This window comes from Asterias rubens, chromosome 3, assembly GCF_902459465.1.
Source record: "Asterias rubens chromosome 3, eAstRub1.3, whole genome shotgun sequence".
Taxonomy (NCBI): domain Eukaryota; kingdom Metazoa; phylum Echinodermata; class Asteroidea; order Forcipulatida; family Asteriidae; genus Asterias; species Asterias rubens.
Window position 1 is genome coordinate 11987825 of NC_047064.1, and position 144179 is coordinate 12132003.

General features: G+C 39.9%; 2 protein-coding genes across 3 annotated transcripts in view; both read right to left on the reverse strand.

The window, feature by feature from the left end:
* Window positions 1-7271: 7271 nt before the first annotated feature.
* Window positions 7272-88476, reverse strand: LOC117288162 (ataxin-7-like protein 3). 2 transcript variants are annotated; one of them, XM_033768884.1, is made up of 6 exons: window positions 88457-88476; window positions 77137-77207; window positions 59289-59392; window positions 33790-33891; window positions 28615-28763; window positions 7272-8788 (listed from the first exon to the last, which is right to left on the reverse strand). In XM_033768884.1, the coding sequence occupies exons 1-6, from the start codon at window positions 88464-88466 to the stop codon at window positions 8634-8636; spliced, it is 591 nt and encodes a 196-aa protein (XP_033624775.1). In that variant the 5' UTR covers window positions 88467-88476; the 3' UTR covers window positions 7272-8633. The 2 variants fall into 2 exon arrangements, with proteins under 2 accessions (XP_033624775.1, XP_033624774.1); XM_033768883.1 differs by having other exon boundaries at window positions 28615-28766.
* A 23582-nt stretch (window positions 88477-112058) lies between these two features.
* The window catches only part of LOC117288074 (ataxin-7-like protein 3), a 67718-nt gene continuing 35597 nt past the window's right edge, over window positions 112059-144179 (reverse strand). The window contains exons 5-7 of the mRNA XM_033768770.1: window positions 125121-125209; window positions 116149-116226; window positions 112059-112099 (exon numbers count right to left, since the gene is read on the reverse strand). Of these exons, the coding sequence (XP_033624661.1) occupies window positions 112059-112099; window positions 116149-116226; window positions 125121-125209 (208 nt within the window). The remainder of the gene's footprint in view (window positions 112100-116148; window positions 116227-125120; window positions 125210-144179) is intronic.

Genomic DNA, 144179 nt, shown 5'->3' on the forward strand with positions numbered 1-144179 from the left:
GACACTTGATGGAAAAAATACTTTCCATGCAACACAAATGGCAACATGGCAACGGGAACAGAAAGCGGATGCTGAACTTCAGAAGCTAGAGCCATCCATTAGACGTACGCTGATTGTACCTGATGCCCTGCAGAACCTGTATTCTGCCAATATAAATCCTGCAACAAGTGAGCCAGTATTCACCGCTCCTGTTCAGAAAGCCTGGTTTGTAAAACCTGAAGCGGATTGTGACTGTGTAAAACAAGCAGAGGCAACAAATATGGCTTTCTTTCTACGATGTCAAAATTCTGACACAAAGCCTTCATGGACAGTGTTCAATCAGTCAGTCTCATCACAGGAGTCACAGCAGACAGCAGTTGGATATCTGCCCATAATTCTTGCTCCGGCTCATGAGTTAAATATGCTAAATACAGTTGTTAAGAGATGCATGGCAATATCTTCACACTTTGGCCAGGAGCATACAATCCTTACTGTGGACCAAGCTCTATTTTGCAAACTCATGGAACTGAATTGGTCTATTGATGAATATCGAGATAAATTAATCCCTCGTCTTGGTGGACTTCATGCAGCGATGAACTTCCTGAAGACCATAGGAGATCACATGGCTGGATCTGGCTTAGCTGAAGTATGGCTGGAGCGTGGACTGTTAGGAGAGGGTGCTGTGCAGCTGGTCTTGTCAGGAAAAGCATACAAGGCTATGAGGGCTCACAAACTTACCCTGCAAGCCCTGTGGCAGCTTTTGTTGCCACAAATTTCTTGTTTGCTGAAGAATCGTACAAGGAATGTAGTGATGAAATTTCTGCATTTGCAATAGACTTAGAAAGAACTGCAGAGCTGATAACATGTCTGAAGCACGAACGATTTCAGAAGCTTCTGAGAGATTTTGTTGCAAGTAAATCTGATGATGTGAATTATGTCTTCTGGTGGAACTTCATGGATATGGTGTCAATCCTACTGCAATTCACTCGAGCTCAGCGAGATGGAATCTGGGAGCTTCATCTCCACTCATTCAGTATGATGTTGCCCTACATTATGTGATTTGACCACCTGAACTATGCAAGATGGGGTCCAGTGTACTTAGCCGAGATGCACAAACTTCCAGAGCCTGTGCTAACGGAGTTTCAAAGAGGCAACTTTGTCGTCAAGCGTTCTGCTCAAAAGTTCAACCAAGTAGACCCAGACCAAGCCATGGAGTGGATAAATGGCAAAGGAAAGAAAGGAGGTGGAATCGTAGGCATCACAAAAACAACATCAGCACTATGTAGATGGACCCTTTCGTATAATCTCAGGTCTCTAATTGCAGCCAAAACCTATGCAATTTACGATCTCCGTCATGGCAGTCCACATGTCCACAATGAAGCAACCAAATCACGGCAAAGCGGGACAACGATGATGAGATGGCGTTACTCACGGCTTTCGAGAGATTCAAGATGTTTGCATCAGTTTCCCCCGGGTCCTTGCAAAATCTTGCCACAAAAGACTTAGCAACAGAGGAATTCAGAACTCGTTACTTTGTGCCAAAGAACTCGGACAAAAACAAGTCAACACATTCATTGAAGAGAGAATGATAGTACCTGAGGAAGGCATTAGGCCAGACGTCACAATCCATGCGTCTTTGTGTAATGCAAAAACATTCGCATCTCTTTACAAAGTTGTCAAAGACAGTAAAGACAAAGACAAGAGAACTGTCCTTAAGGCAGATAGAAACGTTCTGCAACGCCTTGTGACTGCCTATGAAGCAGGTCGCCCAGTTGACTTGCCAGCTGTATTGAAGCATGAACTTCTTCCAGTTCCTATCTTACTTGCTGAAATGAATGGTTCACTCCGGACTGGAAACAAGTCTGTACTGGCTGATAAACTAACTAAAGACATGGTTTGTCCTGAAGCTATTGATACAATATACAATACAATACAATGGGTTTTTATATAGCGCCATTTCATTTAGACCACAGCGCTTTAAACGAACAATAGCAATGCAGATAATACAACAAATGAACAATAAAGCAATAAACAGACACTAAGGAAAAAGATGTTTTTTAAGTGCTTTCTTGAAAATAGGCAGTGAAATTGAGGTGCGTATTGTGATGGGAAGATGGTTCCACAGTCCTGGAGTGGCTAAGGAAAATGATTTAGATGCAGCGGATTGAAGAGATTTGCTGCTCGGTTTATTTTCAGCAAGACGGGTTTTGTCTGATGCTGAGCGAAGCCCAGCCCTAGTTTGAATATGAAAAGAAAAACAAGATGAAAGATATGCTGGTGCAAGGACCCGATATTGAACTTCATAACTCCTCATCGTGCCTCATCATTGATGCAGGCATTAGTGGTTGCTCTGGGCAAGCCTGTCAAAGCTGTGACATTCTGGGATTTGGCCGACACATTCGTAAGAGCAGTACTGAAAGCAGGGTCTAACTATCAACGGATAGACATTGTGTTCGACAGACACAGAGAAGAGACTATCAAAGGTGCTACCAGGTCACGATGCAAAAAATCAGCTCAACCAATCAGATGGCCTATTGAAGGCCGTAATGTTCCTCTTCCGAAAAACTGGACAAACTTTCTGTGGCTTTCTGATAACAAAACTGATCTTGCAAACGTCCTGTCTGAGGAGCTGTGTTTTCAGGCACCTGATGATAAGGAGGTTGTAGTTTTTGGGGGATTTAGAGATGAGCTTGAGGTTTGGTCGTCAAAGACAACCACCAATTTGACCCAACAGAGAGCCACACATGAAGAAGCTGACACAAGGTTGGTGTTACACGCTGTTCACAACCAGTTTAATACAGTAGTTGTGTCATCAAGAGATACTGATGTTCTCGTACTGGTGGTTTCTAACTTCCCACGTGCACAATGTGAACACCTTTGGATGTTGTCTGGTACTTACAAGAAACGGCAATATATACCCATTGAAGAAGTTTTCAACAACTTACCAAGAGATTCAGCAACGCATCTGTTATTATATAACACCCAAGCAGATCCTTGCCATTTGATTGGAGGATTGTCCGTCACGTGATAGCAAATAAAAGTACCATTGCACGCTGAGTCACTCGCCGTGCTTTTTCGTTCCATCCGAAAAGTACCATTGCACGCTGGCACGCTGCCAGCGTGCAATGGTACTTTTCGGATGGAACGAAAAAGCTGAGTAAAAACATCACTGCGTGCGCGTGTCTTTGGTAACGCAGCAGGTGTTACTGCAAGAAGGCATAGTAAAATTACTAGCATTCGGCTTCTACAGTTGAAATTGTTTGTTTTGACAGTTGTTTCTTTCAATCAAAATGTAATGGCTATTCTGTTTATGCAAATTAGGTGATCAAAAACTCAAATTTTATTCGGATTCAGCATATACGAATTATGAACTTGGTTCCATGCTTTTACCCCAAAATGCCCCTAACATGCACATTTTTCAGGAAATTCCACTAGACTTTACCGAGATATTGAAGAAAAATGATTTGTCTGTTATGGCGGCACTAATTTGCATATTGTAGTAACTTGCAAAGTAGCTTTTCTATATAGCGCCCTCTCTTGGTTGTTACTGTTAAGTATTATTGTTGTTAACAAAATAGCTGCTGTTGAGTTCAGTCTTGTTTAATAAAGCTACGTTCAGTTCAGTAAAGAATCGTTTCAACGACTAGTTGTAACACATATTTATGAGTATAATTACCACTTATTACCTGAGAAATGTTTTAATCCTATTCTGTGACCTTCAACGTCTAGGTGCAGATGCATCACTTGTCATTTTTTATTGTCATGTTACAGAGGTTTGCTTAAATGGTTCAAAAAAAGTCAAAAATATGATTATGCAAATTAGATGGTAAAAAAATCAAAAATTCGCTTGGGAACCATCTTTTTCGGATTCAGCACACCAAAAATGTGTTAACAAGCCTGGTTCCGCACTTTTACCCCAAAATGCCTCAAACAGTCACTTTTTCCAGAAATCCCGCTAGACTTTTAGCATTTTTGGTGAAACCACACGGCATTCATTTTGTTTTCATACTTAGTGTTATTTGTGTAGTATTGATGATGATGATCGTCATAATTACATCAATATACTCGCCATCAAAGATTTTTTTGTACAAACTAAAACTACCCAATGTTATTGAATTCCTTGACATTTAGAAACATAATTTTCTACCACCGCATAGTATTTTCCTATGCTTAATTACATAAAAAGAGGTTATGACATCATAATGACGTAATTCAAGGTGAATCCATTCTCAGATTTTTTGGAGCACGACTTCTTTGAAGTCTGTGGGTCAAACTGATACTTTGGTGAAAAAATGGTGCTTTTGTCCGCCTTATCAGGATCTTTTCCTTTTCCACTATAGGATGTGAATGTATTGATGTTTTCCCGCCACGGTATCCGCGTCTGGTAACCTTAGACACCACATGAAAGGTGCATTTTTATTTTAAAGGGTCCGTGTAAAGTATCAACAGATTTAAATTAAACTAACATGGTTAGAAGATATTGTTAGTAGAAAGTGCTGTAGGTTTTATTTTTTGTTTTAAATGAGCCAAACAAATCACACATAATTTTCTTCTCAGAGAGACAAAGTTATTTAAGTATGTAAAACGAACTTTCGTGACAATGGGGGTCAGATTTGAATGCAGTGACATAAGACATACATGTATAGCGAGAGGCAATCATTTTATGCATTCTGAAATTATCAAAGACTCCGGAGTGGCTTCTCTCTGTGAGTTCCTGAATCACAACAATTGACAATTAAACACTACCAAAATTAACAACTCAAAACACTAGCATTTATTTTTCCAAATCGTTTTTAATAGAAATTAAAATTTTGATATATGTGCATGTACACACAATTATTTTCAAAAGAACAACTAGTTTTGGATTCAGACTGAATTCAGACTTCAAACTGAAGTATAAACTTGCCAAAGTGTTTTTAGAGCACATTCTTGTTTTAATCAAATTAATCAAATTTACTTCTACAATAAACTACTGATAGACTAGTATTTAAATTACTCTACTGTCAGTTTGGCTCAAATAAATTCACTTGAATACACTGAAGTTCTATCGAACTTCGAACTGGTGAATAAAACCAGCATGAACATCAAAGATGCTCTGAATTTGGATCACTTGGACTAACCTCCCATTGAGCCAAATATAATGCCCGACAAGGTGGCAGCCTGTCCACTCCTATAAGCCACTTTTGTATAGACGATGTGACCAATGTTAACACTCAAACTGCCCTCTGTTGACAAACACTGTACATGTCATAATAAACAGCATTTTTTGCATTCTGAAATTAGTCGTGATAAGATTGTGTGTACTTTCTAGCTGGCGGCCAAAACACAAAGGTTTTGCCCGTCGGTATGCGGTTTTTGAGTGACATCAGAGGTCACATCGTCTATAACAGGACAAAATTCTGGATCACACAATAATTTGTGACACACTCTGTGAAAATGAGTCAGATGTCGCCCAATGCATTATTAAGTTTAATGGACAGTTTAATGTGGAAAATGTATATTAATAAAAAAAATGATATATTTTTTCTATATCTTAAGATCTATAGTTGCATGGTTAACCTTTAGAACACTTACTTTTAGGCAATAAAGCTATGAATACAACAATTTTGTGGTCATACATGTACTTATGTCTAATTTGTATCCTTTTGCACGAAATGGTAGTTTAAAATATCATTTTACTTGTAATTCGTTTTTCACCAAAAATGGTGTAGTGGCTTATTTCAAACGGGAGTAACTCAGCAACGCGATACACCCCAAAGCTTAGACATATACCAAACTACTGCTGCTGATGTGTTCTTTCCAGCATAACTCAATTCTTGAAATTGCCTACATCTGACTCATTTTCACAGAGCGGGTCACATTTGTTTCACAATAGGGTGCAAAGGTCATCATGTGGTAAAATCACCGTGAGCAAGATCATATTATTATCTGAATTCATATTTCGAATTTGGTGAATAATTTACTGGGCTAAAGTAGCGACACTGCAAATATTTTTGTTAGTTACTTTCTATAATAGATATTAAAGGCCTTGTTAAGAGTTTTGCACTGTGATTTGATGCGTTGCTGTAGTGTGCAATGCTAACAAAACACTTTGATAACAAGTTATACAGGTCCTTTCCTGAGACAACTAAAGCGTTGTTTATTAGAAATGGACAATATTTTTAGACTGCAGTGGAACCATAACCGACAATGATGTCCTTTGAGTCATCGCTTCAAATTACAAAGTTTTAAAAGTCGACCCCCGACAACTCTTCAAAATTTGCCAACTTCACCAACTTGCCTACTATCATCACTTATTAAAAGGAAAATAAGACAAAATTATCATTAGTGAATCACTTTGGTGTAAATGGGTAAAACCAAAACGAATATTCTTTAGTCCGATGCAAATTTAACATCTGTTAAAAACTATCATTGTCATCCTGACAAAGAGTAATGGAAACGAGGACTTTTTTTTCACATATTGTTCATTCCTAAACTGCTAGGCCTACAAAAGAAAATTATATTCAGAAAAAGACACAACAGAAGTCGAGATTTCCTTTTCCCAAATATCTAAATGGCGCACGGCATTGAAAAACTATTGTTTATTCAAGTTACTGGTCTTGAATTTGAAAAAGGTTGCTGGGTAAGGATTGTTACATTTTACTTTCTGCAAGGGAACACTATTGGATTGATGTGATCTGATACAATATTGGGTTGCAAAAAGAAAAACTAGACATTAGGTGTTTGAAACACAAAGCTGTTCCGTGTTGTTTTGCTTTGATCATGGAGGAAGGAAGAGAAGGAGCGTGAACGAAGGGACTTCAAAAGTCAAACCTGTGGTACCGCGGTCGTTAAAGGACACCTCGTAATCACCCACATACCTTATACAGACAATGGGCGACCTGGCGTACTATGTGAGTTTGCATGTGCGCACTTGGTTCTTCACTCAACTATGGTGTCGTATATCAAATGGATATAATAAAGAAAATATAACTTTTTTGAGACCTGATAAAAATTGTGTACACTTGTACACAATACCCAAATTTTGAACTAATAACCAAATTTTGAACCACCGCTAGTGACCGGAAAGTCACAAAAAATGTAAAAATATGCCATGATGTTTCCGTGAAACACCACAAACGGTAAATGAAAACGTGTATATTCACAATTCTTGTCTCCAATGATTCAACTTTACACGAAGGCAACGGTGCAGAGCGGCGGTACCACACCTTCTGTACAAAGAGATCTAATCCTGCTCGTTAATCGGCCGTCCAGCTGGAGGTCTCCTATCTTTTTCCACTGGTCAGACAGGGGCATTGTCAGGGTATTTTTTGTTACTCTGCGGTTTTGCGGGTCGTTCGAGCTCCTTCTCTTCCTTCCTCCATGCTTTGATTAAGCGCTTCAAAGATTATAGTTTGTCTGATTTCAAGAAAAAAGAGTTTTGGTCTTTTTCCAAGGTGTCTATAGACCAATCCAGGCGTACCATGGGCACCGGGCACCGCAATGGGCACCGCAAGCTACTGCTGCGGTGTACTTGTGCTTAGTATTGTGCACAAAGACACGAGAAAATCATTTTCCTTTTCACTTTTTATGAGAATTGGATGTCTTCCTTGAAAAGATATGAAATTTCCCTGATATGGCAGCATGATATAACAACGTACTATATTCTTGATACATGTAAATTAAAAAAATTAAGAGGAAAGTAAAATACTGAAATTCTGGCAAAATACCTTGCCGATGTAACGCATTTTAGCGACTATTATGCAGTTTCCGCGTCTTTGACCCCTAACTCACCAAAGACAAGCATTTTTGGGTCTCAGTCCCCATGTAGCCTGGCCGCAGTAACGTGGCGTACCCACACAAGCATAAAACAACAAAAATCTCCGCGAAATTCACTGATTCCGTAAGCGCCAACTTCTTTCTTCGGTAAGCAGAACCATGAAATTTTGCCCTTTCCTATTGAAAAGCCACTGATGACAGTGGCAATTTGGTAGTGCAGAAAAAAATGCTGCCTGGGGATGGCAGTCTTTCATTCTTAAAAAAAAAAAAAAAAATCCCGCCCCAGTTTGGAAAATCTTGGATCCGCCCCTGCATATAAACCCATATTGCATGGCCATATCACACCCTGCGTCTTGTGTGTTTTAACTGCGCGCCAAGTTTGCTGGTAAGTTTGAAGATAATGCAATCACACGCATGCTTGTGGAATACAAAAGAAAAATATAGCGTCCCACTACGCCTCGGCATCGTTGGATATGGGTCGCAGTTAGCGCTATATTTTACCGAATTCCACTCACGCTTGTGTGATAACTTATATAGTATAATTCATCAACAGTGCACAATGAGACCATGGAAGAATCAGTACTAGGTTTACATACTATCTACAGTGTATAGTGTAAATACTTAGGTATACTTACTGCCAACTTAAAGGCACTGGACACTATTGGTAACTACTCAAAATAATTATTAGCATAAAAACTTACTTTGTAATGAGCAATGGAGAGAGCTGTTGATAGTATAAAAACAATTGTCAGAAAGCGGCTCCCTCTTAGTTTTTAAGAAAGACCTAATTTCTCACTAAAATATCTGAATTGATTTTGAAATTGTCAACCATCTGAAAGCACACAACCTGTTTCCATTGCCTTAAAAATAAAAATTAACTAGTGGACCTGCTGTACTCAATCTAAAATGTCATATGCATCTGAGCATGCAGAGTGTAAAGATGATGACACAGAATATGAAGTAACCGCCTGTAACCCTGAAGGTCTTATTTTACTCTTCTTTCGTTGTGTCAGCTTAGTGCAACACTTTTTCCGTTTCTTCTCCTGTGAATCTGTGTGAGCATGAAAAAAAGTAAAGCAAAAATACATTTGGTATTCACAATATCTCTATATATATAGCATTGGTTGGGGGCCTAAAAGAAATACTGGTGACAAACTAAAGATGAAAACCACTACCTGGACAAATATTACTTTTACTGGAGGAAATACAAAACACAAAATTCCTGAGTCACCACACTTAAGTACAACACCTCTATTTTTTACTCTTTAAAAACAAGCAAAAATGGCTTTGTTGATGTGTCTTCTGATCAAATGTTATAAAATTGATTGTACTGTAATCTAAATGATGAACTTTTAAAGAAAATGCCTCTACGACAGGTGGGAGGGTAGGGGTCAGCACTCTTAATGGTATTGTGTTCCAGTGGCGTAACCAGAGGGGGGGGGGGGGGCTGCGCCCCCCCTCCCTCAGTCAGATGCACTACAGAGAAATTTACTACAGCAAAATGGCCAGCGAAAAAGGTTGCTTAGACCATTTCTTCTCCACATCGAAGCGCCCGTCTTTGCCTCGTGCTCCAACACCTAAGAGGCAGAGACGGGAAAATACAGAAGACTCCGATTCTGATATGGTACCATCAGAGTATTGCATGGACTCTGCATCCGAGGATTCCGCCAAGAATTTCAAAGAAGATGTATCCGTTAGTAAGACTGGGAGCGCTAGTAGCACAAGTGCCCTGACAAGCACACGTAGCAGTGAAGCAAGAGCTGTTGGTCCTCAAGGTTTGTGGCCATTTGTTATAAATTGAGTTAATCATAGTAATAATGAGTATTTAATAATAATGATAATAAAACAATACAAGCAGCGCACACCTCGACCACTTACATTTTCGCGGTTTATTCCATTGGTGAATAATATTCTGTTGAGTTTACAGGATTTTATTGGACTAATGTGCATTGTATATGCTTTGTTTTGCTTTTAATAGTAAAATGATGAAAACCTAATGTGCTGTTAAAATGTTGTTTTCCTTTTCAGACATATCATGCTATCCTAGAGATGAATCTCAACAGCCACGCCTTGTTGCTTATCCTAAAGACAACAAGAAGAGATCATTCTTATCAGTATGGTATAATGAGTACCAGTGGTTAGAGTAGTCCATATCAATGGACAGTGCATTCTGCTTTGCCTGTCGTCATTTTGCTCCTAAAACAAATGATAAGTTCTCTAAGATGTGGTTGTTTTCACAATCTTTTGTTACCTGCTGACTATGTAGACTGTTTTAGAACTGCATTGGTGTGTATCAACTATCAGTTAACATATTTAATAATAATCTTGCACTTCTTTGGCCCCCCAAATTTAATCTTTTCCCCCACTTGCCCCCCCCCCCCCAAATGATGTCTAGTTACGCCACTGCTGCAGAATTACTGTGTCCTAAGGATGAGGAACAGCAATTATTCCCAGAATAACATAAAATAGTGAAACCAAAAATCACAGTCTCCTAACGATGACCAGAGTAAGCTAGTCGAAACGTTGAGACCAATTCAAGAACTGACTCCGGGGTACTGCTATTTAAGCTTTACAGTAGTCCCAGCCAATTTTCTATACCTTCCGCCCGGGTAGTAGTTAAAAAGCAGGACAGTTATTTTCAGAACTGAGAAGGCTCCAGAACATCTGATAAATCTACTCCGCGGTAGTAGAATAAAGAAAGACAGTTCTCAAACTCTACATGGCAAGTAGATACACACATGGTACAAACCAAATCTATACTATTAATTCCCTTACCCGCGCCATCTTGGATTGAAATTAGAAGGTCTGGTGGTTTGGCATCCTTGTGGAATTCAACACGGTTGTGTCGTTTCAGATTCTACAAGTCTACAAAAACCCTGACCCGAAATCCCTTAAACGAGTCGTCTGATTGGCTGATTAATATCATTAACAACGAGCCCCCCCCCCCCCCCCCACATTCCAGTCCAGAGTGACTCATTTGATGTTTGGAAGATGGTACAGATGGTGTAAATATACCATTTTGTACAGAGGTGTTTTAATTTCGCGTGTTAAATAAAATATATTTAAAGGCTTAAAGTCACCTGGAAAAAATAAAAAAAAAATAATATAATAATTGTTTTTAAGGATTTATATGTTTAAAAAAATAAAGAAAGTTGTGTGGGGGGTGACTCCACCTACCCCTTTTGTGACGACAATCGAGGCAGACTTTGCCTCGATCGAACATCGAACACACGTACATGTACGTGCAAGTACATGCAAGTCCTAGTCTGAGTTTGTACGTTCGAAAAAGTTTTTTTCCTTGCATTTTACCGGCAATGTTGACCAGGTGTATTGCTGCTGGATGCAGTAAAACAACTAAAGATGGGGTCAGTTTGCAAAGTGGTCAGGTCCGACATCTTTTCCAGCGCTGTGCAGCAAACACTTCGAGCTGTCGTGGTTCGAGAATCCGGAATACACTACACATTTTGACATGAAGAGAAAAGTTCTTTTCTGAAACAAAACGCCATCCCAACAATTTTTCCAGCTAGTGGGGAAGTCGAAGAAGGTACCTGAAAGACGTAACGAACCTAAAGGAGCATTTGCCTTACATGAAAAAATTCAGGTATTGTTTCAACTTTGAGGGCATGTTTTAAGCTTGCGTCAAGCGTCACTATCTTGTGTTGGCACAACATGCGATTCATCGCGCCTCGATTGACGCACGAATAGCGCCCTCTCGGGTCGGGCTTATTTTCAAATTTGTAAACAACATGGAAACTAATTTTTGTAAACCTTAGTTAATTGTTTATTCATATTCCACTCATCAAAACACATATTTTAGTAACAAAAGCTTTATTTTGACAAAAGACCACTTCCAGGTGACTTTAAGAGAAAGAGACAAAAATGTGACTTTTACAGCTTTAAATAAGTCACTCATGTACATGTAGGCTTACCCAACTTTCCAGCATTTTTTTTTCATGCATCAAACAGCAACCCCATTTGCTAATAATTGTTATTGTTCCATTTAACCATGTACCATTGGTCCATGTCATCGCCACACACAGAACATATACACAGAAATTGCAACATTTTCAAAAGTGATGCAAAACGTATCTTGCTATTTGTAAATAAGTGACCAAGAAGAAGTGTATACATTACTGATCCTTTTCATATAAGTTTTGCCAGTTAAACGATCAAATGAGTACATGAAATTAACGTTTTAGAATAGTGTGTTTTCAGAGTTACGGAACTTTGTGAAACATCAACAGCTGTTTTGAAGCTGTAAAAAAAAACATCTCATCGGTCAAAGTTCTGAAGCAAAATGACATTGTATTGGTAAGTCCATTTCACAAATTTTGTTAGAACTTTGAGCAGTGTTTTGGTCAGGACTCAGGATGGCTCTGGGATGACTGAGAAACACGACAAGAAACGTATAACTTACTCAAGATAACAACTCTTCTCATATCGATCTACCTCCCAAATTCCTCGCCATTTACTTGATGCGCTCAAGAGAAACAGTCTCCTTAGATTCAGAGGTAAACGAGCGGGTCGTCGTGTGAATGGATCTGAACATACCTTGGATGAGCATTTTACAATTCCTACTTTGAATGTCACCAGACCAGAAAACACTATTGTTAACTCACATGGTATTGACAGACCTGTGCTGATCAATATCCAAACGACACAGCCAACAAATTTCCTTCCTACTGTGATGCTTTTTAACGCCCGTTCGCTTGGCAATAAAATGGGTGATTTGGAATCCAGACTTTCATCATACAACAACAGTGTCCATATAATTGGAGTTACAGAGACTTGGTTTTCCACAACCAATCCCGCTTCTGCCCATCAACTCCCGCTCTTTCAGTTGTTTGCTCAGGATCGTTGTGATCGCAAGGGAGGAGGGGTTGTCTTGTACGTTCATCAAGATATCAACGCCAGAGAGGTTTTCAACAACCATGTTCCTTCCCACCTGGAGGTTATGTGGCTGCACCTGAGATCATCAAGTGCAGTTCGACTAACTCGAGACATCTATGTCTGTATTCTGTATTCACCCCCTCGATCGCAATACAAAGATGAGCTAAGTGACCATATTGTTGCAATTGTTGATCTTGTTACTATGACTACTCACAATGCATCAGTAATGGTAATGGGAGATTTCAACGACTTATCCACCGGTGTGCTCGAACAACAAACTATATTGAAGCAAGTGGTGAATGAGTCGACTAGAGGTGATGCAGTACTTGATAAGATATTAACTGATCTGAACAATGACTATCATGAACCTGAAATCAAAGCGCCTATTCTAACAGTGACCATGCTGTCGTCCTTTATCAACCACTGAAAACAGTTCCAATTAAGAACTCCTGCAGAGTTTCATACCGGCCTTTTCGAGACTCCTCCATTCGTACATTTGGACGGTGGATAACACAAATGGACTGGTCAGAGCTATACGACACGAATGACCCGGACACCATGGTGGAGAGTTTTCAAGAAACCATCGACGTCAAGTATAGACAATGTTTTGAACTTGTGACTGTTAAACGTAGATCTAATGACAAGCCATGCTTAAATAATGATCTACGCAGGTTAATTATTCAGCGTGACGTTGCTTTCAAACAATGTCCAGTTACCTATAAAAAGCTGCGTAACAAAATTCATAGAATGATAAAGTCAGCCAAAACTAATTTTTATGATCAAAAGATTTTGCATTTAAAACAATCTGAACCAGGAAAATGGCACACACAAATTCGTAACTTGGTTGGTTTAAAGAAGCGGTCATCCTCCCTTATATTTGATAACAAAACGAATCTTGATGTGGCTAATGAATTAAATGCTCATTTTGCTTTGATCTGTTCAGGGGCCGATTTCACAAAGAGCTAAAATTGATTGCAACTGCAAATCAGTCGTAGTTGCTTAGTAAAGTGTGATGTCACAATGCAAATCACTATGGTGGTACTGAAAATTTGTCTTACGATGGATTTTATTGCTTTGTGAAATCGAGCCCAGGTCTTCCGCCATTGTGTGCAGAGACATTGTCATCATATCTACCGGCACAATCCCCGCCGCCTACAATTTATCGATATCAGGTCTATACAAATTTATGTCAACTCAATTCGGCTTCTAAAAGAATTTGCCTATGAAATATCAGAGCCATTAACTCATATTTTTAATTCCTGCCTTAATGCTGGTTGTTTTCCAAGCAAATGGAAAGATGCTTGTGTGTGTCCTGTGCCTAAAATCACCAATATTACCAGTTTTGATCATTTACGGCCAATTTCTATAACTCAAAGAATTTTTGAAGGGTTTTTAGCTGATTGGATGATGAATTACATATTATTGATCCTAAGCAGTTTGGTAACCTGAAAGGTAGTTCAGTTTCGCATTATCTTGTTGACATGATGGATACAATACATAAGAATATTGATAAGGGCGGAACATCAGTCAACTTGTGTACTGTTGATTTTAGCAAAGCTTTTGATCACGTCAATCATACAACTGTTGTTGAAAAATTAATTCAATTGGAAGTTAATCCAGCCATCCTTCCCACCATATGTAGTTTTCTTACAGGTCGAACCCAAAGTGTTCGGTATCATGGTGCAATCTCAACCCCACTAAGACTGACATGTGGTGTCCCACAGGGCACAAAGTTGGGACCAATCCTCTTTTTGGCCATGGTCAATGATGCTGCCAATGATATCCAACATCGATGGAAGTATGTGGATGATCTCAGTGTGGTTGAGATTAGACAATGATGCAATGATCATCACAAACAAGGATGTCATTACGACATCATCACCTGTCACGTGACGTAATCTTAAAGTTTGAAATTTTAAATATTTGAAAATTTGTATTAAATCAGCCACAAAAGACCGTAGGTTTTTGTTTGCGGGATTGGGTTGGAATAAATTAGGTCTTCATTTTATGTTGTATGCGTGACCTCACATGACCTCTACTTCCGGTCGAAACCGGAAGTGCCCTCTCATTCAAAAGTGGCAAAAGTTATGAAGACGTTTCAACGATGTGAGTGTCTGGCAAGGGTGGGCAGTTAAAAAAACAACTCAATGATGTCACAAAATGCAACAGCGCCCTCTAGCGACAGGTTGAAAACTCTTCAAAATGGACTTTTTGAAGTAGTGCATTTGTGCACAAATGCAATCATGCCTAGTTATTATTACTCATGGTTTATTAAAACACTGCAATACAGCTAAAATGCAGAGTGGTGTGCGCCTCCGTCGTGTTGGCTCTTACACTGCTCTCGTTTATTATGGTGTCATTACTGCATTCATCATTAATAAGCACTAGCGTGGCACCCCGCTAGATGATGAAACTCCTTTACACAATGTTTTGAAATGTAATGTTGGTGAGGGTGTCATACGCCTCTCTTAATATTTATGCATGACGTCATAATTCTACCCCAAAAAGATCGGCTATGGCGCACATCCGCCACTACTTGCAGTGGCTGCGCCCATAGCTCTGTTTTGGGTTAGATTGACGACGTACCTTATGCATACGTATTAAGAGAGGCGTATTCGGAGGGACATAGGTTATACTCACTTTGTATAGTTGGATTGGGAATTGTATTTAAAATGAATTAGGATCTTAAGACTGGGTTGCTGTAAAAATCAAAGAAGTGGTGGCGACTTTCAAAAATGGATTTTGTTTATACTTTGCACAAGGGAAGGCCATCAACCAAAGTGTAAACCGTATTTCACCTAATTTAGCTCTTTTCACGAGTAAAAATTACCGAAAGTTGAGGGCTTCACTGTGTGAAAACCAAATGGTGGACCTACCTCTCAGCTCGATATGGTAAATATAGGTCCTTAATCTTTCTAAAAATGCATTTGACAAAAGTACAGTTAATTGTGAATGGAAGATTCCATTATTTCACAAAGGCGTGATTTGAGGAAAAGTCAATTTAGGAAATACAGGGGGTTGCTAAAATTGTCAGAAGTCCCAAAGTAGCATATTTAGGAAAGTTTTGCTTCAAGGCGTGAAAGATAAGATACTGGTCTGTAAGAATTTCAACAACAAAAATTTGGTATTTGTTGTACTGGGGAGCAGTACTGCCACAAACTTTGTGCTTTTTTTTGGGGGGGGAAGTGTTTAATTGTATAACAACAAAATAGTTTTTTTCTTTTAAGGATCTTGTTTACTCTTTGCACATGTTAATTCCTTCAACCAAAGTGTAAAAAGAAAGCATAGTTTTTGCATCCCCACTTTGGTTGCCATGGCAACGGTTAAAAATATACGAAAATTGCCATATTTCACCTAATTTAGCTCTTTTTTTGCACCCATTGTTGCAGAAAATTTTCTGAGACCCCTGGCAAGTTGACATTTTGGAGTCCAAAATATATGCGATTTTGAAAGTTCTAAAAACATACTGTAATAAACGATGCAAAAATAGCACAAGGGTGACATTTAAAGCAATAATTTTTTTTCTGAAGGAAGGCCAAGGATGATACTTTGTAGTGATATACAAGGTTTTTTGAAATAATTTTGCCGTAACCATGGCAATGGGCTATATATGGAATTGAAAATGCAATTTTGTTTACTTGCACCCCAAGGCCCTTCCACCTACAAAGTATTAAAAAAAAATTTTGACCGTTAGCAAGTATGTCAATTATTTACCTGAACCGACTCTTAAGCTACATATGTAGCTCACATACATCCAACACTAAAAAAAACCACAAGTGGTCTTTTCAAGACTGCCAGGCTATCTCTGTGAAAACAATCGTCTTGATAATCGACAGTCTGATAATCCACAAACTAGATTCTTGCTTAGTTGTCATTCTTGTTGGTGTCATACAATGAATGGGCCCCCATTCACTCAAGTTAAACAACGATAAATCTGAAATGATTTTACTTGGTTCTCTCATATCAACATTGGTAATTGTAAAATTAAGCCTTCTGTAGTCTGTAAAAAATCTTGTTCATGTCTAACCAGGTTTCTTCTTCTTGTGTATAAAGCTGTTCATAATTTGGCTCCGGTATATCTCCAAGACCTCATAGCCCTTCGTTCTTCTTCACTTTCATCAGCTACCCGACGCCTTCGCTCTTCTTCAATAGTTCATTTCCAGCTTTCCCCGGGACCCCGCACCATGACACGCTATGGCGATCAGGCCTTTTCAGTCATAGCTCCAACACTTTGGAACAAGCTACCCATCCACATTCAAGCAGCTCCTTCATTGGAACTTTCAAATCTCAACTTAAAACCCATCTGTTCTGCTCCCTCCAGCAAGAAATAACAATTTGAGGAATTCCTACATGTTGTCCATTGTTACAATGTAGGCTGTACTACACTAATCGATATGAGAACAGCCCCATTCCACACCTGACTGCTCTCTTGAATAAGCAATAATTTTTATTTTTTTTTACCTTGCTGTATGAACATGTACATGTTTCTGGTGCAATTGCTATTTATTTTATATTTAACTTGCCTCTTTCTGCATGCTCTTGTAGTGCAACTGTTTTTTTGTGCTTCTATTTATGATCTTTTAAAATATTAAATGAAGAGTAGCCCTTATCAGAGTTTATAGCAAGAGGTGTGTTATGTCTCCCTAGTGGCAAGTATTTTTGTATTTTAGTGTTTGAATATCTTGTATTTTATATTTGTACTTAAATCCCCACCCCACAGAAGTGTGGGTGGGTCTGTGAGCGAATACTTACCTATAGAGCGAATACTACAATTGCATTGTTCCCTATGCCGGCAGGCAATTAGCTAAGAGTTTTACACGCAATAGAGTCCTCAAGAGTCCTATCCCCAACGCCCTGTGACATGCGCACCACGTAGTCGTCCTCTTTTTCGTCAAGAGTTCGTACAGTGGGGAAGGAGAGAGGGTGCTCTACAGGTAAGTATTCGCTCATAGACCCCACCCACACTTTTATGGGGTGTTGTGGCCGAGTGGATAAGAGCACCGAACTCAAGCTCTGATGCTTCTGTTCAGCAGAGTGTGGGTTCACACTTGTGTCCCTGAGCAAGACACTTAACTATAATTGCTTCTCTCCACCCAGGGGTAAATGGGTACCTGTAAGGGCAGAGATGGTTCTTGTGATTGGTTTAGCCATGTAGCGCATATAATTGTCGCACAGGCTGTATACTCCCCAGGGAGCTGAGATGGTTTAAGGAATGATTTAAAGCCCAGTGACCAAGGGTAATAATGTCGGAAGCGCTTTGAGACACCCCGTGAAAAAGCGCTACATAAAAACCGTGTATTATTACCTGTAGAGCCAATACTACAGTTGTATAGTCTCGCACCGAGTAGGCGGTGGGTATACGCAGGCCTAGAATTACACGACGGCCACGACGGCCATGGCCGTCGATGCCCTTCCAACTGGCCGTGATGCCCCTCAAAAAAATACTATTTTCACGGCCAAAACTGCCGTGCCCTTTTTTCCCGTTGGCCGTCGTGCCCTTTTTTTTTACCCAAGCCCAAGATTTTATTATTGACACAAACATTTGTTTTCGGCCGACTACTTACGGCCGACAATATTAATCCAGGGAACTCTATATATAGCAGTCATGGTATTCAACGTTACAAGCGCTAACCTGCATCGCATATAATCAACACGCTCGTTTATCTGACGTCCAGATTTCACAAGCAACCAGTCTAACACAATCCATTGATCAACAGAGGGCGCTGTTGTTAAAATGCCCATATATGGTATCCTCCGTTTGTGAACAGACGAAATATTGTTGGTGAATGAAATGACTCTTGGAAATGTTTATGAAGGAATTTACCCCAAAAAAGACGCAAAAAGAGCGTTTTGAGGAAGATGTAAAAGATGAATTTGAGAACTATGCCCCCAAATGCAAAAAATTTAACTTTTTTTTTTTTTAACTTCTTCTTTTTACAAAATCATTTGGTTTCTTTATGAATAAGATATGATTTATCAATATCTTGAACAACATATGATTTATCAATATCTTATTCATAAAAAACTGTTCCATTGGGTTAACCACCCATAGGGAAACCTCGAGCCAAATTTTTAAATTTACTTGTTTAATAAGGCTCATGACCCCTTCGATAACTTACTGGCCTTCGCGCCTTCTTTATTTTGAAACTTTTGGCCTTGGTGCCCTTTCTACTGGCCTTGGTGTCCTTCAAAATTTGCCTATATCCAAGGCCAACGTGTTAGGGCACTTCCAGCAGGCCGCCTTGGTTATGTCAGCTAAAAGTGCACCTTTAAAGAAAAGCCCCCCTAACATCTTCAGCCGCCCGGCACGGAACTGATGGCGGTTACGATCCAGCTGGAAATGATACACTGCGACGCCGGCCGAAAGGGCAGTGTTGTTGTGATAAAAAGCGTCTGATGATCCGTTCGAAGTGACCTCGTACGGTTCATGTACCACTTGAGTGCCGAACGAGGCACCACAGTTTATCCTTCGCCTCTGATGACAAGGACTTGATACCCTGGACCAAAATGTTCGGGGGCGTAAAGGAGCTGGACTGGTTTTTGGTCAGGAAGCCGGATGTGTCCTGCCTCCACGGACAGGGCGTGTAGCTCACTGCGCCGTCGCAACAGTGTTGAGCAGTCCATCGGTTCGTAGGGAGGCTCTGTCGATAGGACGCTAAATAGGTCCCAGGACGGGACAAGTTTGCGTACTGGGGGGTGGGTAACAAAAATCCCCTTGATCAGTTGGCTGATGGCCCCGTTATCCGAGATGGAAGAACCGTGCCGAAACCCCGAGGTGGATTGCGGCAATGGCTGACCAGTAATTCCTTACCGTGCCCGTCGTGAGTCCGCTGTCCAGAAGATATACTAGGAAATCTCCCACCTCCTCTACAGACGTATTGGGAGGATGGAGGGATTCCCGACTACGCCATTTAAAGAAATGGCGTAGTCGGCTGTTGTATACCTTCCTGGTGGAGGCCCGACGTGACTGGTGGAGGCCCGACGTTTCTTTGCTCCCATAACCTTGTACATGCGGTCGACACACACCCGATCTAGGGGCATCACCGGGAAGGGTTTGGTCACACCCGCTGTGGGGCCCGCCCTCTTCTTGAAGGATTGTCGTTCATCAAAGGGGGGCTCCGGTTCACAGGGAGTTTTAAGCTCCATCTCAGTTCAAAAATTGAGTTTTTTTCTTGTGAAAAGATCATCTCTAAGCTACAAGGTCGTTGGCCGCCATCCGCCATCTTGCATTTTGAGAGGGCTTGCATGACATCGACAACAGAGGGCGCTTTCCTGCATTTGGATTAGTCTTTGCTCAAGGCGTCGATGATCAGCACTGCATGTGTGGTATCTTCTTCACTTTATGTTAATTGAAAGCTGACGTCTTGGGTCAAGACTTGTCTAATCCATCTGCCCATCTGCGTAGTGGTTGAGTTAAAGGCGAGTTGACAGCACAAGGGAGTAGACGGCGAGTTGACAGCAAACAGTAGAACCAGTGCATGCGTTAATATATTCGCGAGCGATCGCAGCCACATTAAATATAGCGCAAATCAAGACTTGTCAAACCATTTTACGAACTTTAAAATCCCCCCCCCCACAGTAGTGTGGGTAGGGTCTACGAACGAATACTTACCTGTAGAGCAAATTACTACAATTGCATATTCCCTAAGACTTTTTTACAACAAGTGCAACAGCGCCCTCAATCGCCCAGTGCACGACGGCGCGAACGCCATGCGCAATCGCCCTCTTTCTCGGAAACTCATACGTACAAGTATACAAGAACCAAGTATAGTCGGGCAGGCGAGAGGGATGCTCTACAGGTAAGTATTCGTTCGTAGACCCTACCCACACTACTGTGGGGGGGGGGGAGTCTACGTCACTTTACTTACCTGTAGAGCAAATTACTACAATTGCATAGACTAGCACCGTTTAGGAAGGCGGTGGGTATACGCGGGACTATTGCACATCATACAATTATTATGGCGTCATGGCAACGAGGCGCGACCGGAAGGAGGCACCAGCTGTTGCAAGAAATAAGAAACGCAAAATATGGGGGCCACATTGTCCGCACACGACCCGGGGGGTGTCGTCCCAATAGGACAAGGAAAAAACATTATCAATGTTAAACAGTGGCACAAATGTATGGTATACAGACAAGACGAGGGTGAAGACTTGATGCGAAGAGGACTAGCAGGAGGATGACCCACGGGAGGCCGACTGCAACACCGCACGGCCTGCCTGGCCATCAGTCTGGAGTACGTCCTTCAGGTAGCACTGTGAGAAGGTTGTAGCACTCTTCCAACAGGCTGCCTTGGTTATCTCCTCTATTGGTATACCTTTAAAAAATGCCCAAGAGGACGACACCCCGCGGACGTCGTGGGCGTGAATATTACCCTCGGCCGCCGGCCACCCGCCCGGAACAGAGCGGATGGCGGTAACAATCCCGCGAGCTATAGTATCGCGCGTTACCGGTTGATGAGGGGTTGTCGAGGCCAAGAATAGTTGGTGATGGCCGGAGCGGATAGGCTTGGTGCGGCTTATGTACCATTTAAGCGCCCGGACAGGGCACAAAAGTCTGTCAGCCGCGACCGCAGAGAAGGACTTTAAGTCCGGAACGAAAATGTCTGGGGGCTGAAAAGAATCAGACTGATTCTTCGTCAGAAAACCTGCGGAAGGAACCAGGCGGACACCGCCGGGTTCCCAACGAATGTGACCCGGTGCCAATGTCAGGGCGTGGAGCTCGCTACGTCTGCGCGACGTAGCGGCCGCCAGCAGAAAGGAAACCTTTATCGACAACTGCAGCAAAGGAGCGTTGCTGAGGGGTTCGAATGGGGGACCTGCTAGAGTGGATAGAACACTCTGGAGGTCCCAAGACGGGACAAGTTTGCGTACCAGAGGCCGGGATACAAACATGCCCCTTGCCAGCTGACAGATCGCTCGATTGGTAGAAACCGAGGAGCCATCAGGAAAGCCCTCATGAATGGCTGCAATGGTCGACCGGTAGTTTTTAACCGTGGCGGTCGCTAGCCCACTCTCGTAAAGGTAAAGATCCCCTATGTCCTTCAGAGAAGCACTGGGGGGACGTATAGATCGCCGTCTACACCATTTAAAGAAATGACGTAGTCGGCAATCGTAGATCTTACGAGTGGAGGCACGCCTCGACTGGGCGGCAAGCTCTGCAGCCCGGCGTGAAAGGCCTGCTGTGCGGAGCGACTGGGTGATAACACCCAGCACGTCAGGTGGAGTTCCCTCGGGGCCGGATGAATCATCCTGGAACTGGGTTGATAAAGGAGATCCGGACGTTGAGGCAGGACCACCGGGCGGTGGACCAGGAGCCTCACGAGTCGAGGGAACCACGGCTGACGCGGCCAGAACGGGGCTATGAGGAGCACCCGGCAGTGGGCGGTCTCTATCTTGGTCAACACCCGGGGGATGAGCGAGAATGGCGGAAAGGCGTAAGCCAAGAGGCCCTCCCACGGAATTGACAGGGCGTCGATCTGCCATGCGTTGGGGTCTGGAACCCTTGAGCAATACGTTTGCAGCTGATTGTTTGCCCGTGAGGCAAACAAGTCTACGTGGGGCCGGTCGATCAGCCGGAAGAGGGTCTGTGCCACCTGAGGGAGCAAGGACCACTCTGTCGGGGCAATCCAGCCCCTGGAGAGGGCATCGGCTGTCACATTCTCTTCCCCCGGGATGTGGACTGCCAACAGAGCAACGCCCTGGCGGATGCACCAGTGAAGGAGCTCCCAAGTCAGGGCGCACAACTGCGCCGACCGGGTACCTCCCTGGCGGTTGACATAAGCCACGACCGTGGTATTGTCGCACTGCACGAGCACCGCGCGTCCCGACACCGCAGTCTGAAAATGCCAAAGGGCATTGAAGACCGCCATCAACTCTAGGACATTGATGTGGGACGAGCGGTGCTCTGGGCCCCACTGTCCCGCGATCTGGCGCGGGTGGAGGGTCGCCCCCCAGCCCTGCTGTGACGCATCGGTGACAATGGTCACCGAAGGCTGAGGGGGTCGGAACACGCGCCCCTGAGTGAGATGGGCCTCAGCCAGGGCGTAGTGGGTACCGGCAGGTGGATAGGGTGGTGTCGAGGGCGGTAAAAAGACAGCAGATGGAGCTGAATTGGCCGCATCCGGAGTCGACAAAGATCCACCAAGTCCACCATGCTGGCCATAAGGCCAAGGAGCCTGAGCCAAGCCCTTGCCGGTGCCACAGCCGCTGGGAGAAAGAGGGATACGCACTGAAAAAGATTCAGTACGCGGTCCTCCGTAGGGCGGGCTAGTCCCCTTGGTGGGCGGAGATCGAGAGCCGCTCCGAGGTAGGGGTCTGCGAGGGTATCGGGTGTTCACTAGAAACCCGAGATCGGAAGTGAGGCGCCAGGTGAGCCTGAGCGCCGCATCCGTCGCCGCCCGCGATGGCCCCACTACCAGCCAGTCGTCGAGGTACATGAAGATCATGACCCCGCGCCTCCGTAGAGCAGCCCCGATTGTCTTCACTACCCGGGTGAACACCCGCGACGAAGTGGACAACCCGAAGGGCAGGGTCGCAAACTCGTACATGACGCTGTTGTACATATAGCGTAGGAATTTGCGATCCTCGGGCCTGATGGGCACGTGGAGGTACGCGCCCCTCAGGTCCAAGCTCGCCCCCCAGGCGGGTGTGACAATAGATTTGAGAATGGTCCGCAGCGTCTCCATACGGAAGCGCTGCGGACGTATGAATCTGTTGAGGGGTTTCAGGTTGGATTGGGGGCCACTCGCCCACCTCCTTCTTGGGAACCAGGAAGAAGGTGGACATGAAACCCGTAAATTGCTCGTTTCTGGAGGAGGGAGGAGATCTCCCCCTCGAGAGCCAACCGCTTCCCCATGTCGGACGGAATCAGCATGGGCCGAATTATCATGTCCGACGGGGGGGTCCCCGTGAACTCGAGCGCGTAGCCGTACTCGAGTGTCTCGAGGACCCACCGGTTGGAGACAACCTGTCCCCAGGGCCCCAGAAATGTTTGAAGGCGGCCCACGACGGGTCCGTCGGTGGGAGGCCGCCTTGAGGCAAGCGAGTCACGTATGGTATAGGAGGCTTGCTTCTTCGCCATGGCCTTGGGCGCAACCGGTTTCTTTAAGTTAATTTTATGTGCCGCCTTGTTGCGCTTGGCCTCAGCTTCCATGGATTCCTGGAACTGGCCAGCAAAAAGGTTGGGACCTGTGAGCGGCAAGGCGTCAAAACGCTTGCGCGCTCCCACTGAAGGAAGGAACAGTGCGTCCAACACGTTCGCCCTACGGGAAGACGTAGCCAGGGCGGAAATACGTGAGAACTGGTCCAGGATGGTCCTCAAGCCATCATCAAGGCAGTGCAGGGCAGCGACCACGAGATCGGCGGGAACCGCCGAGTCGCCGTCAGCGCCCAAGGCCAAATACTCGGAAAGGAGTAACAAGAAAGAAGTGGACCGCATCCCAAAACGGGAGGCTGAGTCCAACTTCTTAGCCACTTCCTCCAATTTCCCACGGGCCTTATCAGCGAAGGGACGTTTGGAGGAAGTAGCCCCCCGGTCGGCAGTGAGTTTGTCTGATGCCGAATCTGGGAGAACGGGCGTCTCAAAATCCCCTTGGGGAAAACGACAGTAAGCTTCAGCGCGTGAAGCATGCGCCCGCCATTTCCCTGCCTGCATAACTGCATCATTATTATTATTATTATTATGCGATCTGTGCAAACACGATCCAGGGGCAGAGTCGGGAAAGTATTCTGGACCGATGGAGCTGGACCAGACCTCTTCTTGAATGACTGGTGTTCAGAAGGAGGGGGGTCGGCCACGGCCGGCAGGTTCAGCGCTCGGATCATGTCCCGCTGAACGAGCCGCAACTCAGTCTCACGAATTGACAACCGCTGCATAGCGGTCAACTCGTCCTCTTCCGGGGACGAGTCATCCCCAGGGGGGCGACTCGTCCCGGGCGAGTGCCCAGTACTATTATCATGGCCCATAGATGAACCCGAGTCATAGAATACTGACGCCGGGTGCAAACTGATCCCCGACGGGGATGTTACAGTCCTGGCGGTCCCAGGTGGCCCCACAGGGGCCAGGGATACCGCTGGGACACGAGTCTGCGTTGGCACCGGTGCCGAGCGGTGGCACGGCGGAGACGCCTGGGCCCTGCTCACGGTATGAGGGATACCGCTACCCGAGGCCACCCACTGGTGGTCGAACGGGACCGGTGCGTCGACCCGGGCCGGGAAACCCGGCGGGGCTGACACGCCATGAAGGGCCGACAAAACGGGCGGAGCCACTGGGCCATGGCCCTGCTCCAACCTGCCCGTCAGGGAGGCGGTCAACGCCTGAAAGGCCTCCATGAAGTCGGCCCGTGAAAGCGAGTCACCGCGGTGACGTTTGCCCCCGCGGGATTCCCGGGAGGAATCACTGGAGCTCGAAGAGCGCCGTGACCTATTCCCCTTTTTGGCCTTTTTCCCTCGACGGGAAGAAAGGGCTGAGGTAACCTCAGATGTCCCTCGGACAAGGGTTGTGTCACGGGGACCCCAGAACAACGGGTAAAACCCTCGGATGAGGACGGACCCACCGAGCGCGGGATACCGGGGGAACCCCAGTTCGCCGGCTCGGCATGGGCAATCTGCCGACCGACCGCCAGCGCGCCCAGCCCGATGGCATGAGCGGCCGGGTTACGGTCGGCAAACTCAACCCCGTCCCCCACCACGGCCACCGAGGGAGATTCGGTGGGGCTGGATGGCGAATGGCGCACTGAGACACGCGTAGAGGGGACCCCCTCCGTCCGCAGTAGGCCAGTGGGTGGCTTAGCGGCAGGCGTGGAAGACCCCGGAACGGGGTTTCCTTTGCCTGCCTTATTCTTCTTGGAAACGGCCCGGGTAGCAGGTGTTTTCTTGCTTGTACCCGGGCGTTAACCCTTAGACAGGCTGGACCCTTGGACGCTGACCGACGAGGGGGAACGGGAAATGTTCCCCCCGAAGTCAACGGGGTCCACGACCGACGCAGCACGCAGGGGCTGCGAAGGTTGGGAGGACTGCGTCGACGACGGACCGTCAACGGCGTAGCCCCCCCGAGGAGTCGAGCTGTTCCGGGGAAAGGGAAGTATCCCCGGTAGCGACAGTGCGACCCCTCCCTGCCTTTCTAGAACTCATTTTAGACATTAACAAAGACGACACACACACTCTACAAACGCGTCTTTATCAAAGTAACAATAACAATAAACACAGTTTATTTTATATCTCAAAGGAGACTCGGTTTAACGGAAAGGTAGCAAGTTTTTAGGGAGCCTAAAAAATTAACGTGTCACCTGTTCGGAGCTAAGAGAGAAAGAGGCGATTGCGCATGGCGTTCGCGCCGTCGTGCACTGGGCGATGGAGGCCGCTGTTGCACTTGTTGTAAAAAAGTCTTAGTGTTACCTAGCGGCGCATAGGGAATATGCAATTGTAGTAATTTGCTCTACAGGTAAGTAGAGTGACGTAGACCATGGATTTTACCACCGTACCCCTCATTTCTTGCTACAAGGACCATTGTTCTACTCTAAGATGCAACTTGACTTGTTTTAAGTTGTTCACCAGTAATTTTTTTACTTAAAAAAAAAAAAATTGGGACAGTTGAGAAATCGGGACAGTCCCGATTTTTAGGGTCTATAAAACTCAGAAACCGGGACTGTCCCAGGAAAACTGGGACAGTTGGCAGGTATGATATCCCTCTGGACCATCGTAGCTCAGTCTCGGAGATCGACATTCGTTGGTTCGAACTGACCAACTTGTCCTCTTCATTGGCCGGAGGGATGAGACGTCCGTTGCCAATCTCCCCGGCAGCCGACAGCGCCCCGAACCCAATAGCATAGGCGGGGGCTGCCTGATCGAGCTGGCCGTACAAAAGGCCATCCCTGGGCACAGCGGTACTTGCGTGTGCACTATGGGGGGCCGGGTAACCCCGTCCAGCTGTGCATACCCTGTACTCAGCCCTGGGCACACCAAGCGTGTGCCCCGCTGGCTAACCTGGGATCGATGGGGCCGGCTCCATAGTGGAGTTGCGTTTTCCCACTCGTCCCTTCTTGGGTGTTGCCCCGGTATATGGCGATTTTGTTGCCTTACCGGGCGCTTCCCCTTCTGTCGGGTGGATCCCGGCGAGGACGGTGAGACCGTAAGGTCCCACGCCCGGCTGATATTTGATCCATCAGTCCCGCCAGCCGACGATGGCTGGGGGGGGGGGGGGGGGGGCGGGGCTGGGCTGGCTGGGGAATTGCTTGGGCAGCGGCGTAGTGTCACCGCCGCAAACCCCCCGTGGACTCAGGATGTCTCCAGTGATGAGATTCTTCGAATATGAAAAGGTCTGAAAATTCACTTGATTGGAAATGTCAATATTCCATCATTTGTGTGACAACTTGAGTGCGCAGTGCGAAGTTCCTTATGGCCGGGGTCCAGGGCCCGCTTAAGGGCCCTGCTGGCTATGGGTATTTTAGAAGCTCTGTAGTGGTCTCTCATGCAGATTCTGATACCTATTTTCCAGGTAGAAGTGAGCTACTTTTGTATGATTTTTCTTTTAAAACAAAAATAATAATAGGTTTAAGGGAAAATAAAGAATGTAAAGCTCAAACAATTCAAACAATTTTGGGTTCACCTGCAATTTTGTTACAATTCCAGAAAAAGAAGAAGAAAAAGAATATAAAGAAAATTTAACAAAATGTTTTTATCCCTTATCTTATCCCTTATTTCTGCCCTTGAAAATGCTTTTTTTTTTCTCACCATCAACCAATTTTATAGGTTCTTGATTTGAAATTCTGTTGTTTAAAAAAAATTCTTTGGCAATTAAAGTTTGTGATTTTAACACTCTGTCGGCGATGCACATTTAAAAAAAATATATATACACATGTATATATATTTGGCGAGAGCGATGTGTTTTGAGAAAGAGGTTGTTATTCAGCAAAGGATATAACTGGATCGAGGTTGAGATTAGACCCCAACATAGAAATAGAACCCAATGAAGAAAGCACGCTGTCCATACGTACAGTGTGTTTGCTGGTTCCCAATACATGTATATCTTTCGCTGGTTGTGAGGCAACCACAGGTACCAGTTTCCCATGGCCTCCTGCCGGCGATCTTGTTTCGTGCCGCGCCGCTCATTGGTTTGTGTACAAACCTGCGTACACAGTACACATGGTGCAAAACACGTGCATTGTTTTTTCAGTAGACTTGCAAAAGTCTCCACACGTGTTATCTTTGCTGCAGCAGCAAGCGCATTACACGCAAACATTATTGAACCGTACCACTAAAAACGAAGCGAGGAATGAGACAAGTTTATACATCTGTCGCTGCTGCATGATGCGCGATGCCAGGAAGACCACAAGCCGTAAATTGGGCCAGCTGCTGGACGTTAATATATTGTCTAGGTCCCGTTTTTTCATGAACGCCCTGTGGATCCGTGATAATAACAATTACAAACATAAACTTACATTGTGTCTGATTATAGAGATTCTAAAAATAAAACAGGTAAAATAGGGAAAGTCAAAATGTCGGAAGTGGAAAAAAGGGTCGGATTTCAAAATTCAAAAGTCAGAATTCCGACAAAGGTCGGAAGAATCTCATCCCAGTGTCCCGGAGGGATGTAGGTCCCTCCTACGGCGACAAGCCCTTTCCTCCCCGATTTTTTATATGAATTCATAACAATCACTCTCAAAACAACTCAACTCTACAGACTATCCTCTACTGGATAGCCGCTATTTACTTCACGTATCAAGCACAATTAAAGGAACTACTAAATCTTACCAATTTATATGCAGCGAAAAATTTTCACGTCCGATGCCTCTGCCTGCTAAGAGAAAAAGAGGGCACCGACGTGGTGCGCATGTCACAGGGCGTCGGGCATAGGACTCTTGAGGGCGCTATTGTATGTAAAACTCTTAGCTATTTGCCTGCCGGCATAGGGAACAATGCAATTGTAGTAGTTGCTCTACAGGTAAGTAGAGTGAAGTAGACTCTACCCTTTAAAAATTGTTTACTTACTTGTTGTTGAAGTAGAGTCGGCAGGAGAAGGATTAGCAGATGAAGTATTTCCTTCCCATTGTTGCATTGTATTCAGAGTTTCTCTTAAAGCTTGGCCATCACCATCCTCGTAGCCATCAATATCAACATGAATATCATCACTTTCCAAGCTCCTTGTTTAAATAAATTTTAGAATACATTTTAGTAATTTGGTGGATTCAATACCTCTAACAACCAGTAAATGCCAGAAGACATACCAGCTAAAAGGGATGCCTAAAAACCCATTTTTTCAAACTGGAATGCATCACCAGCAGATGTGTAAAAATGCTGCAAGTTTTTGTTTGAGTACAGGGACATTGGGAGGTGACAACACGTCTGGAAATTCCATTTTGTAGAGTAACACTGTGCATGCCCTCATGCTACATGTATCATGCTTCACTTAGGATTAATCTTATGACTTAGGACGAGTCCCAACCCTGCACTGTAGTATGCAGACCTTGAGATTGATCCTAAGTTAGGACGCGTAAACTCGAGATAAGACGAGTCCAAACTCATTGTGAAATCGACGGCTGTAACCCAAGCTCTGGTGTTGCCATCAGCAAAGTGTGGGTTCGAATGCGGATTAGGACATTTGTGCCTTTGAGTAAGGCAATTAACCATAATTGCTTCTCAAAGAGTCAGGATGGTACATGTAGTGCATTGTATCTACAGTACCAGCCAGGCTCATAATTAGGGAATCCGGCTCAGTCCATTAACAGAGCCAGCCACCAACCCGGTCAATACCACACTGTGAATACCGGGTCTGAACACAGTTATTCCCATTAACAAATACCTTTTTTACAAAATAAACGGCTAAAATTGTCATAATTTTGTGACTTTTCTCTCATGCGTTAAACGAAATTACTGATACTTTGAGACCAGCGACTCTTTAAAAGAATGATCTGTTGCCCTCACAGGGGTCAAAGGAGGCAAATGTTTGGACGATAGCTGTTCTTTGTGCGTTAAAACATGCGCATGACCTCAGCGTCCATGTAGCATGTCCCTCTAAACAAGACCATATATATATGGACAAATGAGTTTATATGCACGCACCTGTTACATCAAAATTGATACATTTTCAGCGCATAACGTGCATGTGGGCGAAGTTGCAATGAAACTAACATGAATTAAGCATGCACTACAGTGCAAAGCGAAAACTAGTTTTACACAATAAATGCTGGTTTAGGGGCCATTATTTGCTATTTTACAAAGCCAGTCCTTTATCATCGGTTAATACATCCCAACGTGATCGGGCTTACCGTATTTTCCTGCGGATAAGACGCTCGGCGGACAAGGCACAGGACGCTAAAATGACCAAAACAAATATCAAACGTCAGCAGACAAGGCGCACTGCCGCACAAGGCGCATGTTTAACCGCACCACAAAAGAATACCTGGCGCCACCCGGTATCGGTACATTGACACAAAGACGTTATTTGTTGCCTTTGAGAGCCTACGTATACCGACCTTTATCCAATCAGCCAACGCTGTATATTGTTAATAACATAAAGTCCTGCCCAATCAGCGGGCAGAAACCATGGTCCACGCACTGTCTGAAGTTAATTTTATTTGCAACATGAACACAATGCCTCTCTGGACATCCGACTTCCCGCACCGACGCCCTCTAGCATTCAATGTTTCTTGTATTTATTGTCACACGCACAGTAACAACGACTACAGGCGTGATATCTGCCTTTGTGTTGCGTGATTAAATTTACAGACCTTGGAACGGTTGAGTTTTTGGGCTTATTTTCTGTGTCATTTTGAGAGATATTTGAGTCTGAACTTGGACATCGTTGATTTTACAGTCAAGTTTCATGCAAGGACAAACATGATTTTAACAACCGTTCCTACCCGAAGTTTTGAAGCAACAAAATAATTCAATAAAATAAAAATGTGTTTTCGTCCCTAATTTTGTTGGCTAGTGTTGTATAATTTTATTTGGCCTTACAAACAAATACAAATCATATCCTAGTAAGATAATGCTACGCTCCCATAACACTTGTTAAAGCGAACGTCTAAAAAGAGGCAATAAATATTAACACGATTTGAACGTTTATTGTAACAATAGTATAAAACTCTTGTCCTACCAAAGATGACAGTTAAGTTCCCAAAGCACTTATCAATCACAAAGGTCTAAAAAGAGGCAAATACAAAAATAAATTATTACCCTATCCTTTTAAAATACGTTCAGCCTAAAGCACACTTCAGAGATCATTGTTCTCTACAATAAAAACCCTCAAAGTTTACCACGCAATAGCGGTTGGGTGAATGACGTTTGTATGAAGTTATTGACTGTCAATCGTTTTCGGAACGATTACCCGGCCACACAGAAAAACGTTTGTACACCGCCGACGTCTGTTGGACCAAAAGCTAGACGCTTTGCGGCATTGATGGAATGAAAGCACGGTCATGGGGAATAAACAAGTTGCAGCATTGTTGGAATAATTGGACTGTCTGGGGAATTGCGGCATTGTTAGAACGATTGGTCTCAGTGTCTGAATAGCCTTGTTTGACCGCATTATTGAGTAAGGATTCTTCACACAAAGACCGTTGATTTGAACTGGACATGAAGGTATTTTTTATTTCACGCAGTGATCATAAAAAAAAAATCAATCGAAAGATAAGACGCATCAATGTTTTTGGGGTCTAAAAAGTCAGATAAGACGCGTCTTATCCGCAGGAAAATCTGGTACTAGACCAATCAGAGACTGGAAAATGTGCAAGGTATTTATTAATAAGGGAATAAAAGGTTAGCGACGAGTTCTTACACGGCCGTTTAAAGCCGGCAGGGTTGAATTGCTGTGTGTTACACAGCCGTTTAAAGCCGGCAGGGTTGAATTGCTGTGTAATATCACACGGCAATTCGACCCTGCCGGCCTTAAACGGCCGTGTAAGAACTCGTCGCTACCCTTCTATTCCCTTAATAACCATGCCTACATCCTTACACACAGGGGTAACCCCCAGGAGTAGGTGGCAACAGGCCCATGGTGACAGTTGATTTGGGTCGAAAGCCCAAATCACCTAAGTGTACACTGCCCTCACCTTAAAGTGGCCTTCCACAGCCTTGTGATGTTAGACGATTTCCCCCCCCCCTCCAAAAATAAATAAATTAATTAATAAATAAATAAATAAAAATAAAATAAAAGATACAAGGAGGGATAAGGTACTGAAACTCATACTAAAAATCTCCCCTTTTTCCAAGGATTATTGTGAAATCCAAGACCCACATTATATGTCCTATTGATGGACAAACGAGAACAACGATAGATAAAAACATAGCATTACACTACGGTAAACCAAAAGGTCCATGGGCAAGACTATAACAAAACTAGAGATAGTGATTGTCAACAATCATAAAGCTGTTCCGGAATGTTATGTAAATAAAAGTTTCTATGCTACAATAAAACACACACATTATGACTTTATGACACTGGTCCGATTTGAGTACACCAAGATACCGGTAACTTTCATCTTCACCCAAAGCCCTCATCTGTGCACCATCTGGCAGAGCAATGCCATCGGAATGTACCCTCTTTCTTCTCTTTATTGTCATTGAAGCACATTTCTCAAGGCCAAATTGCATCCCGTTGGCATCGCTGAAAATCCTGACGGTCTGCACCAAAGAGTCGATCTCCGCCTCATTCCTTGCAAACAACTTCAAATCATCCATAAAAAGCAGATGGTTTATCTTACACCCGTCTTTCTTCATTTCATAACCAGCATTTACCTTCCTCAGAATCACTGACAGGGGCATCAGAGCAAGAACAAACAGCAGCGGAGACAGAGAATCACCTTGGAAAATACAGCTTCTTATACACACCTTGCCCAGACTATCATTGTTGGCAGTAAGATTGGTTCGCCATGTCGTCATGCTCTAACCAAGAAGATGTTTTACAACCATATCCAGGCATTCCATTATCCATGTGTGCGATACCATGTCATACGTGTTCTTGTAGTCGATCCACGCTATCGCCAAGTTAGTCTTTCTGCTACTGCAGTCCTTCAGTACCGCCTTATCAATGAAAAGATGATCCTTCGTACCTCTAGACCGCTCCTTGCAACTTTTCTGCTCCTCCGGAAACAACTGCTGGTGGTCCATATGTCGATAAAGGGCCTCTGCTAACATACTGGTCAAGAGTTTATACATTACAGGTAAGCACGCGATTGGTCTAAGTATGGCAATGCTACCCTTCTTGACATCCTTCATAATCAGAACCGTTCTGGCCTCAGTCATCCAGCATGAGACCTTACCCTTTACTAGACACTCCTGCAGTTGTAGGGCCATACACTCATGCAGTACCCATGCACATGGTCCGGACCCGGGGCTTTCCAGTTTACCACTTTCTTTACCTGTCTCATTACCTTTATATCCACGTCAATCTGGAAACCTTCCTGTTGTTGCACCCCTCTCAGTTCATCTTTCACATCCGCTAGCCATTCCGCTTGTCGGTTGTGCTGTACTGGTCAATCCCAAATAATACCCCAGAAAGCTTTTGCCTCTGTTTGCATCAGGCCTGCTTGAGCGCTGTCAGCCTTTCCATCTAACTCCTTAAACAATTGACACCGATTGGTGTTGAATAACCTGTTCTGGTTAAATTGCCTAACCCTGTCGTCATACCTTTTCACTTTTGCAGCCTTAGCCTTAACCCTTTGCTTTATCTCCTCTATTAGGCCTACCACACTTACCCCCTTAACTTTGACCTTGACATGATTGCGTTCCTTGAGTCTGAACCTTTTATTAAGCCCTTATTCATTTGTTCTATTCTACTAAGATCTTTTCGCAAGTCCTTAATTTGACCCTCCAGCCAACGTTTCCACCATGGCATACTGTTTTTGTGTTTTGATTGTGCTGCCTTCACACCTAACTATTAATAATTATTATTATTATTAATATTATTAATGATATTAGAGGAAGGGCGTCGAAAGTCGATTCTGTTTGCTTGCTATGAGCAAACCTAAACATGTGTGTACACTTAACGCAAGCTGAAATAAGAAGGGTGATTCGTCTGGGCTACTTGGAGGTGCAGTCTGTGGGTGACGTCATTACTTGCGCATGCGCATAGAAATGCATATGTAGGTATCATTGGTGACTAGTTTTTGTAATAGAAATTAAGCTCTAAAAAAATTATTTTTAAACAATTATTCAAGTACTTACCCATCCGGTCTAATTCTAAATCTTCCCTCCGGATCAATTCTTAGTAAATATCGTCTGACAAATTTCCTCTGCTCATCTGTATGTTGGGGACATCTAAGTGACCTATGTCAGACAAGAAATTTTCAAGTACCGTTAATTTTCCAAATTTGTAGGTTCTGCAGGTTACAAAAAGATGAAATGTTGAATATTATTTGAAAAAAAACAATAGAAATGTATGAGTGACATATAAATGGTGTTCAGACAAATACATTCCCTGTTTCAAAAGTAATAATTTTACTGTGCAAATTAATTACACTTTTCAAAACGATGATATAAAACGGTAACATAAATGTTACGGTAACATAAATGTTTGCTTTTTTTTGTGGAATCAAAATTTCATAAAAAGCAAAACGATTTCACCCCATCCTTGTTTAGCATATTATTCAGAGGGCTACATGTAGTACTGTAGAACATGTTTTAAAAAATGCAACTAAACAGAAAGTGAATATGGACAGTCTTACACATTGCAAATTGCTAAGTTGCTGATTGCTAAATCTAACTACGCATTCTACATGAAAACGAGTATTCTACATGAAAACGAGAAAAACACTCTGAAAAACATGCATGTATGATGTAATGGTGTTGACATAATGTTGAAAATCCCAGCACATTTTTGTAATTCGAGCTGATGAGTTGTGAAACTTTTGCCCCTTTTTTATGTTTGATTAAATTTGTACTTATTTAAATAGTTTTTGAATAAAACAATACAATTATTCATAATGAAAGAGCCCGACAAGTTGAGTGAATGCACTGATGAGATCAGTGAGTGAATTTCATCTTTCATCTTTGGCAGAATAATTAAGTCTGGTTTCCATTACAGTCGCATGCGGTTAGCCGTTATGAGAGCAGAAACAAGATGTAAGTTTCATTTATCAAATTTGCCCATTAACATGGATAGCAAAATAACGCAGATATTGTGCAGAATCGGCGAGGGGCAAAACTAGCAGAATTTCATTCTCAAATTTACAGGTTTTTAAAAACATTATTAAGATTAAGGTATTTATTATAAATGGGAATCAAAGCGTGCTGAATCGATTTAAAACTAGTGGTTTAAACCCGCCGAGCCCTGGTTCTTGATAATTTCACCTCAACTTTGTCATGGTAAAATTATCAAAAACCATAACATCCTCGTATTGAATAAAAAAAATTGAATAGAATAAACATCATCAGAAAAAAAAAGGGGGGAAAAAAGATGATAAAACAAAAAATTTAAGTCCACCAAACACATTTAAAAGTAGTACTGTATTGCGAACAAATTTGATTCTTTTTTTCACAACACAAGGCATATGAACGTACATGTATGGCAAAATAAACCCACATGTTTACATGTACGTGTAGGTGTTGTTAAGCCACCAAAACAACTGTGGGTGGTTACGAAGCGGTTCCGTTCGGCTGACATACCACTTAAGTGCCCTGACTGGGCACAATAGCTTGTCTTTCCAAACCGACAAGTGGGACTTAATGTCTGGCACAAAGATATCTGGAGGCAAAAACGTGTCAGACTGGTTCTTGGTCAGAAAACCCATCGCGGGTATCAGACGAACCCCACCCGGTTCCCACCGGATGTGGCCTGGCTCAGTCGTCAGGGAGTGAAGCTCGCTGCGACGCCTTGACGTAGCCACAGCTAACAAGAAAGACAATTTAATGGATAGTTGCAACAGCGTTGCGCTAGCCATTGGTTCCTAAGGTGGTCCCGTTAGCGTGGTTAGAACGCTAAAAAGGTCCCATGCGGGTACCAGCCTCCGTACCGGAGGCCGGGACACAAACATACCCTTAAGCAGCTGGCTAAGAGCCTGGCTGTCGGAGGCGGAGGACTAGTCTGGGAACCCATTGTGAACGGCCGCAATTGCTGACCGGTAGGTAGTTCTTAATCATACCCGTCTTGAGATTGTCCTCAAAAAGGTAGATCAAGAAATCTGCTACCTCCCCTACATTAGTATCGGGGGGATGTAGAGACCGCTGCCTGCACCATCGGTAAAAATGTCGTAGCCTGCTTTCATACACCTTTCTGGTGGATGCCCGCCGGCTACATGCTGCAATTTCCGCAGCTCGTCGTGAAAGGCCTGCTGCGCAGATTGACTGCGTGACAGCACCCAGCACGTCAGGTGGAGATGCACCAGTGGAGCAGCTCCCAGGTGTGTGTGCACAACTGGGGGGACCGAGTCCCCCCCTGGCGGTTGATGTATGACACGACGGTGGTGTTGTCGGATTCAACCAACACCGCCTGGCCAACCACCACCCTCCGGAAACACTCGAGAGCGTAGGTCACTGCTAGCAGCTCGAGTACATTGATGTGGGCCGAGCTGTGCTCGGGGCCCCAACACCCGGCCACCTGGCGTTGGCCCAGGGTAGCCCCCCAGCCCGACAGAGACGCGTCCGTTGTGACAATCAATGACAGTCGGGGCTTGCGGAAAGCTCGACCCCCCAAGAGGTTTGCGTCGTCGAGCCACCACCGGAGGTGTGGGTCCAGCCACGTCGAAGTCGGCACCAAATGACTGATGGTGTTGCGACTGGGTCGGTAAAAGGAAAGCAGGTGGAGTTGTATCGGCCTCATACGAAGCCTGCAAAACTTTGGGACATCCACCATGCTGGCCATGAGCCCCAACAGCCGGAGCCAGGCCCGAGCCGGGGCCCCCGACGTTGCCAAAAAGAGGGAAACGCATTGTTTGAAGTTCATCAAGCGTTCCCTCGAAGGGCAGCCAGCCCGGCCCGAAGGTCGAGTGACGCCCCTATGGGGCAGCCAACAGAGGGGCTATTTAATTCTTAGCAATATTACCTGCCGGTATAGGGAAATATGCAAAAATAGTATTGTGCTCTACGGGTAAGTATGAGTGAAGTAGACTCATGATGTTGTCATCTTACAAATAAGTTTTGCAGCATCAGAGCAAGAAGATAAAACGTATCAAGGAGGCGATATCCTTCTCTCAGGCTGTCGACTTTGTAATCATAAATTATTTCTGTAAGACGACATCCTACTTTTGAAGAACTATGTTAAAGCAAGTTTATGTTTCCTTTTCTTATCACATAATTGAAAAAACTCACAGGGCCAAACCACCCACTATAAATTTATCCCGACTAAAAAAATGCACATCCTTCACGAAGATGAGTGACAGCTCCATTGTTCAACGGTTCCTTTGAGATGCCGCTGGTAAAATAGTTAAGAAGCTTTGCTTAAAAAGTGTGGCTTTTGGGGATCGGACTTTTCCATTGATGGGAATTTAATTCACTGGGGACAGTGGCAAAAGAGGACACCTACACTTCCTACGCGACTAATTTGCCGATGGCTGTTTACGCACTTTAAAACCCACGCGACAGGCGGCGCAACAGTCTATCGCTAAATTTATCGCACGGCCTCTACTTATTTTCAATCGGTACTATAGTTAAACGAACTATATGGGTCTGAGACATGGACATTGACACAGAATGAGAAAACAAAAATTTCTAGTTTCGAGCTTTGGTGCTGGAGGCGAATGCTCAACATCAAATGGCAAGACCACACGACTAACATCAGTCTGCTGGAGAGAGTCCATAACCCCAAAAGTCTAGTAAATACCATACTACAGAATAAACTTATGTATTTCGGGCACATTGCAAGAAGAGATGGGGATAACCTGGAGAAGCAATGTATGGATGGACGTGTTGCTGGTCGCGCCAGCAGAGGAAGGCCAAAGGCGAGGTGGACAGATAACATTCGTGCACTTAATGGGGGGAGACTTAATGTATGGCCTGAGGAAGACCGCACTGGACAGGGACGCATGGAAGGAGTTCACTTCTCGGATCACCGCGGGACGGCTGACGCCCTAATTGACTAAAGAAGAAGAAGAAATAAAAACAATAGGTGTCCGGGTATCGTCGGGTCAGTGTTGAAATTGATGAAAAGAAAAAAATTGTTAACAGCTTGTCAAAATGCGTAGAAATCTAAATACAAATGAATTACTTTTATACATTTAAATTTTTTATTTCCACCACCATGGTTTCAACAGAAACCATATTAACAACATGCATACCAAAAATATTCACAAGAAAAAGCCAAGCTGAAAATCATTTTGCTCATGATAGGATATTTCAAAACAAAACACTTTTGTTTAGCAGATTTCTAAACTTAATGACGTCATAGTGTTGTGATTGTTGTCATTGTTGTTAGTGTCTATTGTAACTGTTATTTAATAAACCATTGGTTTAGGTAAGCACCAAATACAACATTGGCGACGAGAATAACTTGTTGCGTGCAAATTCAGAAAAGAGAGATTAACTCTCAAACATTTAATAATTCTTTACTTATTCTAAAAATGCTTATTACCTGCCGGGCACACTTGCAGGTCTTACAAATATTCAAAATTCTAGCCTTTTATTAGCGCCATTCTGCTTTAGCTGCAAGGTGCTTAATTGCTAGAAAAAACATATAAAGTTTGTCATTCATTCAAACCTTTTTTTACACTAATCTGCCATTGCTGAAAGTGTCGCAAATTTTACCATAAAGGGTCGCTATCTTCAGGATAGCCGAAACTTCACTAGTCAACTCTTCTAAGAAAACACTCTTTATATTATTATCATTCATTTGTTTTTTAAGATTATGCTGTTGGAAATGTAATTTCCTATTGGGAAGTTATGTTTGGTAATTTCGCATTTGTTAATGTTTATACCACTGGAAGTTTTTATTCCTAAATGCATGGTGCGCAAGAACATTCTGCCGTTATATCATTCAAAATAAAATGTAGTCTGCTCTTATGTTTTCGAAATACATCCTAAATTGCGAGTGCTGCCAATCAGGTCAATCTGTTGTGTGTCACAACGACAGAGGCGTTGGCAGTTTCAAGTGACAGGCAGTTTCAAGTGACAGGCAATTGTAGCCACATCTAAATAACAACTTCCTATTATTGATAGGGCTTATTCTTTTGAAACTATATTGTGTAGAAATGGCCCTTAACATCAATGTCGCATCCATTAAGGAGCTAACAAAACTGCCGGGTATAGGGACAAAGTATGCAGATACAATAATTGCAGTTAGGACAGAAATCGGGACAGTCACTTTAACCGAATTTCACCAAATGCCCGCATTACAAACCAAATTAAATGAATTACTGAATGACAAACGAATAACTTTCGAACAATCAATAGATACTTCACTTGACCATAGTGAAAAACAGGAAGATGAAGGCAAACTACAGACAAAATGATAACAACACTAGATTCATTGACTAAGCATATAAGTGCCTTGACAAACGTTGTTGAAGCAAATACAATTCAGGTTGCACCCACTCTACACTCGAGCATGGGTGCCATTACAGAAGCAGTAGGCAAACTTGAAAGCAAAATTACAACAACATACAATGGGAATTTTTCCCTGCTAATAGAAACCAAAGAGAGGGCAACTTCACTCTTTGCCTAAGAAATAACTGGTGACAAAATAATCGATGCCACTATGAAAGTCGTTGGGGATAAAAATTCCTCTTTTAAAGGCAGTGGACACTATTGGTAATTGTCAAAGACTAGCCTTCACAGTTTAGGTGTTTCTCAACATATGCATAAAATAACAAACCTGTGAAAATTTGAGCTCAATCGGTCATCGAACTTGCGAGATAATAATGAAAGAAAGAAAAAACACCCTTGTCACACGAAGTTGTGTGCGTTTAGATGGTTGATTACGAGACCTCAAGTTCTAAATCTGAGGTCTCGAAATCAACTTCGTGGCAAATTACTTCTTTCTCGAAAACTATGGCACTTCAGAGGGAGCCGTTTCTCCCAATGTTTTATACCATCAACCTCTCTCCATTACTCATTACCAAGAAAGGTTTTATAATAACAATTATTTTGAGTAATTACCAACACTGTCCATTGCCTTTAAAGCAGAGGAATTAGCAATATTGAATAAGTATGATGCTCACATCGGCCTCCCCCCAATAGCGGACCCACACATGTCAGTTCAATCTTTCATTGGAGAACACTTCTGCGCATACTCGCATATCAGCCACATAACCAGCGGCAAACAGGGTCATTCATTGACTCTCATTGCAATGTCGATCAACTGCTACATCGCGCAATAGAGATTCAGTTTGTGAATCGGATGGTTTTCTGGGCTGCATAGCCAATTTTTTGCGACCCAGAAACATACTGCAACACCGAAATGTGGGTGCGATTAATATCGGACCGTGCAGTTTATGTATCAGTAGGACTTCACCCAAAAAAGGCGGGCAAGTTCTCTCGGGACACAAAAGAGTTGATCTGGTCTTTACTGGAACACCCCAAAGTATGTGCCCTGGGAGAAGTCGGTTTGACTATTCAGGCAATTATGGCCAAAAACGAAAAACCCAGAAAACTACACTCCGCAAACTCCTCGCCATTGCAGTAGAATTTAAAAAAACTGTCATCATTCACTGCAGAGATGCCAGCAGTGATTGCTTTGACATTGTTTCCTCTTGCCTCCCAAGACATTGGAAAATCCACCTCCATTGCTTCACACAGGAATGGAGGGAGGCTAAGAAATGATGCGATGCATTCCCACACTTGTATGTAGGATTGACACCCCTTCTAACGTGGGGTGCACCGGGACCCAAAAATTTGGCACTAGAAATTCCAATAGAACGACTCCTTCTAGAAACAGACGCGCCATACTTCGTCCCAAAACCACTCAACGATGTGACATCTTTCAGTCTCCCTACTATGGCAAGATTCGTGGCACATGAAGTACATGTAGCACGAATCAGAGGAATGGAGGCCAATGACGTCATGATGCATTGCGTATGTAACACACGGGATATGTATCCCGTGCCACTATTAACACGGGATATGTATCCCGAACCACTTTGAACTCTTATCCACCATTCCTGTGACCCTCAATTGACGGGGCAACGTGTATTTCTTTTAAATTGACAATTTAAAATTAATATTCAGTATCTGCTTTAAGTATGATTTGTACTTTTTTGTTAATTTGTGTTATCTAAGTACATTTTGTGGTGTTCTGAAATATTTATAGCATGTGCTGTGCTGTACCATGGCTGACATAATACACTTGCTCTATAATCTTCATCAGATCAGACGTTTTAGGAACTTTATAGTAAACCATGTAACACGAAGCAATCTTCACAGGTAACTTCACTGTATGCACAAGGAAACGCTGTTTGCTCAAGGCTTGAGAAATGAGATAAAGAAAACATAGGTAGATTTTGACACCTATCTTTCATCAAATTTGTCATTGAACACCATCATGATTCCACCAGAGGGAAAACAACGCAGTGTTAAATCTACACTAGTCTACGTGTGGATGACTATTGTGTCGATAGCTATTGTTCCATGTGAAAGTCGCACTGTGTTTGAGCTACCGAACTTAACACCGAATGCTTGGACACAATACAACCAAGAGGTGAAGGCACTACTCGGTCCACTGCATTTCAAAGTCTCTTCCGGGGACATTACTCCAGCCCAAGCGGGTGAATTGTTTACATCAATTCTTTCCGAGTTTGTAGTTTCTAAACCGGAATTCGTTAAAGAGGAAAACTCAAGAGCCAACTTCTCTCACGACTCAAGTGCCCTAAAAAAAGCAAGATCTGCCAAGAACGCTCTCCGAAAAAAGGCGTTTGGAAAAAAAAGCTTCAAAGGAAGACAGAAAGGCATTCAACCAGGCTGTTAAAACGCACAACTTCCTCAAAATTGAGAAAAGTAAACGTAAACAAAGCACTTCCAGACTTCACGAAACCTAATACCGGAAAAACTTTTGGAAATTTGCTAAAAATGTGTGGATGGGACTCTGGATAAGAAACCAGTGGTACCAACGTTTACTGATCTGCACACTAACACGTACTTCCCCTTCAAGTATGGAAATCCACACCCTGCTGATCTACAGGCACTTAATTGGTTCCCCTATCTACCAAAACACGACGAGGACTTTTCTGTTCAACCATTTAACCTCGATCCGGTTCGTTCAAAGGATGTCAAAGCTACTCTGAGTAAAAAAAGTGCTACTTCTGCGCCTGGCCCAGATGGCATCATGTATGGCATCCTTCGCAAGCTTCCAGCTACCCATCACATCTTAGCGACAATTTTCACAAAACTCTTAAACACATGGGACCCCCCTCAGAGCTGGTCAAACAGTTTTGTTACTCTAATCTACAAGGCAGGTGATACAACCGATCCTCAAAACTTCCGGATGATCGCACTGACGTCATGCGTGGGGAAACTTTTCCACCAAATCTTGTCAGAAAGGATCTCATCGTATATGTTACGTACGACTTGCTTGACTATAGTGCACAAAAAGCATTCCTAAAGGGCATCAATGGGTGCATAGAGCACTCGTTCGTCATGAATGAACTCATTGCAAGTGGGAGAAACAAGAAAAAGACAATACATGTGACTTTTTTCGACTTGGCTGACGCATGTGGCTCAGTCGAGCATAACCTTATCAACCACATACCATTTACGTTCGCTCTACGGAGAGCTCAGCATTCAGCACATCAAGACACTGGAAAGAGCATCAATCAAGCATGCCAAACTCATCCACAGCCTCACCTTCCTGAAACAATGCCGCAACGGAGACCTGATACCACTAGGCCTCCGACTCCACGACCCGATCCGCACCACCTGTTCTCAGAGCATCCTGCACCGTGCAGGTTTAGCACTTCTCCGAGAACGCATCCTCGCAACCAGAGCCCAATTAGCTGAATTAAATTCGAACACTGCAACCCTCATGCAGTCCCTCCAGTCTACCCTCAACCTTAAAGATTCAAGACCTCAACCGAGCATCCACCACCCACCATTTTCAAGTTACCCGCAAGAAACAAGTCAACAAGTTCACCCAGCTTTGGTCCAGCAAAAGTGCCGAGTCCACCATTGAAAGAGACACTAACAAAAGAGATTTCCGTGGTACTCAGAACTTTACTACCAAGCCCCATCTACGCAGCCCCAGGGCCTTCACACAACACACCGTCGTCAACCTCAGCCAACGTCAGCTCACCACGATGGAGACCAATGTCCTCTCCAAAGGCATGAACTTCGCCCTCACACCGCGCATCATTCCGGTCAAAGACATCATCCAAGCCACAGAACCAGCGCTCCAACATCTTGATAAGACAGCCGCCAATCAAGCCCGCATCAAGATCCTGCAGACCCTCAAGAACGCCAAGCTACCAAGACCGAACACCAGCAAACAAGAAAATGCCGCCATCCGAGCTCTACACCAAGACACATCGATTCACATCATGTCAGCAGACAAGGGCAATGCTACTGTGGTCATGTCCACTACTGATTACAACCAGAAGGTGACAGATATCCTGTCAACCGATACTTACAGACGCCTGCCAAGAAATCCAACCGCTGCCGTCGAACGCAACATCAACAACCAGCTCCGCGCTCTCTATCAAGATCAAGTCATCGACGCACCCACGTACCGCCACCTCAAGTCCTCTGCGCCCACCTGCCCACGTTTCTTTGGTCAACCAAAGATACACAAGCCCGATGTTCCACTCCGTCCCATCGTGGCATCCAGAGGTGCTCCGACATACACAGCCAGATACCTCACCAAGATCCTGCAACCACTAGTCGGCAACACCCAACATCACTTCACCAATTCAAGCCAGTTCGTCAGCATCATCAAAGACATACACCATGTACACCTCAGTCAATCTGACATTCTTGTCAGTTTTGACGTAGTCTCCCTCTTCACCAACATACCAACTATAGAAGCATCCCACATCGCCAGAGACTGACTAGCAGCAGATCCTTCCATGACCGACCGTACAAGCCTGACTCCTGCACAAGTACAAGAACTCCTCGTCACCTGCATCTCCTCATCCAGTTTCCGATGGAGGGACCAGTTCTATGAACAAACCTCAGGGGCCGCCATGGGATCTCCTCTATCCCCGGTCCTTGCGGATTTGTTCATGGAAGAGTTTAAACTGGATACCATCGAGAACGCTGATCTCCGCCCCAACCTCTGGCTCCGCATGTTGATGACACCTTCGTGGTTTGGCCCCATGGCAAGACAGCACTTCACCAGTTCCCTCAACACCTCAACTCTCAGCATCCACTCATCAAGTTCACCATGGAGCAAGAACAAAACAAGACCATCTGTTTCCTCGATGTCCAAGTCACCAGAAGAGAAGATGGGACCCTTGCTCACACTGTACATCGCAAACCCACACACACAGACTGATATCTACACAGCTCGTCATTCCACCATCCACGCTTCAAGTCTGCCGTCCAAAACACTTTGGTCCTCCGTGCGTTCAACACCTGCGACCAAGACAACTTGAAGCAGGAACTTCACCACATCAAGACTTCACTAAAACTCAACGGATACAAGTCTTTCAACTTCAGCCAGCCCAAACCAAGCCTCCCACCTGAAGACAGACCAGAATTCAAGGCAACCGTCACCATCCCTTACATTGGCCACGCATCACATCAACTTCAACGCATCTTTAGCCAAGTACAAGTCAAGACCTTTCACACAGCACCCAACAAGATACAAGCATCTCTTCAAACACACAAGGACAAACAATACACCCAAGGCAAGCCCGGCGTTTACCACATTCCCTGCGAATGCAGAAAAGCCTACATCGTGGAGACCGGCCGCAACATACATGTATCTACCAGAATCAAGGAACATCAAGCACATGGCAGACTAGGACACCTAGACAAATTAACAATCATCAAACACTCACACGAACAAGATCACCTCATCAAATGGAAACAAGCCCAGCTCATCGCTCCAGTCAAGCTCTGGCACCAACGCAGAGTTAGGGAGGCAATCGAGATCAAGGCCCACAACACAGTTCCACAAGACATCGGATTCTTCATCAATAACATCTGGTCACCACTTCTCAAGCCAACACTTCCAGCAGCAGCTCACCACAACAATGACTCACTCCAACGCACACACATCCAGCCAGCAACCAACTCACACGCTTCACCGGACAAGAACAGCTTCAATCCTTCCTGCCCAAAAGTGCACCCCTCCAGTCATACATAAGCTCCACCACCTCCAGTAGTCCAGCATTCTCCTTAAGACGAGCAGAGTATACTGTTCGAAACGTCGAGACCAAACTGGCCCTTTTCAGAGCCACCACTCCTTCAAAAGAGTTTTTACCCATGGTTGTACCCGCAAGTTTACTATAGGTTTTCCCGGCCTATTTCAGCAAAAATCCATTCATTTTAACTCCTGACTCAATCAATTTCGCTTTGAAAATGAATGCACTTTGAACCAGCATTCAAGAGTCAAAAGCAGTTATTCAATTTCAACAGTTAAGCATTCACTGGTCAACTTACATCATTCAATTTCAACAGGCCGCAAGACTCATTCAAGTTCGTTAAAGCCAGCAGCTAGAGATGGTCAACCATTCATTTTCATTAATGGGCAAACATTTTCCAAATGTTTGCATTCAAATTAAAACTCTTCGTTAGGCCTATGTGCTTATACTCATTCGTTGCTGCATATGTTGGACAAATCACTCATGAAAAATGCGTCAGATGGTATAACCCTAGCCAGACCTACATGCCAAGATGTCTTGCACGTCAGATCATTGAAGGTTTAAGAAGAAGATGGAGACAAACATAACCCAGAAAAATAACACAAATATAACAAAATGTATAACAAACAAAGAAAGAACCTGTGTACAAAAAAAAACAGGTTAACATTGAGTTTAACTTATTTGTAGATTTTAGAACTAACCCTTATAATTTTCAGCTTTGTGTTTCCGTAAACAAAACTTGTTAAAAAAAGAAAATGAACCTGTTAAAAAAAAAAAAAAAACAGGATAACATTGAGTTTAACTTATTTGTAGATTTGAGAACAAACCCTTGTGATTTTAAGCTTTGTGTTTCCCTAAAAAAATACTCATTAATTTCTAGCTTGATCTGGACATGGCAAAAACAAAGACAACAAGGCTAAAGCAAAAAAAAAGTTTTCATTTCAATGTTATCGGATACAGGCTTTAACTTAACGGGGGAACAAGGCAAGCAAATTGAATAATTATTACAATTAAAAAAACAAAATGATGTAAATAATGTAAAGTACGTACATGGAAGCACCTAGGAAAATATCTGTATCAGTGAGCTCTAATTTCCAGTTTACTCTAATTTCCTCTTTAATTTGAATGCAAAGAAGTTGAAATTCGTCGCACATAAATGAAAAAGAAAACTCAAACTAGCAGCAAAATCATTTTCGCTTCGGTGGGTCTTAATTTGAATACATCAATTGCAAATAGATAGTAGAAATTCAATTTAAGAATGGTCAAAGTGTAGTCTTGAATACCTATAAATGAAATAGAATGACTGAAGCGAATCTGAACGAGAAAAATGCAATCATGTGTGCATGAAAACGAAATTGAATGCATTAAGAGCTAAAAAGAAACCCTAGTTAGAGAGGATAAGGGCAAACTGCGTGAATTTGAATGCATGCTAATGAAATTGAATGATTTTTTGCTGAAATTGGCCGGGAAAACCTATATTAATATTTATAGTTGCTCTTAACCACACACTTGAAAGAAATGGTATTCCTGAATCTATTTGTAAATATATTTGTAAATTTATTTGCAAACTAACTGTAAATTGTGCAGTAACCGAGAAACTCTTCACCATATTCTCAATCATTGTTCAATATCCCTCAACCAAGGCAGATTTACCTGGCGCCACAACTCGATTCTTGACCATCTTCTGAAATATCTTAACAACGCCATTGGCCCAAATTCAAAGAACACCCAAATTTTCTCTGATATGCCTGACTTTACCACCACCGGTGCACCCTTCTGGCTAACATCATTGTTTCCAAACTTCGTCCCAACATTGTCATAATCAATACCCAAACAAAACACGTCCATCTAGTTGAACTGACAGTGCCATTTGAACAAAACATATCCAAGGCTCATGAACGAAAACACCAAAAGTACGCCAACCTGGTAGCCGACATCTCACAAAATGGGTACAATTGCAACCTCACCTGCATTGAAATTGGGTCACATGGTCTGGTCACTCCTGAAACCACTTCTAGGATTTCGGACATTTGCTCATTCACTAAAACCAAAGCTCCCAAGTCTCTCAAAAAGGAACTTAGTAAAATTGTTATCCTCTGTAGCTACACCATATGGAATACTCACCACGAACCATCTTGGAGGTCTACTGACTCACCTTACCTGCAAATTTAGTTTTTGTTCTTTGAAGTTAAGTTATTTTGGTTGCACATTTGCTTTTCACTCGGTGTTATGTCTTGCGTTTATCTTGTTTTGTCTACCCTGCACTCTACCATGGCCAACTTTGTGGTTGCCATGATAAATGACCTGGGCTTAAGTGTGCTTTCTTTAACCTCTGCCTATGATATTTTGTTTAATATTGATTTGCTAAATAAAGATTTATTTACCGTGAAAGCTTCACTAAACAAATAAAAATATAAAAAAACACAAGGAGGAAGAGTGTTGTGATTGTTGTTATTGTCCATTGTAACTAATATGCAATAAACCAGTCGGGCGTGGATGGTGGCTGGGAAGCACCCTGCGGCCTGGCCATGCGGCAGTCCGTTGTCAATCTAGTCAAGCTGTTGGTTCTATTTATTAGTCCTCCGTGTTAACAAGGCCAAAGCGACTCACCATTGGTTTAGGTAAGCACCAAAATACAACAATAGCTAAGTTCTTATCGCGAGATTTGATTTTAAGTACATGAACGTACTTAGTAAACTCACAAAAATTATGTCAGCAAAAGCAAATATTAATTTGTTCACACCGCTATCTGTAAACTTAAAGGATGGGTCAAACTTTATTTTATACAGTGCGAACTTGTCGGAAGTCCAGATACTTTAAATTGCTCAGCAAGGCACAGGAACATTTTGTTCAACGGTCAGTCATAAATCATATTTTTGTTTTACTTCCTTGTTATCATCTTCGCTGCAGATCTCGAAACTGCCCTTAGGGTTACTCACAAGTACATGTACATTGTATCACGTTCAATGAAGCTTATAAAATTTAAGATTTTAAGCCATGCCATATGTTGACAATTATAAAGTTCTATTGATTTAAAACTTGACTCATTTAAAACTCCTCAAAAACACACTTATTTAAATCCATCTAGTCTGTTCAGTTTCTGCTATTTCACCCCTCTTTTAATGCATTACCAGTACCAGTACCAGTACCAGTACCAGTACCAGTACCAGTACCAGTACCAGTACCAGTACCAGTACCAGTACCAGTACCAGTACCAGTACCAGTACCAGTACCAGTACCAGTACCAGTACCAGTACCAGTACCAGTACCAGTACCAGTACCAGTACCAGTACCAGTACCAGTACCAGTACCAGTACCAGTACCAGTACCAGTACCAGTACCAGTACCAGTACCAGTACCAGTACCAGTACCAGTACCAGTACCAGTACCAGTACCAGTACCAGTACCAGTACCAGTACCAGTACCAGTACCAGTACCAGTACCAGTACCAGTACCAGTACCAGTACCAGTACCAGTACCAGTACCAGTACCAGTACCAGTACCAGTACCAGTACCAGTACCAGTACCAGTACCAGTACCAGTACCAGTACCAGTACCAGTACCAGTACCAGTACCAGTACCAGTACCAGTACCAGTACCAGTACCAGTACCAGTACCAGTACCAGTACCAGTACCAGTACCAGTACCAGTACCAGTACCAGTACCAGTACCAGTACCAGTACCAGTACCAGTACCAGTACCAGTACCAGTACCAGTACCAGTACCAGTACCAGTACCAGTACCAGTACCAGTACCAGTACCAGTACCATTATCAGTATCAGTATCAGTATCAGTATCAGTATCAGTATCAGTATCAGTATCAGTATCAGTATCAGTATCAGTGATGTTGATAAGTCAAGAATAGTGTGTGCATTAAATTAAAGCCTATTTGCAAAAAATGACTTTCCTACAGACGAGCGGGTTGTTAACTTTAGACTTTTGAAAGGGGCACTTATTTTAAATCATAATGTAAAACAAAGGCAAATCGTGGTAACGGCAAACCTGAGCCCCTCGTTAATGTTGACTAAAACATAATGAGTAAAGTTCTATTTCTAGGGTGTATCGAGGAAATAAGGAATGCAACACAGCGAGTGGAAATCTGTCACTGGATCCAAAACCATTCCGCTGAATTTTTTCCATAATTTGCTCTATATTCTAAAGAATAAAAAAGAACAAGAAAATTAAATAAACTATGACTCAAAGAAAATCAATTAAAGCTGAAACTGTTAAAAATAAAGTCTTAAAATTTATTATGATAGATTAATACAGTTATTGAAATATATTGCGCTCTCTGGGACCAGTCTGTTTGAGAGGCTCGTAAAAAAATTCAAAGTTAGGAGTTTACACAAGGAGAAGTTAGTGGAAAATGCATACAAATATACTGTTTTAAAAATGAACAACTTAAAAACAAAACAAAAGGAAAACGACACCGCAGGCTTTTTTAAACACACGTGTCATAAAATATGAGTGACAAAAACTTAAAACAGGCTGACCATTATTTCTTACAAGTCACACAGTTTTAACTCAATGTCGAGAGCCAATGGTCATGAATAAACATATAAAATATTCGTTTTCAAAAGCTTTGATTTTCACACAAAGCTCACCATTATTGGCGTGTAGCACTGCCGTGAGTTCGGTCCAAAACACCCTTCACTTGGGGACTGGTTGATCGATGTTACGTCTCTGCTTCACGGTGTTTGATCAAAACATTACCAACGTTCGTCTTTTTCTGCTTGTAGTTTCTCACGTAATTAAAAGCCTTACAAACCTCAAATACTGACAACTGAAGAAAAGACTAACGAGGCTAAGGCGCTCTATGGATGAGCACTGGGGCGTGACACTACATGAGTTGTACATTTGTACATGTACACTTACAATCTAGATGCTGCACGACAAATGGTGAATTGCGTAGTCCTTTAGATATTAATTTTTTAATTTTAAACGTCCGATTTGAACTGGAAGACAAGGTCAAAGTGAAATCATGTCTGTGGAGCGTTTAAAGCGGACAAACGTCGCGGAAAAGAAGAAGAAACCCCCCCCCCCCCTCCGAAAAAAACGAACAATAACAAAGAGTTATTCGGGCTATTGCAAGAACATCTAAAAAAAACAGAACAATAACAAAGAGTTGTTCGGGCTGTTGCTCGAACACCTAACGAAAAAAACGAACAATAACAAAGAGTTAATTGGGTTGTTGCCCGAACATCTAAATATGAAAAATGTTGTTAATTGCTGATATAGGCTTACAGCTTCAAATAAGTTTTGGAGAACCAACAAAACCAACCGTCCAATGTGTCTGTTTTTCGCTAAAGGGATTATTTGCTTGAGGTATTTATTATGAAGGTGACGCTAGTTTTGGTATAAGTCACCAGTAGAGAGCCCAACATATAGGGACTTATACTGGTAACCTGTCTTTATCAGCAAGGATCCTCGTCGGATGGGACGTCGGGTGTTCAAGCCAGGAGGGCCTGGGTTGGTGTTGCAATATCTTCAGACTTCAGACAGTGCGTGGACCATTGCTGCTAGCCGCTGATTGGGCCAGACTTCATTATTAACAATGCACAGCATTGGCTGAATGTTGGCTGAACAGAGGGATGGAGATCAATACCAATTTACATTTCTGCATGGCTCTACCAGCCCATTCATGCTTCGGTGTGAAAGCTCCAAAAGGCAACAAAATGCAGTCTTTGTGTCAATGAACCGACACCGGTTGGCACCTGGTGTTCCCCACCCCACAGAAGTGTGGGTGGGTCTACGAGCAAATACTTGCCTGTAGAGCGAATACTACAATTGCATTGTTCCCTATGCCAGCAGGCAATTAGCTAAGAGTTTTACACACAATAGAGCCCTCAAGAGTCCTATCCCCGACGCCCTGTGACATGCGCACCACATCGGCGTCCTCTTTTTCATCAAGCTTTATAAATGCCTAAGTACTCAAGAGTTCGTAAGGAAGTGGGTAAGGAAGAAGGGTGCTCTACAGGTAAATATATCTCACGTCGTTCTTGGTCGCTCCGGCATTCAATGGTTTTCTAGTACTACACTTAAACTTGAGAAACGCCGAATAGTAATGTTTTTTTACCCACGATGTTTTTACTGAATATGCATGAAACCAGATACCGACCGACCCGATCGAATGTTGATCACCACGCGTTGCTTCTTTTCCACATTTTTCATTTTAGTTGGCTACAATCCTACCCTTAACAAATTACACATCACATTTATGCCCTGGTTAAAGTTATAATTTCATTTTTGAACAGTAATCTGATAAAAATTGTTATTATGCGACACCACTTCGCAAAACAAAGTTTTATCTGTATGTTCTGGGTTTGACGCCTCCTTATTCATGGAATTTGCCACCCAGTGATGAAAAGTAGGTAGCACTGCCTATAATGTTCTCTTTTCACAATGCCTACATGTATGTAAAGTATTGTCGTCTGGTTACGAATCACAATTATTGACTGTTTTTTGCAGTTCGTAATTACCGGTATAGACGATACATTTATATGAATCAGAAGTGCTTAAAAAGTATGTTTTTCGTCTAAATTCATGCATAAAGAGGCTTGATTTTTCACCCCCAAAACGCCAGAAATCTCAGAGCTACCCCCACAGGGGCTTCACCCCTGGACCCCACCAGGGGCCGTAAGGCCGGCCCCTGGACCCCACCCAATAAATTGGTTTGAGCCCCCTCAAAAAACATTATCCTGGGTGCGCCGTTGAAAGAAATAAGAACACGGTAAACTCAGGGAGTCAGTCGATAATATTGTGGTCAGAAATTGTGAACCGGCCGGGCCGCGTACAAAGCAAAATGTAGAAGCGATAACAACATTGTAATACTTTGTATCCAGTTCATATGTGTAAGAACCCCAATAGTTACAACTGCAGCACATTTTAAGAGAATTTGGTCACTGAGTCGACTGGAAAGCCATGCCATGAGTGGCTGGCTTATGGGGGCATTCATGCTTTTATTCGTGGATGGTCTCGATAGATTGTTTGGGGCCTTGGCCTCGCAGGCTGATCAATGTTTGATGGTGCGATTTGTCACAAGTGGTTCCATGTTTTGATTTTGTTGATAAATGATATAGCAGGAATTACAGGGTTTTCGTTTTGGAACTGAGAATGTGAAAAGTGAATGTATGAGTGATTGATAACTTTTAGAGGAGTTTAAGTTTTTGAGTTTATGATCAGTTTAAGAAATCCTACTACAAAATACTAACAAGAATACATCATTCAGCATACCATATAAGTTATGTATTTTTAAAAATAACTGTTCATGAGAAATTAAGTCCAGACTGTTCAAGAGGGAGAGAGTTAAATATAACTTGGCCCTTTAAAAAATCAACCAGAAGAAAAAGACAAAATATATATATATTACACTGCGTTTGCCTGAAGTTTGCCCTTTTGGTCATCAAGTTACCAGGCTTTTAGTACACGGTGCCGATCATGTCAACACGGTGCCAATCATGTCCACACGATAGGCCCACATTTAAAATTAGTGCCTAGCGACGGGTAAACATCAGGATGTGGCAAACATTTTAAACACAACCTTTCGAAACGAATCGGGCAGACAGTCTAATTATCCATAGAGCCTTGGTATTGAGATCCAATTACACGGTTTTATTTAATCCTCCGCAGTGACATTGTTTCAGTTTGTTATACATTATATTACTCTTTCTACTGAATATCAGAAGACAATTCACTGTGTGTGCATCTATTTGACGATCCAGTTTTGTGACCGAACATTGAAAGTGCACACACATGCATTGTTTATCTGGCCTGGTGCCTTGGCTAAAATATGTTTCGTAATTCAAGAGGCCTAGAATATTTTCTAATAGATACAATAGTAAACACTTATATTAATTTATTGCACTCACCATTGTATAGACATAACAGTAACTTGAAATAGTGTCCGTATCCTGCCACACTTTTTCTTTTGTTATGAAATATATCTAACTTGCTAAAATTATATTATTTTCCTTTAGTAAAAATAAGTCACCTCTAGTGGTACTGCCATGAAGTTGAAGAAATAGATATTTACAAACCTGAAAATAATTGCAAAAATAAAAAATGAAAACATTTTGTCTCGGGTGGAAACCCCTTTAAAAAAAAAAAGCCCTGGATGGTGGACCCCACTTCTCTCGCTTCAATGATTATTATTTATTAGCCGGCATTCAAAACGTTCTCGCTAAAAACCCTGTTTTATTTGTTTGCCCTATTGAGAACAACCCTCATCCATAAACCCCCACCAACACCAACTCCCAAACTAAAACTGCATTCGCACCTCTGTGGTTTAGCTGACTTATCCCAAAGTTAAGTGTGATCCCTGACAATATTTTCAATGGCGCCCTACCCACGCCTCACTAAACATCTCCTGTCGTGCATTGTCTGTGACACACTTGCTGTTGTAAAAGAAGACACCAAAATGTTTTGTGGGGCTCTTCCTGCTGGTTGCCAACAATTGTTGTCATGGCGCTCTGTTTTCAAAGAGCAATAATTAACAGCAACAACATAGGCATAATTACTAAAAAAACAACCATGCAACAACACAGAGAAAAAAGTAGTACATGTATGTTGAATGTGATATAAATATCTCCCCAACTGTCGTGCAAAATCGATGTTGGCAGCTCTGTCCATCAGCGCGGAAGTGAGAAGTTAACCAATAAGAAAATATCTCACAACGGCAATATATTATTAAAAATATGAAGTTCGAACATTTCCACACTTACATTATGAAGAAGATTGGTGTTGAAAGAATCAGTCAGGAGTAATAGTTGTTTGACAACATAAAATTCTGAAGCGGAAATTAGTTTTTCCATCAGGAGTACGTTCAACAGATGGAACAGCCAAAACGATGAAAGTGGAAACCCACACATCAGCATACATGTACCAAACAAACATGTGACACAAAATACGCTATTGGGGCGTTTGCTCTTACTCCCCCTATCCTAAAAACGATGTTTTGTCATGAAAATCACAATTTTAAATGGGTTGAGAATCAAGTTTAACAATTAATCTTCAAAGAAATACTCAAATATAACGGCCAGAAAAAAAACCTGGTAGAATCAAAGTTGGCAACTTGCCTCGTTATCTGGCTGCTGGGAGAAAATTCCAGTGTTTTTGTAGCAGCTATATCACATAATTGTGCTCACACGCTGAATAGTCGCGACAACCTCAAAATAAAGGCAGGATCCAGCATGACCCCGCTATAGTTTAGAGCTGTTACTCGGCAGAAATGTTTAGTAGACATAATTGGTTACGTGTTATATGGAGCGAGTGGAATCTAGAAACTGCAAAAAAATACAGCCAGATTAAGACCCATCAACCACTTGCGTGAATGGCACAGAATGCAGCCATTGATGTCCGAATCGTCCGAAACACGTTTCGACATCACGTTTCCACACCATCGTAATAATGAATGAAACTGCCAAATATGGGCACTATGGGATGTTCGAATCACCACGGAATATCCCAAAACAGAGCCGGTCATCGTCGAGAGTGATGACAGCGCAGCCAAAACAATGGTGTCCAGAGCCCCATTGCCGCAAAGCATAGAAAAGATGTTTTCAAAACTTTTCTACAAGCTATTTGGACAGTTGTTGAATACGAAACACTACCAAACGTTGCAGATAAAAGGAAAAAACCTTTCTCAATATGAATCCGCAGTCCGATAAGAAAAAAAGTAAACCATTTGCTGTTTTTTTTTTTTTAGCGTGTGTTTATGCATGGTTTATGATGGTTATGTGAGTAGTAGACAGCCTGTGTGCGTGTGCGTGGTGTGTTCGTTTTGGCATTGCTGCTGATAATTCACTCAGTGTACATGTGTTTTGGTAAGGATCCAATATTGATGAGCAGTACTCTAGCCGTGGTCTAACCAGTGTCTTGTAGGCTCTTTACTTTGACTTTGGAAAAACAGCCGTAGAGATTTCTGCGCAACAGACCAAGGATACGATTTGCTTCTGAAGTAGCTTTCTGGATGTGTTTGGCCCAGCTTAATTTGTTGTTTAATTCTACTCCCAAATTTGTGTGGTTGAGGATTTTTTCTAGTGTTGAGTCTCCCAAATTGTACGATGCGTCCATTTTTTTTTCTTGTGGGTGATTTGCATGGCGTACATAGCATTTGGAAATGTTGAACTTCATCTGCCATTTTTGTTCCCATACACTCAGGCGATCTATGTCTTTCTGAAGTTCACGCTATTTGCCTGTACAGAATGCAGTCATCCGCAAAAAGACGAATTGTTGATGTTATCCCATCGGGTATATCATTAACGTACAGTAAAAAGAGTAGTGGGCCAGAGCAAAAGATAAAACGTATCAAGGAGGCAATATCCTTCTCTCAGGCTGTCGACTTTGTAATCATAAATTATTTCTTTAAGATGACATCCTACTTTTGAAGATTTTATGTTAAGCAAGTTTATCTTTCCGTTATATAGCACATAATTGTCTTTCTGAAGTTCACGCTATTTGCCTGTACAGAATGCAGTCATCCGCAAAAAGACGAATTGTTGATGTTATCCCATCGAGTATATCATTAACGTACAGTAAAAAGAGTAGTGGGCCAAGAACGGTGCCTTGTGGATTGCCAGATGTTACATGTATGGAAGATGAAGACGTTCTTTCTAGGATGACTTGTTAAGTTCTTTGGGTGAGAAATGATCTAATCCATGTGTGAAGAGTACCATTTATCCCAGCGTGGTCAAGTTTCATGATGAGCCTTTCATGTGGGATGCTATCAAATGCTTTGCTGAAGTCCATTATAATCACATCAGCCTGGCCTTTGTTGTTCAATATTCCAGCAAGGTCATCTACAGTATGGGCGAGCTGCGTCTCACAAGATTGTCCCTTTCGAAATCCGTGTTTTTTTTTATCATTTAGAAACCCATAATTGTCCAAGTGTTACCACAGGTTACTAAAAGTTCATGGTGGACTGAGTTAAAAATCCATCAAAGCATCAAAAATCGACTACAAAGAATAAAAATAATACGCAAAAACGGGGGAGGAAACACTTAAAAACAACCTAGAAGTATTAAAAAACGTGGATGCACCAGGTAAAAAAGAAATTTTTTTGATTTAAAAACAATCAAGAACACACGAAATAAAAATCATGTCCGCTCAGTCACAGTGCCCTCTTCTTCGGCGGTAACTGCGCACACACAGGGATAGGTTTGAAGTGATTATTAAAGACAGTAAATACTCAAAATAATTATTAGCATTAAACCTTACTTGGTCACGAGTAATGGGGAGAGTTTGATAATATAAAACATTGTGAGAAACGGCTCCCTCAGAAGTAATGTAGTTTTCAAGAAAGAAGCGATTTTCCACGAATTTGATTTCGAGACCTCAGAATTAGAATTTGAGGTCTCAAAATCAAGCATATGAAAGCACACAACTATGTATGACAAGGGTTTTTTTTTCTATCATTAATATCTCGCAACTTCGACGACCGATTGAGTTCAAATTTTCCAATTTCAAATTTGCAATTTGAATTTTTTACAATCACATCTTCACTCTATCGATCAAACATGTCTACACCGAACACCTAGTGTTTGTAAATACAAACACTACACATGTCTACTTTTTAGCTCTTTTTATTGTGTAAGCTTTTTAACATCCATTGTTTAAAGTTTATCATAGTGTGACTAGACCAAAAGAGCATATTATTTGACGAAGTGTGTACTATCTATCAATCAAGTCGAGCGCCATCTAGAAGCTTGAGCCTGCTCAGTGATTTTTCTCCAGATGTTCCGGTCCAAGCGCTGGTCAAGCCGGTGTCTCGTTTCAGTGTGTCTACAAAGCCTTGCCATTGAGTCAGTATTAAGGTCAAATTTTACTGAGGTTGTAACTCAAACTATGCATCGACTTAGTACTGGTGGAAAATAAGTTGTCGGTGGTAAACAAAAATTATATTGAGGTATTGAAAGTGTACATGCAGGAAAACTCAAAAGGTTTTTTTTGTGAGTAAGCGCTTCAATAGGTGAATACTCATAGACACTAGACAAAATTTTGTAAAATTGTTTTATATTTTTTATTAAGATCCTCACAGTTGATTCTTTGTCACCCTGTGTGGCCAACGCACCCTCGCGCCAACGCTCTTTAACATATACACCAACGAACAGCCTATCCACGCCGGAACCAGAAACTTTGTTTACGCCGATAACCTAGCCATCACAGCACAAGCGAAGCAATTCTCAAGAGTGTAGACCACCTTCTCAAATGCACTGAGTGATCTCACCACATACTACCCTGACAACCTCCTCCGCCCGAATCCATCAAAATTGCATATCAACGCATTCCATCTGCGGACAAAGATGCGGGAAATCATCTGAATGTCACATGGAACGGCCAGCCACTTCAACACTGCAACAACCCGTCAACCTGGGCATGACACTCGACCGCACCCTCGCGTATAAATCCCACATCCTGAAGCCAAGGGCCAAAGTGAGCTTGAGAAACGCCATCGTCCGGAAACTCACACATTCCAAGTGGGGAGCAAACCCATCCACCGTCCGAACAACAGCACTGGCTCTCAGCTACTCTGCTGCTGAGTACGCATGTCCTCAACACACCCTCAACACATGCTGCAAAGCTGGACCCGGCCCTCAATGATTGTTGCCGTATCATCACCGGCTGCCTGAGACAAACACCAAAGGCTGGCATAGCCCCTCCCAACATACAGAGAGCTGTCACCAGCCAAATAGAACGCTCAAAGCAGATGGACGACAATCGCCACCCCCTGTTTGGCCATGCTCCAGCAAGGCCCGACTGAAGTCCAGAAGAAGTTTGTGCTCCTCCACCATGCCCCTCAGAAACACTGCAGTGTCAACCAGAACCCGTCTCTGGCGAGACCACCAAAGAGCCAAGCAGAGAAACACCTCGGCGATGAATATCCCAGCAGAACGTCTGCCCAGTGGTGCCAACTCCAAATGGACCACATGGAAAAGCCTCAACCAATTACCCACCCAGGTGCCACACCAACATGGTCAAATGGGGTTTGCGAACAGACTCAGACACCTGCGAATGTGGGGAGAAGCAGACCATGAGCCATCTCCTGTGTTGTTGACAACTCCATTCACCTGTCGCAGCCAATGACCCTTACGCTGCAAACTACGTGGCCATCCTATGTGCGGACCACTGGGGGGACACTTTATAGAACAGGAAGAACATGATGAAGAAGAAGTTGTTTACAGAGGCAAACAGCAAGAAAGTTTTGTAATAAATCACAACAGTACCATGTTACAGGTTAATTTGAACAGAGTTAAGAAACAGCCTTAAGCTTATGTGTTCAGAAGGAGTTAGTTTAACCCTTCAGCACACACGCAATATTAAACATAACGTCACACGCTCCTCAGTGCGCCATGAAAATTCAATCGATTTCCGACCGAATCCAGAAATCGTCGGATAACTGTCGGTGTGATTAATTTCTTGTGTTACAAGTTGAGTTTATTTTGTAGAGGATGAAATTATCTTTTGAATGATTTTCACAGTTGTTTTGTTTGACTCACCAAATTCAAGTTTTCAGGTTGGAAACATAAGTGAGATCAAAAACAAATTAAAAACATTGTTTGCATATGACAGTGGTTTGTTTACGTGGAAAATTGTGCACACAAGTTTTCTCAACAAAGCTACGAAAAGTGGTTGAAAATAATCACAACATAGCTTTAGAAATGAAAACAAGTGCCTCTATTACCAACAGATACCTAAACTGTAACTAAAATCTTCCGTAAAATCCTTTCAAATCCTTTTCAAGCCCCCCCCCCCCCCCCCCCCCTCTTGACAAGTAGGCAATCCAGGGTGCCGACCTGAGGTTGATATAAACAAAATGTCAACCTCCCTCTTACACTGATACATGTACTTCTTTACTCAGTTTTCTCAAGGTAAAGCATTAAAGTTTGTAAGAGTAACTATAAATAAAATATGAATAGTAAACTTGCGGGTACAACCATGGGTAAAATCTCCTTTGAAGGAGTGGTGGCTTTAAAAAGAGCCGGTTTGGTCTCAACGTTTTAACAGTATACTCTGCTCATCTTCAGGAAAATGCTGGACTACTGGTAGTGGTGGAGCTCATGTGTGGCTGAAGGGATGCACTTTGGGGCGGGAAGAATAAGCATTCTCCTGAAGATGAGCAGAGTATACTGTTTGAAACATCGAGACCAAACCGGCTCTTTTCAGAGCCACCACTCCCTCAAAAGAGATTTTACTCATGGTTGTACCTTCAAGTTTACTATTCATTTATATTTAGTTACTCTTATTCTCCACACCATGCAAAGCTTCAAACACCATTTATTAATATTAGTGTTTTCAAGGAGTAAAAGATGAATGTAATGGACCCAGGCTATAATCTTGCCACACAAATACCGAGACAGAGGGCGCCTTTCGAAACAAACTTAGGACCTTGGAATTTTGCAGGATAGAACCCCCCAAAAGTAAATACATTTTCTTTAACTGCCAGCCATAACGACTGGTCTAACAATACACTGCACTGAGAGCTACTCATTAGTGATATGAACTTACTTTGTACACATCTTTCGAGTGTGCTCAGAAATTACGCCACAAGTCGACATCAACAAACGTTTTCTCTCTTCCAAGGACAGTCCCTCATAGGTAGAGGTGTAAACCTAAAATTAAAAACAACAAAGTAGAATAAACAAAAAGTTCCAAGCATCAGAAAAACTTTCCAACAAATTTGAAGTTTTTGTTTATTTTAAGTTCTATTTATTACACTCATTTTCAAATAATGAATAGGCTAACCACACTGGGAATCAACTAACCATGCATTATAAATGCATATGCAATGGTTTTCGTAAATGTAACTTTTATTCAATAACTAAAGAGCCAAATTACAATATTTTGATTTTTTAAATCAGTTATAGCTCCAGGTTGATGTTTTTGTGACATACATGTAACAAAACTTAAATTGCAGTTTTTCTACACCCAATTATGTCATTATAATAATAATAATAATAATAATGAACCATTTTTGTAGAGCGCATATCACAATCACAGAGAAGTCTCTATGCGCTTTGAGAAGAAAACAAAAGAGAAGTAAAAGTTAAAAGAGATGTGAAGTAAATACAAAAGCAAAATTTAGTTGATACAGAAAGAAGTACTGAAGGCTATTGCAAAAATAAATGTGTTTTTAACTTTGTCTTAAATAAATTCACAGTTTGAGCTTGTTTTATGTTGTCCGGAAGACTATTCCATAATTCTGCTGCTGCTGCTGCTGCAAAAGCTCTGGCCCCATAAAATTTAGTAAAAGTCGAGGGACAAACTATTGAGAGACCTGGATTTAGAGCGGAGATTACAAACTGGATTATATTTTTGGATGAGTTCCTGGAGAAAAGTTGGGCCCAAACCTAGCAAACATAAGAACGTTAATGAAAGTATCTTATACAAAGTACGGTGTTTTATCGGAAGCCAATGTGAATCATGCAAAATAGGAGAAATGTGGTCACGCTTTTGAGTATGTGTCACTAATCTATTATAGTGAGGTGGGTTAAGGAAAAGATCCTGACAAGGCGGACAAAAGCACCATTTTTTTCACCGCAGTATCAGTTTGACCCACAGATTTCAAAAAAGTTATGCTCGAAAAAATCTTAGAATGGGATCACCTTGAATTACGTCAGTATGAAGTCATAAACTCTTTTAATGTAATAAAGCAAACGCAAAAGCCATGGTGGGATTTCTACATACCAAAATTATGTTTCTGAGGTAAAGGAATTCAATGAGGGTTGTATTACTATTAGTTTGTAATAAAAAATAATATCCTTTATGGTGACTTTATAGATGTAATTATGACGTCATCATCATCAATACTACACAAATAACAAAATCAACAAATTTGAAAAATGTAGTTTTAATCAAATGATTGACGTATAACAATAGACGCCCAGCTTCCTGCTGGACTGGTCACATGAGTGCACCCGCTGCACTGGTCACATGAGTGCACCCGCTGCACTGGTCACATGAGTGCAGCGCGCCATATCAAACCAATGCGTCCAAGCATGACTGGGTATAATAGCGTTGTTACAACAATTCCAATTGGTCAGGTCTCTGGTAATGCCGCTGAGTATTTGCTTCATATATATTACACGCATATTCCTATCAAGTTTCACAAAGAAATAACTTTATTTCTTTCGTGCACATGTATCAATTTGTTTCCATTCGCTCCTGCTTTGTTTTTCATTTGGGTTTTTTGGACAGGCATGCCAAATGCTGACATTTGCTTCAGCTGCAGACTACAAGGGCAATGGTCAAAAGATTGCCCATTCAACTATGACAGTGGATCGTCTAGAACCAGGTCAAGAGCGACCAGCACAATCTGTTGGTGTATCCCACTTCCATAAACGAGCCACACCCCGATCACAGTAGAAGGCAAAGTTGCCCTGCCTCAGGAAAGATTATAGAAAGTCTGCTTATAAGTTTGTCGCCGAATTTAAGGCGTTATTATGTGTTATGTTGATTGCTCTAGATAATAAGTTTGTAACTTACATTTGTAACTCGTATACTTTTCTTTTCCAATTGACTTAACTTAAGATCATTTATGCACAACGCTTTTGGGTACAGGAAACATGATCTTCAAAGATGCTATACACACAGAGCAGACAGCACAATAAATTGTGATCAACTTTCTTAGAAAGAAGACTTTTTGAAATAAACCTCATAAATGCCAAGCCAAACCAGTCAGTAGATTCACCAATAGTTCAGCTAACTATATTTTGAGTGGGAGAAAACATCTTCATACCACCAGTTCAGAAACAGCAATTATCACTACAGAACAAAAAAGAAACGCATTGTCAAGAACAGCTGGTATTTTTCAATACATGAATTCGCACCCATGTTCAGGCACAACGAGATGGCAAAACTCATAGCAAGCCATCCATTTACTACAAAAAATCATGAAGGTTTAAACATTCGTTCCCAAATTGGGCACAGATTTTGTGATTTTTTATTGTTGATGCACAAGGTTTAAGCTTTTTCATTCCCAAATCGGGCACTGATTTTGTGATTTGTGTTTATTGTTGATGCACACCAGAAGGCAATGTTCATGTTTTTAACGTGGTGTTTATAATAAATTGGATTGAATGGTGTCACAAATTTCCGTTCAGTTTCCGAGTTATGTGTGCGTCTTTTGTTTACTTTTAGCTAGCGCAAACACCCCTGTTTTATTTTGGTTCAATCCCAGGAGTTCCAGCCAATCAGGCGTAGTGTTTCTAGGCAGTATGGTCCGACTAGTGGAAAAACCTAGGTGCGGCCTGTACCTCATACGTCACAGTGCTAATGTGTTTCATGGTCATTGTTCTTACTTGAGTTCCAGGAATCTAGGGAATGTGTTAATGTGTTTTATTGTAAGTGAGGAATGTTAGAGTGGTTGCTGTCGAAATCAGTACAATTTTATTTTAGTTCACAAATTGATCTTCCGAGAGAAGGCAGCAATTAATCTAGAGAGAGAGCTGAGGCCCGATGTGAGTGTGTGGCAGACCAGTAGCAATAGGCTATATCTTTGGGTGAATTGGGTAAAAATCTCCCAAGATTTCTTGATTTGGCAACAGTGCCAAATATCAGCATACAATATCCAACGGTCTTTTGAAGACCTTGACCCGTTTGCAATGCTCAGCCTCAAGAGTTCATCTCCAGCTAATGGCCGTAAGTTCACTGTCACTATTTTTATTAATGAGAAGGAGGTAGTTTTCTGTTAAACGCAAGACAGATATTGTTTTCTGTTAAACGCAAGACAGATATTGTTTTCTGTTAAACGCAAGAAAGATATTGTTTTCTGTTAACCAACAAACTATTAAGAAATGTGGAATTTACAATTTGCTCAGTGCTTCGTTTTGAACTCTGTATTTGTAATCGAATTAGATTGACGGTCCAAGCAAACTGATTCAATGTAATATTTTGTGGCAGAAGTTAAAATTATATGTACATGTATATTGGCAAAGTTTTGGTTATTATTTCATACGTTTAGATGGCCGTAGAGACCGGGTAACAGACCGCGAGACAACCCAACGAAGTGTACGGGAAGAACCGGGTGCGAGTTTAAAGAGAGCCTAAAGTGGCAACCCATGTTGACGGGCAGTCTGAGTGACAACCTTTTCTTGGCCCCTTAAGTGTCGAAGCAAGATTTTGCGGTGACAAGAGAAACTTCCAGGATATTTTGAGGAAAGTTAATGTAACTTGTGGAACATTGACGTAACTGAATCTATGTTGAATTAACTCAGTGTTAAATGAAAGAGTTGGAGTGAAGGGTTTAACTTTGATGGAGAAATTATTTTGAGTATTATTTCAGTGAGTAAATTTAAGGGCCGATTTGAGAATTGTATTTTTGTTGAAGTTGAACCGAAAAAGTAATTGAAGTGTATGAGCAAATATTTCTAGCCAAATTGTAGAACAGTTGAAGTTGGCAAATAAACCGTGCTATATCGGTAACACTCATGAATGATTTTCTTATGTAAATAAACCTAATTGTTGTTGTGCTGTAAAACTGTGTCACGTTTGCAAATCATTTTGTCGTGTTTGTTTTGGGAATCTTAGTCACCACATAGTTTTGACAGCCGCATTAAAAGGTGGTGACAAATGGATTTGAATTGAATTGGATTTATAATGAATACTCTCCAGTCCTACCTATTAGTCATGGTCATTATACAATTACTTTTATGTTTTAGCGCCTTACCGTGTATTAGGCGCTATATAAATGCATGTTATTATTTCTATTATTATATTTACAGCGTTATTATATCGTACCACTCCAGCACCAAAGTTTACAAACCCCTGTTAAACAAGCCACCTAGCTACAGAGGTGTAGGGAATTATTTCTTGATGTATTAAAGAAATAGTATAAAACTATGAGTTAATTATACACTGGTGAACGAACCAAAACATCTCCGCTCCCACACGCCATAGGACAAAAACAATGGGTAAAAAACACATCAAGAATCATTACAAACTCTATAACTGACAAAAGGCACAACTGAATTAAGATAGCGTGTGGTTTCTACATTGAATGCTACGGAGTCTTTTACCTGACTTCATGGAATAGTAAGTGGTGCAAGGGATGGTCCTTATTTTACATGATTTCACCGGCCTTAGCTAAAACACACCAGACATGTTTTTCAGAAAGGTCCATTTTCTCACCAAAGATTTTACCAGCTTGGTTAGCTATCCTTCGTAGCTTGTTCATGTCTGCTTTCCCTAGATCTGGAACCACACAAAACAGCCGTAGAGAAAATTACACATTCAATCACAGAAATGTAATACAGCTTCATAATTTTAGCCAGTTAAAACCATTTGTTTAGAAAACTTCTTTTTTAGGTAAAGTGGTTAATTTGGTTTGCAGTATAAACACCATGTGAGTATCTACTTGCCAGGTAGAGTTTGTTCTTAGAGAACTGTCTTGCTTTATTCAATTACCGCGGAGTAGATATTCGGGGGATCGGAAGACTTATCAGTTCTGAAAAGAACTGTCCTACTTTATAACTACTACCTGGGCAGATGGTATAGAAAATAGGCTGGGACTACTTTAGCTTATATGATCGTAATTAACTGTACTACCGCGGAGTCAGTTCTTGGGTTGGTCTCAACGTTTCGACTAGCTTGCTCTAGTCATCGTCAGGAGACGATCAAGCCTGGAGACGATTTATATCGCAGGAGACACCTAATATCGCAAGGTACAATGGACGTATAAGAATTAGCCTGATTTATATTTATAATATGAAGGGCTAAAGCCAGTTCAACCATTTATTTAGAAACAAACTTTTGAGGTAAAGGGCAATTAAAGACGTATATAAGAATTAGCCTGTATTTATATTTTTAATGCGAATGTGATTCCAGGGAGACAATCGAAGGGCCAGAAGAGCCAGTTTTAGAACTATTTGTTTTGAAGTAATTCTAGGACTTATATATTGCAAAGTTCAACAAATTTATCAGAAATAGCCTGTAATGATAATTATAATTATATACGAATGTGATTTCAGGGAGATCCGAAGGGCTAGAATAGCAAGTTTTCCCAACAATTGCTTTTGAAGTAATTCAAGTGACCCATGTTGTAAAGTTACAACAAATTTATCAAAAATAACCTATAATGATAATGGGAGACTTTCTGGGACGATAGAGGGCAGCAGACTTACCGGGTAAATCCATTGTTCTCAGAATTATGCGCATGTTCAGAACTACGTAAACAATGGAAATTTACCCGGTATGTCTGCTGCCACCTAGCGTTGGAAAGTCTCCTATTATAATACATATGTTATTCCGGGGAGATACCCGAAGGGCTTGAAGAGCCATGATTCAAAAGCTTTGAATTGGATGATATAGTATTTTCCTGCGGATAAGACGCATCTTATCTGACTTTTTAGACCCCAAAAACATTGGTGTGTCTTATCTTTCGGTGCGCCTTGTCTGCTGACGATTGATTTTTTTTTTAGAATCACTGCGTGAAATAAAAAATACCTTCTTGTCCAGTTCAAATTAACGGTCTTTGTGTGAAGAACAATTACTCAATAATGCGGTTAAACAAGGCTATCCAGACACTGAGACCGTTTTTTCGTTCGAACAATGCCGCAATCCCCCAGACGGTCCTTTTATTCAAACAATGCCGCAACATGTGTATTCCCCATGACGGTGCTTTCATACCAACAATGCCGCAATGCGTCTAGCTTTCAGTCCAACAGACGTCGGCGTTGTACAAACGTTTTTCTGTGTGGCCGGGTATTCATTCCGAAAACGATTGACAGTCAATAACTTCAAACAAACGTCATTCACCCAACCGCTATTGTGTGGTAAACTTTGAGGGTTTTTATTGTAGAGAATATTAATGATCTCTGAAGTGTGCTTTAGGCTTAATGTATTAAAAGGATATGGGGTAATTATTTGCACCACTGTGAACAAAGAGGGCGCATGATTCAAATCATTCGCGTTTCTGGCGTGCCCGCACCTGGACGTGAACTGGTTCGTCTCCGGTTGTCAAAAAAAGTCATTTTATTCTAAGGGAAATTGGACAGACCGGTTGGCTTTGCATTTGACCCTGTGGCCATCCTATCAAGCGTGTCAAAAGGGGCTAAAAAAGACGAAAAGCCGTTCATGTTTCTTTCTAAAGATACTTGGGCAGCCTCTAGATCTCTATATGAGTGGTGATAAAATCTAACGTTGTTCAGTCGACGGAGGCTGTTGTCGGCGATAGAAGCTGAATGTTTTGTTTTTTGATACTTTCCAGTTAATAGACAAGGCTTTCCTTGGGTTTCGGGCATTAGAATGTTTCTAAACGAGTACATATCAGATGGGCAGAACATCATGCAAGGCGTGTGGTAGTGTCGGATTCTTTGGCCAAAAGAATGACGGGCTTTGGTTGGCTAGCCTCACAGGATCTCCAATGGAGCGTTGAAGGAAGGTGAAGATGGGTGCATTGGACTGATTGATGCCATCTTGTTGTCAAGTAGACTAACGCGGAGATTACGCATGGTTGATATATAACAACTAAAATAAAAAATAAAATTACATGTCTGTGGAAATATTTTTGTCATGGGCTGCGGAACTTAGTCGGTCTATTTGGTTTTGTGGTATGCAGTCTGTCCTACACGATGCCGTTGAAATACCGTTGCGTTGGTCATCGCCAAATTGAGGAAGTTGTGTCAGGACAGAATCTAACTATGATGATTTTGAAGCGTTATGGCAATTTATGTTTCCTTTTCCGTAGCTCTCATGAAACAGTCAGGCCGAGCTTAACGGCAGACTCGACGTTTTCATACAAATTCCAGCGTTAAAGAGCCCAGAAGGTAGTTTGGGAGTTTTCTGTTTAAATGCCGGTTGCTGACCATCATACGGTTGGGGTTTTAAACCCCAGCTAGACGACAACTCTATACCCGGATGGTGTAGTCAAGTTTGATTGATAGGACACACGTGTAGCCTCATAAGGAGGGTGATGACCTTACACAGCAACCTCACAAGGACACAGACGTACCAATTAGAGCTCCATGCTATGGATGATTTTATTTTGAATCGGCTGGGTTCGCAGTTAGAGCCATTCTTCCTAATGACATGGGTCTAACATGAGAAAAGCTTGGCTCGTTTAGGTGCGGGCGTATGTTACCTATCGGATGGGACGGTCCACCTGTATATTTGGCAGAGATGAGGTCGTGCTTGATTGGCAGGTCACAATCAGTGCGGGCGGGATATCACTCAAGTAGTGTATGTAGTTTATAGGCCGATATTTTGCAACGGGTACAGAAGTACATTAAACCTTTGGAGCAGTCAGAGGCCCACGTCACGAGGAAGGAGATGTCAATTATGTTCTAGACGAGGTGGGGAGCTCCCATCAGGTCCTAAAGGAAAAAGAACGAAAAATCTTATGGAGGTGAGGAGCGGGAGACCGAGCAAGCTCGTAAGTCGCACAATAACAAGAAGACGTTTGAGGTGACAAGGTCTGATGGCAGTGATCCTTTGTATATATAATCACACCTTGGCAAACTCTGCGGGGATGGGTCCTCCCTTGGTTGTCGCCCCTAAGCTGGACACAGTTTGCTATTTCATCAAACAAATGAGTTGGTGGATGGGTTTTGTTGTTTTGTCCATTTCCTTGCTTCAACCGATGATATCCTACCACAGGCCCTAGGCCAATAAATCCTAGCCGCTCTACGGGAGGCAGTAGTAGACTCTAACTGCATCTCGCAGCATCAGCGGGTTGAGACGACTGCGCATTGTGTGCCCACGTAAGTCGATTTCGGGGGTTTCCGGGTTTGGGCAACTCAAATATGTGAGAATTCAGCAGACGGTCAAAGGCCAGAGAGGACGTATGAGAAGCATTGCAGGGGTCTTCCTCGAGCTCGACATCAGATCTTACCGAGCGTAGAGCTCAAACCTCAGAACCAAAAGGCTTCTACAAGTTGGCTATCTAGCTGTGTCGACGGTGGACATAGCAGTTTTGACCAAATGGCGTCGGGCGTTCCAATCCTTGGGCCGTCATTTAGGTTTGGGTGAGAAATGGGGCAATTTGGTAAGAAATGGGGGGGCGTGAGGCGGACTAGGGTTTGGTGAGAGGTGAAATGGGAGGTTTAGGGTTTCCCTTGCTTTGTCAGTGTGAGAAAGCAGGCTACAGGGTTAGAAGCGAACAATCGTTTACACCCATATCTAAACCTAAATGTAGAGTCTTGAGCCCGCGAGTGAGCAGTGGTGCAAATAGGATACAATTTATTTTTGTATTTGCCTCTTTTTTAGACCTTTGTGATTGATAAGTACATGTAAGTGCTTTGGGAACTTATCTGTCATCTTTGGTAGGACAAGAGTTTTATATTATTGTTACAATAAACGTTCAAATTGTAAATTGATTTGTTGCCTCTTTTTAGACGTTTGCTTTAAAAAGTATTATGGGAACGTAGCATTATCTGACTATAATAGAAGGATATGATTTGTATTTGTTTGTACGGCCAAATTAAAATAATATGTGTGCTTATACACTGGCCAACAAATTTAGAGGGTCGGTAGGGAAAGAAACACATTTAATTTTATTGAATTATTTAATTGCTTCAAAACTTCGGTTAGGAACGATTGTTAATATCATGCTTGCCCTTGCATGTAAATTGCCTGTAAAAACAACGATGTCCAAGTTCCACTCGAAAATCTCTTAAAATGACACAGAAAATAAGCCCAAAACGCAACCGTTCCGAGGTCTGTAAATTTCATCACGCAACACAAAAGCAGATCACGCCTGAAGTCGTTTTAAATGGCAAAGATTATCCAAACTCCGTCTGTTTTATAAATTGGCGTTTTGTAATATTCGAGTATTGGAGAGAAAAATGTGTAAATGTTCAAAATGTCCGACCCCTATTGGAAGAAAAAAAATTAAAATGGTAAGATTGTCCAAACTCCGTCTGTTTGATAAATTGCCGTTTGAGTATTTGAATTAATTTGATTAATTTTAATTTTAATTAAAGTAGTCTCTAACTGAATAAACTTTGAAAATCGATATTGTCCCACTTTAGGTTGACCCAGAAGTAGAGGTCAATTTGAGGTCACGGTTTTTTGCAATTTATCTCCAATCCCCAAGGAGTCTATAACTACCAACAATCTAAAAGTCGGCCATAATACTTCTTGAGATATGGTCCTACTTCCGGTTGACCCGAAAGTAGAGGTCAACTTGAGGTCACAGTTTTTCAAAGTTTATTTTTAACGCCTAAAGCCGTGTTCGCACTGGATTAATATTTTGGGTAAATTAACCATGACGCTGGGTAACATTCCGACGGGTTAACTTTCCCACCGTCCGCACTTGGATTTATATGACTCGGGTAAACTTACCGAGACCGTGGGTAAACTAACCGAGCTGGCTCCCTGCGTAACCTTTGAGCGCAATTTTTGGTTTTCGACTCGATTTTTGCAAATATTGTTAATCCAAACGATTCGATATCAAATTCACCGCTCCTCTTTTGTTTTTTTACAACTTGGAAAGACGAAAGACTTGCTAGGCAAAAGAGCATACACAACGCCGCCTGCCAATGAGGCATGCTCCGACACAAAGGGCCCATTACGCGGCAAGGAATACCTTCTACACTAATTTCTGCACAGCCTGGCTCCGTTGTGTTTGTGTTGTGCATAAAGACATATAGGGACCAATACTCGGCTAGCTTTAGTACACGCGATCTAGCGGTTGTTGACTGCATTTGCCTATTACTGCTGTACAAATCACCGTCATATTGAAACTTTTGATCGCAACTTCTGAACGGGCCATTTCTCGAACTTATAAATCCGTGTACGGGAAAACTATTCTGCGTTTTTCAGCTTCTGAGTTGCATTCCTGATTTGTGCTACATTGAATAGTTTGATAATCACGAAAATCTTATTCTTCCATGACAAAACAAGTCAGCTTCCTCGGGTCAGGAAGATTTAACCGAGACGTTGGGTCCGCACTGGACTTTCTGGCTCGGTTAAACTGACTCGGTCAATCTTCCTGGGCACTCGGTCAATCTTCCTGGGCACCTTTGGCTCGGTTAAACTAACCACGCGGCGTGGGTAAGTTACCTGTCAGGAAAACTACCCAGGCTGTTCGCACTGGACTTAAAATGGGTAAGTTACCCATTGGCTCGGTTAGTTTGCCCAAATTAAGTCCAGTGCGAACACGGCTTAAGGCGTCTAAAACTGAAAAAAGTTTGAAAATCGATTGTACAGTATTTGAGATATGGTCCCACTTCCGGTTGACCCGGAAGTAGAGGTCAACTTGAGGTCACGGTTTTTCAAAATTAATCTAATCTCCAATCCCCAAGGAGTCTATAACTACAAACAGTCTATTAAACGGCTGTGTACTTCTTGAGATATGGTGCTACAAAGATTTCCCAATTAAATATGCAAAAGTGGGTCACGTGGTTAATTAATTACAAATTTTAACATTTTTTGGGTCGGTGGTTTGATGTTTGATCTAGTACAAGATGATTTCACCGAACTCTTAACCACCAAACTCTGTGCTTATGATCACCATTTTTCGCTTACTGTGTTTTTAAACATCATCGTGTCATGCATGCACACAGGTTATGTTGGGCTAACAATTGAGAAAAAGAAAAGGCAACACTATCAATATAAAGATAAGAATCAAACTTAAATATTACAAAAAGAAATATATTTTTAGTTTTGGGGGATAAAAAAATATTGTGAGCGGACCGAGATTCGACCTCGCAATTGTCAGATGTATAGTCGCGACTAATGACCACTAGGCTACAAGGGCACGATGCAAAAATGGTGGGTTTTTACATGTGTGCATCAACAGAGGGGATTATGATCGGGCGAAATAATTCTTGTTTCATGATTTTGCTACCATTGTCACTAAATATGAACTGCTAATGCCTATAACTATTATGTAGGGTTGAAATGTAGTATTAGATGCCTACATCTACATTAGATGTAGTATTAGGTTTTTGACGAAGACGTCAATGTCGTCAAAAAACCCTATCTAGTTACGCACATTCGTTTTAACAAAAACCCATGCACAGAGTAATTGGTCCAGAACGCGGTTAGAAAAACAAGGACAAATTTAACGCACGTTCTAACAAAAATCCTAAACCTTGTGCGTGTACACAGTAATGAGTCCAGAACGCGGGTAGGAAACAAAACAGTATAATAACATGAAAGTGACTGCATCAAGTTTACAAATTAAAAATTCAAATGAAGACCACGTGGTTAATTAATTAAGAATTTTAACACTTTTTTATTAGAGTAAAGCTTATGTGCTAAGCTTCAATTTGATATATGATTTCTTTCTTTTATCCTTATACTTTAGGAGACGGGGCCTAAACAAAAACGCTGTACAAACGCTATGGGGTTTTAGGCGGAAACAAATAATAATAATAATAATAAAAATAACTAGAGATTGTGAACAATCACACAGCTGTTCCAGAATGTTTTGTTAATAAAAGTATTCTATGATTTAATAAAACCCACACATAACAGCTTTATGACATGTGATTACCTTGTCTTTTATCTGATACTGAATTGAAATGAGCTTTAAAACCAGAATTAAAGGTCAACATGGCATCATGGTAATTATTTGGAATAAATTTAACCAATGTTAAAAAATCGGTTGTGTAGTTCTTGAGATATGATCCAACTTCCGGTTGACCCGGAAGTAAAGGTCAATACTGGGTCACGGTAATTCACGCTTGATTTTGAATGCCCAAGGAGTCTATAACTGAAAAAAGTTTGAAAATCGGTTGTATAGTACTTGAGATATGGTCCCACTTCCGGTTGACCCGGAAGTAGAGGTCAACTTGAGGTCACGGTTTTTTAAAGTTTATTTTTAACGCCTAAGTGGTTTAAAACTAAAAAAAGTTTGAAAAACGGTTGTATAGTACTTGAGATATGGTCCCGCTTCCGGTTGACCCGGAAGTAGAGGTCAACTTGAGGTTACAGTTTTTCAAAATTAATTTCCATGCCCCAAGGAGTCTTTAACTATAGACAGTTTAAAAATTGGTCCTGTATAAGCTTGAGATATGGTGCTGCAAAGATTTTCACTGTCACGGAGTAGAGAAAAATAGTAGTAGCGACTCAAATAATAATTTTGTAGTTGCGACGTAAAGCACGGGTATTATCCTGCGAATGCAAATCAAATTTTTAAGTCACTGTTGTTTCGCAGTGAAAGTTTCGCAGGAGTTGAGCACAATTAGTCAACTGTAGCAGACTTTTTGTTGCGAATTGTGACGCTCAAGAACACATTCCCTGCTAAGCTGTTAAATACGCTTAGCATAAGCACAATTCCATGATTACGTAAGCGCTGCGATTCTTTCCTTTAAAAGCCATTGGCCCAGGACCAAACTACATATAGCTTATTAAACACAAAAAGCAGCTAAACAAAGCAAATACACATGTACATGTACAAGTTGTGAATCAAGGTATTCTGCTCATCTGCAATTTTTTAAAGCAAAATGTTTTGCCTGTTTATTATAAGCAGCTCTATAACATTGAGCCACTCAACCACCAGAGAAACGTCAGCATAATAAAATCTCTGCTTTTGTATTCCTGTCAAAGAGTTTTTGTTTGTCATGGTCTAATTTAAGAAAGTAAAGCAAAATACTGGAATAAGTTTAGGCAAATGGTCCCCGGCGCAAACAAGGTGACTCACCCGTAAAACATTCCAAATCCCAGACGGTCTATTTTCGTCATCCACGCTCGTCGCCTGAAACGAACCCGGTCCACGTCGGGTACCGGTCAACTCGGTCCCAAACCAACTCGGTCCCAGTCAAGAGCTTAATACGTTGACACTTTTTTCACTCATTTCTCAAAAACTACAACACCACAGCAGGTAATATTTTAAGGGAAGCTTTCAACTATCATTATCTTCAAACTGGTTAAGTTTAGTGTACATCTTTGGACACGATGGTGTGTCGTAGCCGTCGAAAACCCCTATTTAATTACGCACGTTCATTTGAACGAAAACCCTAAACCTTCGTACTTTGTACAAAGTAATGTGTCCGGAAGCCGGTTAGAAAGTAATGGATCCTAAACAGTGGTAGGAAAACAGAATGAGTAGACTCCTCTCAAGAAGTCACAACTCATGATAGGTACATACTGTATGGCATTTACCATAGAGAATGTTTAAAAATAAAATGGAAATGACAACATCCAGTTATATTCAAATGAGTAGACTCCTCTCAAGAAGTCACAACTCATGATAGGTACATACTGCATAGCATTTACCATAGAGGATGTTTAACAATAACATAGAAGTGACTGAATCCAGCTATATTAAAATGAAGATTACGTGGTTAATTAATTAAGATTTTTAACATTTTTTACATTTTGAGTAAAGCTTATGTTCTAAGCTTCAATTTGGTATAATAAACTCACTCTTTCGTATTATGGTTTGGGAGATTAGGCTTTAACAAAATTCACTGGTTAAACCTATGGGCTTTTGACGGATACAAATAATAATAATAATAATAATAACAAATAAAAATCTTGACGATTTCAATAGCTGGTCCGACCACTACGTCGGAACAGCTAGTAAAAATCTCGACGAAAACAATACCTGTTCCGACTGTAGGTCGGAACAGCTAAAAATATGTTGAACAGAACTACATAAAGGCATACATGCTAAATAATGGTAACTAAAGCACTGGTCCTGAATGAAGAAGACTGACATAAAGGTTTGGATACAACCAGAAACATGTGAAGAGTAGATGAGAGAGTATGGTAGGTTGGGAGAAGACAGGAAGACATGGTGGGGGAGGGAAGAGCAGGGAACTACAATTAGGGACAATAGAGACAACCCATTTTAAGCTGGCCAGGATTAACAAAAGAGTACTTAAACCCTGTGACCCTAAAGTCTGTCAATCCAAACTTGAGATGGGGACATACATAGAATAATAGACTATACTGTCATGGTCCAGAGTAAATGGTCCAGAGTAAATATCCGGTTTTGTAAATAAGCGTTAGGATTAAAGTAGCAATGAAGTAATGTTTCTTTTTTTAAGTATTTAATACTATACGTGTAGAATGTTATAGATTTCCTTAGTGGGGCGAGCACACATACTTTAAGTTTGGGGTGAGCAGTCACGCGTGTGTTAAACTCGTTAATCGTTTGGAACTTTTCTTCGTATGCCACACAAACACCTGTTTTGCAGACATGAACAGAATATTGGAATTCGCAGAGTTTGGAGAATGCTGAGAATTCAGGATTCACTACATAAGGAAGGATTGCGGCCATCCTCGTCCCTCACATTTTTAATTCTTCAGTTTCGGGGCGGAGGGCTGCAGAGTAGCAGAGTTGAGTGGGCGGAGAATTCCCTCTGAGTATGCCCACGTTGGAGCGGCATTTTTAATTGCCGAACTGTGATGTTCGACATGTGTTAGTTTCGCCGTTCCTGCACGGATCAATCCGTGAAGCCTCCAGTAAAGTTCGTCGCTGCCGAAACCATGCAGTAGGCTGCGGTGGCTCTTCAATGACGGGGAGTTTGCACGTCGACGAGGCGGAGCTGTGAATTCCCGAGAGCGTCGAACTTTACGACACACAGACTCGTGACTTGGGTACTGTGTGAGTTTTCTTTTCCTCCGAGCTGCGGTCGTCGGACTTTGTTGTACCGGTTGCGTGAAGCAACAACGGTACGAAAGCAGAGAGCACCGAGGGGGCCGACCATTTTTCCACACCGGGCCTCATCACATCGCGTACCTTGGAAGGACAACAATTTACGGGGACATTTTCATCAGAATAGGCGAACACTGGTCTTCAGCTCTCTCCGAGAGAGTCGAGGTATATCAGAGGCTGTTGGGTCTTCAACCCTATTTTGCCTGGGCTGCTCCCCCCCCCCCCCTGGTTAACTGCCTTTTTGTATTGCCTTATTTTTTTTTGTTTACGTAATGGTTTATATTAAATTTAATTGAACATACTTGCTGTTTCATATTATGCTGGTCTGTTTGACTACTTTTGTTACCCTTATTTTTTTAGGGCGGGGTTATTTTTCGAAGTCTCTGGCCTTTAGGAATTTGGATCGTAACAATACATGTAAATTATATATATATAAACTTGTCTCATTCTCATTAACGTGGTCAAGTCCAGCAACATGTAATCATTGCAATTGTGGTATCATTTTAAAGAGGAACAGTTCAGCTTTGCAATGATATATACCATATACAAAGAGAGTATTAACTCTTACTTTTTGTGAGCAGTTTATATTATATAAGAAAATACAAGAAATACAAATAAAAAAATTAAAAATGTACTTAAAAGAGACAAAATAAAGCATTAGAACAAGCAATATGACCCGAAACGAATGTAAAACACATGAGATTAAACAGAAGGGCAAGAACAGAATTGAATTTAGCACAAAACAAATAAATCAGTATGTGAAAAACAGCAAAAAAAGTTTGAAAAATCAACCAATCAACTAACAAACAACAAAAAGAAAACAGAACAAACAATAAGAATGAATGAAAAGGGGAATTAAAAATATTAATATAAAACAAAATTGAAATAAATAAATAAACAAGTGAATAACAAAATGCAGCATTGTACGGAGAAATTAGCGAAGACAAAGGAAAAATGAAATTAATAACTTTAAAAAAAGAACAAAATAATTGTGTAAAATTACTATCTGAATGGATAAAGCAAAAACAAATTGAAAAAGAACAATAAATAAAATGAATTGTAAAAAAATAAGTACATAATACATTGTAACAAGCGAGATACAACAAATTTTAAATAAACTTAAACTTGCATAAAAAGGCAAAGTTACAAGTTATAAAGATAAGCAGACAAACTGTTGGTAAAACACTTGAATGATTCAAGTAAGATAGAGTTCTTTATATGTGTGGGTAAACTACTCCAGATATGAGGAAATATGTGGCAGGGTGTGTTCTTTAGAAAAAGTGACCTTGCAAAGTGATGCCGAAAAGTGAGAGTGTCCAGATGACGAGTGTTTACTACTGTATTGGTTTTAATTGACTGGCAGCCAATTAAGTTGAAGAGACATTTTGTGACAAACATCACCGTGTGTTTTTGACGCCAGTTGTCTAAAGATATCCAGTTCAGTTCACGCAGTCTATCCTCGTATGGCATTGCTCCACTACGCTGTTTTAAACACATTCTGCTTGCTCTACGCTGGACACGCTCAAGGCTAGAAAAATTTGTCACAGTGTACGCCGTCCAAGCTGGCAGGCCATACTCAAGTACAGGTAAAACCAAGGACCTGTATAGCAACGCCAAAGCCTTCGTTGAAGTTCCACCAGCAATTTGCCAAATAAATCCTAATGTCCGATTTGCCTTGGACACTACAGCTTTGATGTGGTTGTTCCAGTTAGAGAGTCGTTTATAGTTACACCAAAATATTTAAATGTTGGAGTTGAAGTCAGAGGTGCATCATGAAGTAAGTATTGGGGGAGAAGGGCTGGTTTTCTGGATCTAGAGATGTGCATGACCTTAGTTTGAGCATTCTACCTCCGTGGTTTGAGTGACGGGTTAGACTCTGGAGGGCGCTAGTCCTGTATGTATGCATGTGTGAATGTGACAGTATAAATGCAAAAAATGCTTAACAATTAAAAATGAAAAGAAAACCCTTTTCCAAAGTTGACTTAATTGAGAACAAAACTCATTTCCATGAAATTCTACCTCCATGGTTTAAATTATCCACAAAAAGCACGTACCCAGACTCTGGGAGAATGATTGACACACCAACAGAGATCCAAATACCTCTAATATCTTAATCCTCTGCAGTTTGTTATACATTTGTTTCACTTATGCCTCACTCAGAAGACAAGCCCAGTGTGCGGTGTCTTTTGTGGTTTTGTGACTGAAAAAGGAAAGTTCATCGACATCTGCTGGGTAATAGTTTCGTGCCTTTTTCTATTAAGCATTTTTGGCAGTACTATCCAGTGCCATCCGAAATTTGGCTTACTCCAAGGCCAAAGTGTTCTTGCCCTGAAATTTGTTTTGTAATTAGAGGCCTGGTGTTTTGTAACAGATACAATAATAGTACTTTACATGCTTTATAACACTTGTGTTGCACTCACTACAGACATCCCGATGTAGGCCTTTATATAGTTTCAGTTCGTGAAAACGCTGCGCTTGCTTACTACGCTCTATTTTTAATATAAATTAGGCGACACTCAATACTTTCCCCTGTATGTTTAGCTATAGTATGCCCTATTTGAAATGCACCTAATCCTGTAATGGTACTCATTGGAAAAAACTTGCATCGACTACGACTCCTACGAGTATGATAATTTGGCCTCTCGTAATAGAAAAACCCAACCAACTCCATCCCACATTCATAAAGCTGCATTCGAAATAAAATTCAAGCCAACTGCAAATGTCCCACAACAGCAACATTATTGAAAACATATAGTATGCCCTATTTGAACTGCATTTCTGAACTTCAACACATCTAAAGCATATTACCTTAGCATTGTAGATTGTCATAGAACTTGACCCTGGGTCTGATGATATGTTACGAACAAACGGCATATCACCTGCAAAAATACAAATATAAAAGAATTAACTAGACATTAAGTTTTTGTCAACTATAAAAACCTGGGCCCAATTTTTTGGCTCTGCTTACCGCCAAATTCTGCGCTTACGATCACCATAATCCCTTACATGTACGTTCCTCGGTGAGTTTCTGCACTACATTAGCTGTGTAAGAGCAGAATGCCTAGAAAGGTGGAGTACATTGTAGGTACGCGCATAAGTCAAAATTTTACGTTAGCACAGAATTCCCTGCTTCGGCAAGCGCCGATTCTTTGCTAACGGTAGCCAGAGCCATAAAATTGGGACCAGGTGTTCGTTAGTGATGTCATCAAATTGTGATTGAATGAACTATGACGTCATTTCACCTGGTTCAGTGGTTATCTTTTTTCCCAATATAAAGCTCAGAACAAAGCTCCGAATTAAGCCCATTCTGATGATGTAAGTATGGATTATAGCTGTCCAATGTGTGGTTCAGGAGTTTTGAATTTTTTCAAACAATACATAGAGTTTGCCTGATAGTGATGACCACCGCAGCCCAAAATGCGCCACAGGGACGCAAACTGAATCATGACGTTTTACTGTACAGTACCATACAACGTACATGTACGGTGTAAACTAAGCTACGCGTACAATGTCCTTTCCAGTTCAGCGTATGTGTACACGTACATAGGCCTGTCAACGTAAGTCAACTTAAACGCGGCTTTATCAACCTTTTAAGACCAAATGCAAAGGTAAAAATATTGTCATTTCTGTGTAAACGCTTGAGCTACTGTAAGTTAACAATTAAGAAACTTGTTTTAAAATTATGCTGTAATGACAAACACTTTTTTAGAAATGAATTTTGTTGTAATTTTAAACTTCCTATTTTAACTGGAACTCAGAGTCAAATGGAGTCACTAACTGCAGTGTTTGTTGACCTTCCAACGACCTGTCCGATACTATGTAGATTGTAAAAATCTAACCTGTGGTCAACGACTTATGATTTATTGACAAATACAATGTATCAAACTTTGATTAGATGTCATTCAAAAGCTGATGACATCATCATGACATCATCAGGTGTGTAAGTTTCAATGTTCAATTCAATTCCAATCTTGAGTTGTACCATAAATAAGCCCTAAACATGACTTTAAACAAAACAAGTAGAGTCGTGTTTTAAAACACAAATGCCCTGCCAGGGCTACAGGATAATCTGAATTTTAACTAATACCCTTTTTGGCCTAACAGACATCGGAGATAGGGGTTTATAACCGTTTTGAAAATTGCATTTAGCAATGAATAATTCAAGAGTCGAGAGTCAAAAACTGCTTATCTATGACAATGATATGCGATGACGCGAAAGAACTCGTCGCTACACTTTTATTCCCTCATTTAATTGTTTAAAAAAATACTTCCTCTGATTTTATGAACAATAATAAGCCTTTAATGATCTTGGCATTCATTTCTGAGAAAAAAATCCTTTGTACCTTTAAAAAAGCTAACTCTACTGATACAAGACAGTTTTATATAGTACTGATTGAATCCAAGTAGATGGTGTGCGATAAAACCCACGCGCAAACGTGCGCGGAGGTTGGCGCAATAAACATGTTTTGAAAAAAAGGCCAAATAACTGTTGGTATATTTAGCTGTGTCATGACATGTGTTTAAAATAAATCCGTAATTCTCGCTATCGAGAATTTATATTGTTTTACTGTTTTCTCAAAAAGTAAAGCATTTCATGGACTAATATTTCAAGAGAAGTCTTTCACCATTACCTTCTGTAAACCCTGTAAATTATTTGTAAATCTGTGAACTTGTTTTCGTCTTTTTTTGTACCGAAAGTGTATAATGGCTTTAAAGACATTATACACTTTCGGTAGCAAGAATTCCGGATTTAATAGTTGCATGTTCAGTTTGAATGGGATTTCGTTTCTTGTCAATTTTACTAAAAACCCTGCTTTCAAGGCAAAGCAAATTAAGCCAATATCCCCCCCCCCCAAAAAAAAAACCAACCTCTTACTAAGATCCAATCATGTCTTATCTTAATCCTCCGCAGTTTGTTATACACTTGTTTCCCTAAAAAGGTAAGCCGCTGGGTTGAGCGGTGTGTCTGTGGTTTTTGATTTTGGGTTCGGTGGTCCCCCTGGCCAAATGGCAGTTGAAATGACGTATAGGAAATTAACAGCCAATAGAAAATGTGTGTTTTACGATAATTTAAATTGTGTATAGCTATCGCCTCCATTTTCACAGAGCCTTGTACAACATCGACAACAGAGGGCGCTTTCCTGCATTTGGAATAGTCTTGGCTCAAGGTGTCAGTGATTGGTACTGCATGTGTAGTATGCACTGCACTTTATGTTAATTGATCGCTGACGCATTGGGTAAAGACTAGTTCATACCTGCCATCTGCGTGTGGTTGAGTGGTTGAGGTGACGGCGAGTTGACGGCACATATTATTTTCTCCGGCCAGATGAAACAGAGCGCCAGAAATCTGATTTCGATAAAATATATTTTCTCCGGTCAGATGAAATACGGTGCGCCAGATATATATATGTATATTTTTTTTCTTTCTATTTTTTTTCTATTTCTTCCAGCCTGATGAAACACGGAGCGCCGGAAAAACTTGTGGAATTTTTTTTTAAAAGCCGGAATTCCGGCAATAGCCGGAAAACTGGCATCCCTGATACAAGGCGCCGTATCAAAATAGGCCAACGCGTTGCAATGCGTTGGCAACTTGTTGCAATGGCAGAGGCGTTGTCAGGCGTTGTAAAAAACAAGTTTGGTAATTTATTTCCAAGACGCGTTGTTCGTCTATGCAATGCATTATAAACTGAGCTCATTAACTTTGCCTGTTTCTGTTGGTTTAAAAGACAAAAGGAGGAGATGTATTGATATTTAAAGTAGGCCCGTGCGCTCTGTTGGTTTAATCCATGTTGGTGTGGTGCATCGTACGGGTGACTGAATCTAAAAGGAATCACACTCTACACACGCTGCCATAAGGTGTAGGCTGACAACAAAAGAATAAAATGCCACTCCATTTACCGTAGACAACAGACCACTGATAGCGAACAGGCAATTTATAAGTTGTACCTGCAACGAGGACCGAACTTGGGGTCTTTGAGTGACTGTATAAATACCACTTTGTCTAAACTAGTTACTGAATTTACATTAAAGGACATACGGTTTTTGAATTTACATAAAAGGACATACGGTTCTGTACCAAAAAAAATCAAAACAAATACCTTCAAAACTTTTGATTCCGGCCCCACTTGGCCCACTTTCCATGTTCGTAATACATGTAAAATAAGAAACTGAAATAGTCATCACACTCTCTCCAATATAACTGACGCAAATTTATTAACATGGAATATAAGATACGTGCAAGAAGGGCCACAACTTTGCTGTTCTATTTGAAAGTAATTATTAAATGAAGAGACCCCCCCGGCTGAGCCTGGCACACGCTACTGCTCTCTGTCTTAGAAAAAATATATATGCCGAGAGGGCGCACTTTAGCATTTCATTTCATTTCATTTCATTTATTAATTTCACAGGCAAAAATTCAAGCACAGACAATAAGAACAGTAAGAAACAAAAACAAGAACATACAATACAATAACAAAAAAAGCAGCACCCCTGAAGGATTTTTAAAAAGTAAACTAAATTACTATCGAGTTAATCTCCTGATGCCACAATTTACGAAGAGACAAAAAGGGACATTACAGATGGACATTATTAAAACATGGCATACAGTATAAAAATATAGAACTATACAAGCAGTTAAAACTATAAAAGCACTAATGGGCATTAAAAATACAAAATCGTTAAAAGAGAGGCCCCTTATCAAATAAAAAGTATTGCGCATGCAAAGCTCTTTATGCGTCAGGGGACACGACCTTTGGTGCGCTGTTGTGCATGAAACCTTTACGGCATAACATCATATTTTTCATCTTTGTACAAGTACAAGAGTGAATATTGTTTTACTGAATAATTAAACTTTGAAAAAGGGATGAGAAAAAGATGGCTTTAACTTTAGATGTGTCAAGCCTGACATTTCCAATATCATGCTATCATTCGAGCATTGGGTAACTTTTTTAACAGTTAACAGTGCCTCCCCCCCTCTTACATTTTTGCTGTTTTGGAACAAATGCAGTAAACAGTTTTTTTGTTAACGTAGAATGTCCGTTTCTTTTAATAATGCCAGCAATCAAGTTTTGGGGAAGATTTTTTTTAAATTTTAGTTAAGAATGTCAACCTCCCGTCTTTGATATATTTTTGCAGGTTTGGGACAAGCAATATTTTTAAATGGTAGAATGTCCGTACTCCGTCTTTTAATATTGCCAGTAATCGAGTATTGGGGAAGATTTTTTTTAAATTTTAGTTAAGAATGTCGGAACTCCCCTCTTTGATATATTTTTGCAGTTTTGGGACAATTAATATTTTTAAATGGTGTTCGTATTCCGTCTTATTGCCGGCTACCCAGTATTTGGGAAGATTTTTTTTTTACAATTTTACCCTCCCCTCTTCTTTCTTCAGTTTCGGGACAAACTTGTTTTAAATGGTAGAATACATGTCCGTATTCCGTCTTTAAATATTGCCGGCATCCGATTATTGGGGAACATTTCTTTACAAGTAAATAATGTCCGACGTCCCTCTTGGTTATTTTTTCCCGCCGTTTTGATATATTTTTTAATGGTAGAATGTTCGTATTCCATCTTTTAATAATGCCGGATTTCGAGTATTTGGCAACATAAAAATCAAGAATGTCGGACCTCCCCTCCCCTCTTTGTTACGTTTGTGAAGTTTTGGACAAAACAAATTTAGATCATGGAATGTCCGTATCCCGTCTTTTAATATTGCCGGCAATCGAGTATTGGGGAAGTTTTTTTTTTAAGTTTTAGTTAAGAATGTCTAACCTCCCCTCTTTGTTATGTTTTTGCCGTTTTGTAACAAATGCATTAAAGAATTTTTTTTTTAAATGGTAGAATGTCCGTATTTCGTCTTTAAATAATGCCGGAAATCGAGTATTGGGGAAGTTTTAAAAAAAAGTTCTAGTTAATAATGTCGGACCTCTTATATTTTTTGCAGTTTTGGGACAACCATAATTTTGAATGTTAGAATGTCCGTATTCCATCTTTTAATATTGCCGCATTCGAGTATTGGGAGACAATTTTTTACAAGTTATTTTGTTGCCGTTTCTGAACAAATGCAGTTGAACAATTTTTGTTTTTATGCTAAGAATGTCCGTATCCCTCCTTTTAATTTTGCTGGCATTCTAGTTGAGGGTCCATGACGTCGTGCACGTGTTTCTCCAAATATTGCTCAGCCTTGGATTTCCCCTTGATAAGCCCACACTCTTTCCCAACGTTTATCTATAGGTTAAGGCTTGGATTTTGGATTCCTTACATGTGGGAACGAGCTTGGCATGGTTGTATTGCAGTCCTTCCTCCATTCTCGGACACTTATCTTTTTAATAATTTGCCGTTGGACAGTATTACACACAAAAACAATTAGTTGGTAAATGTTCCTGCTCATCTTTTCAATAATAAGCCGTTTTGAGACTTTCCAGCGTTACACAATTAACATATGTTTTTGCATTTGGTTTCAACACTGATAATTACTATTGTATTGCCGTCGATTGTCCCCAAGTGCCGTTTTGGTCGAGTCCTCTATTATTCCTCCTCTACATCCACTTGTTTTTCCCATCGACACAGCAGACACTTATGGCACAATCATTTCCCCATTTGAACACGGCCATTTTGCATGTTATTTTCCTTGTGTTTTTGCTGGTATCTCCACGTTTTTGTGGTCATGATTCAGTATATCTTATTTGCCCAAGTTGTTCCCATCTGTGGGCTGGGTAGGAAGCATAGCACTATGGTGGGAACTCAGAACTAGGTCAACAGGGTCAGCAGTGGCTTACAAAACAAAAATGTAGAAGAATTGTTATACTTTGTATCAAGTTACAACATTGTATAACAATTTTGTATCTTTTGTGATTGTAGCTACAAGTGGGCACATCTAAGGGAATTTTGCCATTGGCTGTGAGGCCATGAGTGACGCCAGGAGTGACTGTACTGGCTTGGGGGCATTCTGGTTTTTCTTTTGGTAGATGGTCTTGTTATAGTCATTTATGGAGCAATGTGTTGTAGGCCTTGCTCAAATACGTTTTTTTTTTTTTTGTTTTTTTTAATAGTGTCCGATTATTTGCCACCAGTGGACCTATGTTATGTTTGCTTTGTTGGGAGCAGGATTTCTAGCATTTTTACATTTTGGAACTGTGAGTGATCCATAACTTAAGAGGATTTTACATTTATGAAAAACTCCCTATCCACATCAGATATTCCCTTTCCACAAAGACGTTAAAAAACTCCTTAAAATCTTCCACTATTATATTTTTATCTAAAGGCGTTATTAAATTCGGCCCATTAAAAAAAAAAGACAAGAAAAACTGCAAAACCAAAAATAAGGTACAATTTGTCAGAAAATAATTGGTCAAAACAAAAAAATCTGGTTGGAGGTCGGGTTACCAGGCTGTGGTTATCGTGTCCACGTAACGTCAATTTTTTTTATGACATTTTTGTTTTAATGGCGGGTAAACATGACGATGGGGAAAACATTTAACAAAGACATTTTTTAATAACATAAACATTACAGGGTTATCCTTCATATATTTGTATTCACTGTAAATCGGACCAAAAGAAGGAAGAAAATTTTAAAAAGAAAAACTTAATATATAACTTAAATACGGCAACTACGTGTGGTTGAGTGGTTGAGGTGACGGCGAGTTGACGGCACATATTATTTTCTCCGGCCAGATGAAACAGAGCGCCAGAAATCTGATTTCGATAAAATATATTTTCTCCGGTCAGATGAAATACGGTGCGCCAGATATATATATGTATATTTTTTTTCTTTCTATTTTTTTTCTATTTCTTCCAGCCTGATGAAACACGGAGCGCCGGAAAAACTTGTGGAATTTTTTTTTAAAAGCCGGAATTCCGGCAATAGCCGGAAAACTGGCATCCCTGATACAAGGCGCCGTATCAAAATAGGCCAACGCGTTGCAATGCGTTGGCAACTTGTTGCAATGGCAGAGGCGTTGTCAGGCGTTGTAAAAAACAAGTTTGGTAATTTATTTCCAAGACGCGTTGTTCGTCTATGCAATGCATTATAAACTGAGCTCATTAACTTTGCCTGTTTCTGTTGGTTTAAAAGACAAAAGGAGGAGATGTATTGATATTTAAAGTAGGCCCGTGCGCTCTGTTGGTTTAATCCATGTTGGTGTGGTGCATCGTACGGGTGACTGAATCTAAAAGGAATCACACTCTACACACGCTGCCATAAGGTGTAGGCTGACAACAAAAGAATAAAATGCCACTCCATTTACCGTAGACAACAGACCACTGATAGCGAACAGGCAATTTATAAGTTGTACCTGCAACGAGGACCGAACTTGGGGTCTTTGAGTGACTGTATAAATACCACTTTGTCTAAACTAGTTACTGAATTTACATTAAAGGACATACGGTTTTTGAATTTACATAAAAGGACATACGGTTCTGTACCAAAAAAAATCAAAACAAATACCTTCAAAACTTTTGATTCCGGCCCCACTTGGCCCACTTTCCATGTTCGTAATACATGTAAAATAAGAAACTGAAATAGTCATCACACTCTCTCCAATATAACTGACGCAAATTTATTAACATGGAATATAAGATACGTGCAAGAAGGGCCACAACTTTGCTGTTCTATTTGAAAGTAATTATTAAATGAAGAGACCCCCCCGGCTGAGCCTGGCACACGCTACTGCTCTCTGTCTTACAAAAAATATATATGCCGAGAGGGCGCACTTTAGCATTTCATTTCATTTCATTTCATTTATTAATTTCACAGGCAAAAATTCAAGCACAGACAATAAGAACAGTAAGAAACAAAAACAAGAACATACAATACAATAACAAAAAAAGCAGCACCCCTGAAGGATTTTTAAAAAGTAAACTAAATTACTATCGAGTTAATCTCCTGATGCCACAATTTACGAAGAGACAAAAAGGGACATTACAGATGGACATTATTAAAACATGGCATACAGTATAAAAATATAGAACTATACAAGCAGTTAAAACTATAAAAGCACTAATGGGCATTAAAAATACAAAATCGTTAAAAGAGAGGCCCCTTATCAAATAAAAAGTATTGCGCATGCAAAGCTCTTTATGCGTCAGGGGACACGACCTTTGGTGCGCTGTTGTGCATGAAACCTTTACGGCATAACATCATATTTTTCATCTTTGTACAAGTACAAGAGTGAATATTGTTTTACTGAATAATTAAACTTTGAAAAAGGGATGAGAAAAAGATGGCTTTAACTTTAGATGTGTCAAGCCTGACATTTCCAATATCATGCTATCATTCGAGCATTGGGTAACTTTTTTAACAGTTAACAGTGCCTCCCCCCCTCTTACATTTTTGCTGTTTTGGAACAAATGCAGTAAACAGTTTTTTTGTTAACGTAGAATGTCCGTTTCTTTTAATAATGCCAGCAATCAAGTTTTGGGGAAGATTTTTTTTAAATTTTAGTTAAGAATGTCAACCTCCCGTCTTTGATATATTTTTGCAGGTTTGGGACAAGCAATATTTTTAAATGGTAGAATGTCCGTACTCCGTCTTTTAATATTGCCAGTAATCGAGTATTGGGGAAGATTTTTTTTAAATTTTAGTTAAGAATGTCGGAACTCCCCTCTTTGATATATTTTTGCAGTTTTGGGACAATTAATATTTTTAAATGGTGTTCGTATTCCGTCTTATTGCCGGCTACCCAGTATTTGGGAAGATTTTTTTTTTACAATTTTACCCTCCCCTCTTCTTTCTTCAGTTTCGGGACAAACTTGTTTTAAATGGTAGAATACATGTCCGTATTCCGTCTTTAAATATTGCCGGCATCCGATTATTGGGGAACATTTCTTTACAAGTAAATAATGTCCGACGTCCCTCTTGGTTATTTTTTCCCGCCGTTTTGATATATTTTTTAATGGTAGAATGTTCGTATTCCATCTTTTAATAATGCCGGATTTCGAGTATTTGGCAACATTAAAATCAAGAATGTCGGACCTCCCCTCCCCTCTTTGTTACGTTTGTGAAGTTTTGGACAAAACAAATTTAGATCATGGAATGTCCGTATCCCGTCTTTTAATATTGCCGGCAATCGAGTATTGGGGAAGTTTTTTTTTTAAGTTTTAGTTAAGAATGTCTAACCTCCCCTCTTTGTTATGTTTTTGCCGTTTTGTAACAAATGCATTAAAGAATTTTTTTTTTAAATGGTAGAATGTCCGTATTTCGTCTTTAAATAATGCCGGAAATCGAGTATTGGGGAAGTTTTAAAAAAAAGTTCTAGTTAATAATGTCGGACCTCTTATATTTTTTGCAGTTTTGGGACAACCATAATTTTGAATGTTAGAATGTCCGTATTCCATCTTTTAATATTGCCGCATTCGAGTATTGGGAGACAATTTTTTACAAGTTATTTTGTTGCCGTTTCTGAACAAATGCAGTTGAACAATTTTTGTTTTTATGCTAAGAATGTCCGTATCCCTCCTTTTAATTTTGCTGGCATTCTAGTTGAGGGTCCATGACGTCGTGCACGTGTTTCTCCAAATATTGCTCAGCCTTGGATTTCCCCTTGATAAGCCCACACTCTTTCCCAACGTTTATCTATAGGTTAAGGCTTGGATTTTGGATTCCTTACATGTGGGAACGAGCTTGGCATGGTTGTATTGCAGTCCTTCCTCCATTCTCGGACACTTATCTTTTTAATAATTTGCCGTTGGACAGTATTACACACAAAAACAATTAGTTGGTAAATGTTCCTGCTCATCTTTTCAATAATAAGCCGTTTTGAGACTTTCCAGCGTTACACAATTAACATATGTTTTTGCATTTGGTTTCAACACTGATAATTACTATTGTATTGCCGTCGATTGTCCCCAAGTGCCGTTTTGGTCGAGTCCTCTATTATTCCTCCTCTACATCCACTTGTTTTTCCCATCGACACAGCAGACACTTATGGCACAATCATTTCCCCATTTGAACACGGCCATTTTGCATGTTATTTTCCTTGTGTTTTTGCTGGTATCTCCACGTTTTTGTGGTCATGATTCAGTATATCTTATTTGCCCAAGTTGTTCCCATCTGTGGGCTGGGTAGGAAGCATAGCACTATGGTGGGAACTCAGAACTAGGTCAACAGGGTCAGCAGTGGCTTACAAAACAAAAATGTAGAAGAATTGTTATACTTTGTATCAAGTTACAACATTGTATAACAATTTTGTATCTTTTGTGATTGTAGCTACAAGTGGGCACATCTAAGGGAATTTTGCCATTGGCTGTGAGGCCATGAGTGACGCCAGGAGTGACTGTACTGGCTTGGGGGCATTCTGGTTTTTCTTTTGGTAGATGGTCTTGTTATAGTCATTTATGGAGCAATGTGTTGTAGGCCTTGCTCAAATACGTTTTTTTTTTTTTGTTTTTTTTAATAGTGTCCGATTATTTGCCACCAGTGGACCTATGTTATGTTTGCTTTGTTGGGAGCAGGATTTCTAGCATTTTTACATTTTGGAACTGTGAGTGATCCATAACTTAAGAGGATTTTACATTTATGAAAAACTCCCTATCCACATCAGATATTCCCTTTCCACAAAGACGTTAAAAAACTCCTTAAAATCTTCCACTATTATATTTTTATCTAAAGGCGTTATTAAATTCGGCCCATTAAAAAAAAAAGACAAGAAAAACTGCAAAACCAAAAATAAGGTACAATTTGTCAGAAAATAATTGGTCAAAACAAAAAAATCTGGTTGGAGGTCGGGTTACCAGGCTGTGGTTATCGTGTCCACGTAACGTCAATTTTTTTTATGACATTTTTGTTTTAATGGCGGGTAAACATGACGATGGGGAAAACATTTAACAAAGACATTTTTTAATAACATAAACATTACAGGGTTATCCTTCATATATTTGTATTCACTGTAAATCGGACCAAAAGAAGGAAGAAAATTTTAAAAAGAAAAACTTAATATATAACTTAAATACGGCAACTAATACTTTGCCTATAGTTCATGGTATTATTGTTTTCAATTAATTTTGTACTTCTCTTATATTTTATAAAAACTTTGCTGTTTTGGAAGCACTTATGAGAAGCACTCCTAAAATAAACACTTTTACAATGTCTGATATAATGTTTCCAAACGCAATAAGGAATTTGAATAACCTACATGTATTCATGCAATGGTGCTCATTTCCTTCCATGATTAACAACCCCAACAACAAAACCATGCTCACACTAAAGCTGCATTGGTACCTCTGTTGTGGTTTTAACTGAATGCCCCAATGCCTAGCATTTTCAAAGTTGCCAAACAATGACGCACTAACGCCTCACTAAACACCCCCCTGGTGTGCATTGTCTGTGATACACTTGGACCCCGTTTACACTAGATCGCGAAAGCCGGATCAGACCCGGATCGAATCCGGCAAGGTGGATTAACGGCTAGGCTAGTTCGAGGAGGGTTGAATCCGGCAATTGGTGGATTAAGGTCCGGCAATGTGGATTCAAATACAAGTGTAAATGCAAAGGTGGATTAGACACGGCAATTCGAGGAGGCCATTTCCGGTTTCGTGAGGAATGGCGCGCTTTTTCCTTCGCCGAATATTATTTTGTGAGCATCTTCGTTGTTGTGATGGATGGCATGCACAGTGCACATGAACTGTGCGTGTGTGAAACGTTTTGTTGTTTTCAGCGTCCCTAAATACATACATTGCTACCTTCGGAGCTTGCTTTGTTGCTGTATTTGGTTAAAGTTGCTATCTATTCTACCTCCATTGTCATTGTTGTCTGAAACATTTACACGTTTTAGGAGTAAACCAAATGATTTTCGAGAGTGAACTTTTCAAAATATTCCAATAATCTTGACAACTATATCTCGATTGAGAAGTTGTACACACGTTCTCATAATTGCGTTTGAAAAAATGATTTGCAACGTTACCATATAACGAGATCAAGCACATGTACAAATGTTTGGGTACAAAAACTAGGTTTTGTCGGGTTCCCTGAACGTTATAATAACATGTCTGATCAATTGCTACAACTGAATTGGTGCCAGACTGATTTACTCGACGCTCCGGCCGAGTACAGGAATCTTTACATAATACTTTTCGTTTTTGCCAATAGTTACAGATCGCTCCGTCGTTTATCTTTGTTGATGTACATGTACCTTGAAGAAAATATGGCGCGCTAAAATCGTGACCCTTGAGCTCTTTTACGAGGAGCGGTGACGTCAGTGCCGATAAACATCCTGTCCAAAAGTGTGATCGGAGCCAGATTAAGCACTGGTGTAAACGCGACACTGGATCGTGATTTCCGGTCGTAAAAAAAATGCAGAATGTCAATCCACCTTTCTGGATCTAGTGTAAACGCGGTCTTGCTGTGTCTGGCATTGTAAAAGAAGACACAGAAAGGTTTTATGGGACACTTCCTGCTACTGGTTGCCAGCATTCCCAGCAACAATATTGTTTGTTGTCATGCCTATCTGTTTTCAAGCAACCCCATCTAACTTAAAACAACTCAGGAAAAAAGCCGCATTCAACACCTAGCAGAACTAACTGCAAAAAATAACCCTATCTGATTTCGTTGTTTCGATACTGAAGAAAAAAGAGGGTAGGGGAGGTCCGACATTCGTAATTTGTATACAAAAAAAAACATGTTGCCCATTCTCGAGTGCCGGCAATATTAAAAGACGAAATACAGCAATCTACCATTAAAAAAAATGCTTGTCCCAAACTGCATAAATGTAACAAAGAGGAGAGGGGAGGTCCGACATTCGTAACTTGTAAAAACAAATGTTCCTCAATACTCGAATGCCGGCCATATTAAAATACGGAATACGGACATCTACCATTAAACAAAATGTTTGTCTCGAAACTGAACAAAAAGAGGGGAGGGGAGGTCCATCATTCTTAACTTGTTAAAGGTTCGTCAATACTCAAATGCCGGCAATATTAAAAGACAGAAAACGGACATTCTACCAATGTATAGTTTTCATTGTTTGAATGACACATAGTCTGGAGTACCCGCCGTTTGCGTCACATGACTTATACGCGGGTTACTCAAAATGAATGAACCGTGTCGTGATTCATTCATTTGAGTGCATTGATGCATGTCAGTATAAAAGCAGCGTCCTTAGCAATAGAATCCAATTCTACTGCTTACTCTGCTGTAGTGTTAGTGTCGCATTTCGGCAACAGTCGTATTTTATATACGATATTAAGTTCCACATATGGAACATTTTATGTTTTCCTTTTTCTGTTTTTTTTTTTTAATTCTTTGTTGACAGGCATACCGAACGCTGACGTCTTCTACAACTGCAGAATGCAAGGACACTGGTCCAGAGAGTGCCCATTCCATATCGATAAGACCAGGACCTAGAGCCAGAGCTGCCCACTCACTCGGCTACACCACAGCAGCCCTAAGTCAGCATTAAAGAGGCAAACATGTTTGACAAGTTTGTATATGTATTTAGAGGTGTGACTATTAATCATGTAAAATCTTGAAATCTGATAAATTGATGGTCAAAGAAAGACACGCACAATTTTGGTACTAATTTTGTTCATCTCAATAATGATTATGTCTGTGTTATGAATGGTGATAATATCTCGTTTTTGAAATGCCGCCCCTTGGTCCTTCCGAATTAATAATTCAGCGTTAAATGAGAAAGTTTTCAAAATAGTTTTTATTATGGAATTGATTTCATCTCAAATAATCGTAGAGAAAACAGAGCCCTCCTTCATTGCGGGTCCCTTATCAGTAGCTTATCAAGCAACTGGTAAGAAACGATTGATTCTAGATTTAAGAAGATTTAACAAATTTGGTCCCCCCCCCAAAAAAAAAAAAAAAAACCCACAAAAAAACAAAACTTTAAACTAGACGATTGGAAGGTTGCAAATTCTTTCACAAGATTCTCTAATGTTCTATTTCGACTAAGTCTGGTTACCATCATATCGAAATTTTACCACCAGTAGTCTCAATACCTGCTGTTCTTGATCATTATGATCCATAATAATGTGTAAAAGCTGATGTTTATTTGCTTGGTGGCCATCCTCTGTTTTTGGCCGATTTTGTGGTCTAGTACTTAACTTGGATTAAGGAATGTATTATATGAAAGGCTCGAATGCATTTAAGAGACAAACTTGTTTGACAAGTTTGTAGATGTATTTAGAGGTACGATGTGATTTTTAATCTCGTCTTGAAATCTGATAAATTTATGGTCAAAGGAAGACACAAAAAATATTTGTACTAATTTTGTTCATCTCAATTGATCATGTCTGTGATTATGAATGGTTATAAAATCTCGTGTTTGAAATGCCGCCCCTTGGTTCTTCAAAATTAACAATTCAGCGTTAAATGAGAAAGTTTTTGAATTAGTTTCATCTCAAACAATCGAAGAGAAAACAGAGCCCTCTTTTGTTGCGGGTCCCTTATCAGTAGCTTATCAAGCAACTGATAAGAAACGATTTATTCTAGATTTAAGCAGACTGAACAAATTCGTTCAGAAACTTCAAAATTGGAAAATAAGGTTGCAATTTCTTTCACAAGATTCTCTAATGTTCTATTAGTCGAAATATATTTTGACCAAGTCTGGGTACCCTATCATATCGAAATTTCACCAACAGAAATCTTGATACCTGCATGCTGCTCTTGATCATATGATCCATATTAATGTACAAAAGCTGGCATTTTTATTTCCTTGGTGGCCATCCTCTGTTTTGAGCCGATTTTGTGATCTAGTTACTTAACTTGGATTTAGGAATGTAGTATATGAAAGGCCCGAATGCATTGAAGAAGCAACTTGTTTGAGTTTGTAGATTTATTCCAGGTTCGATGTGATTATTAATCATGTAAGATAACGGTCTTGAAATCTGATAAATTTATGGTCAATGAAAGTCACGCACAAATTTGGTACTAATTTTGTTCATCTCTGTAGATTATGTCTGTGATTCTGACTGGTTACAATATCTCGTTTTGGAAATGCCGCCCCTTGGTACTTCCGAATAAACACCAATAGTTTTTATCGTGGAATTGGTTTCATCTCAAATAATCGTAGAGAAAACAGAGTCCTCTTTCATTGTGGGTCCCTTATCAGTAGCTTATCAAGCAACTGGTAAGAAACGATTGATTCAAGATTTAAGCAGACTGAACAAATTCGTTCAGAGACTTCAAACTAGACGATTGTAAAATAAGGTTGCAATTTCTTTCACAAGATTCTCTAATGTTCTAATTCGACTAAGTCTGGTTACCACCATATCGAAATTTCACCTAATGATGCAAAGTAAATTTTCATCGTTGTACCACCAGTAGTCTTATGCTGGTCTCTATCATACGATACATAATAATGCGTAAAAGCTGACATTTTTATTTCATTGGTGGCCATCCTCTGTTCTTTTTTCCGATTTTGTGGTCTTGTTACTTAAAGTGGATTAAGGAATGTATTATTATGAAAGGCCCAAATGCTTTAGAACAACAAAGAAATAAGAATTCCTTACTATAGGGTTTTCAGTTTTCAATGATTAAGTTTCATGCTATACAAATAGATTGTACTCAACATGTTTTCTTACTGTATATCCTATAAGATAAGTTACTCTCAACCCTTTTGGTCAAACTCCACAATCTCTCAATGCAAAAAGAACCAATTTCTCTCGACCAGTATAAACAAAGTAGTTGACAAATTTGGGGGTCCGATTAGCCTTTTGTATCTCAGAATAGCGTGTTATGTTTCATTGGAATTGCCATCACTTTTTAGACATGAAATGACACAACTTTAAAGCCAGCCACATTTCTGAATGCCAAAAAGAAATGGGCTATCCATTCTTTATCCCCATATCAAAAATGGACATCTTCAGAGATGGTTCAATAACAGTCATTTCTGAGTGCTGATAATATTACTCTCCGGTTTTCATCCCAAAGTTAAACCTTTCAAATGCAAATAGGCCTACAAATGGGAGAAGATGTATTTGTGTCTACGGCACTCCCTCACCGTGCAAAACAGCAGGCTTGTGTACCTCAGATCAGAAAATAGTAACACTAAACTCGGATGCTTGTATTCTTACGAACCATTAAGAATAAGTATTGGAGTTACTATAACTTGAAAATAATCGTATAACATTACACTTTATTTAGTTTTATCTTCAAGAACGATACGTCATACAGTTTTTGATTATAGAGTGAAATTAAAATACATCAGCTATGTAAGATTATTGTTAATATTAAAACTATAAATTCGAGAGAAATCAAAAGAGTTTTCAAAGGTACATAAAACATACTTTTACCCAATGCAATGATTTATTATATAGAATAATCGGTATAATTATCAAAAGTTAAACAATCCGATATAGGAGGATTATAAGGAACCATCATGTGAATTGTTTGGAATGAACTATAATGCGAAGTTTAATTTGAGAGAGATCCCGGTAGAAACCCTAAGGGCTTAAAGAGCCATGATTCAGATGAATCAAGAGAGTTGTCAAAGGTGCCACTTTACACATGATCCAGAAAACTTGATTTAATCATTGTTAATATTATTATTATAATTATTATTATTAAATAAAGTTAAACAATCTGATACAGGAGGCTTATAAGGAACCATAATATGAATTGTTTGGAATGAACTATAATGCAAAGTTTAATTTGAGAGGGATCCTGGTAGAAACCCGGAGGGCTTAAAGAGCCATGATTCAGATGAATCATTGAGACACGGTGACATGTACTAACTACTAACTTATTAATAATGAACTGTTGTCTACAACTACACTGTATTCTAATTTTTAGTACGATCTACACTATGCAGTTTAACAACGGCCCACTCCCATGATTTAATAAATTCTGAAACTAAATAATGTTTTCAAGGTGTGTTTATTGTGTGTCCTACAATAAAGTGAAACTTGAAAAACTTGAATACCGGCAATATTAAAAGACAGAATACGGACATTCTACCATTACAAAAAATGTTTGTCTCGAAACTGAAAAGAAAGAGGGGAGGGGAGGTCCAACATTGTTAACTTGTTAAAGGTTCATCAATACTCAAATGCCGGCAATAATAAAAGATAACTTGTTCACTTGTTCACTTAATTAACTTGTTCACGGACATTCTACCATTTAAAAAAACATTGTTTAAATGCAGTTGTTCCAAAACGGCAAAAATATAACAAAGAGGGGAGGTCAGAAATTGTTAAAGGCAACTGGAAATAGGATTTTTTTTTTTTTAACATAAGAGTATATGTTTATTAACAATAAAACAATTTTTTGAGTAATTGTTTGTCACGATTTATATGTTAAAAACATTAATTAAGTGCTGGGGGGGTTGACTCCGCCTACCCCTTTTGTGACGTAGGAAAAGAAAGACTTTGCCTCGATCAAACATAGACCCCCCCTCGATGCGTAGATAAACACACATGCAAAAGTACATGTAATTCTAAGACGTGAGTTTGTAAGCTGCGAAAAAGGGTTTTTTTCGGGCATTTTTCCGGCAATGCTGACCAGGTGTGTTGCTGCTAGATGCAGCAAAACAACTAAAGATGGGGTCAGTCTTCATCTGTTTCCTGCAGATCCCAAGTATAGGCGGTTGTGGGCTGCGAAAGTCAGATTAACTAGAGCAAAGTGGTCCGGTCCGACATCTTTTTCAGCGCTATGCAGCGAACACTTCGAGCCGTCGTGCTTCGAATCCGGGATACACCACTCATTTGACATGACGAGAAGAGCCATTCTTAAACACGACGCCGTCCCAACAATTTTTCCAGCTAGTGGGAAGTCGAAGAAGGTATCTGAAAGACGTGACGAACCCAGAGGAGCATTTGCTAAACATGAACAAATTTGGGTAAGTTTGAACTTTGAGGGAATGTTTTTAGCTTTTGCCAAGTGACACGATTTTTTGTTGGTACCGCATGCGATTCACCGTGCATGCAGGTCCTACATGTATGTGACCGTCCGCACATTATACAGCAGCCATAGTGCGTGCGTGCAGTCTGCTCCGTAGCCGTATTTCTATAATAATACGTAGGCAGACCCACATCTTACAACCCATTTGGTCACTAAAAAGGCGCATAGTTAAATAAAAACAGCAGCAATAGCTTTTGTAAAAACCACTAGGCGTTCAACATGATCAAGTTTCAATGTACGTATGAGTGTAAAATCGTGTCTAAATTTGTTTTGATGTGCCATGTTCCCAGACGTAATGTACGGGGGCCTGACTACAAATTTTCTCTTCAAATAACGCGCCTTGAATTACGTCACGAACAGCGCCCTCTCGGGTCGGGGCCTACTCGTAAATTTGTAAATACAATAAAACTAATATTTTTAAACCTTAGTTAACTTTTTATTCACATTCCTCTCATAAAAACACATATTTTAGTGACAAAAGCTTTATTTAAAAAAAATACCACTTCCAGGTGACTTTAACTAACATGAAAAAAATGTTACTGACATTCTACCATTCAACAAATTGTTTGTTTCAAAACTGCACAAATATTACAAAGTTGGGGGGGGGGGGGACACATTCTTAATTTGGAAGTACCGGTAAATGTTCACCGATACTCGAATGCCGGCAATAAAAAAAAACGAAATACGGGCATTCTACCATTTAAAATAAATGTTTGTCCAAAACCGGCAAAAATATAACAAAGGGGGGAGGTAGGTCATTTGTTAACTTATAAAAAATGTTACTCAATACTCGAATACCGGCAATATTAAAAGACAGAATACGGACATTCTACCATAAATAAAATGTTTGTCCCGAAACTAAAGAAAAAGAGGGGAGGGGAGCTCTAACATTCTTATCTTGTAAAAAACGCTCCCCAATACTCGAATGCCGGCAATAATAGAAAACGGAAAACGAACATTCTACCATTTAAAAAAAAAGTTCGGAATGTCTCGAAACTGAAAAAAAAGAGGAGAGGGAGGTCCGACATTCTTAATTTGTTAAAAAAAATGTTCACCAATAATCGAATGCCGGCAATATTAAAAGACGGATTACGACATTACCATTAAAACAATGTTTGTCCCGGGGGAGGGAGGTCCGCATTCTTAATTTGTAAAACAAAAAAATAAAATGATCCCCAATACTCGAATGCCGGCAATATTGAAAAACTGATTACCCACATTCTACCATTTAAAAAAAAAAAGGTTTGTCCGGAAACTGAAAAAAAAGAGGAGAGGGGAGGTCTGACATTCTTAATTTTTTAAAACAAATGTTCCCCAATACTCGAATGCCGTCAATATTAGAAGACGGAAAACGGACATTCTACCCTTAAAGCAAAATGTTTGTCTCAAACTGAAAAAAAAAGAGGAGAGGGAGGTCCGACATTCTTAATTTGTTAAAAAAAAAATTCCCTCAATTATCGAATGCCGGCAATATTAAAAGACGGAATACGGACATTCTACTTTTAAAAAAAAAAAAAGGGTTTGTCCCGAAACTAAAGAACAAGAGGGAAGGGGAGGTCCGACATTCTTCTTATTTTATTTTTAAATGTTCCCCAATACTCGAATACCGTCAATATTAAAAGACGGAATACAAACATTGTACCATTGTCTCCAAACTGAAAAAAGAGGGGAGGGGAGGAGAGGTGCAACATTCTTAATTTGTTAAAAAAATGTTTCCCAATAATCAAATACCGGCAATATTAAAAATATGGAATACGGACATTCTACCATTTAACAAAAAATGTTTGTCCAGAAACTAAAGAAAAAGAGGGGAGGGGAGGTGAGGTCCGACTTTCTACAATTGTTCCCCAGTTCTTGATTGCTGACAATATATTTTAAAGCCGGAATACTGACATTCTACCATTTTAAAAAAGTTTGTTCAAAACATGCAAAAATATATTAAAGAGGGGAGGTCGGACATTGTAAACTTGTATTAAAAAAAAAACGTTACCCAATACTCGAATACCGTCAATATTAAAAGAAATTGTTAACTAACATGAAAAAAATGTTACTGACATTTTGTTTGTTTCAAAACTGCACAAATATTACAAAGTTGGGGGGGGGGGGAACTGACAGTTCCGAAACACAAGCTGTTTCGCTGCGCTGCGCTACGAAACAGCTAAAAATCACTCTGATCTTTCATTTTCAAACTTCACATAAAATAAGCCATAATATCAAAAAGAACCTGCAATTTACTTCTAAAATAAATAGTCAAAGTGCAACACATCGAAATCTAAATTCAGCGTGAGCTCCACGGCACTAGCCGGTCAATCGTGCCTGACGGACGGCATCGCTCAAGGCACTGCTGTGATGACCACAACAGCAATCTTTGGCTAAAAATGTTGGTCAACAAAAGGGAGAAATTAGAAGGGGGGCGTAATTATATTTGGAAATAAAGTGCAATGACGTTGAATGAAGACTTGGTAGATGTATCATGCCTGACAATTCCACTAAAAATATGTGAACAAAGTACGGCTATTAAGAATCAACCCCGTCATCTCCAGCTCACAAGTTTGACACTGTTTGATCCTCCAAAATCAGAAAGCAAAAAGTTAAAATCAGTCTTGTGTTTCAAACTCCACAAAAATGTAGCCATGCTATCCGTGGATAACTATAATTTACTTAGGAAATTTTCAACATCTTAGGTGAAACAAACCCAAAATATGAGGAAAATTGTATCCAAATAATAAGTCAAAGTGCAACACATCCAATCAAAGTTCAGCGTGAGCTCCACAGCACTAGCCGGTCAAGCGTGCCTGACGGACGGCGTGGCTCAAGGGCGGATAATGCTCTGTACTGCTGGTATAATAATAAATTATCACAACGGCAATCTTTGGCCAATAATTTTGGTCAATAAAAGGGAGAAATTAAAAAGGGACGTAATTTGTAAAGAATGTCCGATGCGTTGAACGAAGATTTGGTAGTTGTTGCTATGTATCAGCCTGACATTTCTAATATCATGCTGACATTTTAATAAAATACGGACGTTAGAATCAACCCTTGTCATCTTTTTTGGGGGGACAAATGTTTTTGTTTGTTAGCACTCTCCCTCTCTCTCTCTCTATTTTGTATTGACGCAAATTTATTACATTTAACAAAAGATACAAGGACAATATTCTTTTATAAAAATGTGTTTAAAACAATGATCTCGGTCTGAAAATTAACAAAACCAAGAGGGCGCACTTTAGCATGGCCCCTTAAAGAGTATTACGCACGCTAAGGTATGGGCATGACCTGTGGTAGAGAAGCTGTGTCAAATTGCTGATCAGCCAAGAGGCCCCTCTTCTGTGCATTGAGGCTGTATGTGTATAAAGTTGTATTTGTTGTACTTGATAATGGTCAAATAAAAATTATAAAGATGATAATAGTATAATGTCTGCACGACTAATTTGTGATGTCAACTTCCCGTTGCCTACCTAAACAATCACTGACCAACGGCGGATAAAAAATTTCATGCCCAGAAGACAAGACAGGATCAATCACTCACCCAGTCCCGAACTATAATTTTCAAGGGTTTTGTTTGTCCCCGTTTTACATGTCCACCCCGCCCGTGATTCATAGTTGACACAGAAACATCAGACAATAAATAAAATGTGCGGCAGATAAATACTGCACATACCAATAATTACGCGTCCAGAGCATGCGTGTGCACTCGGACAAGCATGAATAAAGATGAATACTGAGAAGTAAAGATGAATAAACATGAGGAGTTTCGAAGCGCGATGTTTGCTACATAACAATGACAGTTCTTACAATGCCTGTCAACTCACCTACGAACCGGGTAAAAATTACCAACGCACAGCAACATATGGAATTGCCTACAACGCATTGCAACGCCTCACAACGCGTTGGCCTATTTTGATACGGCGCCTAAGAGGAAAGTGGACTCGCCAGTTAGCGTTTCTGGGAAACTTGACTGGCCATCTTCAGCACTTCTCTCTCAGCTCTGCTGTCTGCCTGGAAGACGTCCTTCAGGTAGAGTTCGGAGAAGTTATTAGGGCACTTCCAGCAGGTCGCCTAGGTAATGTCCGCTAAAGGTGCACCTTTAAAGAAAGCCCAAGAGGCGGCTACCCCCCTAACGTCGTGCCCCTCAATCGGATCCTCGGTTGCCGGCCAGTCGCCTGGCACGGAATGGATGGCGGTCACGAACCAGCGAGAGATAGTACAATGAGACGCCGTTGTTATGATAAAAAGCTTTTGATGGTCAGTACGAAGTGATCCGTAGGTTCAAGTATTACTTGAGTGCCTGGACGGGGCACCACAGTTTATCCCTCGCCTCTGATGAAAAGGACTTGATGTCCGGGACAAAAATGTCAAGAGGCGTAAAGGAGCTGGACTGGTTTTTGTTCAGTTTAAAAACAGGTTAAAGATCGGCCCGGTACTTCTTGAGATATGGTGTGACAAAGATTTCCCAGTTAATTATGCAAATGCGGGTCACGTAGTTAATTAATTAAGAATTTAAAAACAAAATTACATGAGGAATTAAGCTAAGGTTCTAGTCTTTAATTTGATACATGTATATGATATAACTCTTTTCAAGTTATGGTTTAGGAGAGTAGGCTGAAACAAAAAGCGTTTACAAAATTATTAATGCTATGGTTGTCTTCCATTAAGTATTTTACTGTCAGTAGAGGGCGGTATGTAAGATGAGTGGTCTATACTACTAGACTATCAACATCTCCTTGTTACTAGTCAAATGTTCAGTTGTAATGTTTATCTCAGTTCAATTAAAAAGTTTAATAAATGTAAATAAAACTAATATTTGACTCAGGATTGTTTGATTTGTTGGTTTCTTGAGTTCAATGCAGTATTTTTAGAGTCCAATGTAATGTCACAAACTACATTAAGGATAAAATCCTTGTATTTGGTCAGTGGTTTGATGTTTGATTTAGCATGAGTGGATTTCGCTGAACTCTTAACGGCCACCAAACTCTGCGCTTACGTTCACCATATTTCGCTTACTGTGCAAGCGCGGAATATAATGTGCAAGCACAAAAACGAAAGAAATCCCAGCTAAGCAGTCTATTTTGCTTGACGTAAGCGCAGAATTCACTGCTTCTGCTAAGCACTGAACCTTTGCTTCCGGAGCAGAGCATGACATTGGGCCCATTCGCACAGGATTTTTCATTATGCAAGTTCCCATCATGATAGGCCTGGGTGACTAGTGAAATTTACTATTCAACTAATCTAGTGAAATTTACTACTCGACTAGTCGCACCTTACAACACTTGTCGAGATATATTACGGATTCTCAAGATTTGTGCCGCAAGCGACACATTAATTATGTTGCAATTAGTAGTAAGCAGGACAACTGTTTCACCAAACAGGTAGTCGGGACCATTTTTGTAGTCAACGTGTAGGCACAATTTTAACAGAATAGAGAAAAACAGTAGTCGCGACTCTAATACTAATTTGTAGTCGTGACTAACCTTGGGCGATATCACAATATTATCGAATATCGCGATATTAATTTGGAAACGATTTTGATATCGGATCGATTTGGTTTTAATCGATATATCGCGATATATCGATTAAATATCGCAATATCACAATGTATTTCCTAGCTGAGACATCTTGCACCCCATAGGTTTGGAGTAAAACCAGAAGAATAGGTCATAAGAACACCTCTCTTATGCTATGACTGTCTCTTCTACAACTTTCACTTGGAGTTTGAAGACTGGTGATGTCAAATTTAATTAATCGCGATTATATCGAATATCGCGATATATTGTGTTGTTGTATGTATTGTATGTGGGAGAGACTAAGACCAAACTTAGTCTTCGCTTTGCGAATCATGTCTCTTCCATAAAGACTAAGAAACCGTACCCAGTCTCTATCCACTTCAACAGCCCCAATCATAGTGTCATTGATGTTGAACTTCTGGTGATTGAAGCTTGCAATGGTGATGACACACACCGCAAGAATAGAGAATCACACTGGATTCACCAACTCAAGACAGTCAAACCCTTTGGACTTAACATAAACACTGGTGTTAAATAATTTCTCATTACCCTCCACTTCACTTCTACCTAAGAACTTATATGTTGTATTTATTCTGTACATAAAGTATAAATTAACCTAGTTTAAAGTTGTTTTTATAAATTCATCACTGTAACTATCTGATGTAAGTAACCCCCCCCCCTTTTTTTTCCACAGGTCCCTCATACCTTTTTTAAAAATCATCATACCTTTGATCTTGCTGATCTTGCTATTCTTATTAATTGACCATTGTTAGTTGCATCATGATGCAACTTGCTCTCTAATCCTACCCTTTCATGTCTCCCTGCATTGTTGTCGAACAATACTTTTACCACTTTTATGGTCCAGTAACCCTTCCTTTCATTCTAAACATCCTTTGTCCTCGCCACTTCACTCCCATTGGTTCTTAGCCACCAATATTGTTTCTAAAATAGGAACTTTGATTGGCTGTTATTTTCCCGCTTCTTTCTGGATCCTTTCCTTAATCCCTTTCCCCCTCTCTTTTTCTATAAATGGATATGTATTTGTTTGTACTTGTTTTATGCCTCTGAAGAAGGTCCGGATTGGATCGAAAGCTAAGGCCATCTACCCTATTCATTATATATTGTCGGTGATATATCGTGAATAAAATAAATCGTTATTGCCCAAGCTTAGTCGTGACTTCAACACTAAAGCACACTAGTCACCCTAGCTAACTTTTGCACAAGAAAAGCATGGTTATCCTGCGAAAGCAAACCAAATTTTTAAGTCACTGTTTTAGCAGTGAATGTTTCGCAGGAGTTTAGCACAATATTAGTCAACTAAAGCAATTTTTTTATTGCGAATGAATTGTGACGCTCAAGAACACATTCCCCTGCGTGCTTAGCTGTTGAATATGCTTAGCGTAAGCACAAATCCCCGATTACGTAGGCGCTGCGATTCTTTCCTTTAAAAGCCATTAGCCCAGGACCAGACCAAACTAAACACAAAAAGCAGCTAATTACAGCAAATACCATTCCTCATGTACAAGTTGTGAATTCAGGTATTCTGCTCAATTTCTGCATTTTTATAAAGCAAAATCTTTTGCCTTTTTATAATAAGCAGCTCTTTAACATTGAGCCACTCAACCACCAGAGAAACGTCAGCATAATAAAGTCTCTGCTTTTGTAACCCTGTCAAATAGTTTTTGTTTGTCATGGTCTAATTTCCGAAAGTAAAGCGAAATACTGGAATTAGTTTAGCAACTGGTCCCCGACGACTTCACCCGTAAATTATTCCAAATCCCAAGTCTATTTTCGTCGTCCAGGCTCGTCGCCTGAAACGAACCCGGGCCTAGATGGACGACACCACCTCAGAGTCTAAATACGTTGACATTGTTTTCACTCATTTCTCAAAAACTACATTACCACAGCAAGTAATATTTTAAGAGACTGCGCTGTGGTCCAGAACACGGGTAGAAAACAAGAAAAAGAGACTTGAGTAGACTCCTCTCAAGAAGTCACAACTCATGATAGGTTCATACTGAATTGCATTTACCAGGAGGAGTCTTAAACTACGAACAAGTTCAAAATTGGCCCTGTACTTCTTGAGATATGGTGTTTCAATTAAATATGCAAATGAGGGTCACGTGGTTAATGAATTAAGAATTTAAAAACAAAATTTTGAAGACAACTGCTGGCTACAGTCATACACAGAATCTCAAAGAGCACTTGTAGTCACTGCAGATGTTTCTTCCATGTATGGCTTCACCGGGACACCATACTTTCTCGTTTGCTGTGAAAACAGGAAAAACTCAAAACAAATAGGGCCAGTTGAAGTCATCGAAGATCGGTGTGTGGTGTGAACATTTCAATGTCTATCAAGTTTTAATATATGTTTGAATACTTCATAATAACAAATGAAAATAATAAGGGCATCGGTTGATACAAAATAATGATGCCATACATGTATTATGGTGTCATTATTTTTTTCCCAATTCAAAGAAAAAGGCATAATAACGTGAAAACTGGTAAGAGGAGGATATATACGTTGACATTTTTTCCACTAATTTTTCAAAAACTACAACACCACAGCAAGTAATATTTTAAGGGAAGCTTTCAACTGTCATTATCTTCAAACTGTTTAAGTTTAGTGTAAATCTGTGGACACCATGGTATGTCGTCGTCGTCAAAAACCCCTATTTATATACGCACGTTCGTTAAACGAAAACCCTTAACCTTCGTGTACAAAGTATATGGGTCCAGAACTCGGTTAGAAAACGAAGAAACAGAGACTGCTCTGTGGTCCAGAATGCGGGTAGAAAAAAAAATAAAAAAGACTTGAGTAGACTCCTCTCAAGAAGTCACAACTCATGACAGGTACATACTGAATTGCATTTACCATAGAGAATGTTTAACAATAACATGAAAGTGACTGCATCCAGTTATATTCAAACGCGTAGAAGTCACAACTCATGATAGGTACATACTGTATGGCATTTACCAAAGAGAATATTTAACAATAACATGGAAGCGACTGCATCCACTTAATTTCAAATAAAGATTACGTAGCTAATTAATTAAGATTTTTAATTTTGTTTACATTTAGAGTAAAGCTTATGTTCTAAGTTTCAATTTGGTACAATGTATATGATTTCACTCTTTTGAAGTTATGGTCTAGGAGAGTAGACTTAAATAAAAAGTGTGTACAAATGCTATGGGGTTTTGGCGGAAACAAAGAATAATACACTGTTATTCCCTTATTATTATCAAAAAACCTTTCTTGATTACGAGTAATGGGGAGAGGTTGATATTATAAAACATTGTGAGAAACAGCTCCCTCTGAAGTTTTGTAGTTTTCGAGCAAGAAGCAAATTTCCACGAATTTGATTTCGAGAGCTCAGATTTAGAATTTGAGGTATCAAAATCGAGCATCTGAAAGCACAAAACTTTGTGTGACAAGGGTGTTTTTTTTATTTCATTAATATCTCGCAACTTCGACGACCGATTGAGCTCAAATTTTCACAGGTTTGTTATTTTATGCATATATATGTTGAGATACACCAACTGTATCAAGACTGATCTTTAACAATTACCAATAGTGTCCAGTGTCTTTAAATTGCATAAGCAAAGGCTTGATTACTGTGGCGCAAAACCAGTCTCTAAGGACAAATGTAATGAAAGCAAAGATAGAGATAGCAAACGTCTCTCATATGTGCAGAATGTGTAATAATGTAGGGTGGAGGAGACTGTAATTCATGTTGTCAGCGAGAGTAGAACGATGGCCCAGACAGAGTACAAAGGAAGACATGACGAGTAGGTCAAGGTGATTCAATGGGATGTGTTACAAATGGAGTGTCCAAGTGAATGCAATGTTCCAGAATGTTTTAGAGAAAGTTGCAGCAGCGACCAAGTAGGTCAAGATCCTCAGGGACATTTAGATCGATCATGTTATAGAAAATAGGCATTTGGATGTTTTAGTCCTAGATACATAAGGCAAAGAAGATGTGTCATCTCATTGACATCTGTGCCAGGAGATACACATGTTATTGTATGGGCAGCTTGGAAGGGGCCTTCACTTTCCTTTGTTCTTGTGTGGTCACACAGGTTAGTGTGAATAACTGTGCACTAAAAGATGTGCACTTTTAGTTATGCACTAAAAGGTTGAGCTACTAAGAAAAATGAAATTGTGAGAGAATTTGAGTAGGTATTGGTAGTGCCTATTTTTTTTTTAGAACGTTTTATTGTATTGAGAAAATAGAATTAGCTGTTGCAAACAACTTACCAACCAAATGGACCGAGAGTATAAATGCAAAAAATAGTTAATGGCCTGAGGTTTCGACCCTAGCAGAGTCTTTCTCGAAGGCTAAATGACAACACAACAAACATGAACAGGTAACTAAGTGAAACATAAGCAGTGAAGTGGAAATACATGAATGGGGTTAGAAAGCATACATAAAAAAGCAGGGGGTAAACAATGAATAGGGGGACAAACAAGGGGGGGGGGGTGAAGGGAAGGGGCTGGCTTGACCACAAGCAAGAATATGGAAACACAAAGGACAACATCAAGGGTGGTGAGGTTGGGTAAAAAGTAATTTATTCTAGTGAATGAGGCTCAGGCTAAAAGGCTATGGGGAAAAAAAGGAGACGGCAAAACAAAAGGTTTATTAGTCGTTTCCTTCTTGGATGTTCAGACCATGGGGTTGAATGGTCTGGAGGCGTCTAATCCAGAGTTTCTCCCTACTCAAACGCACAGTCTCTCTGTGGTTGCCTAGTGCCTCTATGCCCTGTAAGATCATGTCAGAAATGGAGTGATTAGGAAGATTGAAGTGATGACCTACAGGTGTATCTAGCTTTTGGGTCTTGACTGTAGATCTGTGGCCGTAGAAACGCCTCTTGAGTGTAGTTCTTGTTTCACCTATATATTGAACACCACAGACTCTGCAAGATATGAGATAAATGAGATTAGTGGTGGTGCAGGTGACATGACCCCTTGTCTCATGCAACATGTTCTAACAAAAAACAACTTTTCTTTCATGGGTAAGAATTTCCTACAGGTACAGGGTACTGCAATGGGCACACGTATGGCACCATCAATGGCGTGCCTTTTCATGAGCCATCTTGAACAGCGCATGTTGGCATCAGCCCCTTGCCGTCCCTGGGTCTGGTGGCGCTATATCGATGACATCTTTTTCATCTGGACAAGCGATGAAGCAAGCCTCAAAGCTTTCATTAATCACATAAATTCCTTCCACAGGACCATCAAATTCACGAGCGAATACTCAACCAAGGATACACACTTTCTGGATGTCAAGGTTCTCAAGACGGATGTAGGCTTAACCACAGATCTCTTCGTTAAACCCACAGATAAACACCAATACCTACATTCCACTAGCTGTCACCCCCGACACTGCAAAACCAGCATAGCCTACAGCCAGGCCCTCAGACTCCGTCGAATCTGTTCTAATGATTCTGATTTTATCCACCACTCACAGGAACTTAAGAAACACCTTGTTTCCAGGGGTCATAGCTCTCTAGCAGTCCATCGAGCTATCCAGAAAGTCAAGGCTCGTTCTAGGGAGTCAGTACTTTCCAAAGGACCAAAGAAACAACAGAGTCCTACGGGGAAAGTTCCTTTTGTTGTCACTTTCCACCCCTCACTTCCTCCCATTCGTAAAATAACCAGTTCTAACCATCATATTCTTCACACATCAGATCGACTTCAACGTGCTGTGCAGGAAGAACCCATAGTTGCCTACAGACGCCCACCAAGTCTCAGGGATCTCATTGTCCGAGCAGAAGTCCCTCCCATTAATGATGATGTTAATCCCCCTCTACCACAGGGAACTTTTAGGTGTTCCAACATCTCCAAATGCATCGTCTGTAGACAACACATCAGGGAATCGGACTCCTTCACCAGTAACACCGGCGGTACCACCCATAAGACAAGGGGTCATGTCACCTGCACCACCACTAATCTCATTTATCTCATATCTTGCAGAGTCTGTGGTGTTCAATATATAGGTGAAACAAGAACTACACTCAAGAGGCGTTTCTACGGCCACAGATCTACAGTCAAGACCCAAAAGCTAGATACACCTGTAGGTCATCACTTCAATCTTCCTAATCACTCCATTTCTGACATGATCTTACAGGGCATAGAGGCACTAGGCAACCACAGAGAGACTGTGCGTTTGAGTAGGGAGAAACTCTGGATTAGACGCCTCCAGACCATTCAACCCCATGGTCTGAACATCCAAGAAGGAAACGACTAATAAACCTTTTGTTTTGCCGTCTCCTTTTTTTCCCCATAGCCTTTTAGCCTGAGCCTCATTCACTAGAATAAATTACTTTTTACCCAACCTCACCACCCTTGATGTTGTCCTTTGTGTTTCCATATTCTTGCTTGTGGTCAAGCCAGCCCCTTCCCTTCACCCCCCCCCCCTTGTTTGTCCCCCTATTCATTGTTTACCCCCTGCTTTTTTATGTATGCTTTCTAACCCCATTCATGTATTTCCACTTCACTGCTTATGTTTCACTTAGTTACCTGTTCATGTTTGTTGTGTTGTCATTTAGCCTTCGAGAAAGACTCTGCTAGGGTCGAAACGTCAGGCCATTAACTATTTTTTGCGTTTTATTGTATTATAACAAACAGAGAAATTTAGCTTCCATTGGCACATACAAGAACAAAACAATTAGTAGTTAAAAACAATTACAACGATACACAGATTAAAAGGACAGAAATATAACCATTGAGGTTGGGTTTTTGTTGCTGCAATTTCGCTGCTAACAGATAATTCAGGCTGTTGTTTTGAGCAATTGTTTGATGTCGTCATTAAAGATTTTTATTTTAACGATTTGAAAATCAATATCAAATTAGCCACAAGAGACCGTAGGTTTCTGTTTGCGGGATTGGGTAGGGATAAATTAGGTCTTTTGCGTACGTGACCTCACATGACCTCTACTTCCGGTCAAAACCAGAAGTGCCATGTAATTCAAAAGTGGCAAAATGAATGAACTTGCTTTCAATGATATTAGTGTCTGGCAAGGATGGGCAGTAAAAAAAATACTGATGATGTCACAGAACACAAAAGCGCCTTCTAGCCGCAGGTTGAAAACTTTTTTAAATGGACTTTTTGAAGCTGTGTACAAATGCAATCAAGTCTAATTGTATTTTTTTAGTAGAAATCTAACCCTCTCCTAAAAGTTTAAAGTGACTAGATACCCTCTCATAAGAGTGAGATGTGTTTATTGAAGTTCTGAGACAAACAAAAAGGAAAGCCGGAGAGTTTATAAAACGTGCCTACATACATTGTTTGGGGAAGAGTGGAGCAAGATACTGTAGTTGTACTGAAGGACAAGTTTAACCATTGGACGTTTGGTGGGCCAATCATATTCACCAAATATTTTGAAAATTTCTTTTGGAGTTGGAATTGAAGTTGAAAATTGGAGTGGGACTGGTTTTGTGTAAATTTGATTAACTTTTGATTGATTTGATTTGGATACATTTAATTGACTTTGGGGTAAGTTGGGTGTCAATAAGACGCAAAAAGCTAAGCGTTGTAAAAGTCAGAGAAGAATATTTGTTAAAGTACCTTTTTATATATAAAATAAAGAGTATTGTGTAAGGAGACTCAGCTTTAGTTCTGGGGTGTGATGTCACAAAATTTCAGGGAATCATAATCAAACGTTTTTGACTTGGATCATTTTTATTTGATGAAATTGGGACGAATCAAGCAGTTCCTAAGTGTTTTGAGTTCATTTATTAATTTCAGCAGAATTGAAGAAAATTATTTATTGTACAGAATCCAGAAATGGGTCATTTTCCTCAGTAGTAGTAATAAAAAGTAAATAATTGTAAATACAATATTTTTGTCTAACAGGCTTTCATTCAAGATTACCAAGTGTCTTTTGCATTACATTCGCCCGAGGTTGACTGTGACAACCAGCACAAAGGAATTTTATCTTTCTTTTGCATGCTGTTTGAGATGAAACAATGTTAATTAATAAATAATACAAAAATAATAAAAATGAAGCAGAATTTACATTCTGAATTACTGCAATGTAATAATTTAAATACAAATTCTCTTTCTGAATTGCTGAATATAATAATAACATTCAGGCATGTGAGCGGATCGCAGGAAAAAACGAGGAAAATTGTCCGGATTTTGGGCCACCCATCAGAAAACGGCGCTACGAAAAGAAAAGCACGAGTGTTAACAGACTTTAAACTGCAGTGTAGACAAAACATTAACAGAAACATAGACCACAGTTCTTACATGGTAACAATGTGTTATTTTTTCCCGTTTCTAAAATGTTTTTGTGTTTGCCCCACACAGGGAAGAACCTGCTCATTGGTTAAAGTTGTAAGTAGTAGATATTAATTATTATTAACTAGTAATTACCCCGCCTAGGCAGTTGCAGGCATTTTCCCATAATTTAAGGCCTCGGCAGTTGCAGGCCAATCTAATTTGCATTGTTGGTAAAGTTATAAAATTACTTGACTCTTACCACAAAAACTGGTGACCCCGAAATTGAACATTTACAGTATTATGATAAGATTTCTGTTTGTTGCTGATTCTAGAGGAAATAAGTTTTCCAAGTATTCTAAGCCTAAAGATAAGGCATTTCATTTTACAATAGACTTTATTACTTTACGTGGTGCCAAAATTTATAACTTGGTAGGACCTACCATTCATAGACTGAGTTCATACGGTGCTAAGGACATTGTGGTTGTACGCCTAGCAGCCGGCATTAATGACCTCACTACATTTGTATATGATTTAGCACATGAGTACCGTGTATTGAAATCTTCTAACCATACATCAGAGAGCTTATTTCAAGAACTGAGTAATTTTGAGAACCCCATTTTAACGGCGAGAGCAAATACCCTGGTAACTTTTACCACTATTCCTCCCGCCTCGTTTGCTAAATTTCAAACCAGCAAAAAGCTACATGTGCCAATCATTCCAGAGGCCGACATTCAAAAGTTTCAGCATAATCACGACTCTATTATAGATGAGGTTAACAAGAAGATTATTTCACACATTAGCATTCCACAGGGTGAGATCATTGTCCTGGCACAATACAGTACGTAAAGTTGAAAAGAGAACAAGACGTGGAAAAACTACAAGTAGCAAAAGAAACCACTTTGCCCATTTATATGACGGTTTGCATGGCGACTCCAAACTAAAACAGCGCTTGTTTTTGGAAATGAACAAGTCGTTTGATTTTGACCACACTACTTTGTAAAAACTGAAGTGATTTTCCAGACTCGCCATTTTTAAGTAAAGTACATTTGATTTATCATGCCTACTGATCCACTGGTTAAAACTGAGCCACTCGCGGCTGTAAGCCTAAAATTGCCGCCATTTTGGCGAAATGACCCGATTATTTGGTTTGCTCAAGTAGAGGCTCAGTTTCAGACTCGGCAGATCACTAGTCAGTTGACCAAATGCTCATATGTTGTTTCATCATTGCAACCCGAAATTGCACAGAAAGTTAGAGATTTGTTAATTTCCCCACCTGCTGAAAATCCATATGATAACCTCAAGATAGAACTAGTAAGATGTACCTCAGAGTCTGAACAAAAAAGACTACACCAGCTACTAATCTCTTAAGAACTGGGAGATAAAAACCATCCCAACTCCTACGTCGTATGAAACAGTTGCTTGGCGAAAACAACTTGGAAGACAAAATTCTTAGGCAGTTATTTTTGCAACGGTTGCCACAAAATGTGCAACTCATTTTGGCTTCCTCTAGTGATGCTCTTGACCTAGAACAATTGGCTCTCATTGCAGACAAGATTCTAGAAGTAGCAGTTCCACATTCGGTGTCCACTGTCAATGTAGGTGCCGCAGCTACTCAACTTACGAGTGTGCCGCAGTCATTTGATTCTCGCTTAGGTGAACTTCAATCACAGGTTTCACAATTAACCATGTTGGTTCAAAATCTAGTTACCAGTGAGTCCATCAGCCCACACTCTAGATCATACGACAATCGTGGAAGTTCCCAAGAGCGCCGTTCACGAAATGCCTCTCGTTCACGCAGTAGATCAAAGCCGAACCAAGAACGAGTTAGTACAGAATGCTGGTATCATTGGTGATTTGGTAACAAGGTACATTAGTGTGTAAAACCATGTAGTTTTCTTGAGAATGCACAAACTCAGGAAAACTAGAACGCCAGCAACTTAAGGCGACAAGTGTGTCTGGCAATCCTCAAAATCGTCTCTTTTATATGTGGTACTAGATTTTTGATTGACACAGGTGCCGAAGTTAGCATGTTACCCCCAACTAAAACGGACAAAAAGAACTCAAGTCCTTATACTTTACAAGCAGTAAACAAATCCACTATTGCCACCTTTGGTGAAAAGTCTATGACAATTGACATTGGATTAAGACCAGCATACAAATGGATTTTTATTATTGCTAAAGTTCCCTTCCCGATTATAGGTGCAGATTTTTTGAGGCAATTTTCCTTGGTCGTGGACGTAAAAAACTATAGGCTGATTTATCCACAAAACGAACTCGAAATTTCTGGTAACAAGACATCAGTTTTGTCTCCAAAACCAATGTTTTCGATTCCCGAAACAGACAATGTTTTTCTCTATTTGCTTAGTCAGTTTCCAAGGCAAAATTTTGATGAAACTGCTATCAAGCACACTGTTACACACCACATTCGTACAACCGGTCCACCACTGTTTTCTAGACCTCGGCAACTTGCCCCAAATAAATTGCCAATTGCTAAGGCTGAATTCAATCATATGTTAGAGTTAGGCATAATTCGCCCATCTGAGAGTGCTTGGTCATCATGTTTGCACATGGTCCCAAAGAAAACGGGAGATTGGCGACCTTGTGGTGATTACCGTTCATTGAACAATATCACAGTTCCAGATCGGTACCCCATCCCACATATCCACGATTTCACTGCTTCATTACAAGGCAAGACAATTTTTTCCAAAATCGATCTTGTTAAGGCCTATCACCAAATTCCTATTGAGCCATCAGATATTCCCAAAACTGCCATCACGACACCTTTTGGTCTTTATGAATACGTTCGAATGCCATTTGGTTTGAGAAACGCTGCACAAACTTTCCAAAGGTTCATTGACCAAGTACTCCATGGACTGGATTTTGTATATGCCCTATATAGACGACCTATTAATAGCAAGTGTAGACCAAGAAGAACATCAACAACACCTCAAAGAAGTTTTTGAGCATTTGCGAGATTATGGAGTAATAATCAGTCCGGGAAAATGTCAGTTTGGCGCTAATTCATTGGAATTTCTAGGACACAACATTGACAGAAATGGTATTTTACCATTGATGAATAAAGTCAAAGCCATTGAAGATTTCCCAATTCCTGAATCCATTCGTAAGTTACGAGAATTTCTAGGGTTGATTAATTTCTACCGCCGGTTTATACCGGACTGTGCAGAGATTCTGCAACCTCTGACTGATCTGTTGAAAGGTAAATAAAAAAATCAATCAATTGTACTCCCTGATACAGCTTTACAAGCCTTTCAGAAAGCCAAAGCAAGTCTAGCCAAAGCTACTTTGTTAATGCATCCCGACTCAGAAGCTACACTTTGTCTAATTACTGATGCATCGAACATAGCAGTTGGAGGAGCACTCCATCAATGTGTTAATAATGTCATGAAGCCCATTGCTTTCTTTTCGAAGCGTTTACAGCCAGCAGAAACTATAAACATAGCGTTTACAGCCAGCAGAAACTATAAACATAGTACATTTGGTCGAGAGTTGCTAGCTGTATATTTGTCAATTCGACATTTTAGACATATGTTAGAAGGTCGAGAGTTTTATATCTTAACAGATCACAAACCCTTGACATGTTCTTTTTCGGCCAAACCTGACCGATTCTCACCTACAGAGATTCGTCACCTTGATTACGTATCACAGACATACGGTACGTGAAAGGTAGTGAAAATTGGGCAGCAGATGCACTTTCCAGATTACAAATTGAAAGTGTAACTCAAACGATAACACAAATCACTGCAGTGAATTTCGATGCAATTGCTAGTAAACAAAAGACAGACGAAGAGCTAATTAAGCTACGTATATCGTCAAATCTTCAATTCAAAGAATTGCCACTTTTCACTACCCACGGTACTATAACATGTGATATTTCCACTACTTATCCACGTCCTTACATACCCAAAGAATTTCGGCGTGATGTATTTAATTCTATTCATAGTATATCCCATCCAGGAATTTGTGCTACTCAACGACTCAAGACTGAAAGATTCATCTGGCCTTCCATTAATAAAGACGTTAGAACATGGACCAGAAATTGCATTCAATGTACATCGCCACTCAGTGACACCGTTAGGTACATTTGACACACAACACGTTTGACACACAACATGTTCATATTGATATCGTTGGTCCATTACCACCATCTCGTGGGTTCACTTATTTACTCACATGTATTGATCGATTCACCCGTTGGCCTCAAGCAATTCCTATTTCTGATATTTCCGCCGAAAGTGTTGCAAGAGCATTCGTTGATGGCTGGATTGCTAATTTCGGAGTACCAGCAAATATCACTACCGATAGAGGTAGCCAATTTGAATCAAAGCTTTTTGAAAGTCTATCAAAACTTTTAGGTTGTAATCGAACCCGCACCACATCATACCATCCACAAGCAAATGGAATGGTAGAACGATTTCACAGACAACTTAAATCATCGTTCAAAGCTCAGACTGAACCAAATCGCTGGACAGAATCCTTATCACTAATATTATTGAGTATTCGAACATCACTTAAGACTGACTTAGGCTGCAGTGTAGCAGAACTAGTGTATGGTACCACACTCAGTCTACCCTCAGAATTCGTAATTCCGTCTGTGGATTTGGAATCTGTTGACCCAAGTAACTATGTTGACCGTTTGCGTCAGCACATGTCAGAACTTCAACCCAAACAACCTAGATACTCTAAACATTCAAGTCATGTTCCAAAAGAATTGCTTACTTGTACACATGTTTTTATTCGTGTTGATCGCGTCAAGAAGCCATTACAACCACCGTACAACGGTCCATTTCATGTCATCGAAAGAATGGACAAATATTTTATCATTGACGTTAACGGCAAACATGACTCAAAAAGTATTGATAGGTTGAAGGTTGCACATACAGATTTCGAATCCACAGTACCACTTCCAGTTCTCCAACATCTTCTACATCAAACACTATTCCAGATGAATCTACAAGATACACTCGCTCAGGAAGGCGCGTACACTTGCCAAGTAGATATTTAGATGCATTTTGTAAATAACCCGCACATAGTTGTAAATATTAAAGGACTACTTTCATTTATTTATTTATTTTATTTAATTTTCCGATCCCATGTCAAAACTCATGTGATCTGGAAGGGGACTAATGTAGTGAATTCCTTTAAGAATAAATAAAGCTTTCTTTGTGCACAAAAGACGCACGCTTTTGTTCCCTTCTTCTTTTGAAAACTGCTGAGGTGTAACGACAACGAAGGGCGCATAGCAAATGCTTGTCCACTTCATCGTCAGCTCTGGTCAGAGAAGGTTCTCGATTATTAAGGCAGTTTTCTTTGCTACTATTTTCCTTAGCCAATGTAGCAGATTTGGACTTGGCTTGGTGGTGTTTGCCCCTCACAGGGAAGAACCTGCTCATTGCTTAAAGTTGTAAGTAATAGATATTAATTATTATTAACTAGTAATTTTCCCATAATTTAAGGCCTCGGCAGTTGCAGGCTAATCTAATTTGCATTGTTGGTAAAGTTATAAAATCACTTGACTCTTACCACAAAACTTCCACAAAACTTCTACAGTGGCAAAGAAAACTACTAAAAGCTGAAACACTCTGTGCTTACATGTGAACACAAACTTCATTTTTTTTTTTTGCGTAAATTTACCAACTTTTCTCTTAGAGCTACAGCGAAAAATATATATTTCAACCACAATTTTACCATTGTTACACAAACCGCAATGCATCATTGGTTTTATTTCGAGCATCGAAGAAAAATTCATTTATCCACGGCAAACAGTGATCCGGTCCCCTAGGCCTCATTGTCTCCTTTGTTTTGGAGACGCACGGTTTGGACCAATCATGATGCGTGTTTTAAAGGTTCTATCATTTTGAAGGACCAATCACAACCGGTGTGTGGTCGATAACGCTTCGGTAAGCATTGTTGCAGTTCACTCTCTGTCTCGGCAACAGATAGAGAGGGTCACAATAATTTTTCTCCCCACCCACCTCGGACACATTTATATCAGCAATTGAGAATATCACCCTCGACGATGATACACTAAAATCTGAATTAAGGCTTTTCTCTGCAAAATACATGTAGTTACAATGCTAACCAGTGATGTGGGAAAAAGGTGGTTGGTAAAAACTGACTTAAATTATGATAAAATATAAATAATTAGCTTGAATTCATAGATTCTTTCATGTAGACTCCTGTGAGAAATGCTTCGGCAGACGCTCGGAGCAGGTGATGTATTATGTATACTTGTGTACTTATAACAAGAGACAAGAATTAAGGTGTCAGCCATTAAATCTCATGTGCATGCTTGTTTTGATTGCCAGGTCCCTTTGACTTCACCGGTAATGGACACCCGGTGGAGTCAGTGCTTTGGGGTAGACACTTCCAAAGCCGTTTATTGGGATGCAATGTTTTGTAAGTCCGCGGCGAACTTATTTGAATTTCATTTATTTGAATTGAATAATTCTTGGATTCCTGGTAGACATCAGGAAGTTCCTCCAATAATTATCACTGGAGGGAAAGAATTGTGTGTAGTGGCATTTTGTCCACTTTTGTTGTAACCTTTTGAGTTGGCTGACCCCTTTCATTGTTGAAATGTTTTCTGTTGAACAAAAGAGTAAAATTGAGAGAAATACATTTTGACCCTGTCTGTGCTAGACAGCGAACAACCAATACTTTGTGTCATGAGTCTTTCATTATGTTAAAAAGCTGTGCATTTTTATAGCATGACCAGGGAATGCCAGTGACTCTTTCCTTCAGAGCCTGAAAAAACAAATTGTAGAAAAGGGGCTGCGTCACCGCCCCCCAAGGCGTGAATGTTTGGTACTGCACATGTGTAGTATGTACTGCACTTTATGTTAATTGATCACTGAGGCCTTGGGTCAAGACTAGTTCATACCTGCTATCTGAGTAGTGGTTGAGTTGACAGCGAGTTGACGGCACATATTATTTTATTATGTCCTCCGGCCAGATGAAATATGGAGCGCCGGAATTTTTTTTTTTTTTTTTTTATTTTTCCCGGCCAGATGAAACACAGAGCGGTGGAAAAAATCGGGGAAAATTTGAAAAAACTGGAATGCCGGCATTAGCCGGAAAACTGGCATCCCTGCGAGACTAACCGAGTGGTAAATTCCCCAGGCCTATTGACTACCTTTGTCACACAACTAGGCAAGCATTATTCCATTATTTTAACACTCAATATCATAGTGCAATTCATACTGTCATTACCACAAAAAATAAAATTAAAAGCTTACCAAATTTACTGCTGAACTTTCCCTTTGATCTTCTTGGGGAGTTGTTGCCAAGCTTGTCTTTCTTTACCTTTTTAGAAACTTCAAAAGAAAGAGATAACAGTAAACAATACATGTCAACAGTTTGACCTAAATTAGGAGGGATTTCATGTTTAATACATCTATTCTCACCTCTTAAACTATTTCTGTAACGTTGTCTCTACTGTTGAAAGTGTAGATTGTTTTTCCGAATCTACACTTTACAGTAGATTTGTTACGAATGTACACTTAAGTGTATATTTGTAACAATAGTCTACAGCTGAGGGTAGATTCACCACCAACTTAACTAAGTAGTTCAACTTAAAAATTACAGTCTTTTCAAAATGAAAGAAAGCATGAAGTGCAACAAAACATAGCTGAAAATGTGCTATCTTTCAATTTACAAAAACATTTTCCAATTAAAGTCACCTGGAAATAGAATTTTTTTTCTTACAAACATAAGAGTATATATTCTTATGAACAATAAAACAATTTTTTTAGTAATTGTTTGTCACGATTTATATGTTTAAAAATAGATAAAATTGTTTGGGGGCTGACTCCGCCTACCCCTTTTGTGACGTCAATCGGGGCAGACTGAGAAAACACACGTGCAAAGTACATGTACAATCCGAGTCGTGAGTTTGTACGCTTTGTAATTTTATATTTATTTTTTTCACTTTTTCGGCAATGCAGACCAGGTGTATTGCTGCTGGATGCAGCAAAACAACTAAAGATGGGGTCAGGTTGCATGTGTTTCCAGCAGATCCCAAGTATGGGCGGTTGTGGGCCCGAAAGTCAGACTCACAAGAGCAATAGTGGTCCAGTCCGACGTCTTTTTCAGCACTGTGCAGAGAACACTTTGAGCCGTTGTGCTTCGAATCCGGAATAAACCACACATTTGACATGAAGATAAAGGTTATTCTAAAACTTGATGCCATCCCAACAACTTTTCCAGAGTGGGAAGTCAAAGAAGGTACCTGAAAGACGTGACAAACCTAGAGGAGCGTATACCAAACGTAAACAATTTGGGTAAGTTTGAACTTTTAGGGTAGGTTTGTAGTTAGTGATTCACTGTGCAGGATAATCCGAGTGGACCGTTCGCATACACAGCAGCCATAGTGCGTGCTGTCTGCTCCGTGAGCGTACATGTAGTTCTGTACTACATGTACTGATCAGGTACCCAGACGTGGTGTACAGGGCCTGACTACACATTTTCTCTTCAAATATCGCGCCATGATTGACGTCATGAACAGCACCCTATGGGTCGGGGTCTACTCTTCCATTTGTAAATAAAATGAGAACTAATTTTTTAGAACCTTAGTTAACTGTTTATTCACATTCCACTCATCAAAACACATATCTTGGTGACAAAAGCTTTATTTTGAAAAAATACCACTTCCAGGTGACTCTAAGAACTAGAACAGCGAAGCTGCCATGGTGAGCTGCTGATCACCAGATAGATACTGTTCCTTTTGTATGTAAATGATCTTTATCATTGTTCATCCGTCTTGTCTTTTATTCTATTTGCTGATGATACCACTATCCTTTTTTCTCACTCTAATATAGCTTCTTTAAGCAATATTATCAACAGGGAACTAAGTCTGGCCTCGTCTTGGTTTAGATCTAATAAGCTGTCACTCAATTCGAGCAAGACCAAATACATGTTTATCAGCAGGACTCGCAATGCTAACGACAACTTCACCATCAGTATTAACGATACTCCAATCGAACAGGTTCACTCGACAAAGTTTTTAGGAGTTTTAATTGATGATAAGCTGACCTGGAAAGATCACATATCCTCTGTTTCGAAAATTGTTTCTCGCAACACAGGCGTTTTGTCTAAGCTTCGTTCCTTTCTTCCCACACACACATTACTTTCTCTCTACAACACTCTTATTCTTCCCTATCTTAACTATTGTAATATTGTTTGGGCTCATTCAAGCACTAGCAAACTTCATTCTCTGTTCTTAATCCCAAAAAGGGCTATCCGTATCGCTTCTATGTCTCATCGTCGTGACCATACCGCGCCCTTGTTTGCTAACTTGAACACACTCACACTCATGGATATCAACAAACTTCAAACAGCCATTTTCATGTTCAAATACACAAAAAATCTTCTGCCCCACACTTTCTCCAATTACTTTCCTTCTGTCGGCAACACGCACCTTTATAACACACGCTCCTATAACAATCTCTATATCCCTTTTGCACGTACTTCTTACACAATGAACACTCTTCGCTATCATGGGCCCCGCCTCTGGAATTCAATTGATAGGCAAATTCGCTCGCAGTCCTCTGTTGGTCGATTCAAAGCCTCCTTCAAAAAACACATTGTCTCCCATTATGTAACATAGTTGTGATTCTGTCATTATTTTGGTTTAGTTCTATCGTCGTGGCCGTCTTGTGGTATTTGTATTGTTTGTTTGGTTGGTTTTGTTTGAGGTGTTAGTTTGAGGTGTTTGTTTGTCTGGTTGGGTGTTTTGTTTTTGCGTTTCGTTTATCCGTCTCGTTTTGATGTTATTGTTGTTACTATACGCTTTGTTTTATAATTTAAATGATCTTATTACCTTCCTTTGTTTTGTAAAAGGCATCCCAGCTTACAAGCTTTGCTTTAATGGGCCATGCCTCCATACAGTTTTCAGTCTTGTTACATCCTATTGTTTGTATTTGTATATTGCGTTTGTATGGAAATAAATGTTGATTGATTGATTGATTGATTGATTGATAGAACCAATGACCGGCAGAAAAAACAATAATTTAATCAACTGATGGTCAAAAGGGTGGGGACATTGACAAGTATGAAGTAATGACCATTTAAGGTTTTCATTGCTTTAGCTCATTCAACTTGAACCAGTGATCTTTGAGTTTTATCTTTTCATATTATATACATGTAAGCAGCAATATTTGGTTAAAGTTTTGCAGTCTTTAGTGATGCACTCTTTGAGTTTTATCGTTTCATATGCATCTTTATGTAAAAAGTAATATTTGACTTAAGTTTCAAGTCAGTACATGGTGGAAATAAGGAGTTGCATATTCAAGTTTTTCATTGTAAATGTAGTAGCTTATTCAACTGAAACCAGTGAATAATTCTTTAAGTTTTATCTTTTTTTTTAAAGTTAACCCACACCTGTGACCTCATGCTATTGTTAAATTTCTCCATTATTTTGCACGAATGGCGCGATGGGTACATCTATTCACCCATTGTGCATTAAAAGAGTTTAAAAGAGGGAATAAAGAAAATGAAGTCAATGACGCCTTAGAACATATTATTTTGTTTTTAACGCAGGTTAATAGAGCTACGCATGTATTGCAAAATGATCGTTAAGACTTTCCACAAGTGAACAGCTACATTATTAAATTATTATTTAGGTAAGATGTTACAAAATTGTAGAACTACAACAGTCATTTAAGCAGGTCTTAAAGTCAGATAAATCAATTTCATTTTAACCTGTATTATTACTTTTGTTTTAATATTAATTCAAAATGCTTACTTTATCATACAAAAACATGGGTAGTGAATAAAGTCCCTAAAATTTAAGATTGCAAAAATACTTCTTTCAATATCATTATAAAAAACCGGAATTTAACTGAAATTTTTGATCAAAGTTATGTCCGAAATATCTGAAACTACCGGCTGGTAGGGTAGGTCATTTCTTTTAACCAGTTCTTCTTAAAAGTAGTTCAAAATGTTTATCTTATTTATCATACACAAAAATGGTAAGTGAGTTAACTCCCTCAAAACTTAGTTTTCAAAGATACTTCTTTCAATACCATTATAAAATAACAGGAATTCAACTGAAATTGTTGAGTATCAATTTGTTTATCAAAACAAATGTCAGAAATATCTGAAACTACAGGCTTGTACGCGGGTAGGTCACTTCTTTTATCTTCACCTTTTGTTTTTTTGTAGACCGAGCAACTTGGCTACAACATCATCTACGTGAAATAGTCACTTTCTATTACTAACTTGTCTAAATTGACTTCGAGTCAGGAAAACAAAATCACTTATCTGCTGCCACTTTCCCTCCCGATCTATGATGCCACTATCGAAGGAACAAGGGTATTTCCTAAATATTGGTCTTCGTCCATGTACTATGTTCACGCACCACCGGTGGTGCTCACTGAAGTGAACAAGCTTACAGAATACATACAAACAATTGCACGCACCACCGGTGGTGTTCACTGAAGTGAACAAGCTTACAGAATACATACAAACAATTGAGCTAAAAATTAAACAATATCGCGCCATTCGTGCAAAATAATGGAGCGATTTTAACAATAGCATGACGTCCCAGGTGTGGGTTAAGTCGCATAACGCCCTCGGCGAATGCGCCATTCATGGGTACGAATGGCCCTCGGGCGCGCACCTCGGGCATTATCCTATACATAAAACTTAAAGACTAAAATAGTTTCAAGTCAGTACATTCAACTGAAACCAGTGATTAATTATTTGAATTTTATCTTTTAGTATGAATCTACATGTACAAAGCAATGTTTAAACATTAGAGTATATGTTTCTGAACAATAAAATAATTTTTTTAGTAATTGTTTTTAATGATTTATATGTTTAAACAAAATTAATAAAGTTGTGTGGGGGGGTGAGTCCGCCTACCCCTTTTGTAACTTCATCGAACACACGTACGTGCAAGAATGTAACATTTAAGTCCCGGTCGTGAGTTTGTATGTTTCTATAAAAAAAAAAATCTTGCATTTTTTCCGGCAATGTCGACCAGGTTTATTGCTGGTGGATGTAGCAAAACAACTAAAGATGGGGTCAGTTTGCAAAGTGGTCCAGTCCGACATCTTTTCAGCGCTGTGCAGCAAACACTTCGAGCCGTCATGCTTTGCCCGAATACACTACACATTTTGACATGAAGAGAAAAGTTCTTTTCTAAAACATGACGCCATCCCAACAATTTTTCCAGCTAGTGGGGAAGTCGAAGAAGGTTTACCTGAAAGACGTAACGAACCTAAAGGAGCATTTGCCTAACGTGAAAAAAATCAGGTATTGTTTCAACTCTGAGGGCATGTTCTTACATGTAGCTTGCGCCAAGCTTCACTATCTTGTGTTGGCACTGCATGCGATTCACCTTGCTGGGTAATCCGAGTGGACCGTCCGCACAGCAGCCATAGAGTACATGCAGTCTGCTTTGTGACCGTGGTTCTGTACGTTAGCATCATACCGATCAGGTATCCAGACGTAGTGTACGGGGCCAGACTACACATTTTCTCTTCAAATATCTTGCCTCGATTGACGTCACGGACAGCCCCATCTCCGGTCGGGCTTATTTTTAAATTGTTAAACCTAAGTTAATTGTTTATTCATATTCCACTCATCAAAACACCTATTTTAGTGACAAAAGCTTTATTTTGACAAAATACCACTTCCAGTTGACTTTAAGTTTTAAGCCAGTACATCATTGCAATAATAATGAGTTATGACCATTTAATGTTTTTTATTGTTTTACATGGAGCTCATTTAATGGTTTTCATTGTTTTAGCTCATTCAACTAAAACCAGTGATTTTCATTTATGTTTTTCATTGTTTCAGCTCATTTAACTGGAACCAGTGACAGAGTTTGATTTATTTTGATTTTTTTAATTATTTCGAAACTTAAAGATTTTAATTTGAGTATGTTTCTTTAAAAATCAGATGTCAATGTTTGAGCCTGAACAAAACTTGAACATTTTTGTTATTCTAAAGACTTCAACATTATTTGAAAACATAGCTGAAATTACCGAAAATGACTGGCAATTGTATATAACAATCTCACTTGGGCTTGTATATACCAAAAACAACTCAACTCAAAGACTCAAAAACTTTAACATTTCCACTGATTGCGGACGGCCGCACGAACAGACAGACGGACGGCAAACGGACAGACGCCGGACGGAAATTACATAGGCTCGCACTGCTCTGCATCTCGCTAAAAACCACCTTAGTAACACAATTAATTTAAAGCACTAAAAGTATGCCTATACATTTTGTAAAATAATTATAAAATGTGACCAACCGTCGAGACTAACTAGTGTTGCTACTATTGAGAAATCCAAATCATTGAAACTGTTACATAACCAACGTTACATAACCACAATGGGGAAATAGTTTCCTGCATTTTGTGTATCACTTTGCTAACATTGCATTTTTATTGATTGAGAAATTGGAAATAAATGTTGTACTGAACTGGACTGAACTGAAGTCAGAGAATAGACTAAAAAGTGTAGATTCAAGAATACAATGTACTCACCTTTTGCTTGTACATTCTATCCACGAATCTACACTTTCTCGTCCATTCCCCTTAACTTACAATGACCAAAACATTCATAAATCAATGTTTATGCACACATAACTTGCTTAATAAAATCCCTCTAAAATCTGAAAAATCATAAAGGTGTGGTCACAAAGGGAGAGCATTTATCAGAGACAAGTGTTTTTTTAGTAGGAAATCCCTTCTGATACAATATACATTAGGGTATTCTACTACAATATCTATTCTTACACCTGATTAGTGACAAATGCAAATTTTCACCAGTAAAAACAATTTAAGGGTGGAACAGGACCTGCAAGATTTGCAAGTACTTGGACAAAAGTGCCACTGAAAAGGTCATTCATGCATTTGTTACTTCTCGTCTTGACAACGGCAATGCTCTTCTCTACAGTCTTCCTAACAACCAGATTTCCCCGACTGCAAAGGCTCCAAAATACTGCTACCCGCATTGTGACACTGTCTAGAAAATCCTTTTCTATCACCCCGATTCTGAAACAACTACATTAGCTCCCTATCTCTCAACGAATTGCCGCGATGCCCTAGCGAATTGCCACAATGCCCCTTTAAAAATCCTAACCTTACGGCACTAAATTATACATTTTCGCACTGATTATGTCAATTGAGATCTGTATTTGTAAGTCTATGTTTTTCCCCTGGCTGTTTCGTTGTTGTCCAAGGCTTCTTGTTTTGGATTAATGTTTGTGATCCACCACTACTAGCGACCTGCCTGCCTTGCGACCTTCTTTTTCATTGGTAAACACATGTTTGTGTACACACAAAAAGCGTGGACTTGTAAAACGTCAAAATCAGATTAAATGGAGGTAGCGGCAGAGCCCTAATTTTGGGAAACATCATACTCCATCAAGTTCATTATTGATTAATCAGCTTGCCATCCCACAAAAGACACAAAAATAAGCAGGCAGTCGAAATGGCTGAAGTGGCAGCAAAGTGCCAACGTTTAGAAGCGTTTTTTAATTAGGTTGTTTTACATTTTTATAGTGTTCATTTTAGCAGTCTAGCGTGGCATGAACGTCGGCATGTGCGTTACAACTTACATAGCTAAATACTAGGCAAATTATTTTGTGCTAAGGGGGTGGGGGTTTGTTTTTAATTTTCATAATCATATTTATTGAGAGAAAAAATCAAGTGATTTATATTAAATTTTAAGGTAAATTTTTTCTGAATCAGCGGATTTTGTTGAGCCTCCCGGTTGTTGGCGGGTTGTTAGCAGGGGTGGTGGGGCTCATTTGTCTCGCAGAGTTAGGGTGGTGGTGAGCCGGGGATTGATCTTTTTTCTTCAGATTAGCACGTATGGAATTAATGTTCTCAATATTTTTTCTGTATGATTTTTTCAACAGAGAGTGACAATGCAGCCAAAACACTGCTGTCAAGAGCCCCATTGCCGCAAAGCATAGAAAAGATGTTTTCAAAACTTTTCTACAAGCTATTTGGACAGTTGTTGAACACGAAACACTACCAAACGTTGCAGATAAAAGGAATAAACCTTTTTCAATATGAATCCGCAGTCCGATAAGAAAAAAAGTAAACCATTTGCTGGGTTTTTTTTTAAGCGTGTGTTTATGCATGGTTTATGATGGTTATGTGAGTAGTAGACAGCCTGTGTGCGTGTGCGTGGTGTGTTCGTTTTGGCATTGCTGCTGATAATTCACTCAGTGTACATGTACATGTACATGTACATAGAATATGTACATGTACTGCATGTACAGGTACGTCGTGCGTACAAGGCATCCGTTGACCACAACTCGAAGTAAAAAACACTCAGCAATTCTTTTCATTAGCAACCTATAAAATCATAATCCAATTAGCTGTTTGAAGACTGTTAGTTCTAGAGCTCTCCGTTGAATCCACAAATCCACGACCAGCTAAAACTGCTATTGTTGGTCTGAACAATGGTAGTGACAAAAGGAATTATCCTCCGTTGAAACTACGGCGAGCACTCCTGGTCATTTTAGCCGACCTTAAATCAACGGAGCTAACTCCGTTAAATTGAATCAACGGTAAAAGGGCAATTTTAACGGAGGAGGTTTTCATAGTGTCATGACACACACACACTTATATTATATTTGTGATGGGCTCTGCAAAAATAAGTCACAAGGGTGACAATTGACTTATTGGGTTTTATACACAGCTGAAAAGAGCATACAACAACCTTCATTTTGACATATTTCACACACTTAAGTATGATGTTAGGTTCAAAAGTTATGACCTTTGGAAAAATAGATTACGTCACTATCTGAAAATAACCCATACTGGGGAAACAGCCCGTTGAATAAAAACATCAACCATTGATGTAAAGGAGGATGAACAGAAAGTACGCTTTATTCACCCATATTGATCAAAAACAAAGGTTTTTTTTCTGAAAATGTGAAAATAAAGGCCATTAAACCACATTTAAAAAAGAATGTTTTACATTTTTTTTTTTTTTTCACCCTCCCATCACTCAACAGCTCTGTGCTGGAAAGTGGGTTGTGCGACAAGCGACTCAATTTTGTAGGGCCTGTCACTTTTTTTACTGAAGGAAAACATAGATTTTTAACCCCCCGTAGTCAGACAAACAATAGGACCAAGGGATTTCCAACGTAAGGTTGTGCGCCAAAGCATGTTTGTTTAAACACTTGATCTCCCAGATAAACTGTCTGGGGTATTTATGAACAGTAAAATTATTACCTTTTTTGTCAAAGGCGAAGGACCAATCCAAATCACGGTCATCATCTTCATTGTCACTATCCATTTTTCCTATTCCTGAATTGGCAATTCTGACAAAAAGAAATGAAAAAACAAAATAAATCAAGTGTCAAATTGTTATAGAAAAACGCTTTAAAAAAATACCTTTAAAGATTTACAAGGCACCAGAGCTCTGAACCAAAAGACCACCAAGCTTTCGGCCACAATTCCACTAAGACCACTAAGCTCTGAACCACTAGATCTGAAGCCATGAACAACTACAACCGAATCTCTAGACCACCAATAGACAACCCAGCTCAGAACCACAAGACCACTGAGCTCAAACATAAGACCACCAAGCTCGACCACTAGACCACCAAGCTCTGAATGGCTAGACCGCCATGCTAAGGACCACTTAACTACCAAATTGGAACCACTTGACCTAAAGCTCTGAACACTAAATCACTAAGGTCATTACCACAAGCTCAACCACTAGACCACTTAGTAGCTCAGAACCATTGTTAAACTGTGTCTTTAAAAATATGTTGCTATCATTTTAGCGGATAAATTCAATAATTTCCTATGAATCTACATTCCCATTACACAAAAAACCATGGTTAATCGCAAACATAATAAAAGAAAGTCACTCGCACGAACCCATTGAAAAGCAACTCGCTTTTCCCACCATTGCTCAACCCTGTCCCAACAGAGACAACATAATCTGTTAACAGATTTGGCTAAACAAAGCGAACAATTCATAACAAACCTCTCCAGTGTTTATCTTTCTATTCATCAGAAAATCGCACTGTGCAACGATTTGAACTTCGTTCCTACCCTGCCAAACCCACACGCCGTTCTCTTTTGATAGATATAAATACTTTCAATCGATGAATGAAAATGAAATACCTTATGCACAATAAGACTTCCCAATCACAACCCTTCAAACCACCCTCCACCTGGTCACCCGAATCAACCTTTAATCTCAAACTTGAAGATTATTTGGAAGCCACAAAATTTGAACTTGCTCATATCCGTTTGAAACAACAAACAAACAATATGACCAAGAAACACAGATCAGCTCTCCTACAGTTGAAAAAAAAAGAAAAAATCGTGATAAAACCATACGACAAAGGCAGAGGAATCTGCATTATGAACACCCTTGACTATCTAGCCGTAGGTTTCCGCCATCTTAGTTCTCAGCACTATAAACAGCTAGAACAAGATACTACACAAGATACAAGTCAATTAGTTCATAATGCCCTCACCAAAATGGCCAACCAAAACATCATCAACAGCAAAACCTATGAGTACCTCGACCCCCTCAAACAGAAAGTGGTGTGCCCGACAATGTACTTTCTACCAAAAATACACAAAACTCCACCAGCAAGAGAACACTTCATTGGTAGACCCATTACGTGCATAACAGACATTTTGCGTAAACTAGCAGAAACTTCCTTTCCACAAGATGTACAGTACTGCCAAGAAATATTTGGCCCACGAACACCATGACCGTGTTATTATAGTGTTTTATGCACACAGTGATCAAAGTTTAGGATAGTCGAAACAAAACAAACACAAAATGGTATTAGTATTGTGTTTAATTATAACACAACACAATTGAAACTGCCCTTCCTGTTTCATACAAACCACAAAAGGGACACCCGCTTATCTTTCATTATTGTGGTTAAGTCATGAAGCTCCAGGCCCTCTGGGAGTTGGGGGATTAAGATTGTTATCAGCGCTAATCCTACTACCATTTGACAAAGGTGTGAAAGCCATCCTGCCTGAAGGAATCCCCCATTTATTTAAATGGAACACTAGGATATTGAGCGATATTATATTTAAAATTATAAGAATTGTTAAAAGTGATTTGGTTTTAGTTTTTGAACGGTCAAAATCCATCAAGGAACGGAAAAGAACCATTAATTGTTTGTGTAAATTTTCTGTCCGCTGGCTGCGCAGTGTATATATGCGCATTAATATTGTGTATAGATAAAGTAGTGCCGGCATTCGAGTAATGGGGAAATTTTTTTTTAAGTTGACAGTGCCCCACCTCTCCACTTTGTTATATTTTTTGCCGTTATGGAACAAACATTTTCTTAAATGGTAGAATATCCGTATTCCGTCTTTTAGTATTACCAGCATTCAGTTATAAAATGGGGGTTCTCCCCTCCCCTTTTTGTTAATTTTTTTTTTCAGTTTTTGGACTAGTAAACAATGCGTTTTTCAATGCTAAGAATGTCCATATCCCTTCTTTTAATATTGCCGGCATTCAATTCTTTGGGAATTTGTCTGACCTCCCCTCTTTATTATATTTTTGCCCTTTCTGAACAAATGCATTTAAACAATGTTTTTTTAAATGGTACAATGTCTGTTTTCCGTCTTTTAACATTGACGGTACTCGAGTATTGGGTAACGTTTTTTTTTTTTACAAGTTTACAATGTCCGACCTCCCCTCTTTCATATATTTTTGCAGGTTTTGGACAAACATTTTTTTTATATAGTAGAATGTCAGTATTCCGGCTTTAAAAAATATTGTCGGCAATCGAGAATTGGGGAACATTTGTAGAATGTCGGACCTCCGAGTCCCCTCCCCTCTTTTTCTTTAGTTTCGGGACAAACATTTCTTTTAAATGGTAGAATATCCGTATTCCGTCTTTTTAATATTGCAGGTATATGATTATTGGCAAACATTTTTTTAAACAAATTAACAAATTTTTCAGTTTCGAGACAATGGTAAATGTCTGTATTCCGTCTTCTAATATTGCTGGCATTCGAGTATTGGGGAGCGTTTTTTACAAGTTAAGAATGTTGGACCTCCCCTCCCCTCTTATTCTTTAGTTTCGGCACAAACATATTTTTTTTTAATGGTAGAATGTCTGTATTCCGTCTTTCAGTATTGCTGATATTCGAGTATTGGGGAACATTTAAAAAACAAAATTAAGAATGTCGGACCTCCCCTTCCCTCTTTTTCTTTAGTTCCGGGACAAACTTTTTTTTTAAATGGTAGAATGTCTGTATTCCGTCTTTCAGTATTGCCTGCATTCGAGTATTGGGGAAATTTTTTTTTTTTTACAAATTAAGAATATCCTCCCACTTTTTCTTCAGTTTCGGGACAAACATTTGTTTAACGGTAGAATGTCCCTATTTCGTCTTTTAATATTGCCGGCATTTGATTATTGGGGAGCATTTTTTTAACAAATTAAGAATGTCGGACCTCCCCCTCTCCTCTTTTTTTTCAGTTTCGAGACAATCCAAACATTGTTTTTTTAATGGTAGAATGTCCATTTCCGTCTTCTTATATTGCTGGCATTCGAGAATTGGGGTGCGTTTTTTACAAGTTAAGAATGTTTGACCTCCCCTCTTTCGGGACAAACAGTTTTGTAATGGTAGAATATCAGTATTCCGTCTTTTAATATTGCCAGCATTCGAGTATTGGGGAACATTTGTTTTTACAAATTAAGAATGTCAGACCTCCCCTCCCCTTTTTTCTTCAGAGTCGGGACAAACATTTTTTTGAATGGTAGAATGTCCGTATTCCGTCTTTAAGTATTGCCGGCATTCGATTATAGGGGAATTTTTTTGAACAAGTTAACAATGTCCGACCTCCCCCCTTTGTTATATTTTTGCAGGTTTTGGACAAACATTTAATTTAAATGGTAGAATGCCCGTATTCCGTTTTTTTATTGCCGGCATTCGAGTATCAGTGAACATTTATTTTCAAGTTAAGAATGTCGGACTCCCCCCCCCCCCCCCAATTTGTAATATTTTTGCAGTTTTTGGAACAAACAATTTGTTAAATGGTAGAATGTCAGTAACATTTGTTTACAAGTTAGTTAACAAGTTCTGACCTCCCCTCTTTGTATATTTTTGCCCTTTCGCAACAAATGCATTTAAACAATATTTTTTTAAATGGTAGAATGTCCGTATTCAGTCTTTTATTATTGCCAGCATTTGAGTATTGAGGAACCTTTAACAAGTTAAGAATGTTGGACCTCCCCTCCCCTCTTTTTCTTTAATTTCGGAGCAACCATTATTATTATTTTTTTTAATGGTAGAATGTCTGTATTCCGTCTTTCAATATTGCTGGCATTCGAGTATCGGGGAACATTTTTTTAACAAACTAAGAATGTCGGACCTCCCCTCTCCTCTTTTTTTTCAGTTTCGAGACAAACATTTTTTTTTAAGGGTAGAATGTCCGTTTTCCGTCTTCTAATATTGCCGGCATTCGAGTATTGGGGAACATTTGTTTTTACAAATCAAGAATGTCGGACCTCCCCTCTCCTCTTTTTTTTCAGTTTCGTAACAAACATTTTTTTTAAGGGTAGAATGTTCGTTTTCCGTCTTCTAATATTGCCGGCATTCGAGTATTGGGGAACATTTGTTTTTACAAATTAAGAATGTCGGGCCTCCCCTCCCCTCCCCTCTTTTTAATCAGTTTCGAGACAAACATTTTCATTCATTTCATTCATTTCAATACATTTATTTCAATGTTACCATAAAGTTACATTTGTGTACATCATTAAAGTTAATATACATGATAATGAATAAATAATGGCAAACCACAGATGAATTCAAGACAATAACAATTTACACGGAAGTTGAGTAAATAATGACAAACAGGACAACATATAGGCATAGGGTGAAGCAAGGCTTTTGTTCCCGTACCTACGGACAGACAAAAAACAAGCAAACAAACAAACACACCAACAAACTATCACAACACTTACATTAAAAAACATGTACATGTATGGGTACAAAGACAAACATCATCCGGAAAATATATCATAACTTTTCATTATTAACTAAGAATTAAGGACTGCTTTTAATTTTTTTGCAAATTTTGACAAAGTAAGTGCAGATTTAAGTGAATCACTGAGACTATTCCACTATGTAGTACCACGTTGGACAAGACTATTTCTAAATAAAGATGTTCTGTTGAAATGGACATAAAGATTTTTCTTACGAGTACTTTGAGTATCATACGAATGAATATTTGAAGTTACGGTAAAGAAAGAGTTAAAACAAGAGGGTAATGCATTATGGTTGTATTTATACATAAACTTACCTAAGTTAAGGCGATAAAGATCATTTAGTTTTAGAAGTTTAAATTGTTCAAAAAGTGGAGCTGAATGATCCTGATAACCAGCATTAGAAATGATTCGAACAGCCCGCTTTTGTAAAGTAAATAGTTTTTTACACTGAGTTGAAGAACACCCCCAAATGAGAATGCAATAGTTTAAATACGGCAGAACAAAAGAGTTATAGATGGTCAATAACATATTACTAGGTACACTGTAGGAAAAACTTTTCATTATACCTATATGTTTAGATATTTTAATACCTATATGTTTAGATACATCTTTGATATGATTTGTCCAAGTCAAATGTTCATCAATATATATACCTAAGAATTTCGTGACTTTCAGTTGATTCAAGTTGATACCATTTAGAACTAAGGGAATAGATTGAGTGTATTTATATTGATTTGCACAAAATATAACATATAGTTAGATTTTAGTACATTAATACACAACTTATTTGCTAAAGTTCCAAGTTAAGGTTCTGAATCGAGGCATCTACATTATTATGACTGTACAATAAACTTGTGTCATATGCAAATAAGCAAAATGAAATAATATCAGATGGGTTACAGATGTCATTGATGTAAATAATAAAAAGCAAGGGACCTAACACGGAACCTTGTGGAACACCACAAAAATAGGTTGATCAATAGAATTTTCAATTCAATTCAATTCAATTCAATTCAATATTGGTTTATTTTCATATAAAAATACAAGACCAAATAAAAAGTCATAGACTAATGGCATTCGGTTAACAATAAAATTACATCAAAAATATATGTACAAGTTTACATGATAAGACAATAATTATTATTAAAAATATTACTATAGTTAAACAGACAAACAGGAATTGGGAAAACAGCTATGGACATGAGGGAGAACTTGTGGACACAAAATAAAAACAAAACAAGGGAGTTTAAAACAAAACAGCAACATTCTGTAGGCAAGGGAGGTTTGGACACAACATGAGCACAAAGCAAATGAAACAGAGCGGTTATCATGAACTAATTGAGTTAAGCATCTGGAGCATTGAGGGGACTGGGAAGTTTTTTGTATCTCTGAGTTTTTATCTGAAGGTGTTCTAGTTGCCTGGTGTTTCTTAAAGTATGCTCTGACAAATAATTAGATTTACGTTCTGGGGGGAGGAGATGGCGATGATTATCAGAAGTGAGCAGAGATTTGGCAAATTTAAGAACTAGGTGTTTACGCCTTTCATTCAATGATTCAAGTCTAAAAAAATTCCAAGTGATCAACATAAGACAAAATATTCGGATAAGCAATAATACGCAAAGCCCTTTTTTGAACTTTTTCAATATTATAAGCTTGTATTTCAGCGATTCCCGATGACCAAACAGCAACACCAGATTCGAGTAATGGGCGAATGTATAGTTTATAAATAACAATGAGGTCATTGGCTTGAACTTGATTTTTCTTTAATTTACTTAGTATGTAAAGTCGTCATGAAGCCATACTGACAATCTGTTGAACTTGTTGGTCCCATTTGAGATTATTTTGAATGGTAATCCTAAGAAGCTTCAGTGATGAGACAGCTTCAAGTTGCACACCATTGACATGCAGCTGAATGGATGAAACCGGATTTCTAAGAAAAGAAATCTGCATTACCTTACATTTGGAAGGATTCAGTTTCATATCATTAACATCACACCAATGCACAAGTGCATTAACACCAGATTGTAAGTTTGACTGTTCACCTCTGGGAACAATGTCAACCACACTGAGATCATCCACATACTTCCATCGATGTTGGATATCATTGGCAGCATCATTGACCATGGCCAAAAAGAGGATTGGTCCCAACTTTGTGCCCTGTGGGACACCACATGTCAGTCTAGTGGGGTTGAGATTGCACCATGATACCGAACACTTTGGGTTCGACCTGTAAGAAAACTACATATGGTGGGAAGGATGGCTGGATTAACTTCCAATTGTATTAATTTTTCAACAACAGTTGTATGATTGACGTGATCAAAAGCTTTGCTAAAATCAACAGTACACAAGTTGACTGATGTTCCACCCTTATCAATATTCTTATGTATTGTATCCATCATGTCAACAAGATAATGCGAAACTGAACTACTTTTCAGGTAACCAAACTGCTTAGGATCAATACCTAGCCTGTTTTATAACAAAAGAATTGACGGCATTATATGAACCAAATTGTTTTCTATTTGATAAGTAACTCTTGAACAAGTCCAAGGCTATTTCACGGATACCGTAATGTTCTAATTTACGTAGCAAAATTTCATGATTAACTGTGTCGAAAGCCTTGGACAAGTCCAAAAATACACCAATAGAGATGTTCTTGTCATCAATAGCTTGTGATAATTTATTAACTACATAAGAAATTGCTAGGTCAGTTGAGCGATTTTCTCTAAATCCAAATTGGGATTCAGACAGAATATTGTTTTTGTTTATAAAAGAGTTTAATCTAGAATAAATTAACTTTTAAAAAGTTTTTAAGAATATAGATGGGTCTATAGTTTTCAATATCATGCTTCTGGCCCTTTTTATGTATTGGAGTAACTTTGCCTATTTTTAACCCGTAAAAGACATATTGAACAGCTCGGCTAAAGGCTTCGCTAATTAATACCTAGCCTGTTTTATAACAAAAGAACTTAAACCGTCACAGCCCGACGCCTTACCACAAGGAATTTTGTTAAGAATATCTACTGCTTCCTCTTGCGTAATAGGCGTTAAGAAAAGAGAATGTGACAATCTGTCATTCAGAAAGGATTCAAACGCTGTATTACACAATGGGAGGTTACTAGCAAGCCTGGTGCCAATATTAACAAAGTAATCATTAAATGTATCAGCAATGTCTTTGCTATCATCTATTCTCATGTCATCCTGAATAAAATACGAGGGGTTTGGTTTTTGCTTATTCTTATTTAATAATGAATTAATTAGCTTCCATGTACCTTTCACATTGCCTTTTTCTTTATTAAATTTAGTATTTAAGTAAGTTTTCTTTGATATTCTAATTAAAGAATGTAACTTGTTTTTGTATAACAAGATTTATTTCGTAATGTAGGGTTTTTAAGAAATTTTGTATACAATTAATTTTTCCTTCTTATGGATTTATAAATACCATCTGATAGCCACGGAGACTTATATTTATCATAACGGCATTTGATTTCTTGCACGGGGAAATGTTTGTTATACAATGTTTGTACATGCTCCAGGAAAATATTGTATATTTCATGAATATCATTTGGAGACGTAAACAAAATTCCAATCAGTCTCATTTAGATCATAATTAAAACTGTTTACGTTATTCGTGTTAAAATCACGACTGACATATTTACGTTCACCCTGATTTTTTTCTTTAAATTGATCAATATAAGAAATACAGGTAAGTGGTCACTTATGTCAGTAGCTAAAATACCAGCAGAATGGTTTAGAAAATCATTTGTTAGTATATTATCAATTAAGGTTGCACTATAACCTGTGATTCTACTTGGTTTGCTTATGGTGGGATAAAACGATTGAGAAGAAAGAACATTAAGTTTTGTACAGTATTATCAGTATCATACTGGAGTAGATTGATATTAAAGTAACCCATAATATAACACTTTTTATTCTCAGCATTAATATGACCTAAGATTTCATTGAAGTGATCAGTGAAATTATCACATGAAGCACATGGTGGTTTGTATACAATCCCAATGATAACATTTGCTTTGTGTAAATTAACAAGCTCAATAAAACAAGATTCAATTTCAGAATCATTGACAGATAAATCGTTACAAATACTATATGCAAGATCTTGTTTTATATAAAGTGCCACCCCACCACCTCTTTTATTGTGGCTACAAAAACCTTCAACTATGTAATTTTGAATTTGAATCAGTGGATCATGAATATCTTTTAGCCACGTTTCAGATATCCCTATAACTGAGAAACGGTTTTCCAATAGGTTTACATAACTAACAATATTTGAAATATTTTTGGGTAAACTCTGATCGTTAATATGTAATAATTTACTATCAGTGTTACTCTTGAAGTTATCAAGAAATTGATCTTGGTCATAATAATCACAGCCAATATCAGGGGCTTCAAAATTTAGATCTGGATCTATGCTAGTATTTGTTTGGTTCATTTAAAACTTGAAGCAGCATAACATTTACAATTTAATGCAATATGTTGAATATAATTGGAAACCATTGAATAAATGAAGGAGACGTATTTATGATACATTGTCTTATACCCGAACACATAAACATACACAAACACAACATGGAACAATGAACACAATTGTATGACACTACATTCAATATAATCGACTATGAAGTGTGAATTTATAGTGTGATGGTAGCTCTACTTCATGCCTCACCCCCAAGACGGAATGATTTGAACGGGCCATCGCGTAGTTTGTACCGTATAAGTGCTGGAACAGAATACGGGATGTACGCGAAATTCACCCGCTCATCCTGCTGAATGCGCCGCAGATGTGTTTCTCTAAATTCCTTCCTCTGCCCTCTCACTTTGGGAGTAACATCGTCAGTGATGAAGATGTTCTGGTTCTTATATTGATTCTTTTTGAGGAGTTTAATAGGTCGTCAATCTTATCTTCCATGCTTCGAATTATGTGGAGATTATATTCGGTCTTTTGTTTGATGAGTGTCTTGGTACTTTCGAAGCTGTCCTGAACGAAGGTCACTGATTTTGTCAGATCAATGATGCTGGTGGTATTTGAGGTAACTTGCTGTTTAACGTCCTCGAACTTCAATTCAAGGGAAGTGAGCCTCGGGGTCCCTTTTTAGAATCTGATGCATGCCCAGCTGGCAGGGTTGAGCATTTTTTGTTATTGCAAAAAAATCACTTTTCTCATATAATTGTGTACAAACGCTCATCAATGTGTTTTATATGATTTTTTTTTTATTGATTTTTTGTAAGGAGTGCCCCCTGAAAAGACAAGCATAATATCCCATAGGGATAGCTAAGAGCTTGTTTCAACAGACCATTCCACGACAAAAAAAAAACATGAAGAAAAGAAAGGAGATAATGGTTATTGGACTATGCCTCACTCACTAGAAAGTGATGAGAGACACAACAACTAGCATCACCTGCAATCATAATTGCCGTAAAACAGGACGTTACTTAAGGTATTTATTTACTCTACATTTGAATGACTGCATGCCCTGGGTAGTAATGTCTGAGATAACCGATGATGGTAGGCTGTTCCAGATCTTCACAGCTGCAGGAAGAAAAGCCCTGTCAAAATTTCTAAGAGTTCTTGCTGCAGTCATACCCTGAGGGACCGGGGATTGTAGAGAATATCTGTTGAGTAGCAAAGATTGCCTGGTCAGTCGAGCTGCAGGTTGCCTTACAGGTGGGACTAGCGATTTCAGCAAGGTGGGGCACTTGATGCACTGCATCCTATATTAACAGGAGGCTGCTGCAACATTTCTTCGATGGGATAAACTGCTAAGATTATGCCTCAGTTGCTCTTCCGGACCTAATCCTATCAGGCGACATGCTCTCCTTTGAATTTTATCAAGAGCCGAAAGGTGGACTGTGCTAGCTCCCATCCAGGCTAGAGGTGCGTACTCCATCTTGCTTCTGATGTACGTCTTGTAGATGGTAACAAGACCAGCCTTATCGAAGACTGGACCCAATCTGCGCAGCATTGAAGTACGCTGACCAGCAGTGCGAGTGATGTTCTTCAGATGTGTCTTCCATTCCAGTTTACGAGAGAAAGTAACTCCAAGAAGTTTCATCTTCGGCTTGTCACTGACAACCTGGCCTTGAAACATGATAGGTGGATGATTTTGGATGTCCTTCATGTTGGACACAGTGAGACACTGACTCTTGGTAGGCTCAAATTCAACTTTCCAAGTCTGACCACAGATGTTTATTCGTTCCAGGTCTTCTTGTAGTTGATTAGCAGCAGCTACTCTCATGCTTGATCTTGTTTCAGGAGGTGAGTTCTTGATGGATGTGAATATTGTAGTGTCATCAGCATAGGCAAGAGGTTCTTAATGGCGGATCACATCATGTAGATCTTCGATGTAGATCAGGAACAGAGTAGGGCCAAGAATACTGCCCTGGGGAACACTGGCATTGATCTCATAGCAGGCTGGCTTCTGCCCAGCAACCACTACCTCAAGATGTATGTGAGATAAATAACTCTTCATCCAAGTAAGCAGTTGGCCAGTGATTCCAAATGAAGTAAGTTTTTGAAACAGCCCATGATGGCTCCTTTTATGTCCAGGGCGACCACTCGAGCTTCACCTCTCTCGTTTAAGGTGCTGGACAATCGATGAGACATAAAGGTGAGGAGATCAGGGGCAGAGTGGAGGCTTCTGAAGGCAAATTGGTTGTCTGATATGAGGTTGTTATGAAAGAGATGTTTCCGTAGTTGATCATTTATGATGGTCTCCATCACCTTGCTAATGATAGGTAGGAGAGAGATTGGCCGGTAGTTTGATGGGCAAGATCGACTATTCTTCTTGTGCACAGGAACAACTGATGCAACTTTCCACTGGGAGGGGAAATAGCCTCTGCTGAAACTGAATCGGAAAAGTTTGGCGAGGGGAGCTGCAAGTTCTACAGCGCAGTTTTTCAGAACCTTGGCAGAGATACCATCTGGGCCTGATGCTTTGTTCGTGTCCAGCTTGTGCAACTTTCTTTTAATGTCCCGTGGCCTGAAATTCACATGGCTGAGGTGTTTGGCAGTACGGTTCTGGATATCGGGTGATGGATCATCTGCACAGTTGAGATTGCATTTCATCGAAAAAGCTTGAGCTAGAACCTCTGCTTTTTCTTGAGCAGTTGAGAAGGAGATTCCATTTTGTTGCAGGGATGGAATTTCTGTATGACCTCCAGTCCCAGAGAGTTGCCGAACTGTCCACCACCAATCTCTATCTTTTCTGTTTTCCACAAGTTTATCCCTCATCACCTTAAAGTGAGCAGCCTTTGCTCGCCTGATGGTTTGTTGCCCAAGACTCCTGTGATTGATAAAATCAGCATGCTTTGTGACATTGGTGGGATCTTGTCTCCATAGCTTGAATGCCTTTTCCTTTTGAGTGATGACTTTACGGCAATCTTCTGTGAACCATGCTGAATCATTGGGTTGACGTGTAGTTTTAGTGTGTAGGATTCGTCTTACCATTGCTTGATGGATTATCTCAGTGATATTTGAGCAAGCCTTCTCCGGATCTTCTGTACCTAGAACTCTTCACATGTTTTCTCGACAAGGAATACTCTCAGATATTACATGTAGATATTAATTCAGACACGTGGTTAGTAATAATTAGTTATTTACTTTTACCTCACTTTGGTGAAATTATGTCATCAATAGGTTACTTTTTTTCTGAACTGACCTTTGACCTGGGTGCAACATTTCGCAACATTTCTGTGTATTTATAACATGAGTAAATTATATAAAAAAATAGTTTAACATGAGTGGTTTACCCTTAAAATTAAAAAATGTCTAAAAAGGGACAAAATCATGTTATAATTGACCTTCAAACAGTACAGTCGCTCCGCTTCTCGGTAAAACATGACAAATGCGAATGAAATTAGCCATTACTTGCAGTTTTTGGGGTGTGTGTATCCTAAAACAAAGTTTTTGTGGTGTCATAATTAACTATAATTAGACAATGATGTAATTGTCTCAATAAACAAATTTAGTCTCAACCGAATGCCATCAACTGCAGCCAAAATTACCCTTCAACTGTGACTGTTCCTCACCGATGATGGATGCCATGGTCAGAGGACATTCTGATGAGCGTTTGTTATCAATTAGAATAGTTGCAAAATGTTGCACCAGGTCAAAGGTCAGATCAGAAAAAAAGTAACCTATTGGTTACATAATTTCACCAAAGTGAGGAAAAAGTAAATAAATAATATTATTAACCACGTGTCTACCTACATGTAATATCTGGTTAGTACACACCTGAAAGTATTCCTTGTCGAGAAAACATGTGAAGATTCTGTCATATAAAACACATTGATGAGCATTTGTACACAAACATATGGGAAAAGTGATTTTTTGCAATAACAAAAATGCTCAACCCTGCCAGCTGGGCATGCATCGGAATTGCATACTAGACACCTCGAAGAACATATTTCTGCAAACAAATCTTAGTTGTACTCAATGACACGCTTTACCTAAATTTTGGGGTTTGGCTCCTGGACTACTTTCTGTGTCTTCTTTTAAAACGCCAGACACAGCAAGTGTATCACAGACAATGCACACCAGGGAGGCGTTGGTCCGTCATTGTTTGTCAACTTTGAAAATGCTAGGCATTGGGGCATTCAGTTAAAACCACAACAGAGGTACCAATGCAGCTTTAGTGTGAGCATGGTTTTGTTGTTGGGGTTGTTAATCATGGAAGGAAATGAGCACCATTGCATGAATACATGTAGGTTATTCAAATTCCTTATTGCGTTTGGAAACATTATATCAGACATTGTAAAAGTGTTTATTTTAGGAGTGCTTCTCATAAGTGCTTCCAAAACAGCAAAGTTTTTATAAAATATAAGAGAAGTACAAAATTAATTGAAAATAATAATCCCATGAACTATAGGCAAAGTATTAGTTAACATATTTTGGTCCGATTTACAGTGAATACAATACAAATATACAAAGGATAACCCTGTAATGTTTATTTTATTCAAAACTATCTTTGTAAAATGTTTTCCACATCGTCATGTTTACCCGCCATAAAAAAAGTTATAAAAATGGACGTTACGTGCACATGATAATCACAGCCCGGTAACCCGACCTCCAACCAGAGTTTTTGGACCAATTTTTTTCCGACAAACTGTAGTTAATATTATTAATTTTTGCTTTGCAGTTCTTCTTACCTTTTTTTTTAATGGGCCGAATTTAATAACGCCTTCAGATAAAAATTAGGTTATGGATCACTCACACAACATAACATACATATTTTAAAACCACAGTTCCAAAATGTAAAATGCTAGAACTCATGCTACTACCAAAGCAAACGTGGCAAACAACTGGACACTATTTTTTACAAAAAAAACATATTTGAGCAAGGCCTACAACACATTGCTCCATAACGACTAACAAGACCATCTACCAAAAGAAAAACCAGAATGCCCCCAAAGCCAGTACAGTCACTCCTGGCATCACTCATGGCCACACAGCCAATGGCAAAATTCCCTTAGATGTGCCCACTTGTAGCTACAATCACAAAAGATACAAAATTGTTATACTATGTTGTAACTTGATACAAAGTATAACAATTCTTCTACATTTTTGTTTTGTAAGCCACTGCTGACCCTGTTGACCTAGTTCTGAGTTCCCACCATAGTGCTATGCTTCCTACCAAGCCCACAGATGGGAACAACTTGGGCAAATAAGATATACTGAATCATGACCACAAAAACGTGGAGATACCAGCAAAAACACAAGGAAAATAACATGCAAAATGGCCCTGTTCAAATGGGGAAATGATTGTGTCATAAGTGTCTGCTGTGCCGATGGGAAAAACAAGTGCATGTAGAGGAGGAATCATAGAGGACTCGACCAAAACAGCACTTGGGACAATCGACGGCAATACAATAGTAATTATCAGTGTTGAAACCAAATGCAAAAACATATGTTAATTGTGTATCTGGTCGAACGTTCTTCCTCTTTGAAAAGTTCCCAAATGCTGGAAAGTCTCAAAACGGCATATTATTGAAAAGATGTACATGTACAGGAACATTTACCAACTAATTGTTTTTGTGTGTAACACTGTCCAACGACAAATTATTAAAAAGATGGGAATCCAAGAATGGAGGAAGGACTGCAATACAACCATGCCAAGCTCATTTCCACATGTAAGGAATCCAAAATCCAAGGCATAACCTATAGGTAAACGTTTGAAACGAGTGTGGGCTTATCAAGGGGAAATCCCACGCTGAGCAATATACGGAGAAAGACGTGCACGACGCCATGGACCCTCAACTAGAATGCCAGCAAAATTAAAAGGAGGGATACGGACATTCTTAGCATAAAAACAAAAATTGTTTAACTGCATTTGTTCCGAAACGGCAACAAAATAACAAAGAGTGGAGGTCGGACAGTGTTTAAACTTGTAAAAAATTGTTCCCCAATACTCGATTGCCGGCAATATTAAAAGACGGAATAGGGACATTCTACCATTTAAAAAAAACTCTTTAATGCATTGCCGTTTTGTTACAAAACGGCAAAAACATAACAAAGAGGGGAGGTCCGACATTCTTAACTAAAACTGTAAAAGAACTTACCCTACTCGATTGCCCGCAATATTAAAAGACGGAATACGAACATTCTATGATCTAAATTTGTTTTGTCCCAAACTGCACAAATGTAACAAAGAGGGGAGGGGAAGTTCGACATGCTTGATTTGTAAAAAAAAATGTTCCCAAATACTCCAAATTCCGGCATTATTCAAAGATGGAATACGGACATTCTACCATTAAAAAAAAAATCAAAATGGCGGGAAAAAAATAACCAAGAGGGAGGTCGGACATTATTACCTTGTAAAAAAATGTTCGCCAATAATCGAATGTTGGCAATATTAAAAGACGGAATAGGGACATTCTACCATTTAAAAAAAGTTTGCCCGAAACTGAAGAAAAAAGAGGGGAGGGGAGGTCCGACATTCTTAACTAAAATTGTAAAAAAAACAAAAAAACTTTCCAAATACTAGAATGCCGGCAATATTATTATAATAAAATGGAAAACGGACACCATTTAAAAATATGTTTGTCCCAAAACTGCAAAAATATATCAAAGAGGGGAGGTCCGACATTCTACTAAAATTGAAAAAAAAGTCTTACCCAATACTCTCGATTACTGGCAATATTATAAGACGGAGTACGGACATTCTACCATTTAAAAATATTGCTTGTCCCAAAACTGCAATATCAAAGACGGGAGGTCCAACATTCTTTACCAAAATTGTAAAAAAATCTTCCCCAATACTCGATTGCCGGCATTATTTAAAGATACGGACATTCTACGTTAACAAAAAAACTGTTTACTGCATTTGTTCCAAAACAGCAAAAATGTAAAAGGGGAGATCTGACATTGTTAACTTGTAAAAAAATGTTACCCAATACTCAAATGTCGACAATATTAAAAGACTGAAACCGGACATTCTACCATTTAAAAAAACATTGTTTAAATGCATTTGTTCCAGAACGGCAAAAATATAGCAAAAGGGGGAGGTCGGACTTTCTCAGTTAAAAAATAGTTCCCAAATACTCGAATGCTGGCAATAATAAAAGAATGATGGCAATGTTAAAAGACGGAATGGGCATTTTTACACTTTACATTTTATTAAATGCATCTGTCCCACAACGAACCCCACAAAAGGAACGTAAATGTTCATGATAAGCCTTGCAAGGTCGTGTAATTTTCCTCTAAACGCTGCATGCTTTTAACAAAAATGTCACGCAATATTTCTATGGCTCCGTAAACCAAACCATGAAGGATGCCTTATATCCACGATCTAGTCAATATGCCAATCCCTGTCACTACTGCCTAAACATATTTTTTTCTGCACTTGCAGGCTTGTTTGTTTATTGAGGTCTATTGATCTCATTCACACCTTTAGTCTATAGGCTGTTCTAGCTGGCGAAACCACAGAATGTGAAAACACGATGAACATGGTTGCTAATCCCCCATTGTTGTAAAACACGATATTCTGTTAGTGTGAAACACGACATTGGTTGATATAAAACACGGAATGAGATTGGATGAACCTAATTACAATGTTTCGTGGTTTGCGAAAACCGTGCTCGTGGGCCAAATAATTCTTGCTTGTACTGTACTTATTACTAGCATTGATGTTGTCACAATGTACACAAATAGAAATATGTGACATAACCCTCCATGATCTCGAAAATCGAATCCTTCAGCAAGCTGACAGCATACTCACTTGGTGGCGCTATAAAGATGACGTTCTCATAATCTATGGCGGCAATATTGAAGATTTCAAAAACCTGGTAAATACCACGAATCAAATGCACCCCACCCTCAAATTCCCTTTGAGGTCTAACTGCTCAGTGAACTATCTTGACTTGATGTTGGTTATCTATTAAAAAAACACAAACATACCCACGGCTTTGTCTTAAACCCTACCATAACGGTTGCTCTTCACATCTTTTTTCAAGATGTATCAAGAGATTACCCGATTCATTGAATCAACCTACATGCTTACATGATTTCCGAAAACTAGTTCTTGCTACCCAAGGATCTGCAACAATATCCCTAATCTACAAAATATTTTGTCACTACAGACCAACTTGGTCTTCGAGGGTCATATAGGGTTAAACTATTTCCCATCACCACTGTGTCTATGATAACAATGGTGGAAATAGTACAGCACAGTTACAATAATTGAAATTGTTTTAACACAATACAATTTTCAATTTACTACAAGTCAACAGATACAACGTCACTGGATGGGAGAGCACCAACATTTATTGTCATATCCAAGCTCAACTACTAGACCACTAAGCTCAGAACCACAAGACCACCAAGCTCATCAACTACTAGACCACTTAGCTAAGAACCACAAGAACACCAAGCTCAACCACTACACCACTAAGCTCAGAACCACAAGACCACCAAGCTCAACCACTAGACCACTAAGCTCAGAACCACAAGAACACCAAGCTCAACCACTAGACCACTACGGACAGAACCACAAGAACACCAAGCTCAACCACTAGACCACTAAGCTCAGAACCACAAGACCACCAAGCTCATCAACTACTAGACCACTTAGCTAAGAACCACAAGAACACCAAGCTCAACCACTACACCACTAAGCTCAGAACAACAAGAACACCAAGCTCAACCACTAGACCACTAAGCTCAGAACCACAAGAACACCAAGCTCAACCACTACACCAGTAAGCTCAGAACCACAACACCACTGAGCTCAACCACTACACCACTAAGCTCAGAACCACAAGACCACCAAGCTCAACCACTAGACCACTAAGCTCAGAACCACAAGACCACCAAGCTCAACCACAAGACCACTAAGCTCAGAACCACAAGAACACCAAGCTCAATCACTAGACCACTAAGCTCAGAACCACAAGACCACCAAGCTCATCAACTACTAGACCACTTAGCTAAGAACCACAAGAACACCAAGCTCAACCACTACACCACTAAGCTCAGAACAACAAGAACACCAAGCTCAACCACTAGACCACTAAGCTCAGAACCACAAGAACACCAAGCTCAACCACTACACCAGTAAGCTCAGAACCACAACACCACTGAGCTCAACCACTACACCACTAAGCTCAGAACCACAAGACCACCAAGCTCAACCACTAGACCACTAAGCTCAGAACCACAAGACCACCAAGCTCAACCACAAGACCACTAAGCTCAGAACCACAAGAACACCAAGCTCAATCACTAGACCACTAAGCTCAGAACCACAAGAACACCAAGCTCAACCACTACACCACTACGCTCAGAACCACAAGACCACCAAGCTCAACCACTAGACCACTAAGCTCAGAACCACAAGACCACCAAGCTCATCAACTACTAGACCACTTAGCTAAGAACCACAAGAACACCAAGCTCAACCACTACACCACTAAGCTCAGAACCACAAGACCACCAAGCTCAACCACTAGACCACTAAGCTCAGAACCACAAGAACACCAAGCTCAACCACTACACCACTACGCTCAAAACCACAAGAACACCAAGCTCAACCACTAGACCACTAAGCTCAGAACCACAAGACCACCAAGCTCATCAACTACTAGACCACTTAGCTAAGAACCACAAGAACACCAAGCTCAACCACTACACCACTAAGCTCAGAACCACATGACCCCCAAGCTCAACCACTAGACCACTAAGCTCAGAACCACAAGAACACCAAGCTCAACCACTAGGCCACTAAGCTCAGAACCACAACACCACCAAGCTCAACCACTACACCAGTAAGCTCAGAACCACAACACCACTGAGCTC

Coding starts and splice junctions, on each gene's coding strand:
- LOC117288162 (XM_033768883.1), bottom strand. Junction 33,892..59,288: donor ACTCGAAAGATGTGTACAAA/GTAAGTTCATAT, acceptor TGTCTGACATAG/GTCACTTAGATGTCCCCAAC. Junction 8,789..28,614: donor CGACTCTACTTCAACAACAA/GTAAGTAAACAA, acceptor ATGCTCACACAG/ATTCACAGGAGAAGAAACGG.